The sequence below is a fragment of the Haliotis rufescens genome, unplaced genomic scaffold (genome assembly GCF_023055435.1).
Source record: "Haliotis rufescens isolate VD_foot unplaced genomic scaffold, xgHalRufe1.0.p SCAF_8, whole genome shotgun sequence".
NCBI classification, from domain to species: domain Eukaryota; kingdom Metazoa; phylum Mollusca; class Gastropoda; order Lepetellida; family Haliotidae; genus Haliotis; species Haliotis rufescens.
In genome coordinates, this window is record NW_025964372.1 from 30,496,655 (window position 1) to 30,631,056 (window position 134,402).

Genomic DNA, 134,402 nt, shown 5'->3' on the forward strand with positions numbered 1-134,402 from the left:
GATCTTGATTATCAATTAGATCGTTTTGACTGGGCGCCACCATTTTGTTTGAAACAAATGCAAGTGATACGAGAGGTGGAATCTGATTGGTCCATAGGAGAGCCTTAGAAAAGGAACATAACTCGTAATAACCACTGGTGGCGCTACGATCGAGCCCAGGAATTCCAGCCCTTGCCTCGGGAAGATGTATATACTAAGCAAAATTAAAAACTTCACATTTTAAAAAATAATCCCATATATAATGTACAACGGACAAATGTGTCAGAGAAGGTAATTTTTAATCATTTATGTCCAAAGAAGGATGTTAATTAACGGTGGTAACCATAATTTGTTCCAAGCACCTACGGTATTCGGTAATAACATCAACAGTTTAAATCATAAGTCCCAAGCACGAGAACCTGACGGCACACAAGTTCAGTAGCGTGTATTGCCACCATGTGCGTTGACAAATGCCACACAACGCCTCCGCATGGACCTTGTGATGCTTGTGAACACATAATTGGGAAGACGACGCCATTGTTGCTGCAAAATGGTGCCAAGATCTTGCAAATTCTGTGGTTGGTTCTGGAGAGATGCCAAGAGCAACCCAGACGTGTTCGATGGGATTGAGGTCGGGAGACCTTGACGGCCAGACCATGACGTTGACTCCCGCATTCTGAAGGAAATTCCTTGTCAAAATTGCTGTGTGGTGTCTGGCATTGTCGTGTTGGAAGATCAAACCGGGTCCATGTGCTGCCATAAAAGGCAGAAGTTCTGGTGCCAGTACCTGGTCGTGGTAAGCAGCAGCGTTGAGGTTGCCACGGATGACAAGAAGCCTGGAACGTGCATTGCCACAGAAAGCACCCCACACCATGACACTTGACACCATGACACCTCGAAATCTGTCAACTTCCTGTACACAACACTGGGCGTTACGTTCATGACGGCGCCTCCACACCCTCGCCCTACCATCAGAAAATCGAAGATTAAGTCCGGATTCATCACTGAAGACGACTTGATTCCAATTCCTCTGAGTCCATCGTAAGTGTCTCTGTGCCCACAATTGACGTTGACGTCTGTGTTATTGAGTCAGAATTGGCCCGCAGTATGGCCGTCGTGCTTGAAGGTGAGCAGTTCTCAGACGGTTTCGAACAGGTTGCGCACTCAGTCTACCCCTAAACAGTTCATTTCTGGTTGATGTAGCCGTCAAAAATCGGTTACGGAGGTGACGTAAGACAATCTGACGATCCTCTGCATGTAACGTCAGACGTGGTCGACCTGGCCGAGGGCGATCAGCGGTGGTACCCGTTTGCTGTAGACGCGTCTGTAAATCATAAACAGTCCGTCGGCGACAACCCATCGTCCTTGCGACTTCAGCTACGGACGTCCCGTCTGCAACATGCTGATGGCACGTTCACGTTGCACATTTGAAAGGCGTGACATGAAAATGGCCGTAAAGACTTTTGTTTTCTTGTGTTTTTCTTTTTTTGTTAATGACTGCTATAAAGAATGGCTGAAAACACGTGCGGTATTATGGCCACGTGACCAGTTGCACGTGAAAAACCACTTTTGCCACTATAGTGCTGTGCACATGATTTTGATCGATTCACCTGCACAAAAACGGGTGTTATCTGAAGACAAAACGTGGCCATTACTGTTTAAATACACAATATGGGCCCACAATGATAACTGGTCAAATTGTTAAAATTTAAGGATTGTGAAGTTTTTAATTTGGTTCAGTATATAACTCATGACTAACCAAACTCGTACAACAATTACAAGGGACCATGCACATTGATCAGAAAACATGCAAAGGTTATATATTGGCATAATTTTGGTGTACATAAACGGGATACGAGTAAATTTTAACGTTTTTTGTCCAAGATATTTCCTTTAGAATTCTTTCCTTCAAGATACATGTTTCAATATGCTTCATGAATGATTTATTTCCGTATATATAGTTTACTGTAAATTTCCTTTAAGTAGTAAGCTCATCGCTATATGGTGAGGCGCTCTAATCATATTTTAACTCAAACGTAAGTTGTAACTGATGTTAGAGAATCATAAACCGCTGGTTAAGACCCGCATTTACGACTTAGTACCCTTAACGGTATTTAAACATGATCAATATGTACTCTGTGTGTTGTTGCTATGAAAGAAGATACACGCATTCACTGTAGTTTAGTCTGGCGCATCCTGTTTTTTAGCCGCTTTGTTAAAGAGAAACACTGAATGAATTTACCTGCTCGGGTTGCCTACAAAATGGGGACGGTGTACCCGGATGTAACGTCAACATTAGGTGCCTGGGCATAGCAAGGCCCCAGAAGACGTGTCAGTGCAGCCCTCCGACCACACACCTTACTAACACAAAGATGGCAGGATTTAAGATTCAGCTGATGTTTATCGGATTTGTCCAGTTGTTTGTTTCGAACGAGGGTATGAAGCACATTTACAGAAATGTCGATGTTGAAGGTATCGTTTTTAACACTCGCTTTCAGTTCTATCCCAATAGTTTGAGATATTCTGTCTGTTTGATTGTTTGATGTTTAACGCCGCACGTCACTAAAGAAATATTGCAGCCACATGACGGTGGCTTGAAAGTTATCGAAACTCGACCAGTCAATCCAGAGATTGACATTATTAGCAACGTCCCACGTTATATTTGGTTGGTTCTTCATTTTCAATTCTAAATTTTGTGAATTCAAACAAAAGGGGAATTGTACCCATGATATGATACAAGGTACCGGTGAGAATTTGCCCAGCTTGTTTATTTGTAAAGGTCATTGACAATAATAATTGATGGAGATGTTTGTATCAGTCGGGACAGAAGTGTGGATTCAGAACATAAATTAAGGTTCGATCCCAACTATTAGCAGAACATTTACACTTGCAGTGGTGTTGTCATAATATAACCAGCCTATGTAGGTCACCCTTTATGAATACATTAACCGCGACAAATAATTGAGATCACTAGAGCGTATGGTGTATACATTACCATATGCTGTAAAAAACACATTGTAGAATTTCGAATAAACAATAGCAATAACGACAACAATAAAAGAGGAAAAAACAAAAAAAACATTTGCGTTTGCGTTGAATATTGCCTGATATGTTCTTTAAGGATTAGTTTTGTAGATTAGACTACTCTCTAGATACTAAAACCAATTACTCGTTAACCTAACAATGCGGACGAGGATTCATTCATTCATTCATTCATTCATTCATTCATTCGACCAGTGAAGATCCGGGTTAGAATAGCTCACCCATGCTTGTCGTAAGAGGCGACTAACGGGATCGGGTTGTCAGGCTCGCTGACTTGGTTGATGCATGTCATCGTATCTCAATTGCGTTGATCGATGCTCATGATGTCAATCACTGTATTTTCTGGTCCAGACTCGCTTATTTACAGACCGCCGTCATATAGCTAGAATATTGTTGAGTGCGGCGTTTAACAACAAATAAACAAACAAACCATTCATTCATTCATTCATTTACTACACCTGTATGCCTGATGCAGTGGTATAGAGTCAGGTACAACACCCACATCATTATCCCTATTCAATGTTTCATGTTTCACGTAAAATAGATTTTGCCGAGTATTAAAGGAATATCATAACATCCAAGAAGCCCTTCTAAACAGTTGACAAATCTGTTAATCTTTTGTCACTGTACATCCCTATACTATTAACATACACTGTGTTACCATTAGCTTTCGGTCATGATTCGACATGTTATGTTCAAATATTACATATTTGTGGAACTAATTTATATAACTCATCATGCGTACATAGCAAGACTACAGAACCTTTAGATAATTATGCACTGGGGATTGGTAAAAATAATATACTATATTATTGAAACTATAAAAATGACTTCAGTAAGCTCTCTAGGAATAGTGATACCGTCACATTGAATGTTGGTGGGGATGGGAGTGGATTGTCACACCTTTGTCGGGTCTTTTGTTTTATCTTTTTATTTATTTAGTGCTCAATGTTACCATTATGTTACTATGTTTCGGTTTATATATACTACAGACATACAACTAAACTAGTCACAACACTTTCACCATCATCTATAGTTAATGTTACAAGTCCTACAGTAAATAAATGTTGCTGTGTTATGATGGAATAACATAATATAATTGACCCAATTACTCCATAAAAGCGACAAATCCATTTTTTTGGTCAGTGTACACGCAGTAAGGTATAGAGCCTGGTTCAGCACTATTCACATCATATGTATTTAATGTTACAAATCTTACTGTAAATCTTACTGATTTTGCAGTGTTATGATTAAATTTCATAAATGTATTAGACCCACTTAACAGTGGAAAGTTCTGACACGATTAAAATGATATAACAAATTTCCTTTTACTTTTAACATTTGGGCCTGATTTGACCTATGACGCGTGTTAAAAAAATAACATGTGCTGGAAAACACCAAATATAACACATAGTGCATACATAGCATCACTACCATCCCCTCTATTTCAGCAAACCACATTGATCTATTGTTTCATATTAGGTTATTGTCTATTTTCACACACACACACACACACACACACACACACACACACACACACACACACATAAATAACAAGATAAAAAAAACCTGCAAACTGTAGGGACCTAACCGACAAGAATATGAGAAAATAGATAATAAATATTTGGCGAACACGGAAGGCAACAATGATATGCCTGCATGACATCCATATTTCTAGCAATGAAGAAACCACTATAAGGAACGAATTGGGATTAAAGAGTATAATTAAAACCACCCCAACGCTAGTCCAATGCAAGATTGGTAGCGATATTATTCTACAATAGTGTTGAAGTGGATATACCTAAATATAAAAAGGATAAAAACTTTATCATTGTTGACATAACTATTGATGGAGCAAGATTGTCCTTAGGTAATATATATGGTCCAAATACTGACAACATTACATTTTACAACTCCATGTTTGAGAAAATAGATAACTTTGAAAATGAATATATTGTACAGTAAACTACGGTTATAACGAACACGCTTATAACGAACTGACGGATATAACGAACTACTTTTTTGGTCCCGACTATTTGCTGTAGTTATGCTGTATATATGCTTATAGCGAACTACGGTTAAAACGAACCAAAATTTGTTGTCCCTTTGAGTTCGTTATAACCGTACTTTACTGTACTATGTTAGGACTGGAATATGGAATCAAACCAAGCTAAGGTTCTTGGAGACCTAAATACATATTAGCAACCCTAAATTCTGACAACAATTGTTGATGATAAAAATGCAAAAATGGATAATTTCAATGTAGTTGATGCATGGTGGCAGTAACCAAAGCCAGCACCCACGACTGGTTTCTGGTCTTCATCATTCATCTCACGTTTCAACTGATGCAGAAATTCTTCCCGAATGTACATCAGACCATTTCGTCATCACACTTGCTGCTATTTTCGCTATGATTTTATGAATAATATCATCCTGTCTACATTTCAAGTATCAAAAGAAATTCACCAAGATGCATTCTTGAGAATTTTTAGGGATAATATACAAGAAGAAAATTTTGTGGCCATATCATATGGCCGTTCGAGAGAAATTGAACGAATTTAACAAAATACAATATGTTGAATATGAATTACCTCATACCATACATTCTTTACAATTCAACATGCTTTTAAAATGTGATTACATAGTATATAACTGATGCATACTGTATACACTTACTGAGATAAAAAAAACAACTTGTTTTACAATAAGGACAACCGATGGCTTGCAGCTGTTTGGCTGAAACTCTTCCTTACAGGACGAAGTGATATTGCCTGGTACTTCTGACTTTGGCGCAGGACAACATACACTCAAGTGATTATCATTTTTTTCGAATTGTAGGACTCACGAGTCACATTAAATTCCTCCATCCCCGGACCACATCGTCAGGCAGCCTTCCAGACGTTATCACAGCGGAGGTGAGAACAGGCAGTAATACCACCAGGTTGGTCCTGAGGAAGAACGTAGATGTAGACGAGAACGCCCCCGTGTACGTTCCACGTCGTGCGGAAGATGGGAAGGTTAGGGTTGTCAAGGACGTCGTGCTAGATATTCAAGTGAGTATCTAGGTTTGATTGTATATCATACTAGGGCTTAAGGGCATTTCAATCTTTCATGTAAACCATTAATACAATTTCATTAAAATCAGATCCTAGTTCTCGCTGCCGCTAAACAAAGATCTGAAGACATCCCATTACGGGTCACGACAGAACGACCTTTCATCCGACCAATCAGTGCGTCGCTTACCAGATTATGAACATGACTGTCGGAATGTGATTTCTAATCCTGCAATCTCAAAAACTTTAACATGGGGTATTCCGAACGATAGTTACGGGTTTAACGACTGAATCCTTACATTCTAGACCATCTATTAGTCATTGCAGAATGTTTTTTGTTCAGGTTTCAAATTTGAAATCGAGAATTTGTCAAAATGTGTTTCGAAGCGTAGTCGCGAATTTGAAATTTGTGCCGTAAAGCACGAGAAAGCTGGTTTCTGATTGGTCATTCCATTGGTCGGTCAAAGTTCGCGCAAGGTCGGTCTGACGTGACCCGTAATGGGATGGCCTCAGATCTTTGTTTAGCGGTAGCGAGAACTAAGGTCTGATTTTAATGAGATTGACCATTAATATGGCGAAACATGAATTGTTGTATTTAATTTTAAGAAAACTCATTATTATGTTGCTCTAACAAAACCCAATTAATTGACGAATACAGCTTACATGTACATATTTTGAGAAACATTAGAAATATATTAAAAGTCTACATAAACCAGTCAATTTCGTACAGAATTCTTTTTTTGCTTTCATGGTGAGTAAAATAGCTTTTCGTCATCATATGAATATTAAATCACGTTGCAAGACGGGGAACGAATTTTAGTTTCGCGGCAAATAACCAAAACTGAATATAAAACTCTCCGCGGGATCTTTTACGAAACTGTGTTTCGTTAAAGATACTAAAATGTTATTCTACCATTGCTTTTATCAATACTAAATTCTGAGGCTTCAAATCACAATAACCACCTCTCACTGATACAGCTTATTCGACCAGCGCATCACAATGGAAGCTTATATTTATGAGAAGATTCTTCTCCTCATACAATGTCGGCATGCTTTATGTATTAATGACATGTACAACTGTAGGTTATAAAAATGCAGAGTTGCAGTACTTTAGTACAAAACATTTGGGGTAGAAATAGAGAAAGCTAATGCATTTCAGAATGGAGGGGACCCGTGAGGATTCCGGGGTAGAATAGGTCTTCAGCAACCCATACTTGCTGTAAAAGGTGACTATGCTTGTCGTAAAAGGCGACTAACGGGACTAATGATTTAAGGCTATTCTTTCTTATTTATTTTCAGTTATTGTGTCTAAAATCTGAGGTAAATTTCAGGTATTATGTTTATTATACAGACATATGGCAGTTTTATAGTGCTAGCCTCTTGATATATCATGCCACAGTTTAACATGGATACGAATTCTACAAATGGGCTATTCTGTTATAACAATGATCCACATAATGTCATATCGGCAATACATGTACATGTATGTAAGCCATAAAGCGTAACGAACCAGTTATACAATACCAAACACACAGTAAAATATAGGGGTAGATAACATAGATTGAAGAAATAAGATAGTTGAAAGAAAATCTTCTCTGGACAAATCAATGAGCTACATGAACATTGCTCTAACTGACATATTTGTAGGTGTTAAGTGAATATGGGATTGTTTTTAGGATTCGGCCGAATATCAGGACGTTTCCAACAAGGCCTCTGTGGAAATATCACAATGGTTGAATGACAGAAACGAACCTCGTTATAAGATGGTGAGTATGCAGCGTTTGCACACAATTGGTCTACCGGTATGAGCAAATCTTTTGTCTACTGGATATATATTTTACCCATTTCCGCTCCCTGTCTTCTAACCCGTGACTATTCGGACGAAAGAGGTCACAAATAACACGCACATGTCCAAACGTCCCGTTGGGATTCAGGATAACACGGGTCCCCAGCTGGAAGTAAATATATGCATGTCATTTCATATGCGGATAATATCAATTATTCTTCTGATACTAAACAAGATGGTAATTGCATCTAACGTTGTAGTGATTATCTTCAGGATGGGTTAGTCACATTATCAGATGAGAAACTGTACTCCGTCAAGTTGGTTTCACGGTCTGGTCGGAATGTTGGAAAATTTCAACCCGGAGACATATACCAACTGAGGCTGGCACAAGTATCGCCTGAACTGGAAGCGATGGGAATGACAGGTAATATACATGCAACTAATGAGATATTCACAGTTTCTCTCTGTAATATTTTCGTCTCATCTCTCTCCCGTCAGCTCAGTAATACTATCTTACATAGACATTATGAGTACATCGTCACTTCCTCTCTTTTCTGATTACGAACATATCATCACTTCCGGTATATTGACTTTATAACGTATCGTCACTTCCTCTTAATTGTCATCATGAACATATCGTCACTTCCCCTATATTGACATCAATAAGATATCGTTACTTCTGCTATATTGACATGGAGACATTTTCACTTTCGCTGTACTGTTATTATGAACATTTCTTCACGTATGCTTTATTGACATTATGAACATGTCGTCACTTCCGCTATTTTGTCATTATGAACATATCGTCACTTCCGTTATTTTGTCATTATGAACATATCGTCACTTCCCCTTTGTTGACATCAATAAGATAACGTCACTTCTGCTATATTGACATGGAGACATTTTCACTTTCGCTGTACTGTTATTATGAACATTTCTTCACGTACGCTTTATTGATATTATGAACATGTCGTCACTTCCGCTTCATTGTCATTAAGAACATATCGTCACTTCCCCTATTTTGTCATTATGAACATATCGTCACTTCTCCTATGTTGACATCAATAAGATATCGTCACTTCTGTTATATTGACATGGAGACATTTTCACTTTCGCTGTACTGTTATTATGAACATTTCTTCACGTACGCTTTTTTGACATTATGAACATGTCGTCACTTCCGCTATTTTGTCATTAAGAACAAATCGTCACTTCCGCTCTTTTGTCATTATGAACATACCGTCACTTCTCCTATGTTGACATCATGAAGATATCGTCACTTCTGCTATATTGGAAATACAGATAATTGTCACTTCCGTTATATTGACATCATTAACACATCTTCTCTTCTGCTATATTGACATCATCAAATATCTCAATTTCGCTATATTGTTATCATGAACATATCGTCACTAGCTCTATTTGGACATATGAACGAATATATCGTCATTTCAACTTTTTTGACATTATAAACATATCGTCTCTTCCGCTATAGGTCATAATGAACATATTGTCACTTCCGCTATTGGTCATAATGAACATATCGTCACTTCCGCTTTTTGTCATAATGAACATATCGTCACTTCCCCTATGTTGACATCATGAAGAAATCGTCACTTCTGCTATGTTGACAATACAAATAATTGTCACTTCCGCTATATTGACATCATCAGATATCTCAATTTCGCTATACTGATATTATGAACATATCGTCATCACCTCTATTTTGACATATGAACGAATATATCATCATTTCCACTATATTGATATTATGAACATATCTCCACTTCCGCTTTTTGCCATAATGAACATATGGTCACTTTCGTTATATTTCATCAGATATCTCAATTTCAATATATTGATATCATGACTATATCGTTACTTACGATATTTTAGCATTTTGAAGATATCTCCGGGATATCTACATGATAAACTTTCGTCACTTCCGCTATATTTACATCATAAGCTTCTTCACTTTGCATACATTAATAGATAAGAACATATCGTCACTTCCGCTATATTGACATCATAATCATGTTGTCTCACCCGCTTTCTCGAGTTTTCGGTCATTTCATGTGAAATCGCTATCTCGAATTAACGCTAATCATTAGAAAATAAATGCGAAAAGAAACTTTCCATATTCATTCGAAATCTTGCTGCCTGTCACACCCGCTCTTATTATGACCTTGACACTATCGCAATCTCGAAAGTCTTGTGAATTTTCTACATTCCTGCCAATTTATGATATGTAAGTTTCCTTTTTCTTTCCTTCAACGCCGATGTCGAGAAGGTAATACGTTTTATTGAGAGTTGTGTTCCTTTATAAAAGCGACAAAACCCTTTCCATATTCATAATCATTCGCTACCATCTGTATCATTTGTTTGATTCCGACGTTATCATGAATATGTGTTTATGAATCACAATAAAAAAGTGACGATACTAGGCGTTCGTGAAAAGGTGAGCGTATCCAGTCCCACCGGTGGCACCCGTCACAAACACATGCAATGGCAGGTCATGTTGAAAAACAAACATAAAAAAGTTTCAACACTTTCACTGAGGCCTAGAATGTTGTAACGTTGATCAAACAACTTTTGAGCACGTGTCGTACAACGCTCTTTGATATTTTAGTAGAAAGAGCATTGTATCTCAAAAGTTGTGAAATGTAAAGCGTGAAGCTGCAGGAATATTGCTCGACATAAAGGGAAAGTTTACTATTTGAAAGTTGAAGTCATCCCTCTTGTCACATAGTCTTGTGGAGAGTGTTTGTCACTCTGTTTCTTTATGTAAAAAAAAAGAGTCCGAGGTCTTGACTGAGAATGTAAGCCCGTGGCAGAGGGATATTGGAGAAGGCCGAAGTGTTTCCTTAAGTTTGTTATGTGGAATAATTTTGGTTTGGTTTGGTTTGGTTTGGTTTGTGGCTTTACACCGCACTCAGTAATATTCCAGCTATATGACGGCGGTCTTTAAATAATCGAGTCTAGACCAGACAATCCAGTGATTGACATCATGAACATCGATCCTAGCCATTGGGATCGATGACATGCAACAACCAAGTCAGCGAGCCTGACCACCCGATCCCGTTAGTCGCCTTTTACAACAAGCATAGTCGCCTTTTACGACAAGCGTGTAAGCGACTTTTAGTGTACAAATTTACAAAATAACTGAAACGTCAAGCAACCTTTGAGATTGTGAGAACCCACATTGCATTAATTCCCCCTGTCTCAAATACGTTCTGTGAAAATATAGAAAGTCCTTCCTTGATTGTATTAACTCTCGAACTTACTTTCGTTTCAGATGAAGACTTTGAGCCTGCCGACTCTGACGTGCCATTTCAGAATAAAACGTCCAGACGCACCAAACGCCAGATTAAGCCTATTTACATTGATGTCGTAACTTTGATAGATCATTCTATTTACCAGAGGCAAGTGTAATTGACATTGAAAGAAAGCTGTGGCAATCTGGTAAATGAGCCAATGAATAATCAACACCGTAGTGATACGATTGTTATTGTTTTCTTTCACTGCGAGCCTTCAAAATAGAGAGGAGCTATTATAATTGATGAACCGCTTATAACTTCTTTATAACAATACACCGCCTCCGTGGTCTTGTGGTAGAGCGTCCGCCCGGAGAGCGGAAGGTCCGGGGTTCGATCCCCGGCCGCGACATACCAAAAGACGTTAAAAGATGGTACTTGTTGTTACCCTGTCTGGCGCTCGGCATTAAGGGGTTAAAGCAAGGACTGGTCGGCTCAGATTCAGTATACTGTGTCTGAGTGGGGTATTCATGATAAACTGCGGCATGGTATCTCAGTGAGCTAGCACTATAAATCAGCATCAGTCCGGACTAGTACAAGCAGCCACACACACACACACATACATGCACGTCGCTATATAAGCGCAATAATCTTGGACGCGACGTTAAACCCAATTTCACCTTCACCTCTATAACAATACAATCACAGCAGTTGTTCGCAAGATCGTGTTGCAGCTGTAAGCCATTCTCGACTGCGAAATCATTATCATTATGCTATCATCCTGGTGATGGGTCCCGTGAAGAACCGGGGTAGAATAGGTCTTCAGCAACCCATGCTTGCCGTAAAAGGAGACTATGCTTGTCGTAAGAGGCGACTAACGGGATCGGGTGGTCAGGCTCGCTGACTTGGTTGATGCATGTCATCGATCCCAATGGCGTGGATCGATGCTCATGTTGTCAATCACTGGATTGTCAGGTCCAGACTCGATTACTTTCAGACCGCCGTCATAAAGCTGGAATATTGCTGAGTGCGGCGTGAAACAACAAACAAGCATCCTGGTGATGAACGGTAAACTGTTGACTCAAAACGTCTTTCACACACAATGAAGAAATTACTATCCAGAAATACATGTCATCTTCCTAAATGTCTCCCAATGCCAGTGAGAACCTACTACCATTCTGCGTGGTTATCGGTGTATATTGTGTCACCGCCAACCTCATTTTGATCGTGTTGGATCTCAAAAATGTTTTCACTTTTAAAGAATATACCAATTTTTTTCAGATGGCTTCAACAAGCGTCTTTGATGAGAGACTTGGACACCAAGCAGAACATACGACGACATTTTGCTCATCTTGTTAATGGCGTAAGGTTCTATGCACTATGTATTAACCCTAATCTTTCGAGGAAAGTACACACAGCAGTATGCAGTATAACTTTCTGGTTCGAGAAATTATCTCCACCAACCCCTTCTCTCTCTCCTCCACAATATCTTCCCCCTCTACCCCACCATCTTTCTCTCTTTCTCTCCCCCCCCCCCCCCCCCCCCCCCCACGTCTCTCTCTTTTAATATTCATACATATATTAATAATGAGATTCAAATATGTCGGTTATTGAAAAACGTATGATTAACTCCCAAGTAAATAGTCAAAACTCAGTTTATTAATTTGGTGGTGCCTTTTGACGGAGTTCTTTTAATGGTTGTTTCGTTATTATAACGAGGCCTTAAACATATTTGTATGTGTAATGTATATTAACTAGGTATTTTTATTCATGTGCTGCATTAATTTATTTGACTTATTTGAGGTCTTATGTAAGTCATCAAATGTCATTTTGCCAGATAAATCTGCGATTCAAAACAGCATCTACGAGATACAACATTAGATTGGTCGGATACTTCATTCAGGTAATATCACACATCGTTCTTTCCATCAACAGGAAACCTATCATAACATAATTATTAAATATATACCGTTTTTTAATATTTTGTGAGGGGCGGTCGGGTAGGCTAGTCGTTAAAGCGTTCGCTCGTCACGCCGAAGACCCGGGTTCGATTCCCGACATGGGTACAATGTGTGAAGCCCATTTCTGGTGTCCCCCGCCGTGATATTGCTGGAATATTGCTAAAAGCGGCGTAAAATAATACTAACTCACTAATATTTGTGTTCATCAAAGTAGAATTTTAGGGATGTAAACCTGGCACTTACTACTCTTTTATGACAAATTATAATGTTCTTATTCAATCCCTTAAATAAATTTGTCTTAAATGGATCCAAATTCCATGCAAGGACAAAGAGGACGGTGAATGGTTCACGCGGGTCCTGAAGAAAGAGTCCAGATATAACAGAAACAACGACATCATTAATGGATACCGTCTACTAGACAGTGTGAGGAACTGGACAAACTCGGATTCCGGATTTCCACAAAATGACTATATTCTAGCATATACAGGGTAAGAAATCCAGAGCCGCAGTAACTGTCTGACGCTCAGGTTATACCTTACGAACAATGACTATTATTGCTCCACATATTGTTTGTTTGTTGTTTAATGTCGCACTAAGCAATATTCCAGCTTTATTACGGCGGTCTGTAAATAATCGAGTCTAGACCAGACAATCCAGTGATTGACATCATGAACATCGATCCACGCAATTGGGGTGGATGACATGCATCAACCGCGTCGGCGAGCCTGACTACCCGATCCCGTTAGTCGCCTTTTACGACCAGCATAGTCGCCTTTTACGGCAAGCATTAGTTGCTGAAGATCTATTCTACCCCGGATCTTCACGGGTCGCTCTACATACTGAGTTGGATCAACGTGTTGAATGTTCTTCTATTTTACTCGCAGGCATGATATATACAGTCCAAGAACTGGAAGAAAGCTGCTTGGTGAGATTGTTCTCCCTCATCAATAACTAGGACATTCTCAATTATCATACACTCAATACACATGGTTTTAAGCAAATATCTGACATGAGAAAGTAACTTGATTACATAACTCCGGCCTGCTGATTATGTAGCAAATGTTATATTTGGGATAACCCTTTCTTAGTAAAGTACAGATTCTCGTACTTTTTTTTACTTTTTGGGGGGCCTGAGTCCCGTCCGGGGTTCAAACCCACACTGGCCAGAGTGAGGCACCTAAACGCCAGCACACAGTCATCTTCACTACTGATTATGATTTAACATTTTGTTTATTACGTTTTTGTCAAAGCGATGTATATGTAGAATGTGCTTCAATATGGGATCATAATGTGAACGACTTCGTTGAACTTGGTGCAGGGTATGCTAAAGATATTGGAAGCATGTGCAAAAACTTCAGGGCAAGCAGTTCACTTGTGGATTACACCGGCCGTATGATTGACGATATGCTGGTATCCGTGCATGAAGTTGCACATAGGTATGCATGTACTTGATAGTATCTAAGATCTTTCTCTTAAATTAATGCTGAAGTGATAAGCTGGTCACACGTCTGACCCCTGTACAAGTACTGAGGCTGGTTGCCATAGAAACAGTCCGCTGCAATACCAATAAAGTAGCATGACAAATTAATGATTTAAAATGTAAATAACACTGTATGGTTTTTGGTTTGGTTTGGTTTGTTGTTTAACGCCGCACTCAGCAATATTCCAGCTATATGACGGCGGTCTGTAAATAATTGAGTCTGGACCAGACAATCCAGTGATTGACATCATGAGCATCGATCCATGCAATTGGGATCAATGACATGCATCAACCAAGTCAGCGAGCCTGACCACCCGATCCCTTTAGTCCCTTTTTACGACAAGCAAAGTCGCCTTTTACGGCAAGTATGGGTTGCTGAAGACCTATTCTAACCCGGAATCTTCATGGGTCGATTGATGTTATGAACAACGCCCCATACTGTCTGGGTACGATGACACGCAATCATTCAAGTCACCGAGCCTGATCATCTTATTGCTGGGGCCCAGAACCCTCACAGGGAAACCATGCAATGTTGCATGTGTCCCTATGTTACAACATTCAATGCCTTGGTGAAGCGGCTCTCGGGTAGCCTTGTGGTTTAAGCGTTCGCACTTCACGCCGAAAACCCGGGCTCGATTCCCGACATGGGTACAATGTGTAAAGCCCATTAGTGGTGTCCCCCGCCGTGATATTGCTGGAATGTTGCTATATGCGGCGTTAAACCATACACAATCACTCACTAGTAAAGTTTTCAAAAGGTGTTATGGAAAACATGCAGAGGGCATTCCAAATTTGACGCATCAGTGACAAAGATGCCTAAAGATGCAAGTCCCTATTTTGACCTGCCATATGTTCCATTGCATGTGTTTGTGACGGGTGATACCCGTGGGGCAAGATACGTCCACCTTTTCGCGTACAACTGGTATCATCAGTATTTGATAGTAATTCATCAACACACGCTCAAGATATAGTCGGATTGAGTACAATGAGCTCTGCTTTTGGTAGAGACTTTTGTCGATTTTACCCCCTTCATATTGTATCTCAAGTTACATAAAACTCGTTAAACAGACAGTCTGTACTTGCCTGTTCCTGTTGCAATAAGTTCATTCAAATGGTTCTATGTTGGTTTCAGTTTTGGAGCACGGCACGACGCGGACAAGAACTCGTGTTCTCGTTCCAGGCACAACATCATGTCTCCTACATATAGAAAAAGCCATTCCCTCGTCACTAACAACGAGTATGGCTTTTCTTCGTGTTCGGTAAGGTACTTCCGGGAACATGTCAACGGCATTCTTGAAGAAGGGTAAGATTATGTTTCTTTTGTGTGTTTTTCATGGTGTTTAACGCCGCACTCAACAATATTCCAGCGGTCTGTAAATAATCGAGACAAACCAGTGATTGACATCATGAGCATCGATCCTCACAATTGGGATACGATGACATGCATCAACCAAGTCTATGTACTGTAGCACAATTTGAGTTACATATAGAATTCTTGCAAAGATCATGTCGGCGAGATCGGGTTATCATGATATCATACACTGGTTTGTCTGGTCAAGATTCAGTATTTATTTGGCGACAAATATCTTAACACACAGTTGTCAATGACAGACACAGCCACCTTCCTAATCATATAGAGGGTAGAAATGTGTGTTTCTGATCAATATACTCAGGTTTCAATTAACACTGTTTCATTGTGTCTACTGGAAAAATCTTTCTGCATTTGTTTCTTTGTTTGTTTGTATTGTTTAGTTTATTTAGTTGTGTATCAATTCCAGGAGTGCTAAATCTAAAAAGTGTCTCCTAGAGAAACTACAGCCGTCGTCAGTCCCAGACATAAGCGGCGAGATGCCAGGGCAGCTTTATGATCCAGACATTCAGTGTAAAATGGCCTTCGGAACTGCGTCATACTTTCTCAGTGTAAGCATCATAAAAAACTTACGTCACACTTTCGAAGTGTGAGTACACTCTGTCTCAGCTAGACATGGGAAAAGCAAGGAAAGGTGATATGTTTCGATTTGATATAACGTGAATATAGTATAATGCGCATGAACATTATAGATTTCTACAAGCGCAAATCATTCTAGGTTTAAGACGGCTGTAACAACTTTTTTATGTTTGAATCACGAGAAATGCTTTGGTGCTGAAACCAGATTTAACCAGGGTGTATCTGAGATTCGAACCAACAACAGAGCTGCTTTATAAGTATACTTTATAAGTCATGGAGAACCGTGTACATCGAATGAGTTTCCTTTCAAATTAAAATCAATTTCCCCCAATATATCTCCACCATAAAATACTCTCGAGTTTTTTAACCAAAGTGATTAACGTCTAGGGTCTGCAACATCAAGCTGAAACGCCGTGGTATAACTGAAATACTGTTGAAAGTGACATTAAACTCACTCACTCACCCACTCACTCTCTGTTCTAGGGTGACACTTACTTATCACAAATCTGCAAGAGAATGTACTGCTCTGACCCGCAGTCCTTCAGCCGGAAACCGATGAACGCTGCTGAAGGGACATCCTGTGGCGACAGACAAGTAATTATAACACACAGATGAGATAAGAGGTCCCGTTGTATTTGTTAGAATACAGGGTAGGTCCCCAGTAAGGGTGGTCGTAAGAGGCGAATACAAGATCCGAATTCAGGCGGCTCAGTGAGTTGACTGCCTGTCACCATCACGACGGCGTGGGACGTTGCCTATGATATCAACCACGTGTGTATCTGCACCACACTCTATAAACTGTTATTAGACCGTCGTCATGTAACTGGATTGTTGCTGAGTGCGACGTTTGACAAAAATCCAAACAGATACTGTGGCATTTTACTTTGAAAGAATTGTTTACTTGACAAAACATATAATGGCACCCGGTAGACGTGCATCTGTACCGCAAAATAATCAATATTGGCTGATACCGTTACAATGTGCTGTGAAGTGCAGTTACCTTTTCCGCTATTTTTTTAATGCAATTAATATGGATTACAAGATTTGATTGTAATTGTTCCTTCTTATTGTGACCAAAGTGCTATTAAATGTTTAGAAAGTATGTTCAGAAGATTGCCATTTTATTTTACGGAGTGAACTTATTGAAAATGCTCTGAAATACCGGCATATATATAAAATATCTAATTTTGGCAAGGAAATATCACTATACAGACAGCTTTATCAATGATGGTCAAACTTAAGCCATGACTTTGGTAACAAATATCAGGAAAGTACTAGTTCCTTACTGGTGTAAATATGTCAGTCTTGTGTATGTGTTTTCAGTGGTGTGTGGCAGGGACCTGTACACGATCCGGAAGTGCTCCCTCAGGAAACCGTAAGAATGTCACTCTATTAGTGTTTCTTCATTTTAGCAAATGGTTAAAACGTGCGCATTTACATATTTCCCTTTATCTCTAACTTGCAGCGATATTCCATTCATGACGTCATACAGTGTTAGGCCCGTGAAGGTCCGGGGTAGAATAGGTCTTCAGCAACCGATGCTTGCCGTAAAAGGCGACTATGCTTGTCGTACAAGGCGACTAACGGGATCGGGTGGTCAGGCTCGGTGACTTGGTTGATGCATGTCATCGGTCCCAATTGCGTGGATCCATGGTCATGTTGTCAATCACTGGATTGTCTTGTCCAGACTCGATTATTTACAGACCGCCGTCATATAGCTGGAATATTGCTGAGTGCGGCGTTAAACAACAAACCAAACCAAACCAAAAACCATACAGTGTTATTTACATTTTAAAACATTAATCTGTCGTCCTACTTTATTGGTATTGCAGCGAACTGTTTCTATGGCAACCAGCCTCAGTACTTGTACAGGGGTCAGACGTGTGACCAGCTTATCACTTCAGCTGATAGCACTTCGTGCACCAGGAGCCTAATTCGGAAATATTGTTGTGCTACCTGTCTGAAATACTACAGAAACGGGACAGGTGAAATTCAATTTGAGTAATGCTAAACCTCCAAAATGGTTCTTATGTATTAGAGGAGACACACAGACCCATAGAATGTACATACGTCAGCGTTAATTAGAGTGAGTGAATGAGTGTGATTTTCAAGCAATATCACGGTGGGGGACACCAGAAATGGGCTTCACACATTTTACCCATGTCGGGAATCGAACCCGGGTCTTAACTACTAGGCTACCCGACCGCCCCAGTGTTAATTAGATCTGAAAGGGGGAAGCGCTATAAAAATGTTTTGTTTTACGAAAAAGACCAAATGTATGGATGAACAATAACACTTGTAAACCATATCATATATTTATACCAGATACGTCAGGAAGGATCTCAACCCGAGTAAACGCACTTGCAAAATGGATAGGATATGAGATTCGCAGTTAATGCACGGCAGCGTAATATGCTACATGTTGACAGTTAAATTAAAAAAACGTTTTTTTGTGAATGAAAAATTATATTCAAATAAACCTTTTTTAATGTTGTCTGCAGAGTCAACATCAGTAGTTCCATCTGCAGCTTCGCCAACGCCAGTGACCAGCGGTCCATCACAAACACCAACCGCACTTTCTGAACCCTCAACCTTGAACGCTACTGCAAAGACACCAAATACATCTGCGACTCCTCTAACAACTTCATCAACGTCAGGTAATGTTTCTATTAATTGTATGCAATCAAAACCATTGGTACCTAAAATATAATGTTTCCGGTAAGATTTGCACTACACATATAATAACAATAAACATATACAAGCCCTGTTGACATGAGACCCTTTACCCATAAGGGTAAATTTTCAGAATACAGTTGGTGAGCGAGACGGATTTGTACCACTACAAGTTCGTTTAATATGTAAATGAAAAGCCAAACTTATTACGACAGTATACTGTTATCATTTAGTTAAATACACTTGCATCATAGGTATCAATGATTCTTATCGGGGCCAAAATGAAAGAATAGAAGATTAATTTGTCCTCCAGTTCTTCCCCCAAAACATATAGATATAAGTACGGAGTTTGGCTCCTCGTTACACAGAAGAACTGAGTGTTTTATAGCAATGACCAAAAATGTATTCGCTGTTACAGTGCTTGTGCTTTCAATAACAGCCTATTGCTGTATTCGTTCAGGTGGCCCAAACAAGATGGCGGTCGTTGGGGGCGTTATAAGTGCGTTGGTCGTCACATGTGTGCTCGGAGTGGCTATTGTCTTCATCGTGTAAGTAATTTGTGTAATAATAGTTACCTTATGCTGTGTCTTTGGAAAGACATATACTGAAACCCTGTAATTAGGGGGCACGGGTGGCCCAGTCGTCTAAGGCGCCGCGATTCGCTGTGCAAAGTTTCGTCCCTTGGGCACGCCAGAAACCTATGATTGTGGGTTCGAATCCCGGTTCGCCTCAATTATGTTTCTAGGTTTGTCAGCACCAAACCCGTGCTCGTGGGGTTCATTGAAGTGGTAAACGTCTGAGACCTGCATCACTTCGGGCTTTCCTCCCACATTAAGCTGACAGGCCGAGATGTAACTGGAATAATGTTAAAAGCGGGGTTAAACCCAACTCACTCACTCTGTAATAACCTAAAGGTAACCATTTATTATGTATTTCTGTAATGACAAACTCGGCTTCTCTGTACTGATCTAGGGGCGATCGGGTAGCCTAGTGGTTAAAGCGTTCGCTCGTCACGCCGAAGACCCGGGTTCGATTCCCGACATGGGTACAATGTGTGAAGCCCATTTCTGGTGTCCCCCGCCGTGATATTGCTGGAATATTGCTAAAAGCGGCGTAAAACCATACTCACTCACTCACTCACTGTACTGATCTATTGTGTGTCTCTGTACTCACTATACTTTTTATCTGCAATGACCTATGATGCACCTCTGTAATGAGCCATACCGCATCTCTGCAATCGCCTTTATGAACATTGTTCTCTGTAATGACCTATACAAAATGTCTGTAATTTGCTATGCCTCTGCCACCGCCTCCGTGGTCTAGTGGTAGAGCGTCCGCCCGGAGAGCGGAAGGTCGTGGGTTCGATTCCCGGCTGCATCATACCAAAAGACGTTAAACAATGGTACTTGTTATTACCCTGTCTGGCGATCGGCGTTTAGGGGGCTAAAGCAAGGGCTGGTCGGCTCGGAGTCAGGTTACTGTGTCTGAGTGGAGTATTCCTGCTAATATGCTGCATGGTATCTCAGTGTGCTAGCACTATAAATCGACATTCGGCATAAATCAGTCAGGACGAGTACAAACAGCCACACACACGTGAATGCACGTCGTTATATAAGTGCAATAATCTTGGACGCGACGTTAAACCCCATTTCACCTCACCTCACCAGCTGTGCTTCTTTTCTATTATGACCTAGACGGAGTCTCAATCATCACCATAATACTAATAGCTAAATACTGAATTATCTTAATAATGTTCAATAGGTCAGTATATTAAGAAATGATTTTCACATTGTGGTGGTTAACTCGAATATGAACCTATGAACCGTGCAAGTTAAACCCCTGTAAACTCCGGAGCTTGCGATGGCGTGTAAACAAGATATTAACTCGCAAGGTTGAAAGCGTTCATTCTCCAGTAAACCACCACAATGTGAAATAATTCATTTCTTATACATTCGTATTTTGATGTTTAAGGGATGCCAATTGTACTGTGACGCACATTTGAGACAATATACGTTACTGGTTACATTGGAATACAGTGACCCACTGGCAGATAAAATCTTCGAGTCATTTACCTTTGTCAACAATGAAATTGGATGATATTCCAGAACAGGGAATTTCCAAAAGAATTGAAAACCTTGAGGAGTTTTGTTTTGTGCGTCATGTATTTTTTAAATTGTATTCAACTCCAGAATGAGGGGAATAGAGGAGGGACATATTTGTCCCTGTGGCATCCAGGGGCAATGCAAATATGTAAATTACTGTTTAATGAAACCTTGAGTTTAATGAAATGTTAATTTATTGTCCGACATTACGGAGCCTCAAGATCATGGGAGGCAGGGGAAAGGATAGAGAATTGATCCACTCGACGTTCCTTAACGCCGAAAGGTGAAGTTTATACTTCGTAAACGTCACTTTTTGAAGTTTGATGAAAAATGAACTTGTGATGTGAACAGCAATTAAACCAATCAAATCATCAAAAATCCCTTAAATTTCAAAATTTATTTCAGTTAATTTAATAACTTACATCAGTTATGACAAGCACTATCCCATTGTAAACATCTTCTTTCGCTAAATGAATAACTACTTCGTTATAACATTCTTGTGCCGTAACAGCCGAAGACGTACGTTGGGAAAGTCATCAACTCAAGCGACGTCTTCATCCAACAACGATTTGACTTTCCATAGCAATGGCGGGTTCCCCACTGAAGCCGTCAGCAACTTCAACATATCCTCCATGAGTGTTCAAATACATCTGCGACTCCTCTAACAACTTCATCAACGTCAGGTAATGTTTCTATTAATTGTATGCAATCAAAACCATTGGTACCTAAAATATAATGTTTCCGGTAAGATTTGCACTACACATATAATAACAATAAACATATACAAGCCCTGTTGACATGAGACCCTTTACCCATAAGGGTAAATTTTCAGAATACAGTTGGTGAGCGAGACGGATTTGTACCACTACAAGTTCGTTTAATATGTAAATGAAAAGCCAAACTTATTACGACAGTATACTGTTATCATTTAGTTAAATACACTTGCATCATAGGTATCAATGATTCTTATCGGGGCCAAAATGAAAGAATAGAAGATTAATTTGTCCTCCAGTTCTTCCCCCAAAACATATAGATATAAGTACGGAGTTTGGCTCCTCGTTACACAGAAGAACTGAGTGTTTTATAGCAATGACCAAAAATGTATTCGCTGTTACAGTGCTTGTGCTTTCAATAACAGCCTATTGCTGTATTCGTTCAGGTGGCCCAAACAAGATGGCGGTCGTTGGGGGCGTTATAAGTGCGTTGGTCGTCACATGTGTGCTCGGAGTGGCTATTGTCTTCATCGTGTAAGTAATTTGTGTAATAATAGTTACCTTATGCTGTGTCTTTGGAAAGACATATACTGAAACCCTGTAATTAGGGGGCACGGGTGGCCCAGTCGTCTAAGGCGCCGCGATTCGCTGTGCAAAGTTTCGTCCCTTGGGCACGCCAGAAACCTATGATTGTGGGTTCGAATCCCGGTTCGCCTCAATTATGTTTCTAGGTTTGTCAGCACCAAACCCGTGCTCGTGGGGTTCATTGAAGTGGTAAACGTCTGAGACCTGCATCACTTCGGGCTTTCCTCCCACATTAAGCTGACAGGCCGAGATGTAACTGGAATAATGTTAAAAGCGGGGTTAAACCCAACTCACTCACTCTGTAATAACCTAAAGGTAACCATTTATTATGTATTTCTGTAATGACAAACTCGGCTTCTCTGTACTGATCTAGGGGCGATCGGGTAGCCTAGTGGTTAAAGCGTTCGCTCGTCACGCCGAAGACCCGGGTTCGATTCCCGACATGGGTACAATGTGTGAAGCCCATTTCTGGTGTCCCCCGCCGTGATATTGCTGGAATATTGCTAAAAGCGGCGTAAAACCATACTCACTCACTCACTCACTGTACTGATCTATTGTGTGTCTCTGTACTCACTATACTTTTTATCTGCAATGACCTATGATGCACCTCTGTAATGAGCCATACCGCATCTCTGCAATCGCCTTTATGAACATTGTTCTCTGTAATGACCTATACAAAATGTCTGTAATTTGCTATGCCTCTGCCACCGCCTCCGTGGTCTAGTGGTAGAGCGTCCGCCCGGAGAGCGGAAGGTCGTGGGTTCGATTCCCGGCTGCATCATACCAAAAGACGTTAAACAATGGTACTTGTTATTACCCTGTCTGGCGATCGGCGTTTAGGGGGCTAAAGCAAGGGCTGGTCGGCTCGGAGTCAGGTTACTGTGTCTGAGTGGAGTATTCCTGCTAATATGCTGCATGGTATCTCAGTGTGCTAGCACTATAAATCGACATTCGGCATAAATCAGTCAGGACGAGTACAAACAGCCACACACACGTGAATGCACGTCGTTATATAAGTGCAATAATCTTGGACGCGACGTTAAACCCCATTTCACCTCACCTCACCAGCTGTGCTTCTTTTCTATTATGACCTAGACGGAGTCTCAATCATCACCATAATACTAATAGCTAAATACTGAATTATCTTAATAATGTTCAATAGGTCAGTATATTAAGAAATGATTTTCACATTGTGGTGGTTAACTCGAATATGAACCTATGAACCGTGCAAGTTAAACCCCTGTAAACTCCGGAGCTTGCGATGGCGTGTAAACAAGATATTAACTCGCAAGGTTGAAAGCGTTCATTCTCCAGTAAACCACCACAATGTGAAATAATTCATTTCTTATACATTCGTATTTTGATGTTTAAGGGATGCCAATTGTACTGTGACGCACATTTGAGACAATATACGTTACTGGTTACATTGGAATACAGTGACCCACTGGCAGATAAAATCTTCGAGTCATTTACCTTTGTCAACAATGAAATTGGATGATATTCCAGAACAGGGAATTTCCAAAAGAATTGAAAACCTTGAGGAGTTTTGTTTTGTGCGTCATGTATTTTTTAAATTGTATTCAACTCCAGAATGAGGGGAATAGAGGAGGGACATATTTGTCCCTGTGGCATCCAGGGGCAATGCAAATATGTAAATTACTGTTTAATGAAACCTTGAGTTTAATGAAATGTTAATTTATTGTCCGACATTACGGAGCCTCAAGATCATGGGAGGCAGGGGAAAGGATAGAGAATTGATCCACTCGACGTTCCTTAACGCCGAAAGGTGAAGTTTATACTTCGTAAACGTCACTTTTTGAAGTTTGATGAAAAATGAACTTGTGATGTGAACAGCAATTAAACCAATCAAATCATCAAAAATCCCTTAAATTTCAAAATTTATTTCAGTTAATTTAATAACTTACATCAGTTATGACAAGCACTATCCCATTGTAAACATCTTCTTTCGCTAAATGAATAACTACTTCGTTATAACATTCTTGTGCCGTAACAGCCGAAGACGTACGTTGGGAAAGTCATCAACTCAAGCGACGTCTTCATCCAACAACGATTTGACTTTCCATAGCAATGGCGGGTTCCCCACTGAAGCCGTCAGCAACTTCAACATATCCTCCATGAGTGTTCGCTTCAACTCCGACACTGACAGAATAGTAGATTATTACATATGAGACGTTTTAACACGAAATATATCAGTTGTTTGTCGTACAATAAAACACTGCAGTGTTTATTTACGATAAACAACTCCAAATCGTGGTTTATTTCTTAATTAAAAAATCCGATGTTTGCACATGTGCTTCTTGACGATTCTCGATGCTGATTGAAGCCAGATGACGTCATCGAGCTTCATTGTTGAGAAATACGATAAGACGTCATCCATTGTTCATGACGTCACAAACAATATCAAACCTATCAAACAATAGGTTGCCTTCAGACGTTTTTTCTTCACTTCCTGTTAAAATGTCAATGAGTAGTATAGAGAATAATCCGCTCAAAATTTGGAATAACGGATTATAGGATACTCCTCGTAATATGGTTTTGTTTGTTGCGGACAATGGACATCGTATACCCGTGCAGTAAAACGTCACTGATTATCATAGGACAATTCTTACCAGGAAAGGATCTTCTTTTCTTCTTTGAGTAAGATTAGTTGTAGAAGATTAGGGGGGCACAGGTGGCCCAGTCGTCTAAGGCGCCGCGGTTCGCTGTGCAGAGTTGGGTCCCTTGGGCACGCCAGAAACCTATGATTGTGGGTTCGAATCCCGGTTCGCCCCGATTATGTTTCTAGGTTTGTCAGCACCATACCCGTGCTCGTGGGTTTCACCGAAGTGGTAAATGTCTGAGACCTGCATCACTTCGGGCTTTCCTCCCACATTAAGCTGACACGCCGTGATATAACTGGTATAATGTTAAAAGCGGCGTTAAACCTAACTCACTTACTCACTCACTGTAGTAGATTAGTGGTTGGTTGGTTGTTTTACGCCGCGCTCAGCAATATTCCAGCTATATGACGGCGGTCTGTAAATAATCGAGTCTGGACCAGACAATCCAGTGATTGACCTCACGAGCATTGATCCACGCAGTTGGGATCGGTGACATGTTTCAACTAAGTCAGCGAGCCTGACCACCCGATCACGTTTGTCGCCTCTTGCGACAAGCATAGTCGCCTTGTACTACAAGTATAGGTTGCTGAAGACCTATTCCACCCCGGATCTTCACGGCGCAGTAGTCGAGAAACATTGCCGGCGCTCTGCGAGAAGCACCCGCCTCTCACCCCATTCCAACTTAAAAGAAAACATCATGTAAAGGAAAAAACATGAGTCAGCAGCGCGCACCAGGTTCATTCCTGGTGTCTGGAATGATTTAACTAGTCCTCTGATGGCGAACTCTCGATCGAAAAGCTTGGTTTTAAGCACAATGTATCTTCCTGTGAAATATAAATAAAAGTGCCTGAACAATTTAGAATTGTAGACTCAATGCGAAGGAGCTGATGCAACATTACCCAACATGAAGGGGAAATTCACGATTTGGAAAATGGAATTTTTCTTTTGTTTTGTTGAATGCAACCAAGTTAGTAATATGTCTCCGGAAAAAAAATGTCCATCAGTGCGAAAGCCTATTGAGGTCAAAATCGAAATATGAAAAAGGACACGAAAAGAAATTCGTTATAACGGAAAAAAGATTCGTTATTACGGACAAATGAGTCGTTATTACGAAAATAAATTCGTTTTAACGGAAAAAAGATTCGTTATTACGAACGAATCCTTTTTCCGTTATAACGAATTTCTTTTCGTGTCTTTTCCATATTTCAATTTTGAACCTTATAGGCTTTCGTACACCAGCAGACACATCGACTTGGTTCATGTATTTTGTTCGTTCAACATTTGTTTTGTTAGATGCAACCAAGTTAGTGATATGTCTTGGGGACAAAATGTCCACCACCAGACAAATGGACTTGGTTCATGTGTATTGTTTGTGAAATAATCCCTCTTGTCGTACTGTGCACAGATCAAGATAAGACACTGAATATTATTTCTGTCTTTTTCTTTGCTTTCCACCCGGCAAATAAGTCGATATTGTGCATGTGATAAAGCGAATTAAAGTAATGTACCCACGTAATAATGAGTTAATTTTAAATTATTCATGCTTCTCAGAGTGAGTGAGTGAGTGAGTGAGTGAGTGAGTTGGGTTTAACGCCGTTTTTTTACAATATTGTAGTTATTTTACGGCGTGTCAGTTTGATGTGGGAGGATGGCACGAAGTGATGCTGGCTTTTGACGTTTACCCCTTTGGTGAAACCCACAAGCACGGGTATGGTGCTGATAAACCTAAAACCATAATCGGAGCGAACCGGGATTGGAACCCACACTTATAGGTATTTGGTGTGCCGGAGGAATGCAACGAACAACGAATTGCGGCGCCCTAGACCAATGGTTCTCTGAGAACAAATGCTTTGACATCAGCAAATTGTCATGTTGTAACATAGTTGTAAATAAAATTGATCATGACTAACAAATATACACAGTTTTTCAACCTGTTTCTATCGTTATGTTTTACAACACAACCACAAAACAACTTATGGTAGCAGTCTGACGTGATGGGTAGCACCCACACAGTCAAACAGTTACAATAAGTCTAATCGTGTATTTCGTTTGTATATAGTGTCAAGCACTGTAGTAAACGTGTGTTTGCTGTTTTACGCCGCACACTGTACTGTGCTCCGTCCTTTCTGGGCCAGTCTGGTGTGAGACCCGTCTATCTGTACTGTGTTACGTCCATTCTTGGCCAGTCTGATGTGAGACCCGTCTATCTGTACTGTGTTACGTCCATTCTTGGCCAGTCTGGTGTGAGACCCGTCTATCTGTACTGTGTGTCGTCCATTCTTGGCCAGTCTGGTGTGAGACCCGTCTATCTGTACTGTGTTACGTCCAGTCTTGGCCAGTCTGGTGTGAGACCCGTCTATCTGTACTGTGTTACGTCCATTCTTGGCCAGTCTGGTGTGAGACCCGTCTATCTGTACTGTGTTACGTCCAGTCTTGGCCAGTCTGGTGTGAGACCCGTCTATCTGTACTGTGTTACGTCCATTCTTGGCCAGTCTGATGTGAGACCCGTCTATCTGTACTGTGTTACGTCCATTCTTGGCCAGTCTGGTGTGAGACCCGTCTATCTGTACTGTGTTACGTCCATTCTTTGCCAGTCTGGTGTGAGACCCGTCTATCTGTACTGTGTTACGTCCATTCTTTGCCAGTCTGGTGTGAGACCCGTCTATCTGTACTGTGTTACGTCCGATCTTGGCCAGTCTGGTGTGAGACCCGTCTATCTGTACTGTGTTACGTCCATTCTTGGCCAGTCTGGTGTGAGACCCGTCTATCTGTACTGTGTTACGTCCTTTCTGGGCCAGTCTGGTTTGAGACCCGTCTATCTGTACTGTGTTACGTCCATTCTTGGCCAGTCTGGTGTGAGTCCCGTCTATCTGTACTGTGTTACGTCCATTCTTGGCCAGTCTGGTGTGAGTCCCGTCTATCTGTACTGTGTTACGTCCATTCTTGGCCAGTCTGGTGTGAGTCCCGTCTATCTGTACTGTGTTACGTCCATTCTTGGCTAGTCTGGTGTGAGACCCGTCTATCTGTACTGTGTTACGTCCATTCTTCGCCAGTCTGGTGTGAGACCCGTCTATCTGTACTGTGTTACGTCCATTCTTGGCCAGTCTGGTGTGAGACCCGTCTATCTGTACTGTGTTACGTCCATTCTTGGCCAGTCTGGTGTGAGACCCGTCTATCTGTACTGTCTTACGTCCTTTCTGGGCCAGACTGGTGTGAAACCCGTCTATCTGTACTGTGTTACGTCCATTCTTGGCCTGTCTGGTGTGAGACCCGTCTATCTGTACTGTGTTACGTCCATTCTTGGCCAGTCTGGTGTGAGACCCGTCTATCTGTACTGTGTTACGTCCTTTCTGGGCCAGTCTGGTGTGAGACCCGTCTATCTGTACTGTTGCGTCCTTTCTTGGCCAGTCTGGTGTGAGACCCGTCTATCTGTACTGTGTTACGTCCAGTCTTGGCCAGTCTGGTGTGAGACCCGTCTATCTGTACTGTGTTACGTCCATTCTTGGCCAGTCTGGTGTGAGACCCGTCTATCTGTACTGTTACGTCCATTCTTGGCCAGTCTGGTGTGAGTCCCGTCTATCTGTACTGTTACGTCCATTCTTGGCCAGTCTGGTGTGAGACACGTCTATCTGTACTGTGTTGCGTCCTTTCTTCGCCAGTCTGGTGTGAGACCCGTCTATCTGTACTGTGTTACGTCCATTCTTTGCCAGTCTGGTGTGAGACCCGTCTATCTGTACTGTGTTACGTCCATTCTTTGCCAGTCTGGTGTGAGACCCGTCTATCTGTACTGTGTTACGTCCTTTCTGGGCCAGTCTGGTTTGAGACCCGTCTATCTGTACTGTGTTACGTCCATTCTTGGCCAGTCTGGTGTGAGTCCCGTCTATCTGTACTGTGTTACGTCCATTCTTGGCTAGTCTGGTGTGAGACCCGTCTATCTGTACTGTGTTACGTCCATTCTTCGCCAGTCTGGTGTGAGACCCGTCTATCTGTACTGTGTTACGTCCATTCTTCGCCAGTCTGGTGTGAGACCCGTCTATCTGTACTGTGTTACGTCCATTCTTGGCCAGTCTGGTGTGAGACCCGTCTATCTGTACTGTGTTACGTCCTTTCTGGGCCAGTCTGGTGTGAGACCCGTCTATCTGTACTGTGTTACGTCCATTCTTGGCCAGTCTGGTGTGAGACCCGTCTATCTGTACTGTGTTACGTCCATTCTTGGCCAGTCTGGTGTGAGACCCGTCTATCTGTACTGTGTTACGTCCTTTCTGGGCCAGTCTGGTGTGAGACCCGTCTATCTGTACTGTTGCGTCCTTTCTTGGCCAGTCTGGTGTGAGACCCGTCTATCTGTACTGTGTTACGTCCATTCTTGGCCAGTCTGGTGTGAGACCCGTCTATCTGTACTGTGTTACGTCCATTCTTGGCCAGTCTGGTGTGAGACCCGTCTATCTGTACTGTTACGTCCATTCTTGGCCAGTCTGGTGTGAGTCCCGTCTATCTGTACTGTTACGTCCATTCTTGGCCAGTCTGGTGTGAGACACGTCTATCTGTACTGTGTTGCGTCCTTTCTTCGCCAGTCTGGTGTGAGACACGTCTATCTGTACTGTGTTACGTCCATTCTTGGCCAGTCTGGTGTGAGACCCGTCTATCTGTACTGTGTTACGTCCTTTCTAGGCCAGTCTGGTGTGAGACCCGTCTATCTGTACTGTGTTACGTCCGATCTTGGCCAGTCTGGTGTGAGACCCGTCTATCTGTACTGTGTTACGTCCATTCTTGGCCAGTCTGGTGTGAGACCCGTCTATCTGTACTGTTACGTCCATTCTTGGCCAGTCTGGTGTGAGTCCCGTCTATCTGTACTGTTACGTCCATTCTTGGCCAGTCTGGTGTGAGACACGTCTATCTGTACTGTGTTGCGTCCTTTCTTCGCCAGTCTGGTGTGAGACACGTCTATCTGTACTGTGTTACGTCCATTCTTGGCCAGTCTGGTGTGAGACCCGTCTATCTGTACTGTGTTACGTCCTTTCTAGGCCAGTCTGGTGTGAGACCCGTCTATCTGTACTGTGTTACGTCCGATCTTGGCCAGTCTGGTGTGAGACCCGTCTATCTGTACTGTGTTACGTCCATTCTTCGCCAGTCTGGTGTGAGACTCGTCTATCTGTACTGTGTTACGTCCTTTCTGGGCCAGTCTGGTTTGAGACCCGTCTATCTGTACTGTGTTACGTCCATTCTTGGCCAGTCTGGTGTGAGTCCCGTCTATCTGTACTGTGTTACGTCCATTCTTGGCCAGTCTGGTGTGAGTCCCGTCTATCTGTACTGTGTTACGTCCATTCTTGGCTAGTCTGGTGTGAGACCCGTCTATCTGTACTGTGTTACGTCCATTCTTCGCCAGTCTGGTGTGAGACACGTCTATCTGTACTGTGTTACGTCCATTCTTGGCCAGTCTGGTGTGAGACCCGTCTATCTGTACTGTGTTACGTCCATTCTTGGCCAGTCTGGTGTGAGACCCGTCTATCTGTACTGTGTTACGTCCTTTCTGGGCCAGTCTGGTGTGAGACCCGTCTATCTGTACTGTGTTACATCCATTCTTGGCCAGTCTGGTGTGAGACCCGTCTATCTGTACTGTGTTACGTCCATTCTTCGCCAGTCTGGTGTGAGACCCGTCTATCTGTACTGTGTTACGTCCTTTCTGGGCCAGTCTGGTGTGAGACCCGTCTATCTGTACTGTTGCGTCCTTTCTTGGCCAGTCTGGTGTGAGACCCGTCTATCTGTACTGTGTTACGTCCATTCTGGGCCAGTCTGGTGTGAGACCCGTCTATCTGTACTGTGTTACGTCCATTCTTGGCCAGTCTGGTGAGAGACCCGTCTATCTGTACTGTGTTACGTCCATTCTTGGCCAGTCTGGTGTGAGACCCGTCTATCTGTACTGTGTTACGTCCATTCTTGGCCAGTCTGGTGTGAGACCCGTCTATCTGTACTGTGTTACGTCCATTCTTGGCCAGTCTGGTGTGAGTCCCGTCTATCTGTACTGTGTTACGTCCATTCTTGGCCAGTCTGGTGTGAGTCCCGTCTATCTGTACTGTGTTACGTTCATTCTTGGCTAGTCTGGTGTGAGACCCGTCTATCTGTACTGTGTTACGTCCATTCTTCGCCAGTCTGGTGTGAGACCCGTCTATCTGTACTGTGTTACGTCCATTCTTTGCCAGTCTGGTGTGAGACCCGTCTATCTGTACTGTGTTACGTCCATTCTTGGCCAGTCTGGTGTGAGACCCGTCTATCTGTACTGTGTTACGTCCTTTCTGGGCCAGTCTGGTGTGAGACCCGTCTATCTGTACTGTGTTACATCCATTCTTGGCCAGTCTGGTGTGAGACCCGTCTATCTGTACTGTGTTACGTCCATTCTTGGCCAGTCTGGTGTGAGACCCTTCTATCTGTACTGTGTTACGTCCTTTCTGGGCCAGTCTGGTGTGAGACCCGTCTATCTGTACTGTTGCGTCCTTTCTTGGCCAGTCTGGTGTGAGACCCGTCTATCTGTACTGTGTTACGTCCATTCTGGGCCAGTCTGGTGTGAGACCCGTCTATCTGTACTGTGTTACGTCCATTCTTGGCCAGTCTGGTGTGAGACACGTCTATCTGTACTGTGTTACGTCCATTCTTGGCCAGTCTGGTGTGAGTCCCGTCTATCTGTACTGTGTTACGTCCATTCTTGGCCAGTCTGGTGTGAGTCCCGTCTATCTGTACTGTGTTACGTCCATTCTTGGCCAGTCTGGTGTGAGTCCCGTCTATCTGTACTGTGTTACGTCCATTCTTGGCCAGTCTGGTGTGAGACCCGTCTCTCTGTACTGTGTTACGTCCATTCTTGGCCAGTCTTGTGTGAGACCCGTCTATCTGTACTGTGTTACGTCCATTCTTGGCCAGTCTGGTGTGAGACTCGTCTATCTGTACTGTGTTACGTCCTTTCTGGGCCAGTCTGGTGTGAGACCCGTCTATCTGTACTGTGTTACGTCCATTCTTGGCCAGTCTGGTGTGAGACCCGTCTATCTGTACTGTGTTACGTCCATTCTTGGCCAGTCTGGTGTGAGACCCGTCTATCTGTACTGTGTTACGTCCTTTCTGGGCCAGTCTGGTGTGAGACCCGTCTATCTGTACTGTTGCGTCCTTTCTTGGCCAGTCTGGTGTGAGACCCGTCTATCTGTACTGTGTTACGTCCATTCTTGGCCAGTCTGGTGTGAGACACGTCTATCTGTACTGTGTTACGTCCATTCTTGGCCAGTCTGGTGTGAGACCCGTCTATCTGTACTGTGTTACGTCCATTCTTGGCCAGTCTGGTGTGAGGCACGTCTATCTGTACTGTGTTACGTCCATTCTTGGCCAGTCTGGTGTGAGACCCGTCTATCTGTACTGTGTTACGTCCATTCTTTGCCAGTCTGGTGTGAGACACGTCTATCTGTACTGTGTTACGTCCATTCTTGGCCAGTCTGGTGTGAGTCCCGTCTCTCTCTCTCTCTCTCTCTCTCTCTCTCTCTCTCTCTCTCTCTCTCTCTCTCTCTCTTATGCAATTGTTGTTATTGTTAATCCTCCACCTACTATATGTATACTATTTACAGTAAATAAAGAAGTTGTTATCCATAATATGTCTCTACTTTTTCAACGTCTAAGTGGGTGAGTCGAATGTAACGTCGCACCGGCATTATTTCAGCCATATAGCGACCTCTAGTTAATGCTCACTGGGCCACAAAACACGTCAAACAGGAAAAGCAATTTCCGAAATTCTAGGTTCCAAGGTTGTAACAGCACCTGATAAACTCTGACTATTAGACATGTCAGAGAATATGCAATAATTGGTGGCACCCACTCGGTGACACCACAGTCAATCCTTCTCTTCACACTCTTACAGACTCACGCTAGACTATTGTATTCGAAGGTCTTTTGTTTGGGAAAAAACATACAAGTATGCATGTGCCTGAAAAACAGGCCAGAGCCAGAGCTAAGGTACGGATCTAGAATTTGAGAAAATGTTTAGGATTGTTTGTTTGTTTATTTGTTGTTAAACTCCACACTCAACATTATTTCAGCTGTATGACGCCGACCTGTAAATAGATAATCTGGTCTCGACCTGACAATTCAGTGATCGATGTCGCTAAACCGGAATAGCAATCATAACGCAGTCATTTATTTTCAGCAAGAATGTCATAGACATCCATTATACAACTACATCAGCTCATACTTATCATTAATCAACTCATTAATCAACAAAAAAAACCATATGATGCAAACATCTGATGTGCCAGTTTCTTAAAATTATAGAGAAGTATGCAAAATTTAGTGTATTTGCTTGATGTAATCATTGACATTTATACAATCTTAGACATCTCGTGCCAGATCCCTACTTTACAAACACGCCTGATCATGATGACAATCACACGACGCTAGAAATAACCGTTCATCAAATTACAAGTTTGAGCAAGATGAAACATCGGTGATGAGAAAGATTTTGATGTTAAAACGAAACGAAACTTTGCTAATACTCTGTAAAATAGTATGCAAAATGTCATCCTTTTATCGATAGTCAGTTTTCGCCCAGGAAATAATAGAAAATGAATTATAGAAATGAAAGTTACAAAACAGAAATCCCAGATTTCAGAGAAACAAAAGAACACAATATTTATGAAACGCATATTGGTACTCAAGTTCCCCTTTCACAGAAATTCTACATAGAGAAATACAAGAAGAAGTTATATTCGGTCTGAAAGATTTTGTTTTGATTTGTTTCTTGCTTAGCGCCGCACTCAGCAATATTCTAGTGATATGACGGCGGTCCGTACATAAACGGGTCTGGACCGGACAATCCAGTGATTGAAGTCATGCGCATTTGGGATACAATGACATGCATCAACGAAGTCAGCGAGCCTGATCACCCGATCCCGTGAGTCGCCTCTCGCGGCGCTTGAGTTTGAAGTGAAACTTTTGCTGCATAGTCAAGCTATAAGACTGCGTTCTGTAAATAATCGAGTCTGGGCTGGATGCACGTGATTGACATTATGAGCATCGCATTACGCAAATGGGATACGATGGCATGCATCAGCCAAGTCAGCGAGCGTCTTACGACATGCATAGTCGCCTTTTACGACCAGCATAGGGTGAGTGAGTGAGTGAGTGAGTGAGTATGGTTTTACGCCGCTTTTAGCAACATTCCAGCAATAACACGGCGGGGGACACCAGAAATGGGCTTCACATATTGTACCCATGTCGGGAATCGAACCCGGGTCTCCGGCGTGACGAGCGAACGCTTTAACCACTAGGCAACCCGACCGCCCCAAGACCAGCATGGGTTGCTGAAGACCTGAAGTGTAGAAATGTCCGAAGCCAATATCTTTCAGCCCAGCTCTTTCACATGGTTAAAAACGCTCATGCCTCTTTGCCTAGATTATATACTCCTTCCAATGCAGTTACCAAGCCTATATTTTTTCCCTCTCCCACGTTTTGAAGATGTCGTCGATGCCGTAGGAGTGCAGAGTTAAGATACAAAGAAACAAACAATTTGCTAGTTATTCATAGATCCATGTATCAAGAGCAATGGAGAGGGAAAATAAATTTGCCTGGTCTTCTATTTATGTGACAAAATGATGGGCGTCTCCTGCCCCACCGGTAGCACCCGACATAAACACATGCAAAGGCAAGTCTATATTCGCCTGGAAATACATTAAATCATGAAGCACAGTACAAGTCAAATAAGGGAATTGCATCAGACATTTTCTTTGTTATTGATGCATCAAACTTGGAAATGGCTTCACATGTCTCCCATAAAAAAACGTTTTGAAAGCTTTACAAAAATACAAAACGTCAACGCCTGAGAATAACCAGACGAAAAAGATTCTATTAGGCGTAAAAGGCAAAATAGCAGTGACAATGAAATGAATGAATCACTGAAATCAGTGATGACACCAGGTGTTCGCGGAGCAAGTTGGTGAGTTGGGTTTAACACCGTTTTGAGTGAGTGATTGAGTTGGGTTTAACGCCGCTTTTAACAGTATTCCAGTTATATCACGGCGTGTCAGCTTAATGTGGGAGGAAAGCCCAAATTGATGCAGGTCTCAGACGTTTACCACTTTGGTGATGCGTACCTAGAAACATAATCAGGGCGAACCGGGATTCGAACCCACAATCATAGGTTTCTGGCGTGCCCAAGGTACGAAACTCTGTACAGCGAATCACGGAGCCTCAGACGACTGGGCCACCCGTGCTCCCAACACCGCTTTGAACAGTAATCCAGTTATATCACAGCATGTCAGCTTAATGTGGGAGGAAAGCCCAAGGTTATACGCATACGACAGTTAAGTATAGATAAGTCGTCTCCGCCAATGTAGCTATAGGTTGATGAATGAGAGCCTGTTCCCCATGTTCTCGCGGAAAGGTTATACAGTTTAAGGGTAGGACCTCTCCAAACAACTTTTGAGTGGTTACCGAGGTAACTTGTTATTCAATAGAAGCTTCAGCAAGGAATTTTTTCCGTAAACTTGCTGATTCATTAAATCCTGCTTTACAACGCAGTGTACAGCATGTACTTTGATCCTTTGATTGCAACACGAAACGGGGAAACTAGAGCATTAGGAAAACTGTATCACAATACAGTATGAGCCTTGCAGCAACATGGGCGGATTACAATTTCAACTACTGGTCTTGCTTGGGACTTTTACTTTGATACCTTCAATCAGATCAGAGGGTATGTAGATGTATATTGAAACCTCGTTGATCCAAATTACGCCGGTTTTAAAGATGACAATGCAGCTGTTGTTTTCCTATCAAAATTGAAGTGGCCGTTTGTGGGCACTTGCTGCAGAGAAAGACTTTGTAGTGTTGGTTGGTTGTTTTGCGCCACTCCCAGCTATATGACGGCGGTCTGTAAATAATCGAGTCTGGACAAGACAATCCAGTGATTGATATCATTAGCATCGATCCAGGCAATTGGGATCGATGACATGCATCAACCAAGTCAGCGAGCCTGACCCCCCGATCCCGTTAGTCGCCTCTTACGGCAAGCATGGGTTGCTGAAGACCTAGTTAGGCAACAAACTCTATTCGTAATGAAAATTGTGAGTGGTGGGTGCTATAAGAGCAGGAGATGTTACCATTTTTGCGAATACCTGGTGTAACCACTGAATTTCGGTGATCCATTCATATAATTGCAATCACTATTTTGTCTTTACTCCCTAAGGAATCGTTTTCCGCAGAAAATCGCGACTGATTATTTTCTGGCGTTGAAGTTAACATTCCCCTGTTCAAATTGTTATGGTCCCAATTTTAGGACTAACGGCTCACATCGAGTTCCTCGACCCCCAGGCCACGTCGTCCGTCGGTCTTCCAGATGTTTTCGTAGCGGAAGTGAGGACAGACACTAACACCACCAGGTTGGTCCTGAGGAAGAACGTTGATGTAGATGAGAACGCCCCCGTGTATGTTCCACGTCGTGGTGAAGATGGAAATGATCAAGTTGTCAAGGACGACGTGCCAGACATCAGGGTAAGGGCAATTATTGTACATCCAGGTACACTTGTGCAAATGAATTTAGATAAAAGTTAACATAAAGTAAATTACGTTTAAACGGAAACCCATTGAAAGAAGGCGGTTCTTGTGCAAAAAAAATGCTACTTTGGGAAAAGTTGATATCAATGAGATGCACGGAAACAATCAGGTTGGTGTCGTTCCCACTGAAATCTTCTGAATTAGACTTGTGTGGTTCATTAGACTTGAATTAGACTTGTGTGTACAACGCCGCACGATGCTTTGGTTTGGTTTGTTGTTTAACGCCGCACTCAGCAATATTCCAGCTATATGACGGCGGTCTGTAAATAATCGAGTCTGGACAAGACAATCCGGTGATTGATATAATGAGCATCGATCCAAGCAATTGGGATCGATTACATGCATCAACCAAGTCAGCGAGCCTGACCACCCGATCCCGTTAGTCACCTATTACGGCAAGCATAGTCACCTATTACGGCAAGCATAGTCACCTATTACGGCATGCATGGGTTGCAGAAGATCAATTCTACCCCGGAATCTTCACGGGTCCCTGCAATATTTCATCTATATGACAACGGTCTGTAAATTGTGTTTGTTGTTTAACGCCGCACTCAGCAATATTCCATCTATATGACGGCGGTATGTAAAAAAAATCTAGTCTGGATCAGACAACCCAGTCATTGACATCATGAGCATCGATCCACGCATTTGGGATACGTTGACATGTATCAACCAAGTCAGCGAGACTGACCACCACATTAGTCGCCTGTTAGTCGGTATTTAAAGACCGCCATCATATAGCTGTAATATTGCTTAGTGCGGCTTTAAAAAACAAACAAACATCTGAAAAAGATAGACCTATTATCACAATATCTTGAACGAAATTGATCAGATTCTGTATAATAAAGTTTATATATGTATATAAGGTACAAGAGTTTATTGAACTTACTTTACATTGGCAAACAAGGATACCTCAGTTTTTCACTACGCATGCTGTTTTACGAATCTAAAGTTAAAACGTCAGCACCAACGATTTTCAGCCGAAGGAAACTCCAAATTTGTGGTAAACATCATGTGAATGTATCAGTGAAAATGAGTGAAGACACCATGTTGTCGCGAAAAGGGTAAACGTGGTTAAACAGGATCTCATTGCTGTAAAATTGTAAAACACACTCAGCTCCATCCTGGTCTCAATTCCTGTGTTGCGATTGGCTGAAAGTTACCCATTCACTGGTGAGTATGCTCCAGAAGGGAGATTCCCCTACCAGACACAAAGCACACAGTTTCCTCAAAGCTGTTGAACCGTGCGGGGCTGGGAATGTACACAGTGCCGGGCACTCATGCTATTCTACTACGCTTCAGCTATGTATAAATCATTACAACCTCATCCTAAGCAAAGAAAGTGTATTGACAAACTGACGCTATTTGAGCTTTCTTTTTGTGTGAGAGAAGTGAAGATCAACATTGTGCTCATTCAGTTGATACATTCACTGAACGGTGTGACTTCCTGTCTCCATGATCTTATCATGAACTCACTGCAGAGGGACATCTGTTTATGACCTCTTGAAATAAACACATTTTTCTTGCCTTTCTCTCCTACATCTTACAGCATCTAAGTGTTTAAGAGTAATAAGTTGGTTGGTTTGTTGTTTAACGCCGCACTCAGCAATATTCCAACTATATGACGGCGGTCTGAAAATAATCGAGTCTGGACCAGACATGAACATGGATTAAAGCAATTGGGATACGATGACATGCATCAACCAAGTGAGCGAGCCTGACCACCCGTTCCCGTTAGTCACCTTTTACGACAAGCATGGTCACATTTTACGGCACGCTTGGGTTGCTGCAGACCTATTCTACCCCTGATCTTCACGGGTTGTATAAATCAGTACACCTCCACTGCTGAGTGTGGCGTGAAACAACAAACCAACCAACCAAATATTTTCAGATATGGACATAAAAAAAAATCCAATATGGCCACTACCGAGGAATGATATTCTAGTACACCTCAAGTGAACATGACCCACAAACTAAATATATAATGAAAAGGGAAAATTTTGGAATGAATTTACCCTACACTATCCTGTGAAGAAGTGTACCCCAAGAGTAGTATCAAGGCATTAGAGAGTCAGCTTTAGATACTTTGAACCCGTGAAGATCCGGGATAGATTAGGTCTTCAGCAACCCATGCTTGCCATAAAAGGTGACTATGCTTGTCGTAAGAGGCACCTAACGGGATTGGGTGGTCAGGCTCGCTGACTTGGTTGATGAATGTCACCGTATCCGAATTGCGATGATCGATGCTCATGATGTCAATCACTGGGTTGTCTCGTCAGGACTCTATTATTTACAGACCGCCGTCATATAGCTTGAATATTGTTTAGTGCGGCGTTAAACAACAAAAACTGAACAAGGGAACTACCAACCACGCCGTCGGGGTATGATGACACACGATCAACCAAGCCGACCAGCCTCAACACCCGATCCATTTAGCCGCTTCGCACAGATAGGTTGTTTGGGACCAACTCGAACCCGGAATCCCCACAAGGAGATGCTAGGTTCCTGTATTTTTTACCAGGTACACCGATTGGGGTTATTTCATCTTGAACCAATATTTGCTAGTAATAGTCCTCTTTGGAACTAATCAAATAAATGTCACATGTAATTTATTTGTTCCAGACGACTGCAGAATATCAGGATTTGTCCAATATGGCGTCTGTCGAAATATCCCGTGTTATGGGTACCGCTGGCACAAGTCGATACCAAATAGTGAGTACTTTTAGTTCAGTCAGGATCTATGATCGATAGAGATAGTCCCGGCCATGACAATTTAATCTTAGTTCAATATAGACAAGTTGTGCTCTGTCAGAGTCGAATAAGTCTTCACAAACACATGCTTGCCGTAAAAGGCGACAATGCTCGTCGTAAGAGGCGACTAACTGGATCGGGTGGTCATCATACAGCTGGAATATTGCCGAGTGCGGCGTTAAACAAAAAAACAAAAAACAAACTGTCAGGATCAAACAGTCGTTGGTTGGAATTATAGATTTGGCCCGATTATGGAATATGGCTTATCATACGAGGGCAGGTCAAACATTCTAACTCTGACTAACTTTCAACTGTGGGTCATAACAAAGTTAACCAGTCAATGTAGTACACTGAACTGTTTGAGTTGTGGTTCGTTGAGACCGTTTGCATTTTAGTGATAGCAGATTGAACGTGACAAGGGTCCAAATGGACACAGAAATGGGAAGGCACGAGTACCGAGCAGTCATCAAGTTTTTGACTTTACAGAAAAGTACTCCCCGAGAAATTCATGACCGCATGTCACAAGTGTTTGTTGATAAGTGCCCTAGCTATGCCACAGAGACTGGGTAGCTATGTGTAAGAGAGGGTAAACGAGCCTTCATGGTGATCCCAGGTCAGCAAAGGCTGCTGTGCGACAATGAGGGTTCGAAGAGCTTCCTCACCCTCAATACTCGCCAGACCTGACACCCGTTTCCTAAACTAAACTGACATTCGCATGCGTGAGTTTGAACAGGGTGGACGTGTTTTTCTTAGCTCCCACCATGGGGATCTCTCTTTCCCAATATAGAGCTAAAATAGGACTGTTTGTACAACCAAACAAAGCGAGAAGAAGCATGAAAGGTATCAAAATTAGCAAAAAGTGTTTCTCGATGTGCCTACGGGTTTTGATCTGTCTGAGTTTGCTACTTGTAGCAGATGGTTGTGTCGAGACGAACCCAGGCCCACCTAAGTCCGGCCCCGCACACAATACCCGAAATCAGTCAACTTTGTCCGTGTCTGAAACAGGATCGTTACAGATATCGGCAACGGAAAATGAAAACAGCGACTTGATGGCGATTTTAATGGACATTAAATCTAACACCACGGACATAAACAATAAATTTGAGAGACTCGATGACAAGGTCACAAAAATGGCGTCTGATTTCCACGAGCAGCTAGCCTCGCTTCAACATGAAAATACACAACTGAGACTTTCTCTGTCTAGTTTGGAAGAAAAACTCGAGGATCAAGAGTGTCGTGAGCGGCGAAACAACTTAATATTTCATGGAATATCTGGAGAGAGGGGCGAAACATGGGATCAGTCCGAGTCAAACGTGAGAGAGTTTCTGCGCGACGAGTTACACATGGAGAAGGCAAATGATATTGTTATTATTCGTGCTCACCGCCACAACCCTGGCAAAAGTGATTCTCCTATCATAGCTAAATTCCTACTGACAAAAGACAAGAGTGATATTTTCAAGAGAGGACGGGAACAACAAGATAGAAATCACCGATCACGTGTAACAGAGGATTTCCCACAGAAAATACGAGAGGATAGACGCGCACTGTCTACCTACTTTCAAGAAGCCAGAGACAGCGGGAAACGACCTAAGATACGTGTTAACAAGCTTATTGTGGAAGGGCAGGTATATATGTACGACCGACAAGACAAGTGTGTGAAGAAGGTGTCTACAGGTGGGGGTACGCATCGTGATGCAAGGCCCTCTTTTCGCGATCGTTCATGGAGTGATTTGTTTGGACCCGGAAGCAACACAAACCGAGACACACCTCCTTCAGGGGAGTTAACTCCCAATGTTGACAATTTTGGTAAGTGATGTGACGGCCACGGCCCAACATTTGATATTCTCTCGTGGAATATAGAAGGACTGCGAAAATATGAAAACTCGACATCTCAGGTAAAAAGTCTTTGTGAACATTTTGACTTGATCGCGTTTTGTGAGTCATTTGTGAGACGGTCCGATGAATTCTCGGACTTCTTGTCCGGTTTTCGTGCGCTAAACTGTGTCCGTCCCAAGACACACACGTTCGGGCGATATAGTGGTGGTATCACTGTTTTGATACGCTCTCATTGGCTAGATAGTGGACTGTTATGTAGGCTTTATGATAATTTTGAAAATACTGTTGTACTTTTATTCAAAACATCAAGTTTATCATGGGACTCTGACTGTGTTTTGATATTTACTTATATCTCACCCGAAAATTCACCAGTTAATGAGAATATAGATAGTGATGGATTTACTCATCTTGAAAACTACTTGAACATTATTGTTGGGGAACACCCACACAAGCATATATTTCTTGCTGGTGATCTTAATGCAAGGACAAAGGACTTCCTTGACTATATCCCGGATGACAATATTGACTTTATTCAGAGAGATGTTGATGATTATCCCTCTGATACATTTGATATGCCAAGAAAAAACAGAGACTCAGTGACACATAATAATTTTGGCAAAAGACTTGTTGAATTGTGTAGGACCTTTGGTATTCACACATTGAATGGGAGATTGTTTAATGATACAAATGGTGAATTCACATGTTTCACTCATAATGGATCAAGTGCTGTGGATTACATGATTGCCTCCTCTTCTCTCTTTCCATATTTCTCTAACTTTGGGGTTGGTACACAGGATCACTCCAATCACTTCCCCTTATATTGCTCACTCAATATTCAGGGTACCTCATCTGGTAAATATAGTCAACCCCCAGCCCCAGGTAATACAAGGAGTAACTCCAACTGTAATCTGGAAAAGGAAGGTGGAGGCAGTTGGGAGAAATATGTGTGGAATGAAGGTGCTAAAGAAACCTTCTTGCACAAGCTTGAGGGTATATTAGTAGAGCATTATGATTATATCTTACAACTAGCTAATAATAATTGTAATACAGCAGTATCTTGTTTAGTCAGTTATTATCAAGAAGCTGCAGAACACACCAAAAAAGTATATGGTTTAAATTATAACTTCAGGAGAAATCAGCAGCCTCCCTGGTGGGATGATGAACTTGAATTAATTAAACATGACAAATACAAAGCCCTGAGAGCTCACAGAGATCATGGGGAAGATTTTTCACTTTTTAGACACTTAAGATCAATGTTTAAAAATGCTTTTAGTAGAAAGAAAAACTCATTTCTTGAAGCACAGAGAGAAAAACTGATAGCTGCAAGAGACAACCCAAAGTTGTTCTGGAAACTGCTCAAGGATAGTAAACCATTTAATGCAGTCACTCAATCAATTAATACTGAGCAATGGACTAACCATTTTATGTCTCTTCTTTTTAGGCAGGATCTTGCACTTGATAGCAGTATGTACCATATCCCTGACAATAATGATCTAACAATTAACATTCCTATTCTAGCAGAAGAAATATCAAGTCAAATAAAACAGCTTGGGAATAATAAATCCCCTGGGCCTGATGGTATTGCTGCTGAATTTTTAAAGTCTTCAGAGAAACAAATTACACCAATTTTAGTTATTACATTTAACAAAATCTTTGAGAGTGGTAACTTTCCAGATGTGTGGGGGAAAAGTATCATCTGTCCTCTGTTCAAGTCTGGTGATATGAATGATGCCAACAATTATAGAGGTATCTCACTCATTGATACCATATGCAAAGTATTTACATCTATTCTTAATGCTAGACTACAGAGGTGGTGTGATGATAACAATATCATTGACGAATCTCAAGCTGGATTTAGACCCAACTATTCCACGACAGATCATATATTTTCACTACAGGCCATTATCCAAAAGTATGCATGTAAAAAGAAAGGAAGGTTCTACTGCTTATTTGTAGATTTCTCAAAAGCTTTTGATAATGTTGATCACAATATGTTGTTACAGAGTTTGGCTGATATTGGTGTCTGCGGAAAGTTTCTGTCTATTATTACATCAATGTACAATAAACTGTGTGCCTGTGTTAGAACACCTACTGGGTTATCCAAATACTTTAAGTGTAATATAGGTACCCGTCAAGGATGCATCCTCAGCCCTCAGATGTTTTTAATATTCATAAATAAACTTGTAAATTTTATGGAAAATTATGGAGGACAAACTGTCTTTATTACTAAAGACTGCCCAGCAATATATGCACTTATGTTTGCTGATGACGTGTCATCTATTGCTGATACACCTTTAAATTTACAAAAGAAGATCAATGCCTTGGAACATTTTTGCAATACCACAGGCATGAAGGTAAACTTGAAGAAAACCAAAGTTATGGTATTCAGAAATGGTGGACCCCTTAGACATTATGAAAAATGGAAATTTAATAGTGTATATATTGAAACCGTGTCGTTTTATAGATATTTGGGTATTGTGTTCACGCCCAAACTTGTTTGGACTAAGGCACTAAATACTCTTGCTGCACAGAGTAACAAGGCCATTATGACATTATATAGATATCAAAAGAAAGTTGGTAATATACCCTGTCAAGATTTATTTAAGATATTTGATGCTATGATTGTGCCTATTGTCTGTTACGGCGCAGAAATATGGGGCATCTCATATTGTAAAATTATTGAAGATGTACAGAACAAAATGTGTAAATGGTTTCTAAATACAGGTAAAACAACAAACAATGCAATGGTTTTAGGAGAGTGCGGAAGAGCCCCTCTCCAACTTGTGTATACCACAAGGGCCATCAAGTATTGGTGCAGGCTACTGCGTTTGGACGAGCGCAGACTGCCTCGCCAATGTTATTTAATGCTCAAATCACTGGACCATTCTGGTCGCACCACATGGGCTACTCACATTAAGAATATTTTGTTTAAATTAGGTTTTGGATATGTATGGTTAACACAAGATGTTGGCAATGTGAAGGTATTTATTCATCTTTTTAAGCAAAGATTATTTGATAACCTTCAACAATCATGGTGTAGTTCTATCAATAGTATATCTGATACCTTTTATTATAAACATTTTAAATCCCTCTTGAATGTAGAAAAATATCTTACACTCCCCATACCAGTACATCTGAGAATATGTATGACTCGTTTCAGATGTAGCAAGTTTAAACTTGCAATTGACTTGGGGAGATACACAAATGTCCCATACACTGAACGCTTATGTAAATATTGTATAGAAAATGGTATACCTTTTATTGAAGATGAATTTCATGTTTTACTTGTATGTGAGCGTTATTCAGCCCTAAGAAATATGTATCTTAAACAGTATATCAAGTTTCAAACTGTAACATCTTTTACTGAAATTATTTCATCAGAAAACTTTGATGTTGTATATAACACATGTTTATATCTATATAAAGTCCAACGGCTAAGAGAAACTTAAATCGACTACTTCCTTGGCATGCGTAGTTCATGCAATCAAACATTGTCTGTATTATGGGCCTATGGCCTTCTTACTGAATAAACTGTCTGTCTGTCTGTCTGTCTAAACTAAAAGAAAGATCCATTGCGTTTGTGATGATTTTATGGAACTTCAACTAAAATTGTTTGCAATATCAAAAGGAGAGCACACAATTGCTCACAGATAATTTTGTGATGTGATAAGACCAACAGAGTAACGATACTGAATGATTCGCTTACGTAAAATTGTGTTTAAACTGGCATACTACAGATAAAATTCAAGGAGTATCAAATACTGAAAGACTGCATGCTATCCACTCATAAAAAGAAGAATCAACTAGTATGTTCTGTATACATGTGTGTATTACATAAACTGTGACATTGAATAAGATTTAATGCAAAGTTATGTTTTTTACCAAATCTGAAACAATTTCGGTTTGCAACAGATAAAAGACTCCTGTAAGTGTTCAAATGGTTAGATTTGCCATAATGACTTCAGAAAATGCGGGATTTCATAAAAAAACATGAACATGCCAAAATGTCAATTTACAAATCAATAGCGTGTGTATCCACACATCTTCGTCTCATGGAATGGACCAGGCGTCGCACAAAGGCCTGTGGGATATCTACTGGAGCATGTTTCGAAGTTCCTGGAATGTCTGTGGAACACGTGGTTGACGTCGAAAGCGCCGATCCATCTCATCCCACATGTGCTCGAATGGTGAGAGATCAGGGGAGCGAGCCGGCCAGGGGATGACATTCACGTTATTTTGTTGAAGAGAATCCTGAACAAGTCGAGCAATATGAGGTCGGGCGTTGTCATGTTGAAAGGTAGTGCCTGGGCCACGACGACGCAAAAACGGTAGAACAACACGGCCGATGATCTCGTCGCAGTAGCGCTGTCCATTGAGATGTCCCCTACCACTATCTACCATTTGCTGTAATCCGACCCCATACCATAACGCTGCCGCCCCCGAACCGATCTTCTTCCATGACACAACGATTGACGTAACGTTCACCTCGACGTCGGTACACTCGAATCCGTCCATCGCTGAGGTGAAAACGAGACTCAGTGAATAGAACTCGTCCCCACTGCATGGACGTCCAGCGCAGACGCTGTCTGCACCACGGTAGACGTGCTTGACGGTGGTTTCCTGTCGAAATGGGACGTCTTGCGGGTCTTCTGGCGACAATCCCTCCACATCTGAGGCGACGACGTACGGTTTGTGAAGATATTCGTCGAAGGCCAGAGATGCTTCTTGCAGTCACTGTTGCTGCTGGAATCGATTTCGTAGGTTTGTTGTTCGAATCCAGTTTCCATTCGTGGCATTTTGTAATGTTGTATAATTGCGTAATTTTGTTGTTTTTCTGAGTGGTTGTTGTCAGCACGATGCTAAACAATGCGTATGGAATCCCGTTAACGAACATGTTTTTATACCCATTCTTGGGTAGTGACATGCATGGGGCTTGCATAAAAGTCAACTTTTGCATGGAATGCATGCTTTTCTGTAGCACTTTCGTTTTTGTGCCTTGATTCCAAACATGTCCTACAATATTGAAAACCAAACTTTACTTGTTTGAAAAATACACTAAAATATTGGTTTGTTGTTGAGTATATGTAGAGTCACATAATTACAGAATAGTGTTATTATGTACAAGAGTTTAAAGATTATTCAACATAGTCATCATCATTATCATCATCAACATTATCTTGTTCATCATCAGATTGGTTGATCAGTTCTAAATTATCAGCCAGTGACAAGTCCACACGAGAGGATATCTTTGACCACTAGTTTCATCCACTGAGTGATTTTACGATCCATTTCATCCAGTTCAGTATCTTGATCCAGAGTCTTCACTTTTTCCAGAATAGGTTTCAAGAATGGCCCATTTCCAAAGTAACTGATATAAGGTGTAGCACGAACAAGTCTTTCAAGGAAAGTAGCTTTCCAGCACTTCTTCAATTCCCTCTCAATCCATCTCTCACTCTTCTTTCTTCTTCCAGATTTCTTCCCTGCAATTTTTTAGCGTTTGATCCCACATGTATTCTACAGACTGTGGTCCTTTTACTTCCCTCTCTTTATCAGTTTCATTGGGTTTATGTGTCTCTACTGGTCTCACAATATGATCATGGTTTGCATATTCTATATTATCCACTTTCTTAGAGGTTCTCCTCTATTCCCTGGGCACCAGGTTCTCCCATGACGTTGAAGGTCATGATTGTTTTCGAACATGATACCACGCTCGTCACAGGATTGCTTGGTTGGTTGGTTTGTTGTTTAACTCCGCACTCAGCAATAATATAATATTGCTGAGTTTGGCGTTAAACAACAAACAAACAAGCATTCTTTGAAACATTGATACACTGTGAAAGTCCATTTCTATAGTCCCCCGTCGTGGAATATTGCTACAGGCGTAAAACCGTACTGATTAACATCTCTCACTGAAACATAACATCTCTGTGCCAGACTGGCTTCCTGTCGCTCAATGGGAAGCTGTATAATGTGGAACCGGTGACTAGATCCAAGCGAAGTTCAGGAGGAGCTCAATCTGGAGATGCATATGAACTAACACCAGCTGTTGTGTCACCGGATATAAACATAATAGGATTTAGAGGTAGGTGTCTTCTTAATCATAACATCGTAATCAAATCTGTCACAAGTATAACTGTCTGTTGAATTGTTTTCTTTCTTCGTATCTCAATCTGTAGTCAGCAACATTCCTGCTATAACACAGTTGCCTGTAAATATTCGTATAAAAGTGTAAATATAGGTTGATGGAATGAGTAAAGACGTATATAAACAAGACTGATTACGAGACAGAGCCGTGAAGATCCGGGGTAGATTAGGTCTTCAGCAACCCATGCTTGCCGTAAAAAGGCGACTATGCTTGTCGTAAAAAGCGCCTAACGGGATCGGGTGGTCTGGCTCGCTGACTTGGTCGATGCATGTCATCGTATTCCAATTGCGTGGATCGATGCTCATGATGTCAATCACTGGATTGTCTGGTCCAGACCGCCGTCATATAGCTGGAATATTGCTGAGCTCGGCGTTAAACAACAAACAAACAAATAAAGATTACGAGACACGCAATCAACCAAGTCACCGAGCCTGATATTCGAATACAAACCTTTGTTCAATGCAGGTGAAGGGTTAGACTCCGATCAGGATGAAAGTGAATACCTCCAGGATGAGGGTTTGCTGGAGGATACTGCTGCTGATCGCAGGAAACGCCAGGCTCAGCCTGTGTACATTGACGTCATAACACTGATAGATCATGCAGTATATCAAAGGTAAACAGTTAAGTTCATTAAGAAAACATACAACTTCCGGTTTATGGCATTTAGCGACGTTTTGATGTAGCTTCTTACGCCATTATCAAGCCTGAGTGCTTATATGCAATAAACCAAAAGTTGTTATCCATGACTATGCTTGCCGTAAAATGTGACTATGCTTGTCGTAAAAGGCAACTAACGGGATCGAATGGTCAGGCTCGCCATGATATTGCTGGAATATTGCTAAAAGCGGCGTGAAACTCACTCACTCACTCATAGTTGATGATATACATTTGCAGGTGGCTCCAGCGATCCAAAGTCCATGTCAGTCTTCAAGCCATTGACACGAAGCAAAAAATTCGCCGTCATTTTGCGCTGATTGTGAATGCGGTAAGTTTGATTATTTTTGAGAGAGTGTGTTCTCTGTAAGAACATTTATGATGGTAATACTTTACCATACGTGGTCCTGTGCACAGCGCACAGGTCACAAATCGGGTGCAGTTTAGCAACGTCGGCCGCAGATAAAAGTTGGATGGGTGACCGCGTTTGGCAGCTTGACCCCTGTAAGTTTCTAGGCCTTCGATCCTGCCCCAAAGCGCATATAGGACTTAGTGACTTTGTTCCAGATGTGACTCTTGCTAGTTTCCAGGGCCCTCGGTTCTGCCCCAAAGCGCACACAGGACTTAGTGACTTTGTTCCAGATGTGACTCTTGCGAGTTTCCAGGGCCACGGTCCTGCCCCAAAGCGAATATAGGACTTGGGCAAGTGACTTTGTTCCAGATGTGCCTCTGTTCACCCAGCAGTGAATGGGTACCCGGTAGGATCATATGTAGTATGGCTGTTAACCGACTCACAGACAGCTTGGGTTCTATACTCCCATAGGGAACTGGCAATGAAAACATGGACTGATTCACTGACAGGGGAACTAATGTTAGCGCTTTGAGCTTAATAAATATAAAGTTTACCACACAAAAATAAAAAACAAACATTATTCATTATTGTAGAATACAAGCATTACGCAAAACCTCTTCCATAAGAGTTGGTGCTTCAATCGTTGCAATGTGAAAGAACAAAGTTTTCATGAAGCTATTTCAACACGAATTGTCCTGTCTGATAGAAGAACTAATATCTACAGGAATCAAGGTGTGCATCGTACCAGTATAACTCTCAATAAGAGGGACATTTTGGGAAAATATCTCGTACCGGTGGCGCTACGACCAACCAAGAAATCAGTTATTAACTCCCTTGCTTCGGGAAGATCCACATTAATTACAATGATGACGGACCCGTGAAGATCCAGGGCAGAATAGGTCTTCAGCAACCAATGCTTGCCCGTAAAAGGTGACTATGCTTGTTGTAAAAGGCGACTAACGGGATCGGGTGGTCAGTCTCGCTGACTTGGTTGAAGCATGTCATCGATCCCAAATGCGTGGGACCTGTGAAGATTCCGGGGTAGAATAGGTCTTCAGTATCCCATGCTTGCCGTAAAAGTTGACTATGCTTGTTGTAAAAAGCGACTAACGGGATCGGGTGGTCAGGCTCGCTGACTTGGTTGATGCATGTCATCGATCACAATTGTGTGGAACCCGTGAAGATTCCGGGGTAGAATAGGTCTTCAGCACCCCATGCTGGCCGTAAAAGGCGACTATGCTTTTCGTAAAAGGCGACTTACGGGATCGGGTGGTCAGGCTCGCTGACTTGGTTGATGTATGTCATCGATCCCAATTGCGAGGATCGATGCTCATGATATTAATCACTGGATTGTCTTGTCCAGACTCGATTATTTACAGACCGCCGTCATATAACTGGAATATTGTTGAGTGCGGCGTTAAACAACAAACCAAACCAATTGCGTGGATCGATGCCCATGATATCAATCACTGGATTGTCTGGTCCGGACTCGATTATTTACAGACCGCCGTCATATAACTGGAATATTGCTGTGTGCGGCGTAAAACAACAAACCAACCAACCAGCAATGATGACAATTATCCTAACGCTTATCATTCAACAACAAAATCATTCGATACAATTGTCATAATTTTGCTTTTCTACACAAGATTACGTTTCGCTAACACCTGGGCCCCGTTCCACAAAGCGATCTTAGCGCTACGATGATCGTAAACCTATGTTAGGGTATGGGACTTACGATCACCTTAGTGCTAAGATCGCTTTGTTGAACGGGGCCCATGTGCCATTACACATTTTCAGTGATCCATTCACATGAATGTCTTTTACCCCAATGGAGTTAAACGTAAACGTCTTATATTGTATGATAAGATTTCGTTTCTCTTGTCATTGTTACAGATCAACTTGCGATTCAAATCAGCCTCAGAAAGGTACCACATACGACTGGTTGGGTACTACATTGAGGTAAAACAATTTTATTAAGATGTTTTATGTTACATTTTACAAGGAAATATACTATATAATATATAAATCACTCACTCACAATCTGGACTCAAGAAATGGCAATGAACAATTCATACCCGTTCATCACGACAGCGTCCCGATCCGCAGGACACCGTCCAGGACATTCTTACGATTGTGATCCGATACATTGTATGCAGAATCTGTCACGACATAGTAATCCGACTAGACAAAATCGGCTGAGTTCCCGAATGTTATACAAAACTGTCGGGAGAGCCTTGCCGACCTCTCTGGACCTATCCCGATCCGTAAGACTCTGTTACGAAGGTATACGACTACGTTCAGACAAAGTCAGGACATTCCATTCCATTCCCATCTTCCCGAGGCAAGAGAGTTAACTGACTATAAAAGTCCAGTTTCCACCCTTGCCGAACTAGGCTGGAATTCCGGGGCTCGATCGTAGCGCCACCAGTGGCTATTATGAGTTATGTCCTTTCTATACCTCTCCTATTGACCAATCAGATTCAACCTCTCGTATCACTTGGATTTGCTTCAAACAAAACGGTGGCGCCCAGTCAAAACGATCTGATTGATAATCAAGATCAATATTGTGATAAAACGAGTCTTACACCGCGAAGTGCATCAAATCACGTGAGCACCTTGATTAAAAGCATGAAAAGATTTAGAAAATATCTGTTGACAACGAGTTAGCGGTGCACATATTTTTGCACATCCTGCCATCGACCGAAATCTGCATGACACTTTAAGAACCGGATTTCGATTTCAGTGCGCCATTTTGATTGGACTATGCATAGACTCGTTAGTCCAGCCAAATTGTAACTCCATAATACCAGCCTAGTTCGGCAAGGGTGGAAACTGGACTTTTATAGGCAGTTAACTCACTTGCCTCGGGAAGATGTTCCATTCCAATAAAACCAAAATTCACTCGCTCCTATGTCTCATATTAGAACCGCCTCTGTGGTCTGAAGGTAGTGCGTTTGCCGGGAGAGGGGAAGGTCAGGTTCGATCCCCGGCCGCGTCATACCGAAAGACGTTAAAGATGGTACTTGTTGTTTCTTATTGGTATTCAGTGAGCTAGCACCATGAAAGCGGCGTTATTCCGGACGAGGACAAGCAGCCACACCCACATACACGCACGTATCTATATAAGTGCGATAATCTTGAACGCCACAAGTTAGTGCAAGGTTGGAACGTAAATACATTCCTCCCCGAGGCGTGCCATGGTCCTCTGGTAATGGTCTCTGGCCAAAACCATATCGAGTGAGTGAGTGAGTGAGTAATGTTTGCTTAACGCCGCATCAGTAATCTTGCAGCTATTCGCTGCGTTCGATATCAGTCAATATCACATTCAATGTTGTATTACAGCGGTGCAGCATTGGCCATAGTTATTATACACATTCATTTTTATTGAAGGGTGAAGATCCACCTTTTTGTATCCCCTGCAATAGTCCAGACTAAAGTCGCGAGACACCATGCCTACCCTTAACCTTCTTAAGTGTCCGTCACCTATTCGACCCTTTTTGTTCAGTTCCGTAACGTCATAAGCATGGCCAGGTAAATTTGCACTAAGTTTAACAGTGTGGACGTAGCTCAGTCGGTTAGCTGTCAGGCTAACAATCCGAAGGTCACGGGTTCAAGTCCGACGGATTCTCACAAAAAACTGGCTGCTTAATTGTCTTGAGACATGTGACCTACGGCAGAGATCGTCATCACGAGAAGTTGATTTCCAAGGGCTAAGGACAGAATTCGGGTAATCTAATAGCCACTAAACGCTTACCTAACCCTAATGATCGAAAAGGGGATTCAAGGGCTAAGCTTTAAGGAAAGAGTTCGGGGGTAACCTAGCCTAACACTAGCGACATTTGGATGTGTTCAGCGCCAATATAATATCCCTAATAAACTACATTCTAGTGCATAATAATGAAAATTAATGCACCGAAAAAATAATATATGTACATTAGTTCCCATTTATAACCCTTTTAGCTACTTGAATTACGAGAAAAACGAAATAAAAATATATAAACAATAAAAGTGCTTTCGAAACTAGCGCTTGCTATAAAATGCGCCGCCGCAGGCTATATTCAGTAAACAAATATTCAAAATTCTCCACAGCGCTTGTACAAACTTTTCAAACACGTGACAATACCCTATGACGTAATTTGTAGTATTTTGTTGCAAGTCACACCGGGGAAACAATGTCCTGTGACGTCAGGGGTCATCGAGTGTGCATAAGCTCCTTCCAGTGATCTATCATCTCTACACGAAATGTCATTCTAGAGGCAGGCCAAATATTGCCACAAGAGACATAACACTCCTTAAAAAATCTGTTCAGGGATACAGAGTCACATTCCGTAATTGCCAGGATCAGCTGCTACTGGAATATCACATCATCTGTTTCATAACAATTAAACCATGTTTTTACAGTCTTGCGACACGAGGCTATGAATATTACATCCGTGTTTTCTCTTGTGTTTGTTTTGATAGTTGCAATATTTATATTTTTCTTTCAAGGACGTCACGCCAGGGGAGTGGTTCACCCGGGTCCAGATCCTTGACCAGGAATACACATATTTGGAGAAAGGCATCGATGGCAATCGTCTACTTGAAAGCGCTCAGAATTGGATCTCGTCTGATGCTGGGTTTCCCCCGAGTGACCACGTCTTAACCTTTACTGGGTACTGGTACTTGAAAGCGCTCAGAATTGGATCTCGTCTGATGCTGGGTTTCCCCCGAGTGACCACGTCTTAACCTTTACTGGGTACTGGTACATTGTTAAAGCTTCTTTATCAGAAGACTACGCTTGCATAAATGACATGTCACTTCTAACATTCCGTCCACATCTAATTAATTTGGTTGGTTGGTTGGTTGGTTTGTTGTTTTACGCCGCACTCAGCAATATTACAGCTATATGACGGCGGTCTGTAAAACAATCGGGTCTGGACCAGACAATCCAGTGATTGATATCATGAGCATCGATCCACCCAATTGGGATCGATTACCTGCATCAACCAAGTCAGCGAGCCTGACCACCCGATCCCGTTAGTCGCCTTTTACGACAAGCATAGTCGCCTTTTATGGCAAGCATGGGTTGCTGAAGACCTATTCTACCCCGGATCTTCACGGGTAATTAATATGGAGTGGTGTGACTGAAACTCGGCATAAACTGTGGGGAGTTCGAGCTAAATTATAGGTCCCCAGCAACCCGTGCTTGTTGTTTTACGCCGCACGCAGCAATATTCCAGCTATATGACGGCGGTCTGTAAATAATCGAATCTGGACCAGACAATCCAGTGATTGATATCATGATCGTCGATCCACGAAATTTGGATCGATGACATACATCAACCAAGTCAGCGAGCCTGACCACCCGATCCCGTTAGTCGCCTTTGACGGCAAGCATAGTCACCTTTTACGGCAAGCAAGGGTTACTGAAGACCTATTCTACCCCGGAATCTTCACGGGTCCTGGACATAGGTAGTCAGTACAACTGCGGATTGCCGATAACGAGTTCGGCGTTAAACAACAAACCAACCAACAACCTATGTCCAGGATAAAATTATCTTTTGTTTACTTCAGAAACAACCTATACAGTGCTGATATTGGGAGCGCCCTGCTTGGTAAGAGTGAGTGAATGAGTTGGGTTTAACGCCGCTTTTAACAGTATTCCAGTTATATCGCGGCGTGTCAGCTTAATGTGGGAGGAAAGCCCGAAGTGATGCAGGCCTCAGGCGTTTACCACTTCGGTGAAACCCAGGAGCACGGGTATGGTGCTGACAAACCTTGAAACATAATCGGGCCGAACCGGGATTCGAACCCACAATCCTAGGTTTCTGGCGTGCCCAAGGGACGCAACTCTGCACAGCGAATCGCGGCGCCTTAGACGACTGGGCCACCCGTGCCCCCTGTAAGGTGTTGGGTTAACGCCGCTTTCAACAGTAATTCAGTTATATCACGGTGTGTCAGCTTGCAGCAGAGGAAAGACTCTGAACGATTTAATGCTCGTTAAATAGAGTTACAATTTGCCAGGCTGAAGTGAATATCTATACATCGAAAGTGTTTAAAAAAGTTGTTTCAACTTTTCACACTTATTCCAGGACGGGCGGACGGATTCGGCTCCATTTGTAAGAACATATCAAGCAGTGTATCCATCGTGGAGTATCGTGATCGTATGATTGACGACATGCTGGTGGCCGCCCATGAAGTGGGGCACAGGTGAGTTGCTACTTACATTGTACATTAAAGGTTGTATGTGTGTGGGTGTGCCAAGTGCCATTTGTGCGACACTTGTGTTGCGAATTCCGTCAACGAATCGCGTTCTTTCCGCCAACGTGCCGTCAACGCGGCACACTTCCGGAACTGTCACCAAGAAAAGGTTGGTTGGTTTGTCAGCGAGCCTGGCCACCCGATCCCGTTAGTCGCCTTTTACGACAAGCATGGGTTGCTGAAAACCTATTCTAGCCCGGATCTTCACGGGTCTCACGCAATTGGGATCGATGACATGCTTCAACCAAGTCAACGAGCCACAGGAACTCGTTATTGGTCAATAAATAAATATATATACCCCCTATATGCAAGTCTCTACTTACATATAGGGGGTATATATTTTTATTTACTGACCAATAACGAGTTCCTATGCAACGAACCTGTCCGACCGATCGCGCTAGTCGCCTTTTACGACAAGCATGGGTTGCTGAAAACCTATTCTAGCCCGGATCTTCACGGGTCTCACGCAATTGGGATCGATGACATGCTTCAACCAAGTCAACGAGCCTGACCACCCGATCCCGTTAGTCGCCTTTTACGACAAGCATGGGTTGCTGAAAACCTATTCTTGCCCGGATCTTCACGGGTCTCACGCAATTGGGATCGATGACATGCTTCAACCAAGTCAACGAGCCACAGGAACTCGTTATTGGTCAATAAATAAATATATATACCCCCTATATGCAAGTCTCTACTTACATATAGGGGGTATATATTTTTATTTACTGACCAATAACGAGTTCCTATGCAACGAACCTGTCCGACCGATCGCGCTAGTCGCCTTTTACGACAAGCATGGGTTGCTGAAAACCTATTCTAGCCCGGATCTTCACGGGTCTCACGCAATTGGGATCGATGACATGCTTCAACCAAGTCAACGAGCCTGACCACCCGATCCCGTTAGTCGCCTTTTACGGCAAGCATGGGTTGCTGAAGACCTATTCTACTCCGGATCTTCTCGGGTAGTAACCCAGAAAAGGAAATGTAGTTGTGAGCAGTTGTGTGGATTTGCAAGAGCTGGAGCGCTACGATCGCTTTACTGGACAGGACATAGTCCTAATTCAGATGAGGCCTGACTTCACTGTGTAAAGGCTTGTGGCACAATCGCTGTGGGTAAACTCAACATTCGCCCAGATTATGACCGTTGGACTTCAGCTCCAAACCCGTGCGTGTTGGTTTCTAGTTTTCGAGGTTCCAAGCTTGTAAACGCCTACGACCGGTAGGGCTGGGACGAGTCCAAATTAACTTCCCCGGGTACCCACCCCCTATTACCCGATCCAACCCGGGTACCCACTGTAGGTCTCAGGAGATTTTCTGAAAATGTCCGAATGGGAACATTTTTAGGATAGCCCTGGCCAAACGTATTTAGATATATGTACATGTATTATTAGTAGTATACAATCTGGTCACTCATACACTGAAGTTGAATTTAGTTATATCTTTATTCAACCATATGAAAAGTCAGAAGGAATGGGTGCATTCATACACTGAATGGATGCATAGTCAGAACGAAATGCGAACATTAGTGACTTGAAGTGTAACCATAGAGTCCTAGATAATTTTTGTCATCAAACAATATATCACGTGACTATCCACGGGTCCGGGTAGTCCTGTGGGTACCCGGGTCCTACTCACTAACCACCCGACCCGGGTACCCGAGTTACCCGTCCAAGCCCTAACGGCCGGTGCCACTTTGGTAATTCCTTACACATGAAATAAAAGAACTACTAGGGATTCAAGGCAGCGTTTACCTCACACATGATCTAGTTGTCACTGAAACATAGTCTGTTTAATACGTCATGGGGTATAGTATTTAATATAAGCCATGAATACATGTAATATAAAGTCGTTTATCATGGTCAAAGACCGCCTCCCTGGTGTAGTGGATAGATTGGTTGGTTGGTTGGTTTGTAGTTTAACGCCGCACGCAGCAATATTCCAGATATATGACGGAGTTCTGTAAAAAATCGAGTCTGGACCAGACAATCCAGTGATTGATATCATGAGCATCGATCCACTCAATTGAGATCGATGACATGCATCAACCAAGTCAGCGAGCCTGACCACCCGATCCCGTTAGTCGCCTTTTACGACAAGCATATTCGCCTTTTACGGCAAGCATGGGTTACTGAAGACCTATTCTACCCCGGATCACCTTCATTGAAGGTCACGTGCATTGGATTGAAGGTCACGTCCATGGGAATGGCCATTCGTGAGGATGTTCAGCCTCTTTTATGAAACAACTGCCTGTTTTGTATGGCATGTTTGTAACTTTCAGTTTTTAAGTTTTAGTGCATAAAGCACATTTTTTCCCCCATTCTGAAGGGGAGTTGTTAAACTGAAAATGTTTATAAGTTTCTTATGAAGGTATCCACAGACAAAGGACGTTTTTTAGTATTGTTCTGACCATGTTTCAGTATGGGAGCACATCATGATGGCGAAGGCAACTTCTGCTTCACATTCGACGGTGACAACTTCATCATGAACAGCGGCTATGATGAGCACCACCCTCTATTTAACAACGACGAGTTTGTGTTCTCTACATGTTCAGCCACATACTTCAAGAACCATGTTGATAATCTTCTAAATACTGGGTATGTCCAGCATATGTTCTAGTTAGGAGACACATGTGATATGTTTTCTGATTTGCGGATGTTGAGTATTTGATAGCGAGGTGTGAGTGAGTATGGTTTTACGCCGCTTTTGGCAATGTTTCAGCGATTTCACGGCGGGGGACAACAGAAATGGCCTTCACACATTGTATCCATGTCGGGAATCAAACCCGGGTCTTCAGCGCGACGAGGGAACGCTTTGACCACTAGGTTACCCGACCGCCCCTTGATACCGAGGAATTTCATTTGGAGCTGAACCAGGAAGATCCGGGGTAGAATAGGTCGTCAGCAACCCATGCTTGTTGTAAATGCGGGTACTAACGGGATCGGGTGGTCAGGCTTGGTGACTTGGTTGATGCATATCGTCGTATCCTATTTGCTTGGATCGATGCGCATGTCAGTCACTGGATTGTCTGGTCCAGATTCGATTTTGTTACAGACCGCCGTCATATTATAGCTGGAATATTGCTGAGTGCGGCGTGAAACAACAAACAAACATTTGCAGCTGAAACAACCTTAGGTGATTTTAGTCAGTTCCATTTTAGTGTATTTGTTACCTATTTCATGGAGTCAGTTCCATTTTAGTGTATTTGTTACCTATTTCATGGAGTAGTTCCTTTTTAGTGTATTTGTTACCTATTTCATGGAGTCAGTTCCATTTTAGTGTATTTGATACCTATTTCATGGAGTCAGTTCCATTTTAGTGTATTTGTTACCTATTTCATGGAGTCAGTTCCATTTTAGTTTATTTGTTACCTATTTCATGGAGTCAGTTCCATTTTAGTGTATTTGTTACCTATTTCATGGAGTCAGTTCCATTTTAGTGTATTTGTTACCTATTTCATGGAGTCAGTTCCTTTTTAGTGTATTTGTTACCTATTTCATGGAGTTAGTTCCATTTTAGTGTATTTGTTACCTATTTCATGGAGTCAGTTCCATTTTAGTGTATTTGTTACCTATTTCATGGAGTCAGTTCCATTTTAGTGTATTTGTTACCTATTTCATGGAGTCAGTTCCATTTTAGTGTATTTGTTACCTATTTCATGGAGTCAGTTCCATTTTAGTGTATTTGTTACCTATTTCATGGAGTCAGTTCCTTTTTAGTGTATTTGTTACCTATTTCATGGAGTTAGTTCCATTTTAGTGTATTTGTTACCTATTTCATGGAGTCAGTTCCATTTTAGTGTATTTGTTACCTATTTCATGGAGTCAGTTCCATTTTAGTGTATTTGTTACCTATTTCATGGAGTCAGTTCCATTTTAGTGTATTTGTTACCTATTTCATGGAGTCAGTTCCATTTTAGTGTATTTGTTACCTATTTCATGGAGTCAGTTCCATTTTAGTGTATTTGTTACCTATTTCATGGAGTCAGTTCCTTTTTAGTGTATTTGTTACCTATTTCATGGAGTTAGTTCCTTTCTAGTGTATTTGTTACCTATTTCATGGAGTCAGTTCCATTTTAGTGTATTTGTTACCTATTTCATGGAGTTAGTTCCATTTTAGTGTATTTGTTACCTATTTCATGGAGTTAGTTCCTTTTTAGTGTATTTGTTACCTATTTCATGGAGTTAGTTCCTTTTTAGTGTATTTGTTACCTATTTCATGGAGTCAGTTCCATTTTAGTGTATTTGTTACCTATTTCATGGAGTTAGTTCCTTTTTAGTGTATTTGTTACCTATTTCATGGAGTCAGTTCCATTTTAGTGTATTTGTTACCTATTTCATGGAGTCAGTTCCATTTTAGTGTATTTGTTACCTATTTCATGGAGTTAGTTCCTTTTTAGTGTATTTGTTACCTATTTCATTCACCAACCTTGTCAGAGAAGACTTAAGAGAATCGGGTGGTCAGTTTTGCTGACTTGGTTGATGCAAGTCATCGTATCCCAAATGCATGGATCGATGCTCATGATGTCATAACCCGTGAAGATCCGAGGTAGAATAGGTCATCAGCAACCCATGCTTGCGGTAAAAGGCGACTAACGGGATCGGATGGTCAGGCTCGCTGATTTGGTTGATGCATGCCATCGATCCCAATTGCGTGGATCGATACTCATGATATCAATCACTGGATTGTCTGGTCCGGACTCCATTATTTGCAGACTCCCGTTATATAGCTGGAATATTGCCGGGTGCGGCGTTAAACAACAAACAAAACCAGGTTTCTCACCTTGCAACATCAGTGACCAAACATCTTATATTTATTATAAACACAGGTCTGCTGAATCTAAAAAGTGTCTCCTGGAGAAACTACAGCCGTCGTCAGTGCCAGACATCAGCGGGGAGATGCCAGGCCAGCTGTATGACCCAGACACTCAATGTAAAATGGCCTTTGGGGAAAAGTCATACTTTCTCACAGTAAGCACAATAAAGCTATGGGTTGTTTAGTCTTGAGCACAGGTACTCTTAATTAATTAAACACTTCTGTATACCATACAGAATCATAAAACGTGTTTTCGCAAACACCTGGGCCCATTGCACAAAGTAATCTTAGCGCTAAGACTATTGTAAGCCTATGTTAAAGTATGGGAGTTACAATCATCTTAGCGCTAAGATCGCTTTGTGCAAGTAGGCCCAGGTGTCATCACTGATTTTTCAGTGATCCATTCACATAATTATAATTTTCACCTCTAATTTTACTTTCACGCCAAGTAGAATTCGTTTTGGCAGATACTCGAGGCTGCTTATTCTCTGGCGTTCATAACAGCGGTGATCACATGTGTATTGAATAAATTCAAAACTTTCATTTTACTCATATGTTTTGACTCACTTACAGGTATATACGAGGGGCGTTCAATAAGTTTTGCAACTTCAACATAGACCAAGTCGCAGAATATCTTTTGCACTTTTATTTTTCAATATAATATCCATTCACCTCAATACACTTATTCCATTTGTCCTTCAAGCTTTAATACCACTTTTATTAAAAAATCCGCAGATTGGCCCATTAACCGCGCCTGTGGCAACCTTTATGTCCTCGTCATCCTGGAAGCGTCTTCCACGTAGGGCAGATTTCATTCGGATCGATGTTCATGATATTAATCACTGGATTGTCGGGTCCAGACTCGATTATTTACAGACCGTCGTCATATAGCTGAAATATTGCTGAGTGCTGCGTTAAACAACAAATCAACCAGCCAACCCACATGTTCTTCTCAACCAATGATATTTGTTGCAGGGGGAAAGTGTATTGAGCTTAATATGCAACAGAATGTACTGCCATGATGATACTAAGCTGTTCTCACAATCATTGCTCAACGCTGTTGATGGAACGTCATGTGGAAACAAAAAGGTATATCTTAGTTGTAAAGTCACTTTATTTCTCTGGGGTACGGGGGCGGTCGGATGTCAGTCGCTGGATTGTCTGGTGCAGACTCGATTATTTACACACCGCCATCATATAGCTGGAATATTTTATTGAAACATATTAAACATTTAACATTGTAACTGTAATCATAGGGGGGCGGTCGGGTAGCCTTGGCGACTATGCTTGTCGTAAAAGGGACGGGATCGTGGGTCAGGCTCGCTGACTTGGTTGATGCATGTCATTGATCCCAAATGCGTGGATCTATCCTCATGATATTAATCACTGGATTGTCTGGTCCAGACTCGATTATTTACAGACCGCCTTCATAAAGCTGGAATATTGCCGAGTGCGGCAAACAACAAACCAACCAACCAAACAAATCCTTCAGAGAACCAACTTATACATCTTGAAGTAGGGACCGAATTAATCGTAATACTCACTCTCGCTTTACGTTTTTGCAGTGGTGTGTCGCCGGACAATGCGTTGCATCGGACCGATCCATGAGGGAAACGGTAGGTCAACCACCCACAACCCCTTTGTTGGATACATTTTGTTCCAAAACAAACACCAAACACTTTCAAAACTTGTTAAATTATCAATACGTTCTTGCCAGTTTATCTTGAATGAATCATCATTTTCAAAGTAATAATGTCCGTCACAAACTGATGCTATGATCACGCAGTGTCTCAGAATATTCTTTAAAAACTATGCTTCTGACTGTTGATTTATTTTGGTAGGTCCCTCATGTTGTATCATGTCTACTAAAGGTCGGTATTATCATGGCAGTATCGCAAATAGCAGTTACTGTCGCATGCGTGTCGTAAAAGGCGACTAACGGGATCGGGAGGTCAGGCTCGCTGGTTCATGCATATCATCGACCCGAATTGCGTGGATCGATGGTTATGATGTAAATCATTAGATTGTCTGGTCCAGACTCGATTATTTACAGAACGCCGTCATATAGCTGGAATATTGCCGAGTGCGGCGTAAAACAACAAACCAAACCAAACCAGTTACTGTCGCACTTTTACTGGCACAATCCTGGCATTTGGTACTTGTAAGATCTTCAGAAGTTATCTTGATTAAGGTCAAAATCTGGATGTACTGGTATTGTAAAGGGCAAGTTTGTTTGTTGGTTGTTTTTTTGTTGTTTAACGCCGCAATGACCGCGGTCTGTAAATAATCGAGTCTGGACCGGACAATCCAGTGATTGAAATGTGCATCGATCCACGCAATGGGCATACGATGCCGTATTTTCATTGCAATAGACATGAGATTACGATGAGATGCATCAACCAAGTCACCGAACTTGAACACGTCCAGATCCTGTGAGTCGCCTCTTACGACTAGCATGGTCGCTGTTGCTGAAGACCCATTCAACCCAGATCACCACGGGTCACCTATGCTTATGAGGCGCGACTAAATGGATAGGGTGGTAAGGTTCGTTAGTTGGTTAGTTTGTTGTTTAACGCCGCACTCAGCAATATTCCAGCTATATGACGGCGGTCTGTAAATAATCGAGTCTGGACCAGACAATCCAGTGATTAATATCATGAGCATCGATCCACGCAATTGGGATCGATGACATGTATCAACCAAGTCAGCGAGCCTGGCCACCCGATCCCGTTAGTCGCCTTTTACGACAAGCATAGTCACCTTTTACGGCAACCATGGGTTGCTGAAGACCTATTCTACCCCCGAATCTTCACGGGGTAAGGTTCGGTGACTTTGTTGATTACCCTGAAGTTGTTCATAATAGTGAGTGCGTGAGTGAGTGAGTGAGTTAAAAATTTAACGTCGCATCGGCATTATTTCAGCCATATAGCGACGAGACCAAGCTAATATATACACAATTTAGTTATTTATGCAATGTCATATTTAAAAATAATTGATGAAAATTGATGGACAGAGCCTTTAATAATGTCAGTTGCTAATAGCATCACACCAAATTTAAAAACATGCATTTAATTATTCACATACATATTTAAAATTTATTATACAGACCAATTTCTTTCAAGTAATTTATGATGAGATGCCCGCTGACACGGGAAAAGAGATCTTTTAGATTTCCACTTTGATAATGTGAATCCCTTGCGATTGCAAAGTCCACACAGTCAAACAATATATGCTTGACGGTGAACCTTTCATCAAAAGGGATACACTTAGGAGGTTCGTCCTCATCTGTCTTAAGCAGATATTCGTGTGTAAACCGACTGTGGCCAATACGACACTATCGTAAAACGACCTCGTCATGTCTTGACTGACAACCAAGGTAGGTATGACCGATTGTTGGTTTCAATTCGTGTAGTTTATTGCTTCCTACTTGGGTGTCCCACCTCTTTTGCATGAGATACCGAGTATTAGATTTGATGGTTGGTTTGAAATCAATAATATCAATCACTGGTTTGTATGATTACATAACACTGTCACACTTAAATACTTCACGCACTTTGGTTCTGGAATGCAGCTGTTGAGCAACACTGCCTTGGCGCTATTCTAATGTTTTCAGAAGCTCCAGCGACAACGCCAGCCATTAACCAAGGAGCGACAACAGTCGTCCATATCTCCCCGAAGTTGCGGCCAGTAGACGGACCAAACAAAACAGGTAATATCTGTGATTGGAAGTAACATATTTAAGGAAAACCTGTAACATAGGTGCATGTAGCAAGTTCGTGAAGGAAAATCAAATAATGATCACTTCTACGTTTTGACTTGGTGAAGTGTGATCTTTAACGCTGTAGTTTGCCGTATCCAGGCTGCTGGTGACTTGCTGGTGATCTGGTGCTAACACTGTTTTCAGTGTATCCAGCAAAGCTACCCTTAAAGTCAACAATGAAACCAGAAGCGACCACACTGTTTCCCATCTATTCGGGGTGCAGTCAGAGTAGGAATTATGGCAGTCGGGTAGCCTAGTGGATAAAGCGTTCGCTCGTCATGCTGAAGACCCGGGTTCGAATCCCGACATGGGTACAGTGTGTGAAGCCCATTTCTGGTGTCCCCCGTCGTGAGATTGCTGGAATATTGCTCAAAGCGGCGTAAAACAATACTCACTCAACCCGACCTCGGCATCAAATACTAAACACAGCAGGAATCAAATAAGAAAGATACTATGTTCTGAAGAATACTTCATTTACATTTGAGCGTTCATGCTTTTGTGTTTTCGTTTGTTTGTTTATTTCTAAGCAATATTCCAGCTATATGACGACGGTCTGTAAATAATCTTGTCTGGACCAGACAATTCAGTGATTGACATGCGCATCGATCTACGCAAATTAATATCGTGAGCATCGATCCACGTAATTGGGATCGATGACATGCTTCAACCAAGTCTGCGAGCCTGACCACCCGATCCCGTTAGTCGCCTCTTACGACAAGTATGGGTTGCTGAAGACCTATCCTTCCCCGGATCATCACGGGTCCTATGCAAATGGGATACGATGACGGTATAATATACTAGCCACATACAGAAACTGTGCACGGAGAAAGATAGATATAAGGGCACACCGTCCACATATGATATATAGGTTTGAACACAGCAATTTTTGGACACATTCAAACGCTCATGCACGTGCCATGCGATATGACGTCATTGATGGGGGCCTATGGACGTGCAATGTGTTACTGCACGTGCATCCTGTGCAGCTGTACACAACATGTGCAACTCAAAATTCGCTGTCACTTTGGAAAGCATGATCTGTAGTCATTCAAAAATTCAAAACTTCTCAGGCGCAGACACAAGCATTTCACAAGCAAATCATGCCACGATTGACAGCTGCACAGCGTCATGAAGCCATTGGAATGATCCGAGCGGGAATGAGGCAACAACAGGTGGCAACACATTTCCAATGCCATCGTCACACGATATCGGCATTGGTGAGGCGTTATCAGAACACAAATGACGTTGCCGACCACCCACGTTCAGGACGTCCCCGATTAACGACGCCAAGACAGGACAGATGGATTCGAGTTACACATCTCCGACACAGGTTCCAAACGGCAGTAACGACGTCCCAGACAATTCCTGGACTGCGCCGTATCCATCCCAACACTGTCGGGAATCGTTTACGTCAGTACGGGATTCGACCACGACGCCCTGCCATACGTCCCATCCTGACACACCGTCATCGCGTCAACCGTCTAAGATGGTGTCGAAATCATGTTCGCCAACCTCGAATATGGTGGAGAAATGTTGTCTTTACAGATGAATCTAGGTTCAACATTTCCCACAGTGACGGGCGCCAACGTGTCTACCGGCGTTTGGGAGAACGTTATGCACGCAACTGTATTGTGGAGAGGAATCGTTTTGGAGGTGGCTCTGTGATGATTTGGGGTGGGATAACAGCACGGCACCGAACCCCTTTGGTGGTTGTTCAGGGCAATCTCACTGGTGTTGGCTACAGAGATCAGATTCTGAGGCCTGTGGTCATTCCTTTCCTGCAACGTCATGGCCCGGGATTGACATTTCAACAGGACAACGCTCGTCTTCACATGTCTAGGGTCGCAATGGATTTCCTTCACCATAACAATGTCATGTTACTGCCATGGCATGCAAATTCTCCAGATCTCTCCCCAATAGAGCATGTGTGGGATGAAATGGAGCGCCGTCTGCGTCGTTTTCCAAATCCTCCAGATAACGTCCGTGACTTGGCACAGGATTTGAGGAGGATATGGCAGGCCATTCCCCAGGCCTTCCATACCAATTTGGTGGACTCCATGCGTCGCCGATGCACTGCTGTGATTCACGCACAGGGTGGTCATACCCGTTATTGACTTTGTGACTTTGTCGTTTGACCCCCTACTCCATTTTGATCTTCTGACGTCATCGTAACAGATGTTGTTCAGGTCCCATTGACATTTTCTTATGGTCCGATCATTCAGCTGCTACAGCGTCTGCATCATTTTGTTATTGCTGTGTTGTATTTCAATCGAGAATATATTTTCTCCGTGCAAGTTTCTTTATGTGGCTAGTATATTTTCATTACTGTACCCATTTAAGCGATACGGTTTTGGTGATCCCGATATAATATCTCCTAACACCCCATGTGTTACGATAAGCCCATGTAGAATATAAGTGTCAAAATCATTTCTATAACATCGTCTAAATTAATGTAAATCTAATCGACTGTAGGTTTCCAACTTTATCATGAGCATTTGTTCGTGAATCACTATCAAATAGTAATTACACCAGGTGTATAAGCAAAGAGGAACGCATCGTGCCCCACTGGTGGCACCACTCACAAACACATGCAAGGGCGAGTCAATTATTTACCTGAAAAAACCTAAGCGACGTATGGTACAAGTCAACATAGGGATTTGAATCGGATTTTATTTTGGCCATTAGTGCGAAATATTTGGCAAAGTCCACATGATTACCATAAAACGTTGTGAACACTTTATTGAGGTCTTGAATTTTATAAACCTGTTCAGAACATTATCAAGACAAGATCTAGACATTTTCATTACTCATTGGTATCTTAGTGGTTGAAGCCTTCGCTCGTAACGCTGAAGACCCAGGTTTGATTTCTAACATGGGTACAATGTGTGAAGCCCATTTCTGGTGTCCCCGTCGTGATATTGCTGGAATGTTGCTTAAAGGGGCGTAAAACCATACTCACTCACTCACACATTACACATTTACGCGTTCTGTTTTCTGTGCTTCCAGGGATATTATTTGTACTACAAAATGTGTATTCTGGATAAGATTAGGTCCCAGTAACTTTCGCATGTCATTCGAGTCGACTATAGGGTGGACCTATTATAAATAAATATAACAGTTTGTATGTTTGCTTTCCTTTAAAACAGGATTCATTGTGATAATTGGTTCCACTGTTGGTGCAGTAGTCACATTCCTCGTGGTTGCGCTGATTCGCTGGTCTGTGAAGTAAGTATCTTGGCTCTTCAGTGGGATCGAATCCACCTGGTCATGAGTTTTGGTTTTGTGGAGACAATCCGTTTTTGTTGTTTTTAAGTGTTTTTTGTTTGTTTGTTTGTTGTTTTTTTGGAAGGGGGGTATTTCTCCTCACGTTTTTAAAGAACACACCTTATCGTATTTTATTGAGCTTTCGAATATGTCACTTGACTGGTTTTCCATTCAACTCATTCTTATACCCACATTGTACGATAGAGTTTCCGTTAATTCTTTAACGAAAGCCTATTGGGGTCAAAACCGTTGCTAAAAATATATTTTTAAAAACTCGTAATTGCGAAAAGTTGGTATTAAGAGGTTTTTTAAAGTCGTTATTTCAAAAATCTAGTTCTAATTGCGATTTTCTTTAGGTCGTCATTACAAAAATAATAATGACATAATTATAATAATGAATCATTATTACAACTTTGAGAACTCGTAAATACGACTTACAGAAAAAATAATAGTGCGACTTTGATCCAAATAGGCTCAGTACTTGACTTGAACAGTAAATACCCTAAAAAGGTGTCGGATGATAAACGTTCAGACCGTTTAACCCCTCCCTTTTCTTGCAATAAGCATATGGTGCCCGAATTTGTATATCTATATAGACCGGAACAACTCAGGACTAAATTATGTTAATTTCTAGATAATTTAGATTGTGATTACCAGTGTTTGCTTCCGATTTCCAGACAACGCAGACGGCGGGAAAGTGTCTACAATCAGGAAGAGGCCCCTACTGGGACAGTCGCAAGCAGTGTCTACGCTGACAGGAACAGACTATTACACATTTAGAGATAAATCTTTCAAAGTGAAAATAAAATTGAAAATAGTGTTGTTCAATGTTGTTCAAGTACAGAGATGGATTTACTGAAATAAGTTAATTTTTTTACACTATTTTTGAAATAAAGCGCCTCATAGATTCATAGTCAGTAATTCACGGCTTTGTTGGTTTGTTGTTTGTTGTTTAACGCAGCAGTATTCCAGCTATACGACGGCGTTCTGTACATAATCGACAATCCAGTAATTGACATCATGAGCATCAATCCAAGCAGTTAGGATCGATGACATGCATCAACCAAAGTCAGTATAGATTCGGGGGTAGAATAGGTCTTCAGCAACCCATTCTTGCTGTAAAAGGCGATTATGCTTGTCGTAAAGGGCCGGGCGAATGATAGAGTCAAATCCTATTCCGTTCTATTACGAAGTCATTTCGGATATAATTTCATACTGATTTCTGTATGCACCAGCCATTAGAGCACATGGTAGTTGTCTGTACACCATATCACTGAGTAAAGTTGTATGCCCATTAACAACTCACAAGATGCTCATGGTGTAATCTCACTTTAACCTGTGGTCCAGGTCAGCTTCAAACGGATACTTACTTCCTGATGCAGATCGTTCCGAGACCAACAAGGATGATCACCCCGCATAGAACACTGACAACCAGTACTGCGTGTTCGCCTTAAAGATCATAACATGTGTATTAAATACCATTGAAGGGGCTACAATTTAGATACACTTCAGCATTATTTCAGCTTTATTGGATTCGATTGTTACTTTTTTTTCTGAATAACGCCGTATTCAGATTGCTGTCTGTAGATAATTAAGTCTGGACAAAACGATCCAGTGATTGACATAATGCGCAACTGGAATAGGATGACGTACATCAACCAAGTCATCGAGCCTGACCACTATATCCCGTGTGTCGCCTCTTAAGACAAGAATGGGTTGCTGAAGACCAATTCTAGCCCGGATCTTCGCGAAGAGCAATGAATGTTTGTTTTAGGCACTGTTATGTGACGCAGTTTCCACGTAATGATTGTGATGTAAACTATCTAACCTATATGTTGCTTCCTAAGGGGCGTCGATGTTAATATTATAGAGCCTGTGATAAACCCTATTCAAAACCATAAGACATCTCTGCTGAAGGCATGATAGATTTCTACGATTCCGATTATAACATCATCATTTTTTTAAAGATCACAATTAGGATGTGATGATACCAAATGAAAAGGTGGTTGACTTTGGTCCATCCTGTTCTGATGCAGCCGGGGGGCACGGGTGGCCCAGTCGTCTAAGGCGCCGCGATTCGCTGTGCAGAGTTGCGTCCCTCGGACACGCCAGAAACCTATGATTGTGGGTTCGAATCCCGGTTCGCCCTTATTATGTTTCTAGGTTTGTCTGCACCATACCCGTGCTCGTGGGTTTCACCGAAGTGGTAAACGTCTTAGACTTGCATTACTTTGGGCTTTCCTCCCACATTAAGCTGACCCGCCGTGATATAACTGGAATAACGTTAAAAGCGGCGTTAAACCCAACTCACTCACTCACTCACTCACTCTGATGCAGCCCGTGGCGACATCTCTCGGTTCACTTGAACTGTTGTGGCTACAGTTGGTTTCAATGTGGTGGACATGGAAGTCGAGGGGTAGTTTGAGGTCCGCTCCGAAAGTGATGTCAAATGTTTAGAAAGAGGGAAATTTGGGGAATTGCACAAGACGTCACTGTTTGGTCACATTTGCTTCCACGTTTGAAACGTCCTCCACATGTCTACCATAAAACTGTTTGAAAACTTTACTAAGGCTTTGACTGTTGTAACAAGTTTCGTGATAAACTTCAAATGATCCAACATCACTTGTAAAAGGGTGTTGTGATTAAGGAGATTCAAAAATCATTAAATACATTCCTTGGGGCAATTGGTGAGGCAAGGGGAGATATACTGGACTTTAAAAGATGGTTGTTAAACACAAATTATCACCTGTTTCGTATCCCCGGCAGGTAGCACAACAACTTCCACGAATAATGCTATTATTACACATGGAAGTGTTGCGGGATGTGATCAATTGTCCACATGTTCTGTATATATATCGGTAGCTGTATCCGTACCCGTATCTGTAACTGTATCTGTATCTGTATCTGACGTGTGGCTGGTCTCCGAAGATGGAGATGAAGATGGATCCGTATCCATCGATTGATATCATGAGCATCGATCCTCGCAATGTGGGTCAGCGAGCCTGACCACCCGATCCCGTTAGTCGCCTTTTACGACAAGCATAGTCGCGTTTTATGGCAAGCATGGGTTGCTGAAAATCTGTTCTACCCCGGATCTTCTCGGGTCTGTTCTTTAGAATTGGTTTCAATATATTTTGCGATTATGGTGGCATAAACGTAAAAACCAGTGTACTAACTGTAAATCCGCGCATACCGTTTTTGAAGACGGAATCGTACAGTTTGGCGTGTGTAATTGACTGGACCATGCGCGAACTCGTCCCGTCATCCCAAATTACCGCATGATACCATCGTCCATTCAAAACATTCTGGGAATATATATTCACAAATATGTATATGACATTTCGTATTGCCGATGATGGGAGATAACCTCTTGTAACATATCGTTGTAGTAACCTCCTACTGCGTGACACTCGTTAATCCGTACTTTACCGTTCCTCTGGGTAAACTGACCCGTGAAGATTCCGGGGTAGAAAAGGTCTTCAGCAACCCATGCTTGCGGTAAAAGGTGACTATGCTTGTCGTAAAAGGCGACTGATGGGATCGGGTGGTCAGGCTCACTGACTTGGTTGATCCATGTCATTGATCCCAACTGCGTGAATCGATGCTCATGATATCAATCACTGGATTGTCTGGTCCAGACCGCCGTCATATAGCTGGAATATTGCTGAGTGCGGCGTTTTACGACATGTATCATATTGCTCATATAAAAAGTGAAATGTCGAGTCGTTCTTGGGAATATGCCACTGTATTTTTTAGTTAATATTTTGTTAGACGTCATAACACTGAATGACGTCATCAAAAGATTTCTATTGATGACCCTTCATCTTAGAAATTGGGGGAAGTCCGCATATATGCGATTTTATCCGTTTACTCAACGTCAGGCACACTAATGTTTGTTTGTTTGTTTGTTTGGTGTTTACCGCCGCACTCAGCAATATTCCAGCCAGACAATCTAGTGATTAATATCATGAGCATCGGTCCACGCAATTGGGATCGATGACATGTATCAACCAAGTCAGCGAGCCTGACCACCCGATCCCGTTAGTCGCCTTTTACGGCAAGCATGGGTTGCTGAAGACCTATTCTACCCCGGATCTTCACGGAGAAATATAAACATTGTCGTAGAACCTTAAACCAAAAATACCTCCTTCAAACGCAATCAGCAAGATTCACACTTCCAGTCTCAAGCTGACGAAGGTACAAAGCTAATTGTAATTGTCACTTCCTTATAAAAAACTAGCAAGGTTATTGCTCTGTATTATACGAAATCCTCCATCGATGTAAAAACAGTTAGTGGGGAGATTTTGTGTGTCCCGATCCTCCGTGCGGAAGTTCTCATTGGACAACCATTGAACAAAATATATATTAATAAACACAACTAAACAGAAACATTGCATTTATCAAACAGTGAGAATGGTTCCTGTTATGACTTTAGTTGGGGGTTCGATCCCCGACCGCGTCATACCAAAAGACGTTAAAAGATGGTACTTGTTGTTACCCTGTCTGGCGCTCGGCATTAAGGGGCTAAAACAAGGACTCAGTATACTATAGGTGTCTGAGTGGGGTATTCATGTTAAACTGCGGCATGGTATCTCAGTGAGCTACCACTATAAATCGGCATCAGTCCGGACTGGTACAAGCAGCCACACAAACACACACACGTACTTGCACGTCGCTGTATAAGTGCAATAATCTTGGACGCGACGTTCAACCCCATTTCACCTCATCTCATCTTGAGCAATATTTCATATTGCACGATTTTACGTCAGGTTCTTAGTCGATGTAAAGGCAATTAGTTCAAGTATTCTATTGACGCTTCTTTCTTTGTGTCAAAAGAAGCGTCAATAAAAGATGTATGATTGGTTATAAATACTTGTTTTTAAATTTGGTGTGATGCTATTAGCAACTGACATTATTGAAGGCTCTCTTCGGGAGGTTAACGTATACGCAACGTAAAACTATTGCCCCCCTGAGTGACACGTGATCCTATCATAATCGATGTAATCATCAACCAGTGTTTTTAAGCCAACTTAAATTGCTGAATATTTTTTAAGATTGGCTAGTATTATGCACAACCACCAGTAGCTTAAGTGATGTCGTAAATCCTGCTGGGGGGTCATGCAGGACGCCGAGGTACTGTTCCAATGATCCCCAGCGAGGTGACCTAGCTTTGGTTACTTTGAAATTTAAAAACTGTATTATATTATGCTCAAATATGTTTCATAAATTGGTTTTAAATAAAGTATGCATGCTCAAGTATGTTTCATAAATTGATTTTAAATATTGCTTTGCATAAATGACTCAATCTTTAACATTTTAAACTTGGTCTCGTCGCTATAATCCTGAAATAATGCCGTTGCGACGTTAAATTTTAACTCACTCACTCACTTAAATTGTCGGACAGAAGAAAACGTTCCTTCTTGCATGGACTGTAGCTTGGTTCAGACTGGCCGGACCTGATCGAACAAATGCTAAAATGAAGGCAAAAACCTCCTATTCAATATGGTGGCAAAACTATTTCACCTGTGGTCAAATTTGACATGAGCATGCAAAGTCTTGTAGTTATAAAGACGAGATGTTGGGCAGCAATAGAGCGAAATATGTTTCTGGGAAAGATATTATAGAATAGTCTCTACAAGGCCGGGGGCGGTCGGGTAGCCTAGTGGTTAAAGCGTTTGCTCGATTCCCGACATGGGTACAATGTGTGAAGCCCATTTCTGGTGTCCCCCGCCGTGATATTGCTGGAATATTGCTAAAAGCGGCGTAAAACCATACTCACTCACTCACTCCAAGGCCGCAGGCAAAGGACCTGGCGATTGTTGTGGTATCTGGTACTCAAAATAACTTTGAGTCTGTCTCGCGCTTCACGAGTTGCAGTTGCTACAAAGAAATGGAAGATAAAAATATTATTCATCATCAAGAAATTACAAGGTTTTGAGTTGGATTGTATGTAATCGATTCGGGGCTAATCGATTAATAAAGCGGGGAGAACCCTTTCCCAATCAAACTACAGGTTGACAGCAGGAGCCCTTATCCACGCCTTGGGTAGTTGTATCCACAGGAACTCGATGATAGCGTGTATAACATAATATATTCGTAAAGAAAAAAATCACACCCCTCTATAAACATATAGACGTTTATAGAGGGGTGTAATTATTTTCTTTACGAATATATAATGTTATACACGCTATCATCGAGTTCCTGTGGTTGTATCTTCCACTTCTAAATACAACAACATATTTCGCAGGTCACCTTCAAAATAAGGATTTAAAAACTTAATGAATAAAAGAAGGCATTTTAAACACATCATATATAACAAGAGTGCGCACAACATCCCCCGCATGAATTTTTTTAACAAGTTTATATTTTCTTTGTATTTTTCATGAAGCTCCGTAACACAGGGGCAGTAACTCTGTCAACATTAGTCGAAATAAAACGAGACTGCGATATGCGTATCATCAACATGTCGACATCTTGTGTGTAGAGTGTCAGGGATATTCTCTATAAGCTGGAGGAGGAGTTGATTTCACAAGCTTAGTACCCTCTGTGGGACGGACGGACGGACGGACTGCGCCACGACATAACCCCCCTTCGGCCATTCTGGCCCGGCGGGGGATAAAAACAACTGACAAAATTAAGTACACTGTTTAAAGTTTTATCAATAATCTAGTTATATGACGGCAGTGTTGCTTCCAGAAATTTGTAAGTTGGAGGGATATTCCCCCTTCACTTTATGAACAGGGCTAAGTGCTTACTACCTATGAGCAATTGTTGTTATCTCTATACCAAGAGTTGCCACTTCCTAAATAAACGCCTCTCCTCCAGTATGCTACAGTTTTATCATGAGGGGACATTCTTGATGAGTGACCCTCAATTTGAATAATTATCAGCTGATGTACTCGTGTTGCATCTAAACTGTTGCAATGTGTACATTGTGTGTTGACAACAGAACCCGCGTTCGCAGTCAGGTGTCTGAAGGTGTACATGAAGTGAACGTTTTTCCCTTTTTCGGGAAATCCATACTTGTCTTCTTTCCAAATAGCTTCATGCCATATCTGAATGTTTTGCCTTTGTTGGAAAGTTGAACATACATGTACAGTTGCAAGGGCACTTTCCTGAAACCTTTTCAGATGGGATGTTCCAAGTAACTGTTCAGAGTGGCTTTTTCCTGTGTTTGCAAGCTCCACTGTTGCGTTGGTTGGTTTGTTATTTAACGCCGCACTCAGCAATATTCCAGCGATATGACGGCGGTCTGTAAATAATCGAGTCTGGACCAGACAATCCAGTGATTTATATCATGAGCATCGATCCACGCAATTGGGATCAATGACATGTATCAACCAAGTCAGCAAGCCTGACCACCCGATCCCGTTAGTCGCCTTTTACGACAAGCATAGTCACCTTTTACGGCAAGCATGGGTTTCTGAAGACCTATTCTACCCCGGATCTTCACGGGTTCCACTATTGAGAAAAAGCCACCTGGAAGACTGCAGGTTAATAAATATCCTGTTTTTGAAAAAAACATTCAGAGCAGCTTAGACCGGTATGACACTCATCATTTATACAGGCGGGCAACAATAACTTAAGGTGTTATCACTGATTTCATAAAGTAACTTTGTTCCGTTGACGTCCTTCTTCTGCTGCTAGGAATATTTCGTTAGGGTTTTACATGAATACTACAATCAAATCCATTTTCAACTTAAAGTTCTAGACCGCTTCCGTGGGATAGTGGTAGAGCGGAAAGTCCGGGGCTCGATCCCCAGCCGCGTCATACCAAAAGACGTGGTACTTGTTGTTACCCTGTCTGGCGCTCGGCATTAAGAGGCTAAAACAAGGACTAGCCGGCTCGGAGTCAGTATACTGTGTCTGAGTGGGGTATTCATGTTAAACTGTGGCATGTTATCTCAGTGGGCGAGCACTATAGATCGGCATCAGCCCGGACTAGTATAAGCAGCCACAAACACACAGCTGCATGCACGTCGCTATATAAGTGCAATAATCTTTGACGCGACGTTTAACCCCATTTCACCTCACCTTAAAGTTCTAATAAGTCAGGATAGTTCTTAACTGCAATATTAGGTTTTCCCAATTAGCACCCCTTCCGATTGACCAATGTACACAAGGCTTATTTATTGGGGTATAATACGCGCTCGTGTGTTATATGCACCCTTAATCATGGGCAATTAAATTCTGGAAAATATATCCGTCGTAATTGTATTATTTCAGGCTGTCAGCATAAACCACGAAATATACGATCTTTCAACTCTGTTTTTTTTCTCACCAAAATTATATTCTAATAAGAGCCCCATATTTTTAATTTTGAGACCGCCCCGGGCGCTTATCACATCGAATACGGTATGTAGTATGCTCCATTTGAAATGCGACTGATATAGGTATATTTTGGGGCAGGAGCAACAACTTAAACACGTCATAGCTGTTCAATCGTTAACGAAAGATCGAATGATCCACATATACTGATGACGTCACGCAATACACACAGAGTAAGCGTATAAACAATGCCACGTGCTTCTACGGCACACAGAAACATACAGTAATAATATTCGAAGTACTGCACAGTGTATAATAATGAGTGAGTGACAGAGCATGGTTTTACGTCGTTTTTAGCAAAATTCCAGCACTATCACGGCGGAGAACGCTGGAAATGGTACTGCATCCCCAGCATGCACCCATGTAGGGTACCTAACCCAGGGCTTCAGCGTGACGAGCGAACGATTTAACCACTAGGCTAACCTCACCGCCCCTGACAATAATGAACAGTTTAACCCAAACTATGGTAACAACAGAATTACAATGGCTTGCAGCGGACTGTCCTTGTGTGTGTGATTAAAGTCAACTCCATAGTGTTCTTTATGTCTGCTGAAAATTTGTATTTCGTAGTTTCTACACTTGAATATTGAACATGTACATTATTATGCTTGTTTTGGTTGTTTGTTTGCTGTTTAACGCCACACTCAGCAATATTCCAGCTTTTTGACGGCGATCTGTAATATAATTGGATTAATATAATCAGCATCGATCCACGCAGCTGAGACACGATGACATGTATCAATCACGTCAGCGAGCCTGACCTCCCGATCCCGTTTATCGTTTCTTACGACAAGCATGGTCGCCTTTTAATGCAATTTAATGAACAGGCTCTGAAGATGTCTGTAGTATTGTGACATGTGTTATTTCCATGCTTGCCGTAAAAGGCGATTAACGGGATCGGGTGGTCAGGCTCGCTGACTTGGTTGATGCATGTCATCGATCCCAATTCCGTGGATCGATGTTCATGATATCAATCACTGGATTGTCTTGTCCAGACTCGATTATTTACAGACCGCCGTCATTTAGCTGGAATATTGTTGAGTGCGTCATTAAACAATAAACAAACAAACGTTGCTCACAATATCAATCCCTGGATTGTCTTATCCAGATTCGGATATTTACAGGCCGCCTTCTTATGGCTAGAATATACTGAGTGAAGCGTTAAACATAAAACAAACACTTTTTTTGTAATTTGTATTTTTGTATGTTATATTGTTTTTAAGAACACAATCTGTTTAACCTGATCTGATTCTTGCAGGTAATGACAAGGAGCGCCTTCCTCGCAGGAGTGACGCTCTGGCTGGTCGTCTTAGGGTGGCCATGTTCAACCACGAAAAAATGACATTAACAGATGCAAGTATGCGGAGACCCATCGAGATGTAGTTGCCAACTGTTCGAACAGAAACTTCGATGATGAGTTCCAAGGATTTGCTGAAAACGTGACTGTCATTGACTTGTCACGGAATGAAATAACAAGCATTGAGAAGATGTTGTATAAAGGTACACACACTCAGTATGTATTAGAATCTGCTGACTCAACTAGACAGAGATTCACTCAAAAACTTACCACACCTTTCGAAAATTGACCTCAGAGGAAACGAGATAAACTGTACGTCTTCGTCATTACCGCCAGGCCTCTTCAGAGATCTTCCGCTAAAACGCCTTTTATTGAGTGACATGGATAATGCAACGATTCATTGTGATTTGAAATATGATGAAAAAACCTTTCTTGATCTCTTTTAAGTCGAAGAACTTGCTATCGACTCTCCTCCAAACCCAACATTTGGTGTCGGATTTGTCAGTATGACAATTCAAGTTTGTCAAACGGGAATCCATGGCAACATACAAGTGCATTTGAAGTTTTCATAAAATTTAATCTTACAGCATTTCAGATAAATGCACGTAATAAAGGGCAGATAGATACAAATATAACTGCTGTGTTTCCATATTGAAATATCTTAGATGTTGGGAATACAGTCAAACATTGATTTAGCCCTGCGATTAATAAATCTACAAGGTGAAAATGCATCCATGCAACGAGTTTCATTCTATGTTTCAAACTATCGAAAAAAGAAAGATACAGGTTTTCTTGTCACAATGTGTGTTTCAGAAGTATATCTTGAAGGCAACAGAATACGAATCATTCAGAAAGGTGCTTTGACTCAACCTCCATTTTCCCAATGCGTGTTTTAGATCTCAGTCATAACATGATCCTGGAGGAGTATGGTCAACTTCACTCTCTTTATTTATTTATTCACACATTTGGCTTCATTTCAGTTTGAACAAAACGAGAAAGATCCTAAACAAGCTAATGACCAAATATACAATTTCTTTGACTCACATTTAATTTTTCAAGATACAAATGATATAAGTAAGGATAAGAATTTATGGATGAACAACTTCTTTAATACAATTAAGAGCGACGTTTCGGTGTGGGTTCTAACACCGTTAACAAGCAATTGTTTTACAGTACTTACTTACTTACTTACTTTGGAGATTTAACGTGCGCTTTCCGACTGATGCGTATTTCGCACACGGGCCCGGCCAGGCCATTTAATGTGTTTCCGAAAGGGGCGAAGGTGGTCTGTGCAACCCAAGAGGGGGGTTTTAAGGGGTTGCTTATATAGAATTGGGGAATTTTGAGATTTGGAATAGATGCCGATGGGATTGGGGAGGAGAACTAAGGGAGCTGGGTATGTTGGATGTTTGTTTGTTTATGTGATTTTGATTTGGTAGGTTATTGTGTTTTTAGATGCGTTTTATTAGTTCCGTTTTTATTAAGAATACGCCTAAGGCCTTGAAGTTTTCTAGTTTATTTTGTGGGTTTAGTATTGCTTCTAGAGTTAGAGCCTTGTTTAGATTGAGGGTGGTTTGTAATGCGGTTCGATGTGTTAGGTAGTGTGTGCAGTGGATGAGTGCGTGTTCTGGGGTTTCTGGTTGTTTGCAGTGTGGGCAGTTACCTGTAGTGTGTTTTTTAATTTTTTTTAGGTGGTTATTTAAGTTGGTGTGTCCTGTTTGGAGTTTAGTGATTACTCTGTCGATTTTTTGGGATGGATGGAGAATTTTTGGTTTGGTTAGTGGTTTGCTGAGCACTTTTTTGATTTGGCTGTTTGAGTTTAGATATTGGTTATGCCATTTTTTGGTGATTTCTTGCTTGTTTACACTTTTAATTTCTGATTTTGAGATGGGTAAGTTTAAGCTTATTTCTGGGATTTTGAGGGATAGTGTAGCTGCTTTATCGGCGTTTTCATTACCGTATATTCCTACGTGGGCGGGTATCCACAAGAAGGTTATTTGTTTGCCTGCCTTAGTTAGGTCGTTGGAGCTTTTAAGTATTTGATTTATTAATTTAGGTCGGTTTTTGGTAAAAAAATTTTGAGGGCTTGCAGTCCACTTAGGGAGTCGGTAAGTATTAGGATTTTTTTGTGGTTTTTGGATTCTTGATTATGTAGGGCTGAGGCCATGCCCATTAGTTCTGCCGTGAATATTGATTGGTTGTTTGGGAGTCGGAAGGATTGTGTAGTTGGTTGTGTGGTATGGACTCCGTGTTTTACAGTGTAGTAGGCAAGTATATATACAAGTAGGAGGCAATGTTTATACAGTAGGTTAGATATTGTTATGCTGGGGTAGAGAAGCCTGTTATGTACACACAAGGGCAGTGATGACAATCATCGGTGAAGTCAGTGCCTTAAACAAAGGATGAAGACCAGTAATGTAAACAACGGGATTATGGCTGATTGGGGTCTTTGATGAGTTGATGGTACCCCCGGCGTACCATCGTCGCTCTTAATTGTAATAAAGAAGTTGTTCATCCATAAATTCTTATCCTTACTTAGTACTCCAACTTCTAAATGTCTATGAAAGAAGTTACAAATGAGATGGTATGGCCAGGAAATGACCCTCAAACATGTGTTTTCTCAGTCAGTGCTGAGACACGAGACAGTGAAGTCAATCCTCAAAGTGAAATTAGTGCCACAGCGTATCTGATGTTGGTATTTCCACGAAACCTAACCTCACTTTATTTTGCACCAGCATTTAAACCCTGTGTTGATATAGACGCTGATTTGGCCTTTCGTAGAACTGAAAATGGTTCAACATAGTATTTTCTAGTTGTTTGGTATCTGCAAAAAATATTATTATCTCTGGACTGAAGAACCTTCAAAGTTTGGAAATTTCCGGAAATGGATTTATTGGATCCCCAACGACATTGATGAAATCCTTTCAAAGCATTAAAAAACTATCATTAAATCGTATGACAAAGGGATTTATGTGTATCGTTAACAACATAGAATCGGTATTGGGCCAATTTCAACTTCTTCAGAACCTGCACCAGTTAGATAATGACCTTTCCGATTTGCCAAGAAATGTGGAGAAAATATTAAATATCAGACTAAAAGATGTCTCGTATAACTCAATAAAAGAGCTGAGTGTGGGAACAAGAAACAGATTAGACACTGTAACTCAGAAGAAACATATATCGGTTAATCTGCGAGGGAATGTGGGTGTAGTTCTCTTGAGTTTATTTCATGAGCAGTGGATACAAAGGTACGGCTCATTGAAAGGACATATTACATGTGTCGAATTGATAATGGGAAAATAATTCACTTAACAAATATTGTAGATTCATACATGAAAGTGTGGAGGTCGTGCATTGCTTTCGTTTCACTTGTATTTCAATTTGTCTTGTTTCCCTTTGTTATTAGGTTTGGACTTTCAACGACATTTTAAGTATGATGTATTTGTCTACCATTCATCAAAGGACGACCGTCGGTGGGTGTGTAGCACCTTGAAGCAAAAGCTGGAAGATGAAAGAGATCTTCGTCTCTGTATTCCGGACAGAAACTTCGAGCCCGGAGTCTACACGTGTGAGGAGGTTCTGGGCGCCATCAACAACAGCTGAAAGACTATAATCTATCTGACTCAGACCTTCCTGGAAGACGAGCTCTGTTCCTTCAGGCTTTCTTCTGCCGTTTATCTTGATGATAATCTGAAATCTGACAGATTTATCATCCTTTATTCAAACGCCGTCTTCCGTCATCCATTGCCACCTATCATAAATCAACTTCTTGATGAAGATAACAGGTTTCCTTTGGAGTTCCTTATGGGATCAGCTTCACAGCAGGATATTGTGTAGCAATTAACAATAACAATGGTGTGTCTGGTGACGTAAGTAATGTAATGTGAGGTGAGGTGAAATTAGGTTTAACGTCGCGTCCAACATTATTGCACTAATAGAGCGACGTGCATGTACGTGTGTGTGTTTGTGTGGCTGCTTGTACTAGTCCGGACTGATGCCGATTTATAGTGCTAGCTGAGATACCATGCCGTAGTTTAACATAGTGATGGTTACCACTTCGGTGAAACCCACGAGTACGGGTATGGTGCTGACAAACCTAGAAACATAATCGGGGCGAACCGGGATTCGAACCCAGATTCAGCATAGATAAAAGCTGCCGAGAGAGCACAAGACGTGGCAACAAAATGCAGTGAAAATAGTGTCATAACATTATAATTCAAAACGGTTGTGGGGGCACGGGTGTGCCGAGTTGCGTCCCTTTGGCACGCCAGAAACCTATGATTGTGGGTTCGAATCCCGGTTCGCCCTGATTATGTTTCTAGGTCTGTCAGCACCATACCCGTGCTCGTAGGTTTCACCGAAGTGGTACACGTCTGAGAATGGCATCACTTGGGGCTTTCCTCCCACAGTAAGCTGACATGCCGTGATATAAATGGAATACTTTTAAAAGCGGCGTTAAACCCAACTCACTCACTCACTCAATCACTCACTGAAAACGGATGTGTTATGCTCAGGAATTCTCATCGAGTATTCACGATGTGGCATTTCATAGTGTTTGATATCATTCGAGGTGATGTGAAATGGGGCTTAACGTCACGTCAAAGGTTATTGCACTTTTATAGCGACGCGCATGCACGTGTGTGTGTGGCTGCTTGTACTAGTCTGGACTGATAGTGCTAGCACACTGTGATACCATGCCGCAGTTTAACATGAATACCCCTGACCCGTGAAGATTACGGGGTAGAAAAGATCTTCAGCAACCCATACTTGCCATAAAAGGCGACTATGCTTGTCGTAAAAGGCGACTAACGGGATCGGGTGGTCAGGCTCGCTGACTTGGTTGATGCATGTCATCGATCCCAATTGCGTGGATCGATGCTCATGATATAAATCACTGGATTGTCTGGTCCAGACTTGATTATTTACAGACCGCAGTGCGGCGTTAAACAACAAATCAACCAACCAACCATGAATACCCCCACTCAGACACAGTATACTGACTCCGAGCCGACCAGTCCTTGTTTGAGCCCCTTAATGCCGAGCGCCAGACAGTGCAAAATCAAGTACCATCTGTTAACGTCTTTTGGTATGACGCGGCCGGGGATCGAACCCCGCACCTTCGGGGGGACGCTCTACCATTGGACCACGGATGCGGTCTTGATATCATTCGAAGGTGAACAGTGCTGATAATAGGAGAAAACTTCCTTGAGATGCGGTAATGTAACATTGCCGTCACCTTCTACACAGTAAAACCCCGTTAATCCAGACACTACCGTTCACTGTGAAATCCTTTGAATAAACTAAATTCAGGGTGAACGAATCAGTCTGTACATAATTATGTCATTAAATAGTAACATTCACAATAGTCATGATTCAATTACCGGGTTTCTGGATTAATGAGGTTCTGACTAAGCATGTTTCGCTGTTTCACAATGTTTAAAATATACAGTGTTTCGTCATTGCATGTTCCTTAAAGCATACATGTAGATTTGGCTAATTATATGAGTACGTTAAAAATATCTGTCAGTAAGGAAAATAAAATCTAAACAGGAAATAAATCACTTTTCCAATTCAAGTCGCGTGTGTTTCAATCCGCAAGGAAGTTAGACGTTAACTATAAGGCTCGTGTTTCGTTTGCAAATAAGGTGAGTACTACTGAAACAATCGTTACAACTACCAGTTACCGGCCACTGGTTGCATGGGGTTGACGATTGAGTTAACGCTGGCTTTCGCAATATAACGCGCATTAGAAAACTAACATGGCAGATCAAATTCAACTGGTTATTCTGACAACCAAATGTGGCTTCCGGGTTTGTTAAGCGACCTCTCAGCATTTGTATGATTTGATCTATGTGCTATTGATTCGAGTTTGGTTACAAAAGCATAATAACTCATCTACACGAAGTCCACAAGATTGTACTAAGATTGTATGTATGCCTTAGAATGTGATTTCCAAATAGCCTTATATTGTAGTCTGTTTATAGCTTTTCGCCACACAGCATCATTCAAGCTCTATCATGGCGGCCTGTGCATATTCAAGTTTTGCCCCGACAAGCCAGAGGGACCTGCCCTGTCCACGGGATCACGTACACTTGTTATTTGACATGATCAGATTGATACCGGTCATGTCACATGTACGTGTATTCTCGTGTTTGTCGATGCTTACAGAATCCTATACTTCATGGAAAATGGCACACTACCTTACTAAAACAGGCGTTTCCTCGATTGGTTGGTTGGTCTGTTGTTTAACGCCGCACTCAGCAATATTCCAGCTATATGACGGCGGTCTGTAAATAATCGAGTCTGGACCAGACAATCCAGCGATTGATATCATGAGCATCGATCCACGCAATTGGGATCGATGATCATGCATCAACCAAGTCAGCGAGCCTGACCACCCGATCCCATTAGTCGCCTTTTACGACAAGCATAGTCACCTTTTACGGCAAGCATGGGTTGCTGAAGACCTATTCTACCCCGGATTTTCACGGGTCAGAAACAAAGAACTAGAAAGTCAAATGGTTCTAGCTCAGTTAATAACAAAATTATCAGTGTGTGTTAATTTATATCCCGTTTATGAATACATTCCTGAAGACCTAATCTACCCCGGAATCTTCACGGGTCGCGCTTTTCCTCGATCACAAACGTGATAGTAGTGTATCGCTGCCTCTGCATTTTAAACATGTGTGCACATTCTATTGTAAATTACCAACACACACACTGGCTGCGCCTTTCTGTGGGAGCCACTATTCCGCTTGTGTGTGATATTTAATGGGGCAGGGTGGGCTTAGAACACCTGACACACTTCTCATTATGTTAACTTCAAATGCCATTCACAAGCTACACAGGCAATAAATCGCGTCCTGTTCACAAAGCCGGGTAGCATATTTAGATCCTGGTCTTCTGTACATACGGGTAGGGCATCTGTAACAGTGTGCGGGATTATATCATAATTTGTGAGTGTGTGTGGTTAAAAGCCGCTACTAACATTACAGTCGAACATCTTTGTGTCGAACTCCCGGTTGTCTCGAATGAGAGACCCAAGTGTAAAAAAAATCTCTTTTTCATGACGTTAGAGATTGACGTAAGGGTGTATTCTGGTATGTCACTGTATTTGAACATCTTTGGTAGACGTCATAGTACTAAATAACGTCATCAATGGAATGAGTAAGAAATAGAGGAAGATATGTATATGCGCACGATTGTATCAGTTTAATCAAAACTAAGCACACTAATGTACAGAAATTATGACAATGTTTTAAAGATGAAAGTGCTAATAAATATTGTTTGGAAAGTGTTAACACGGTACCTCCTTACAGTCAAGTGGGAATTTCCGCGGTAGAAATAAATGTACATTGTGTAACAGGACGCAAAATAAACCACTTCTATACAAAGCATAAAGGTCATTCTGACACCTGCAGCCAAAGTGAAACTAGCCGACTATTCAACAACGTATGACGGGACAACAAGAAGGCTAACGGTTGGTTGGTTGGTTTGTTGTTTAACGCCGCACTCAGCAATATTTCAGCTATATGACGTCGGTCTGTAAATAATCGAGTCTGGACCAGACAATCCAGTGATTGATATCATGAGCATCGATCCTCGCAATGTGGGATCGATGACATGCATCAACCAAGTCAGCGAGCCTGACCACCCGATCCAGTTAGTCGCCTTTTACGACAAGCATAGTCGCGTTTTACGGCAAGCATGGGTTGCTGAAGATCTATTCTACCCCGGATCTTCACGGGTCCCAAGGATAACAGATGTTGTATATACCAGTATATATATCTTCCCACAACATTACAACACTGTGAAGATCCCGGGTTGAATAGGTCTTCAGCAACCCATGCTTGCCGTAAAAGGCGACACGCTTGTTTGTTTGTGTAACGCGCACTCAGCAATGTTCCAGCTTTATGACGGCGGTCTGTAAATATTCGAGTCTGGACCAAACAATCCAGTGATTGACATCATGAGCATCGACCCACGCAATTGGGATAGGATCACATAATCAACCAAGTCACCAAGCCTGACCACCCGATCCCATTAGTAGCGTCTTACAACAAGCATAGTCGCCTTTTACGGCAAGCATGGGTTGCTGAAGGCCTATTCTACCCCGGCTCTTCGTGGGTCAGAAACAAAGAGCTAGAAAGTCAAATGGTTCTAGCTCAGTTAGAAACAAAATTATCAGTTTGTGTTGATTTATATCCCGTTGATGAATACATTTTTTCCTCGCATAACAAACATAAACCTGAAAGTCCCATGATTCTAGCCCCCAATGTAAAAAAGCTATTAGTACTTCCTGTTCGGATTATCTTACTTCTGGGTTCAAAACACATTTTCACTTCAATTAAACTTTAAATATAAAAGTCCCTTGTTTCTAGTTTTGATGTTTAGGTAAACAGACACTGACAACATTAGATTGGTTGGTTGGTTTGTTGTTTTACGCCGCACTCAGCAATAGTACAACTATATGACGGCGGTCTGTAAAACAATCGAGTCTGGACCAGACAATCCAGTGATTGATATCATGAGCATCGATCCACGCAATTGGGATCGATGACATGCATCAACCAAGTCAGCGAGTCTAACCACCCGATCCCGTTAGTCGCTTTTTTAAGACAAGCATAGTCGCCTTTTACGGCAAGCATGGGTTGCTGAAGATCTATTCTACCCCGGATCTTCACGGGTCTAGTAGTAGTAGTAGTAGTAGTAGTAGTAGTAGTAGTAGATCTTCACGGGTCTAGTAGTAGTAGTAGTAGTAGTAGTAGTAGTAGATCTTCACGGGTCTAGTAGTAGTAGTAGTAGTAGTAGTAGTAGTAGTAGTAGTAGTAGTATTTGGCAGAACTTCAACCTTTGATCATTATGTGCCCATAGCGCCAGTTGTGTATGTCTCATGTGATGTAATGAAGAGGCTGTGGGGATGTCTGTTGCATTGTGACATGTGTCAGCACTGGTTTTCAGTGATCCGTTCATACAATTTGCACCACTTTTTGTCTTTTACCCCTCGGCAGACAGTCAAGACGTATTGTTCCAAGGCTTTTGCATTATATGTTCTTTCTTTCATTCTCATTCTTTTTTAATCTTGTATTGCCTTTTTCATTTTACAGAACTATTCAAGTGGGTTACAGATCCTATTTACTCTATCCTATGTGCTCAAAACATAAGTAATATCAAAATTAGACTGTGGTCGTAAATACGTGCATTGATGTTATGCTCTGCTCACTAAACTTCTACTGTAGTATAGAACACATCCTCTTTGAGATAATTTCTTTCTTTCAGGCAATGACAAGGAACTCCTTTCTCGCAATGCTGACTATTAGGCTGATCGGCTTAGGGTTGCCCTGTTTGGCCAAGATGTACGACTTCAACAGCTGCATTTACAACGAGAACGATCGAGATATAGTTGCCAACTGTTCGAAAGGAAACTTCACTGATGTGCCCCAAGGATTTGCTGAAAACGTGACTGTCATTGACTTGTCACAGAATGAAATAACAAGCATTGAGAAGATGTCCTTTCCTTATCGTCTGATGGTACACACACTCAGTATGTATTGGAATAGTCTTACTCATCTAGACAGTGATTCACTCAAGAACTTACCACACCTTTCGAAACTTGACCTCAGAGGAAACAAGATAAACTGTACGTCTTCGTCATTACCGCCAGGCCTCTTCAGAGATCTTCCACTAAAACGCCTTTTATTGAGTGACATGAACATTAAACAGATTCATGATGATTTGGAGTATGCAGAGGAAACATTTCTTGATCTCAATCAACTCGAAGAATTTGCTATCGATTCTCCTCCAAACCCAACATTTGGTATCGGATTTGTCAGTTTGACAAATTTACGCACTTTAACCATTAGCTTCTGTCAAAAGAATAGCCTTAATACAAGTGCATTTGAGGTTTTCACAAAAATTAATCTTACAGCATTTCAGATAAATGCATGTAATAAGGGGCAGGTAGATACAAATATAACTGATGTGTTTCCATATTTAGATATCTTAGATATTAGGAACACAGTCCACACAGATTTATCTCAGCGATTGGTAAATCTAAATAATTATGAAAATGCATCCATGCAACGAATTTCTTTCATAGCAAACACCGCAAGATATGGAGTCAGAACTGAGCAATGTTTCATGTTATCCAAAAAATATACACGTTTTCTTGTCACAATGTGTGTTTCAGAAGTGTATCTGGTAGGCAACAGAATACGAATAATTGAGGGAGGAGCTTTGATTCAACCTCCATTTTCCCAATGCCTTCGTGTTTTAGATCTCAGTCACAACATGATTCTGGAAGAGTATGATATACTTCAAACCCTTTTCTTTTACACACATTTGGTATCATTTCACTTTGAACAATACGAGAAAGACCTTAAACAATATAATGACTATATATACAATTTCTATGATTCACATTCAATTTTTCAAGATACGAATGGGATGGTATGGCCAGAAAATGAACCTCAAACATGTGTTTTCTCAGTCAGTGCTGAGACACGAGACAGTGAAGTCATTCCCCAAAGTGAAAGTAATGTAACAGCGTATCTGATGTTGGCATTTCCACGAAACCTAACCTCACTTTATTTTGCACCAGCATTAAGACCTTTTGTTGATATCAAACATGAACTGTATTTCCTTGGTACTGAAAGGTGGTCAAAAGTTGTATTTTCTAATTGTTCGGTAGTTGCATATAATGTTAGTATCTTTGGAATAAAGAACCTTCAAAGCTTGGAAATTTCCGGAAATGGATTTATTGGATCCCCAACGACATTGATGAAATCCTTTCCCAACATTAAAAATCTATCATTAAATCGTATCACAAAGGGATTTAAGTGTATCGATAACAACATAGAATCGGTATTGGGGCACTTTAAACATCTTCAGAACCTGCATCTGTTAGATAATGACCTTTCTGATTTGCCAAGAAATGTGGAGAAAATAACAAATATCAGATTAATAGATGTCTCGTATAACTCAATAAAAGAGCTGAGTGTGGGAACAAGAAAGAGATTAGACGCTGTGGCTCAGAAGAAAAATATATCGGTTAATCTTCGAGGGAATGTTCTGTCATGTGGGTGTGGTTCTCTTGAATTTATTTCATGGTCAATGGACTCACTCGTAATCTTCGTTGACAGTCATCATTACATGTGTCGAAATGATAATGGGGAAATTATTCACATAACAAATATTGCAGATTCATACATGAAAATGTGGAGGTCGTGCGTTTCTTTCTTTTGGCTTTTATTTTCAATATGTCTTTTTTTCCTTCTTATCTTAGGATTGTCTCTAAGTCTTCATATTGCAAGAAATGTAAATTTGTTAAAGCGATGGAGTGTCAAATGGTTAGGTTTCGACTTCCAACGACATTATAAGTATGATGTATTTGTCTACCATTCATCAAAGGACGACCGTCGGTGGGTGTGTAGCACCTTGAAGCAAAAGCTGGAAGATGAAAGAGATCTTCGTCTCTGTATTCCTGACAGAGACTTCGAGCCCGGAGTCTACACGTGTGAGGAGGTTCTGGGCGCCATCAACAACAGCTGGAAGACTATAATCTATCTGACTCAGACCTTCCTGGAAGACGAGCTCTGTTCCTTCAGGCTTTCTTCAGCCGTTTATCTTGGCGATAATCTGAAATCTGACAGATTTATCATCCTTTTTTCGGACGCGGTCTTCCGTCATCCATTGCCACCTATCATTAATCAACTTCTGGATGAAGATAACAGGTTTCCTTTGGAGGAGTTTCATAAGAGTTCCTTATGGGATCAGCTTCACAGCAGGATACTGAGTAAGGATTGACAATCTCAATGGAGCCTCTGGTGACGGATTCAAGTAGTGTATAGAGCGGATACGCCTTAGGATCATTCTGAACATTGTTATGTAGTGTTACTGATAATTGCATACGTTTTTGTAAATGTGTGTCAGAATTAATTGCTCACACTAGACACATTGTAAAATAATCTGTGCTCCTGAAACATAACATGTTTCAGTTGATTATCGTTACACAATGACTGGCGTTAGCGATAATATCAAGTTAATCATGAAATGTAAGTTGTCTAATCATAAACTCGGTTGGGCTTTACTCATTCCGCGTCTGGATAGAACGTCTACCTGGAGAGCAAAAGATCTGTGGTTCGATGCTCTGGCCGAAAGACGTTAAGAGAAGTTGTTACCGTGACTGGCGCTCGTCAATAAGGGAACAAAACGAGGACTGGTCGTCTGTGAGTCAGTATAAAGTATCTGAGTGGGGTGTCCATGTTACACTGTGGCATGGTATCTTGTGCAGATATTGTGTACTTTTGTTCGCAAGGTTCTACCCTGTACACTTCAAGCCCCCTCTCCACCGACAGCCTTCATGTGAAGAACGAGTGAGTGAGTGAGTTGGGTTTATCGCCGCTTTTAACAGTAATCCAGTTATATCGCAGCATAGTCGCCTTTTACGGCATGTATTGGTTGCTGAAGACCTATTCTACCCCGGAATCTTCACGGGTCCCACGCAGTTGGGAGTGATGACATGCAACAACCAAGTCAGCGAGCCTGACCACCCGATACCGTTAGTCGCCTCTTACAAGCATGGTCACCCATGACATGTGATTAGTGGTAATATATAAGTACCGTCAGAGTCATGTCAGTGCCCATTATACGACCTTGTGTATTTAATGTAACTTAACAGGCGATAAATAACATTTATAAAGAATTTTATTCACAGTATTTTTCATTTGGTACATGTTGGTAAATTATCCGCCAATATTTTAATGTATGTTTTCACTTGATTATGTGATTGTCCGTGGCTGCACCCTCGAAGGGGGTTGAACTAGTGTAAAATTATGTCCCCCTCAGAGGGTATGTAAGACCACGTCTTTCAAAGTGTATTTATTGTTACCACGTTTTTAATCGTAGAATATGTGTTGTTTTAATGTTCGGCTAATTGTGTCAGCCATCGCCAACATCTGAAGGGATGGTGTAACTCCTGCTGGAGTCCATGCAGTAGCAAAAGTACTGTAAGTCCCCATGGTCCCTAGTGAGGTGATCTACCTTCAGTTGCTGGCGATCTATACCTTTTTTATATTGTATCGTTACGTATAGTGACATCTTTTTATGGCTGTATACTAGTTTTAAATAATATTCTGTGATCTTCTAGTTATTTTACTGTTCTTTGTTGACAGGCTTTTATTGTTTAAATGTATATACTGTGTATATTTATTGTTAGTCACGATATGGCTGAAATACTGCCGATGTGACTATAAATTTTAACTCACTCACTCACTCACTTTTGATTATGTTGACATATTGTTGGAAGGTGTGATGATTATATGCTGAATCTGCATGTAAATTACATTGATGATCTTCCCAGAAATCTAATAAAAGTGTGCTATCCTAATTTATGTGTTCTGGGTATAAATTCAGACAAACTGTGTTGAACATTAAGGTTCGATTTCCGAGGATTCGCCTTGATAACGACCTTATTTTGTCTGTACTTAATGTGACGCCTTCGTGGTCTAGTGGTAGAACTCCGCCCGGAGAGCGGAAGGTCATGGAGGTTCAATCCCCTACCGCGTCATACCAAGAGACGACATAAAGATGGAACTTGTTGTTACCCTGCCTCGCATTCGGCATTAAAGGTCTAAAACAAGGAACTGTCAGCTCGGAGTATACTGTGTCTGAGTGGGGTATTCGTGTTAAAACATCGGCATGGTATCTCAGTGGGCTGGCACTATCAATATCGCCATTTGGTCGGTCTAGTACAAACGGTAACACACACACACACACACACACACACACACACACACACACACACACACACACACACACACGAACACACACACACACACACACACACACACCTGCATGCACGTCGCTATATAAGCGCAATAATCTTGAACGCAACATTAAACCCAATGTTAAATTTATATGGTTTTAATTTACTTAGGATTGCGTTACATTTAATTACTGTAAATCATGTAAGATAATGAGTGAGTGAGTATGGTTTTACGCCGCTTTTAGCAATATTCCAGCAATATCACGACCACAAATGGGCTTCACTCATGTTTATCCACATTGAAGAGTAACTGTATGTACATCTATGCTGATCAAGGAGCGTTACTGTATGTATGGTTATGCTGATCAAGGAGCGTTACTGTATGTATGGTTATGCTGATCAAGGAGAGTTCCTGTATGTATGGTTATGCTGATGAAGGAGAGTTACTGTATGTATGGTTATGCTGATCAAGGAGAGTTACTGTATGTATGGTTATGCTGATCAAGGAGCGTTACTGTATGTATGGTTATGCTGATCAAGGAGAGTTACTGTATGTATGGTTATGCTGATCAAGGAGCGTTACTGTATGTATGGTTATGCTGATCAAGGAGCGTTACTGTATGTATGGTTATGCTGATCAAGGAGAGTTACGTCACAATAACTGTATGTATGGTTATGCTGACAGAAGAGAGAGACTTACTGGTTGGTTGGTTTGTTGTTTAACGCCGCACTCAGCAATATCCCAGCTATATGACGGCGGTCTGTAAAAAAATCTAGTCTGGACCAGACAATCCAGTGATTAATATTATGAGCATCGGTCCACGCAATTGGGATCGAGGACATGCATCAAGAAAGTCAGCGAGCCTGACCACCCGATCCCGTTAGTCGCCTTTTACGACAAGCATAGACGCTTTTTACGGCAAGCATGGGTTGCTGAAGACCTATTTTAACCCGGAATCTTCACGGGTCCATGACATATATTAGAGAACAATCAAAACTCAATGGTCCTACTGAATGAATTAAGTTTGGTCTGGAAAGTGAACAACTTTGACATAAAATAGCAAACAATAAAAACTCAATGGCCATACTGAATATATATGCATGTCAGTTAACACATACAAAGTAAGACCCGTGAAGATTCCGGGGCAGAATAGTCTTCAGCAACCCATGCTTGCCGTAAAAGGTGACTATGCTTGTCGTAAGAGGCGACTAACGGTATCGGGTGGTCAGGTTCTCTAACTTGGTTGATGCATGTCATCGTATCCCAATTGATGATTTACAGACCGCCGTTATATAGCTGGAATATTGCTGAGTGCGGCGTTAAGCAACAAAGAAAGAAAGACATACAATGTAGACAATTAATCTTCTACACATACTAAAACAGTACCATAACTCCCTATAGGTGTCACATTTTGTAAGTGTCACAAATTGCACAGCTTATAGTTTGTTGACGACCACAGATTTTAGATAATCTTGGTACTTTCTGTTGTAATAGGACAATGGTCATGAAAAACAACTGTGTCTACTTACTGTTAATTATGGAGGATGGGGTTGTCCGCTGTCTAGATTCTGAATCGTCACGGAGAGATGAGTCATCTGTATCCTCACCTGGAAGTGGAAACCAAACACTGGCTGAATAGTGTGATGTTGTCATCAACTGAGATTATTAAAGCGGGCGGGTTAAAGTTGTGTACAATTATTGTCCCCCTGACGGTGACACGACACGCAATTGGGATCCATGACATGCATCAACCAAGTCAGCGAGCGTGCCTGACCACCCGATACCGTTAGTCGCCTCTTACGACAAGCATAGTCGCCTTTTGCGGCAAGCATTGGTTGCTGAAGACCTATTCTACCCCGGATCTTCACGGGTCCTGAACCTAACGAAACAAGCGGGAATACTGTTGCTGTCAATTTCAGGAACATAATCAAACTTTATTTTAACTTCCATGTTTAATTTATGTCAACTTTAACGGGTCCACGTTCGGATAATATTTGTTTGGTGCAATATGCTATCATCCTGTCGGCGGGGTGGGAAAAAAGAAGATCCAATTCGGAATTATTTTCCCATTTCCACAAAATGTATAGTCGGCGGATCTGTGAAGCAAATGAAAAGTGTAGCCTTATTTGTAATTGGCTGTGTAATTCATCACATAGATGGTATTTCGAGTTCTCGTTAATCTCGACAGAATTGGAATCACTATATGTTCAAGCATGATTCCAGATATAAACATGTTGGCCCTTTTCTTTCATAACTGTTTGTTTGTTGTTTAACGTCGCACTCTGGAAATAATCGCGTCTGGACCAGACAATCCAGTGATTGACATCATGAGCTTTGATCCACGCAATTGGAAAGCGATGACATGCATCAATCAAGCCAGCGAGCCTGACCACCCGATCCCGTTCGTCGCCTCTTACGACAAGCATAGTCGCCTTTTGCGGCAAGCATGGGTAGCTGAAGACCTATTCTCCCCTGGATCTCCACGGGTCCATGACTTTAATGAAATAGAGCATGTGTTACAGAAAAAGATTCCCTTGAGTCGTGTCCTCAGGCACTCCTTTCTCTGTCGCCTGCCAGAGGGCTGAACAGTGAAGCAAAGAGCTTCGTCGTCCCACTGCAAGTAGGGATCCACCGCCTGGATCTGCAACACGATATTCGTGAGGTGAGACGAGCGTCGCATCCAAGACTATTGCTCTCCTATAGCGACGTGCATGCATGTGTGACTGTGGATGCTTGTACTAGTCCGGACTGATGCCGATTAATAATGCTAGCACACTGAGATACCATGCCGCAGTTAAACAACAATACCCCACTCAGATACAGTATACTGACTCCGATCCGACCCGTCCTTGTTTTAGCCCTGAATGCCGAGCGCCAGGCAGGGTAACAACAAGTACCATATTTAACGTCTTTTGGTATGACGCGGCCGGGGATCGAATCCTGGGCCTTGAGCTCTCCGAGTTCGTATATGTGGCCTTAATACATAATGCACAAGTTTCAAACACATAATATTAGTTCACCAAAGAACTGTTTTCTTGCGAAATATATGATACAATAATTCCGGGCAAGTCATTAAAACGTGGTATTCGTCTTCTGTGACATGGCTGTACTGTAAGCCTACAGTATTTTTGTTAGATGAGATCTGTAAAATCTAACAGCTTTGATAGTCAAATCTTGACATTTACATCTAAATTTTGTTAATATTCGGCGTAAGTTGAATCGTGACTTGAAGCTTGAAATCTGAATAGTAAGTTAAAGATTTCGAATGACCAGTATAGTTAGATTTCCTTCGATAAGATTGGGACAGCCTAGTGGTGCAAGCGTCCGCACGTCAGGCATGAGACCCGGGACGTATGTTACTTCATATTTTTTAATATAGCATTGTGGTTATCACATATGCACGCACTGTAAACCCCGTAAACAAATAACACAACATCTCATACTTATCAGTACTCAACGATTGGGTAGAGCCAGGCTATTACATCCGTGTTCAAATGACCGAACAAACATAGCGCCCCGTGGCCTATATTCTAAGCACCGCCCTTATCTCTATATTTCAAGGAACGCCCTTATCAATAATTTCATGGGTGTGTATACTTATATATGTCCTGGTTCGTGTCCTTATTTTCTTGTTGAATGTGAGTAAACATGTCCTGATCAACAGAGTAGGAGAAACGGGGACGGCCAGTACAAAGTGTTTGTTTGTTTAACGCCGCACAATTTTCCAGCATCATGACGGCGGTCTTTAAATAATCGGGTTTGGACCAGACAATCCAGTGATTGACTTCAGGAGCATCGATCTACGCAATTGAGATATGATTACATGCATCAACCAAATCAGCGAGCCTGTCTGCCCGATCCCGTTAGTCACCTTTTACGACAAGCATAGTCACCTTTTACGGCAAGCCTGGGTAGCTGAAGATCTATTCTACCACAGATCATCTGAGCAGAGTGAGTGAGTTATAATTTAACGTCGCATCGGCATAAGCCTGACTGCCCGATCCCATTTGTCGTCTCTTACGGCAAGCATGGGTTGCTGAGGGCCTACTGACTGATCACTTTTCAACGAATCTTCAAAAACACAATGCTTGTTTTGTTCTCTTAAGCCGCTTTATTACTCCATATGGAGTATTAATCCATATCTTTGGCGGTGGCCTGTAAATAATCGCGCACAGACTAGTCATCCAGTGATTGATATCATGAGCAACGTTCCCCACCGTCGGGGTAAAATAACACGCAATCAACACAGTCACTAATCCTGAGTACGGTTTTACGCCACTTTTCGCAATATTCAAGCAATATCACGGTTGGGGACACCGGAAAATGGGCTTCACACATTGTACCCATATAGGGAATCGAACCCGGGTCTTCGGCGTGACGAGCCAACGCTTAAAACACTAGGCTACCCCACCGCCCCTGATGATTAGTCAAAGATGACGATTGTAATGATGATGATGACGATGATGATGATAAAATGGGCTTCACACATTGTACCCATATAGGGAATCGAACCCAGGTCTTCGGCGTGACGAGCCAACGCTTAAACCACTAGGCTACCCCACCGCCCCTGATGATTAGTCAAAGATGACGATTGTAATTATGATGATGATGATGATGTTGATGGTGGTGGTGGCGAGTAGATAGTAAGTAATATCTTCCGGATTCCTGTGGAGCGTGGAGTACCAACAAAAGCATTCCTGTGGAGCATAGAATTTCAACAAGTTCCTGTGGAGCACGGCATTTCCATCAAAAGCATTCCTGTGGAGCATGGAATTTCTAACAAAAGCATTTCTGTGGAGCGTAGAGTAAAGAAACAAACAAAAGCATTCCTGTGGAGCGTAGAGTAAAGAAACAAACAAAAGCATTCTTGTGGAGCATACCACAGAGGCCAGTCAAATCACACAATAGAAGCAAATTTTGCTAAAGGAGACTAGCAGTAAGGCTGGCTCTGTATATATTCGCTCTGTTCAAACATGTAACTATGTCACCGCACATTAGTATCAATACACTAGGGGTAGCTCTCTCTCACCCACTCTTTACACGCAAGAGTGAATCTATTCGTGTGTGGGTTTTAGCCGCTGAACCTGTTAACCCTTTCACCGATGTCAATTCATTTATAAACATTTTTCTCTACTTCATTCACGTTTCACTAAGTGTTAAAATATAATGTTATTGTTCATAGCGGTATTCATTAACCTTTATCTATTAACATTTCTATCACTCTTTAACTTTTTATCTGTTTCAGTGTGCTAACGTAACACTAAGGGTTAAATGTTGCTTTAGACGATCACCAACTAGATAATCACCAACTAGATAATATCGCTGTTACTTGTTTTCGCCATTATGTTAGAACTTGAGTAGAAAGTATACATTATACCCATCTGCAGATGTGTAATTCGTATGTTTTCTGCTTTATGACATATAACTAATTGATGTAATAGTAATAATGAAAAAATAAGTGAACTTACCTTATGACTGTACAACACTGTTTCATTCATCATTCCTCCATATATTCCGTTTGAATTAACCATTCGCTCAGGTCATATTTGGTTTAATCATATTTATTCCATCAATTGTACATGGCTGGATTTAATTTCTTCTTATATATCATCATGTTGTAAACTTAGCTGGAAAAACAACGGTCAAACCGTTCGGCTACACCAGATACCTGCAGACGAACGTTGCTCATGATATCAATCACCGGATGACTAGTCTGTGCGCGATTATTTACAGGCCACCGCCAAAGATATGGATTAATACTCCATATGGAGTAATAGAGCGGCTTAAGAGAACAAAACAAGCATTGTGTTTTTGAAGATTCGTTGAAAAGTGATGAGTCAGTAGGCCCGCAGCAACCCATGCTTGCCGTAAGAGACGACAACGGGATCGGGCAGTCTGGCTTATGCCGATGCGACGTTAAATAATAACTCACTCACTCTGCTCAGATGATCCGTGGTAGAATAGATCTTCAGCTACCCATGCTTGCCGTAAAAGGTGAGTGTAAGGGAGGTAATACACTATTGACAGTGAAGAAACCATGAACGCTGACTGGCATGAATACATACACCGAAAGACGGGTGAAGCGAGCGGCCTGCCCTCGTGATCCAAGGGAGGTAACTCGTATCACACTAGTGGCTCATATCACATTGATAGACCAAGAGAGCGAATAACTGCGAATTGCAACATAAAACATACACACATTCTGATTAAAAATATGCTTTTTTTTTAGAGATCACAGTGAGATGCTTGCGTATGTGTCGATAATACCCGGGATGCAATCTACGCCGAAGCAGTCTTTTCCTTTCTCGTCTCACTGAGCATTGTACCCCACGATGGCTGAAAAGGAAGGGTAAATTAATAATAATAATAATAATAATAATAGCCAAAACACTTAAAATAGTCCTCCAAAGCAGATATAATTTGTTCGCGATCTTCAATCAGTTTTCTAAATACACTGCTTTTCAAGAAAATGGTTTTCCTTTCCTTTTTGCTGTTGTAGTTTGAAAGATGCACCAAAGCATCATCACGGAACAAGTTGATGGACAGCCAATGGCCAGCAGCCCACTCAAACGTAGTCTGGATGTGATTGTCAGACATTTTCGAGTAAAGTGTCTTTTCCCGAAATGAACCACTAACACGTTATATTTATACTCACTCTGCAAGTAAGGTGATTCAGCATGTTGTCATTTTCTCACGGGAAAAACTACTTCATTATGTTGCCTTGTTCTTTTCAAATGGTATCAACTGTTAAACCTCGCATACAAATGGTGTATACATATACTTCTGACTCACTATATTTTGCTTGTGAGTGATGGTATACGATTTTTAATTAGTACGTTTTCTAGATACTCCCCAGTTTGACCAGGCAGCAGCCCTATTGACTTAACAAGAACGAATCCACAAAGCCACCACTTTTTACTCTCTCATTTTTAATCAATATCGAGTTTTTAGTAACACACTCTCTATACGGCTCTTTCATTAAGTGTATCCCTTTTATGTAGTCTTTCATAATGGAACACCTGTGCTTTTAAAGTGTCACGTTTTCAGTACCATCCCATGGTAAACATTTTCTCAAAAATATTGTATAGCTTGTGTACTCGGTCAAGATGATTCAGCAGTTCTTAGTACTACCCTATTATACACACGCTTGATACATCTGCCTTGAAGCAATCTGAAACTGTTTTGAATAACAGCCAAACCACTCATGTTCATTGTGTGCAGCTGTTTGCACTTAAGTTTGAACTTATATTTCTATAGAGCTCCAAAATGTATAGTTTTGGAATAAGAAGTCCGTCCACTTTATATTTTTCACCATTTCCGACTGAGGAATTGCCAAGGCAACATCAACCAAAAGTGTACAGGAAACGTTAACCATTAACGTGCATCCTGAGGATAGGAATCTTCAGCAAAAGAGCAAGTACTCCACTTTTACTGCATACTTACACTTATACATTTGTTAGATTATTTAAAACTTATACACTTGACGGATTATTTAAAACTTAATATCACGACATAATATTTAAAACTGTTAGTAACCATTTAAGTCTAATGCTTAGTTGATGTTCGTTTGTTTGTTTTCAGGTAACTACCAACACATACACACTTAGTTGGTGAATACCTATTATGACTATGTACACCACGAGTAGAGACTCCTACTGTGAAAATTGTCACAATTGTTTTGGTTATAAAAGAAATTTAACAAGGCATCAGCAAATATGTGGGAAAGTTGGGGGGCCATTTTCATGTCAGTATTGTCGAAAATATTTTTCCAGAAAAGATAGTTTAAAACGTCATGTGAAAAGCTGTCAAAAAATGTAGAAAATACTTTGGTTTGCCAATGTTCACTGTGCTTTCAACACTTTACCCATGAACTTGCTTGTCAATCACACTTACCACATTGCCTAAACAGGACTTCACAATATGATTTTTCTTGTCAGATTTGTCATGGAGTTTTCCCAAATTCAAAAGCATTGCAGTTGCATGAGACTAGAACAGGACATGATATTGGGAGCTGCAGCAAAGGCAAGCTAAGTAGGAAAAACATGGCTACAGTATCCATACCTCCTTCTACTCCATCACCACCTCCCATTCCTTCCCCCTACCCCCCACCACCGCCCATCCCCGCCCCTGATGTTTCTCCTTCTTATCCCGAACCTTACTTCATAAACGTGATTTCACAAAATAGTGTATCCTGTCAGACTTGTCAGACAATGTTTCCAACTTCAAAAGCATTGCGACTGCATAAGAATAGAACAGGACATGATATGGGGGGTGGTAGCAAAGGCAAGTTAAGTAGGAAAAAAACGGCTACAGTATCTGTACAACCATCCAACCCTTCATTGGCTCCCATTCCCTCCCCACCGGGTACTCCTTCCAATCCTGAACCTGTTGGTGACACTTCTGATCATGCTCGTCCATGTACCAGCAAATCTTTAGGAGGAGATGTGAAAGAGTATGAGTTTAAAGGGCAGGGTGCTACAGATGCTTTACATTTTATGGTGAATCAACAAGCTGTCATTATTGATGTGATCAAGGCAGAACTCAGAGAGAAACAGTCAGTGAAATGGGGATTGTGCCTTCACATCAAAATGGTTAAACCTACTGAAGATGAAACAGCTAATATTCATGAGGCCTACTTTCGAAGCACAATGGTCTTAACTACACAAGGAACCAATTTGGCTGATCAATACCTTGAAGCCATGCACAAGATATTGCGTTCACTAGATAATTATCAGGGTGAACATTCTAATTTAAACGTGGTAGACATTGCAATGATGAAAGTGATCGTTAAATTAAAGCCTTTTAAAGGCGGTACATACATCCCTCTTCCCAAAGAAATTGCATACAAAACTAAAAGCGTTGTGAATGTAGAACACAAAGATGAGATGTGTTTTGTCTATAGCATTTTAGCCAAACTGTTTCCCGCTTCGCATCATCCAACACGAGTGAAGCATTATCAACCTTTTGTGAACAGATTGAATTTGGATGGGTTTACTTTTCCGATGACACTCAAACAAATCCCACGGTTTGAACAAGTCAATCAGTTGAGTATCAATGTGTATGGCTTCGAAGATAAACTCTCTATCCACTTTACATAAGCAACGTATCCAACATAGAACCAGACAGACAAATTGATTTGTTGATGCTTTCACAAGAGAACGAGCCCGAAGATTTCGAAGGATTCTTAGGCTTAGAGGGTCATGAACTTAAGGATGTAGAAACGAAAGCAGACACCCATTTTTGTTTGATCACTAAGTTGAATTTTTTTGTCAAAAACCCTGAGAAAAAACGTAGTAACCAGTATCATATTTGTAGAAAATGTTTGTGGACATACAGCTCACAAGAAAGGTTGAATAAGCACAATGGATATTGTTTTGTTAAGGCCTAACGTGTCAATATGCCTTAACCCGAGAAAGCAGTCTATCAGTTTGGTTTACGATCAGAAGCTAAAACAGAAAGAGCTAAATTTCTTATTGTAGCAGATTTTGAAAGTTTGCGGTTGCCAGTCGAAAATCATGCTTCACGTTTGAACAGACATGTTCCTTGTGCCTATGTTTACAAAGTTGTTTGTACGGAGGAGCGGTATTCGAAATCTGTTCAAACCTATGTAGGTTCAGATGCAGCAGAACACTTTATTCAAGACATTTTAAGAGAATATGATGAAATTAAGGAGATCTTTGCCAATGTTGTTCCCATGCAATTATCAGGATAGGGCAACCATAGCAAACACAACTCAGTGTGGAATATGTGGAAAAGAGTTAGGGAAAGACAGGGTGTTAGATCATGACCATCTCAGCGTTGCTTTTAGACAAGTATTACACAACAAGTGTAACCTAAACTTCTAGTTGCAAAAGAAAGTGTATCTGATGTTGCACAATTCAGAGCGTTACGATACGCATCTTATTCTTGAAGCAGCGCGGGAATTTGGAGAGAGAAGTATTCTGATCATACCCCATAATTCTTAACAGTTTCTGTCTTTTACTGTGGACAATAATCTGGTCTTCCTAGATTCTTGCAAATTTTTGCAAAGCTCTTTAGATGCTCTGACTAAGAATCAGATGAATAAAGGATTAGACACATTTGTTTACTTGAAAGAGCAGTTCTCACAGCATGTTGGTATAATGACCCGAAAGCTTCCTTTTCCTTATGAGTACATGGATTCATGGGAAAAATTAAATGACACACAGTTGCCTCCTAAAGAATCCTTCTACAGTTCCTTGAGTGATGAAGGCATAACTGATGAAGACTTTGCCTTTGCCCATGAATTGTGGCATACATTTGCATGCAACACAATGTCTGACTTTACACGGTTGTATGTTGTTGTAGACACACTGTTGTTGGCTGATATTGTCGAAACATTCAGAACTGGATGTTTAGTAGATTATGGACTTGACATCTGTCACTACTATTCCATGCCTGGGTTTTGTATTGATGCAGCACTGAAAGTCACGGGGGTCAAGCTTGATCTCTTCACTGATGTAGATAGTTACAATTTTGTGGAAAATTCTATTCGGGGAGGCGTGTCCGTCATCGGTAAGAAATTTGCCGAAAGCAACAATGAATACATGTCTAATTATAACCCAGAAAAAGAAGCCTCGGTGCTTCTGTACATGGACTTTAACAGTCTTTATTCTGGAGTTATGCTGGAACCCCTACCCATTGGCAACTATCAGTTCATGTCAGCACAAGATTATGAAAGGGGATACGGGTTACATTTTGGAAGTGGACTTGCACTATCCTAAACATTTACACAAACTTCATGCTGCTTTCCCCATGGCTCCTACCAATGACAACATTCCCTTTGAGGATTCACAAAGAGTTACTCAGCCAGTTCTATCCCCCCCAGTGTCAAAAACCCTCAGGCAAGAAATTGTTTGCTACTTTAAAAGATCGCTTGAACTATGTGGTTCATTTCAAAACTTTGCAACTGTATTTGAGACATGGGCTAGTCCTCCAACACATTCATAGGGTGTTAAAGTTCAGCCAAGGTCCCTGGTTGAAACCCTATGTTCAGTTAAATTTGGAAAGACGCAAACACGCAACTGACGCCTGTGACAAGGACCGATATAAACTTATGAATAATTGTGTGTTTGGCAGGTTCTGTATGAATAAACGCAAGCGGAAATCTGTGCACTTAGTGACCCAAAGGCAGCAATTACGCAGTTATGTAGCTAAAACCAATTTCAAGCAGGTGAAAGTGTTTTCAGAAGATGTTGTGTCCGTGGAAATGGAGCAAGTGTCTGTCCTTTTAGATCAACCTATCGCTGTTGGTTTCAGTATTTTGGATTTAGCCAAATTTCAAATCCTTTCTTTCTATTATGACGTCATGCAACGGCAATATGGACCAGAACGATTGGACTTGCTCATGACAGACACAGACAGTCTCTTTTTGCACATTCATGCCCCTCCACATGAGTCTTTGCTTGATCCCTACATATTTATGAAGCAAAATTTGCATTTGTTTGATACTTCCAATTATGATCAGAACGATCCTAAAGGATTGTATTCGAATGAAAACAAAAAAGTCACAGGAAAGATGAAGGATGAAGCTGCAGGAAAGATCATTTTAGAGTTTGTAGGGTTGAAAAGCAAAATGTATTCCTTTTTGATACAGTCAGATGTGAACACTGTATCAAACCAAAAGAGAGCTAAAGGAATAAAGAAATCTGTCATTGCCAAACAATTGACCCATAAGAAATACAAAGACAGTCTTCTGGAGAGGAAACCTTTTTATTGTTCCTATTCACTCATTCGCTCTCACAATAACACTTTATACACTGAGTCATTGAGCAAAATAGCATTATCCCCCTTAGATGATAAACGTTATGTACTAGAGGATGGCATACATAGTTTACCCTATGGGTATTCACCAGTCTAAGAGTATGTGGTAATGCTGTTCAAGTTCCACATTTCAGAGATGGGTGATTGATACAGGTACCCTCCTTTTTTGCTGAATGTTATCCATTTTAATTTAACAATAATAATTCTAATAACAATAGTAATAATTGCTGTTATCATCTCACTTAAAGTGTTTCACTCATTTAATTATCTTTATGATTACAGCAACATGAGTACCACCGGATTCCTTTACCAGTTAAGATGAAACGGCAGCAATGACATAGTGTATTATGATGGCAGAAGCTTCCGAAGAAGCCATGAGGATGCCATGCAGGCAGGTTAACAGCGTGCAAGAAGAATGTTCCAACAAGTCAAGAATCTTCAAACACCCAACTATTCAGTAAATGTGCGTGAAATTCACATCAACAGGAGACAAATAACCAATCGGTTACAGCTGCGTCGAAACAGACGACTTTTCGTAGGCGTCTTGGAGTCTCACTATCTCAATGAACTCCAGAGACTTGTTCGGAAGTTATGTTGTGATAATTGTTATGGATGTGAAGTTAATCATCCATCGCAAGTACATCATCAGTGTCTCATGATGAACAGTGACGAGTGTATTACTCAATACTTTGATCGTGCAGTGAATGAGCTGCCCCTTCATACCATCTTGGCAAAAGCCAAGCAACAGAGGGTAAACCTTGGGCTAGAGTTTCAGGACCAGCACACTGTGCGTTACAATGACTCTGATTATAAGCATAGGCATTTCTTCTGTGATGACAGAAAAGAAAGACTTGAGATGCAGCTCAGAGTCCTCATGAACATGGAAGATAGTAATAATTAAAGACGCATGTGTTAGCATTATTTTAGTGCTTTACAATCAGAAAGTTACATAGAATACATGTCATGAATTCAATGTGCATGTACAGTTAGAAAGACTCTAGTTTTCTTAATTTTGCAGTAGTGTTAGCACCGGGCACACCATGTTGTGCTTGTCGTTTTAGAAATAAAGATGATTTTGCCTTCTTTCTTTTGTCGTTCTTTTTCTTTGCATCTGGCTTATACAAAAGCCGCTTAGGTACATGGAGCATTTTTAAAAGTTTGAGAAAGTCACGGTAGCCTGTAGGAACAGCCCCACGATGCATCACGGTAAAACGAATGAGGTCAATAACGTTAGTTCCGATCCACACATTCTCATTATCTAACACAATTTCTAACTGATCATTCAGTCTGAAGTGAGCGTTTCTGATCTGATCCCTGATAAAGTACCATAGTTTGGTGAGTTTGCCAATCGTTTTAGTCAATGACACATCCTTAAGAAGTAGATCCAGAATCAAGTTCGTATTCGCTTCATCATGGGTGATTTCTTCAGGGGTCTCATTCAGTCTCAGAGGACTCGTCTCCCGATTCGGAGTCACTGTCATTATCTGTTGTTGTTGTTGTTGTTGTTGTTACTGAGTCGCTGTCTTCTCAGATGTTTTTCCAGTAAATCACCCATATTGATGTGAAGAGATCACGATGTGAAATGATCCAACTAGGTTATTGTGACCCTAATATTCCTCATACACCATAGCCGATGTCTCTCATTCAGTATTAGAAGCTATCATGTTTATGTAACTACACTGAGGTGATAACCTGAAATGTTCAGTTAGAGGTTCATCTTCTGGCATCCATTTATGTACATGCAATCGACACATGAAACAGTAGACTTTATCTGATTGACCCGTGTAAATGAATCCTGCTTGTGCCATATATGGTCTTCAGAGACTGTTTCATTTGCACGGGCCAACTGGCGAAGGACTTTAATCTCTCACAAAAGCTATACCCATACACTTCAGCATTGGTTGAAATCACTGAACAATCGTTAGCAATATCTTCAAATCGTCCGCAAACATCCATGATGACCTCAGTAAGCAACTGATCTGTTCATTGGTAAGACGGGCAACTGGTGGGTATAACTTTCAGCAGTAGCTTTTATTTGGGTTGGTACAAAATACATACTTCATCTGGAAAGACACCACTGCGCAGACGCAAATACTGAGGATCGGAATAGGGTGATACGTCAATCATTAAATATTGAAATTTCTTTCCCTCCACTGCGTCACGAAATGATTCAGTAAAATATTTGGCTGGTCCTGGAAATATTTGAGATGCCAAGATTTTATATTCATGTGCAGAACGTGGGTTAGATAGCAAAATGAAGTAGTGTGTATTCAAGGAAATAGTTTGGTTTCAATCCCCCTTAGGATAAGCAGACTGTTGAATATTTATAACACTGATTCCTAATGATGAGACAATGTAGTGTAGAGATTTAACATCAGTGGACTTTTACATATATCCATCATCATGTCATCCATGACCAACACCATGTTCTTTTCAGATTGCTCAGACCACATTTTCAAATCATTCTCAGTTGGAAGGGAATCCATAAAAAGAATGTTAGAAATGTTTTGCTGCATGTCACTGTAGATGTCTTGCCATACGGCATAGCAGTACACAATAAGGTTGGGAGGTTTGTCAAACATCAGATTAGCTTGCTCTAACAACCTTTTCACCCAAACTGTTTTCCCTGAGGAAGATCCACCAATCACAGATATGGTGGTAGGTGTTTGTAATGGTAAGAGACACTTACGTTCCATGATCTCACTCTGAGCACAATAATTCAACTGTGACAATACAGCTGAGTTACTTATATTTATAGAACAAACTCGAATGACTACTCTAATATTTTTATTTCCTATTTTTAATGGGTTACACAAGTACAGTAGTATGTTACATGACACAGGTATGACAAGATAACAAACAATATCTAAAATAATTACAGATAAACTTTGACACATGCTCATCATTGTTAAAACGGACTTGCACATCAAATATCTGCACAAGGGTTTGAAGGGTAAGTTCTGTTTTGCATTTATACAACAAATAATATAAACAACAATGACCACAAAGGTTGGATGATGAGGACTGTAACTGTCTTCTGTTGTGCTGGTATTGATTGATTTAGGTTTTTAGGTACAAGTCAAAAACGGAATTCACTGGCTCACCCAGACTGTCAAACAGTTCCCCTGTATTTCCTTTGAAGTACATAGCCACCCAGTGACGACCCGGTCTTCCAGATGGTTCAGTATTGACAATGAGACCCACTCCACGTGCAAGCATGACTCTAGTTAGCACAGGTAAAGTATCTTAAGCAAACACACCTAAGACATGGTACTTTAAGATGGAGTCGCTTTGAATAGCACATGCAAGGTCAGAGGCTTTCATGTTTTTTACTTCACAAACACGTTCCTGGTCTTGTCAATTTCGATGAGGGAATTTCTTTCACACAGAACAACACAACTGAATGTTTCGGTGAGGGGGGATTTGAACTCGATTTCTACCGGATTTCAACAGATTCAGAGAGTCGGATTCACTGCATACTTTATCAATGTCGAAGACGAACATGGCACTCCCGAGCAAAAAGTCGCTCCGAGTGATTCCGTTTCTTGTATTTTCTTTCCACAGACACATCCCATCGAACATCTGCACATAGGACTCAATGTCATCTGCATGCATGGGACGTCCGGGGACACTGGCACCATTGTTGTTCAGGCTGATGTTTTTCACCATACTAGATTGGAAGTTGTAGGGGTTACCAGTGTAAGATCCATTCAAGCTGTTGCTGAGTACAAAGCCTACGATGTAACGATTAGCAATAGGATTCGACAGTTTGTCAATGGTATCTGTCAGTTGAGTGGTGGGGATGCTTGTCACCTTGACCTCACTTTTGGTGTAAGGATACAAAGCATTGCCGCCTTGAAACAAGGTGTTGTGTGCCAAAATAAGAGCTGGATTGACTTTCAGTTTACACACCTTCAGGTAGGTATCCAGAATTTCCACCTTGTAATCTTGACCTGTTTTGTCACTCATCAAACAGAACTGGGGCGAGGAGCGGTACAGCTTTACTGTCAAATCCACTCCATTGACCAAATGTCTGTTCATGTGAAAGATATCTTCATACAATGGCCCCGACATGGTCAAGACTTTACTAGTATTAATGAAACCGCCACGAGATTGCACTCCTGTATTGAGACCAGTGTAGTGATCAGTCGATTCCATATCATTGTTGGATTCAGACACATCTTTGTAGAAGAGTTGAGATGACAGCTGTGAAGTTTTAGCTTCTGTTCCATATTTGAGTAGAGTTTTCATCATGCTCTTGTAAGTATAATGGTTGTTTGTAGAAGATACCGACTGATTCTGCAGGTACACTGACACCTGGGAAAAGAGGGCCTGCAGAAACAAGTTGACAGGGACAATATGTTCCTTGTCAAAAAGATCAGTGCCATCTGCATGTTTCACCTTGAGCTTCACATGTAGGCGGGTACGGTTCAGGTCAATGTAATCACTTCCAGCATTTGTTACTTGAAATTCCAACGGTGAAGAATCATTGATTTGGCTGAGTGGTCGCACTTCATCAAAATAATGTTGATGGATGCTGGTCTGGTATGGTGGTAAAATAAACAGATTGAGAGAGGGCGGTATCAGTTCCTCAAAGTCTTTATCATTCAATAGTGACATGATTAACTGAAAACGTCGTTTTCTCGAACAGGGGTACACTGGTGTACCTTAGCGGTCTTGGATGGAATGTTATCTGTCTGACGGATCTTCTTTGAAGTGGTGATTCGATCACCTGCAGCTCGTTTTAAAGATTTCCGTCGCTTTTCTTTGGCATTGGCTCTCTCAACAATATTCTGCGTCTCTGATGTCACTTCCAGTTTGATCTTGGGTTCTTCGGTCTTCACTTGAAGTCGTGTCGGGATCACTTTCACCTGTGGTTTACCATTCACTAAGGCAGATGTTCCTTTCATGTGTTTCTTGAAATAGTGGGTCCATTTGACATAATCGGGAACATACAAAGGTGTGGACTCCATGGTTAATCAACGAAGAGATACCGTCTCAAGTGCAGTGTCACATATGTCACTTCCTTTAGAAATGAGGGTGACATGCCGTTACTGGCCTTTATACGCACCTCTATGTGTGGAGATTCTTTGACTTTAATCGGAATATTGTATTCATGGGCAAAGCTATAGTAAGGACCTTGTCTGAGATCAAGCCGTCTCAATAAAGGCAACTGCTGTTCACCTGCCAAAGAACTATCACAAAGATTGCATAACACGTCCACATATGGATCATTCATGTTGGTGATGTCAAGTTTACCAAAATTAATCTCCGTTAAAGACACAACCCAGAATCCATCAAAATTCAACCTTTGATTTAGTTTGACACGAAAATGATAAGGCGTATTCTCGTTAAAATAAGATTGTTTGGAGTCTGAGCTTTTGAGAAATATGTACCTTTCCATCAGATATCTTTCAGTTCACTTTCCTCCACATAAGAATCGAAGGAACTCGGCCAGCCCAACCACCTCACTAACAGGTAGGTCTTCCCTTTCACACGTTTTCTCTTTAAAATCTTCTCTACCTGCCACAAGACATTTTCCTTTTTCTCCACCTTTTGTAGCTAGTTGGCATAAAACGTACCTTCTATCAGTTTATCGTGAAAGTCTTTGATCTTATACTGTGCTATCTCTTGTCTCTTGTATCGCCTAGCCACCTTAAACAGCTCCTGAGTCCACTTCAGATCAAGTTCCTTACTGAAAGGTCTCCGGAGGTATGGAATGCGAACTAGATCCCCTACTTTAAATACAAATGACTTTGACCTGTTGTGTTTGGAGCTTTTTTTCAGTAACAACGGCTTCGCATACAAATGTTCCCATACTTTCAGTTCATTCTTCTTCTTGACTTGAATTGGAGAAAGGTTGGGCAAAGCAGAATGTAGGGTGTTGTTATAATTGTCCATCAACTTTGGCAGTGCATCTAAATAATACTTGGTGTTATTATGGGTCAAGTAACGCGTAATAAGTGATTTCAGTGTTCTGTTGAATCGTTCCACATAATTACTTTTGATATTTTCGTTATGTGCAACAGTCAGAGTGATATTGTGTTTTTCTAAAAAATCTTTAAATACTCCTTTAAACTCTGAACCACCATCCACACGCACTTTCATTGGATTTCGTTCCTGAATTATTTCTTTGAAAGCTTTCAGTACTGTCTCTGGTCTCTTATGTGTTAAAGGCAGGGCGAAAGCAAACCTACCCTGTATGTCAATAGCCACCAGTAAATAACGCACGCCATTATTCTCCTTGCTGTAACGAGTCATGTCGGTCAAATCTACATCAAACATTTTCAATTTTCAATCTATTGTTCACCGGGTTCGTTCACAGTTCGTTTGTTGTTGTTTGACGCCATTATCGGCAATATTGAAGCTAAACAATGGCAGCCTGTAAACAATAGCTGTATAATCTGAGTATTATAACCATCGTCAAACACCATCAGAGAACGATAAGATGCAGCCAATCAAGCAGAATGACCTGACCAATAAGTTCGCAGATGAGTTTGATGTTTGTTTGTTCATGTTTATGTATTTTAACGCCATGAAGAAAGTTAGATTTTCATGCACTTCCCGCCTGTCAATGGCTTAGAAGTTTAATGTTAACAAACAAACGGAGTGCCAGATATTTGGACTTCATGACATCACTCCATGAATGAGTGTGTGAGTGAGTGAGAGTGAGCTTCAAAAACAACTAAGTTGTGTGTGATTTTACAGGTATTGGGATTCATTTTGTAAGTAAGGAAGGAAGAAAGGAAGGAAGCATTACCTTGGTAATAATGCTGGCCATATGCCAACCCAGCTACGTTTGATTGGCTTGTCGTTCCCTGGCCGTCTAGATCTGTTCCTTTGATAATATGGCCTGGGAGAGATGAAGCACTGGAACCTTTAAACACAATATAGACGTGAACATATGAGTATTAATTGACTCTAAAAGTATGATTACTCCTGAGAATGATGAGCTGACAAACAGTCATCTGTATTTACATCATCAAGATTATATTCCAAACCTCATACACACACCAGATAGTTATATAGGACGTCAGTGTAAAAGGGACTTGTAGATGAATTTGAAAGGAATTTATGTACAGTTTACAATATAATCCCTGCACTTACGGTAATGTATCCTGTGACTTAATGTTTATCCAGAGTTCATCAGCACGCACTTGTCTATTCGATGTTGTTATTTTCATAACACTTACAACTTCTGACACGTGTTTTACAATACCACGCACTTATACAACGTTTCTATTCATATTCGAGGTTGTAATACACGAACCGTTGCGAAGCTGTCATAATTTCTGTTGATGTTCTTACGACAGAAACACAGTGATAACAGTCACACACATTAAAAGAAAATCCAAGCCGAACTATCCTCCCTAAAACTATCCCATGCTCGTGGGTTTCACTAAAGTGGTAAACGTTTGAGACCTGCATCACTTCAGGCTTTCCTCCCACATTAAGCTGACATGCCAGGTTCGATTCCCCACATGGGTACATTGCGTGAAGCCCATTTTCTGGTGTACCCCGCTGTGATATAGCTGGATTATTGCTAAAAGTGGTGTAAAACCATTCTCGTACACCCATTAATCGCCAGTAGCTGTAGCACTTTCACTTTACTAATCCTGAGACTTGGCAATTGTTGGATCTTGAATAACTTACCACCAGGGGAACCAGGAACTGTTTTCGGGTCATGTTGAGGCACTTTAGCTCCGCCTTTTAGTGTTTGAGTTGTAGACCCTTTTGGTGCTGCTGTTGATGGGACTGAGCCTGTGTCTGAGGCTGTCACCGTTGATTGTGTGGATGACCCTTTTGCCGCTAATGATGATGTTGTTGGTGTTGATTCATCTTTGCGTTGCATTTCGAACGGGTTATCTCAGAAACCCTTTCTACAAAGACGACTGTGAAAACAACATTTGAGAAACACATTGACCTTTCCTACGTAGTATATATGTTTTGAAATAGTAAAGACGTATAAACTGTACGGGCGGTCGGATAGCCTAGTGGTTAAAGCGTTCGCTCGTCACGCCGAAGAACCGGGTTCGATTCCCGACAGGGGTACAATGTGTGAAGCCCATTTCTGGTGTCCCCCGCCGTGATATTGCTGAACTATTGCTAAAAGCGGCGTAAAACCAAACTCACTCACTATAAAGTGTAGCCACAAACGGGATGACAATATAGCCAAGTGGTTAACGGATTCTCATCTTTGAAGACCTGGTTTCGATTCCCCACACGGGTACAGTGTGTGCAGCCCACGCATGTGTTCCGCACATATTATTGCGTGAATATTGCTGAAAGAGGCGTAATATACAACTATGCACTTCCATGAAGAATGCAGCTATCGTTATATGATGTAACTTGTTCAATAATTCATTGGGGCTCTCAATCCTATTTCCATTATTCTATTCATTTACATGTCAGTTTATTGAATGGAATTAATATGATATATAATTATACAGAATTAGCTGTACAATAACATGTCATTTGAAATAATTAAAATCCAGAGCAGTTCCGTTTCAGTGTCGATTTCTTTTATACTTTAAACCTGGTTACCAAAAAGTTCATTTGACCAATTTCACGATACTAACGTATACTTTTTTGTGGTCAATGAAGACTGTTTACATTGACATGACACTGAACCGTAACAAAATTCGGGCGTAAATGGGTAAAGCTTACAGTTGACAACCTTGAACCAGTGCTGTGTGAATGAGTTGAGTTTAACACCGCTTTTTATTACATGATAACAGTTATATCTCTTGGTGTGGGAGGAAAGAGCGAAGTGTTGCAGATCTAAGACGTTTACTACTATGGTGAATCCCGCGAGTATGGGTATTGTGCTGAAAAACCTAGAAACATAATGGTGGCGAACCGGGTTTCGAACCCACGACCATAGGTTTCTGGCGTGACCAAGGGACGCAATTCTGCATAGTGAATTGCGGCGCCTTAGACGACTGGGCCACCCGTGTTCCTTGAACTAGTAAGGTTAAGGTAAATAATTATTAAAGACTTCAGAGTTTCTGCACACAAAAATAACACAGCAAGCTTTTATTCAGTATGTACATACGTCATCACATCACAATGTTTTACTTGCCAGAGATATTGTTGCATGACAAGCTCTGTCTAAATTTTCACGGAAGTAGTTTCAATGTAAGCGTACCCCGCCGCCATGTTATATGCCACGGGAAAATTCTTCCTGGATGATGAATACAAACTGGGTGAGCACGGTGTACCCTCAGTCAGGGTGTATTGTCCAGGTTTCTAAAACTAGGTCATGGTGTACAATGCGCAAGTTACTTTGTTTGCTGGCTGAAATCACTGAAATCAAATTTTCAGTGGAAATTTTCTGTTTCATTGTGAGTTAATTATTGTGAAATTCATAAGATTAAAATAAAATTTCAAAAATGTTACAAATAAGAAAGTCGGTCCACCATTGTCTCGTGACTGGTCAAGTGGATGTCATGGGTACATTGACTTGGCACTGAACGTTACAACCCCTGATTATAAAAGACATGTACTTAATTCGAGAGGTTGTCATTCAGATTCCCTTGCCAGGAGTCTGTTTCAATAATATATACAAAAGTTACCCCTACACAATGTAATAGTTACAAGAGTTGCATACCTCCCCCTCTCAAGATCAGCTTCACGCTGCTGGTTTCAAGGAAAGCCTATCCAGCTGCCATATTGTATGTAAAACATGGGCACGGTGACCAATTTGGATTCTCCGCCACGAGAGTGTTACCATAACATATACAAAAGTTACCACTGCACAATGTTATAGTTACAAGAGTTGCATATCTCCCCCTCTCAAGTTCAGCTTCAGGGTGCTGGTTTCAAGGAAAGCCTATCCAGCCGCCATATTGTATGTAAAACATGGGCACGGTGACCAATTCGGAATCTCTGCCACGAGAGTGATTCATAATATATACAAAAGTTACCCCTACACAATGTAATAGCTACAAGAGTTGCATATCTCCCCCTCTCAAGATCAGCTTCACGCTGTTGTTTCGACAGGCCGCCATATTGAATGTCAATACCACCTACTAAGTCAGAGGTGGTAGTATGTGACGCTGTCAGTCGGTGGCGGAGCGGACTTATCGAACAGCTGCAGGAAGTTAGAGTAGGACCAGTCGATGTTTTCCTTACAGTTGTTTGATAACAACTGCTTGTATTATTCTTTTAAAGCATTGTAATAGACATAATATCACAACATTACTTTGCTAAAATCACGCCCTATGAAACCTGTTTCTGCAGATATTCGCGATTATTACAGTGGTTTGCATTCAATTATTTTACAAGTGGTCTCACCTTACTTCAATCGTATCCGTCAATATTTTTTTAATATTTCTCTTGACAACAGCTGTTCTAACGAAAACAATTTTATTTAATTGAGGTATTTTTCTGGTTGGCATGACATGTATGTCGTTCCTTACTGATATCTAAGGATACTTGAATGATATGCACGTGTGTTGTGCCCTTAAACCTACAACTGTCTTAAGTCTACAATATTCATGAGTGGGCGTGGCTTGTGTATGCACGTGACACTATCTTCCGCAAAGCTGTTGACGTCTAACGAACGCATCGCTGTCTCGGCTGTCATTGCGCGATACAATGTTCCCCTCACAATCTGCACATCAGGTATATAACATGTAGTTTATGTGTCTTTGAACATTGTGCTGTACTGTATTTGCGAGCCTCGACTTCGGACAGATCGAAAGTAGAGAACATTGTACACTATACGGCGCCCCTGTGACAATCCCTTGTACCAGTGCACATGCGCAATCGGAACCGGAACCAGATATAATTATAAACTCGCCCGTGTTTCAACCTGTTCGATACTTGTTTAGTTCTTGTCATTTCACGCTGATTTTCTCAAGTAAAGTGATCGAACAAATTATTTACAGACCGCCGTCATATAGCTGGAATATTGCTGAGTGCGGCGTTAAACAACCAACCAACCAACCTAATTGCGTGGATGGATACTCATAATGTCAATCACTGGATTGTCTTTTCCAGACTCGATTATTTACAGACCGCCGTCATATAGCTGGAATATTGCTGCGTTACGTAACAAACAAACAAAACGTGTCATCGTATCCCAATTCGTGGATCGATGATCATGATGTCAATCACTGGGTTGTCTTGCCTGACTCGATTATTCATAAACCGCCGCCATAAAGCGGGAATATTGCTGAGGCGTTAAACAACAAACAAAAATCCTTTGAATGCGCTCATTAATCGTATTCTCAACATGACCGTGTGCATTACAAACAATTTCTCGGGGAATATTGTTAACGGTGACATTTCCTTCCGTACAAATGTGTTTCCTGTTGATGCGTGCATAAAACACTTGAGTAGTGTAAAATCAAACTCGGATCCCATTTCCGCCTGTGGTACAGGAAATAGAAACTTCACATGACAGAAATACTCATAAGGGACATATTAAATAAACATTGGATAATGCTATTCTCAAACTATCAATCGAATCGCGAACTGCAGCCCGATGTATAAAGAGATATTTTTACTGCTTCTTTAAATGCCAAAAACAACATCCGAACGAATCAAAATAAAAGGCGACTGACGGGATCGAGTGGTCAGGGTCGCTGACTTGGTTGATGCATGTCGTCGATCACAATTGCGTGGATCGATTCTCATGTATGAACGTCAAATTGTGTCGTTCATACACTTATGAACGTCAATTTCGCGATCATGTGACCGAACTCTCGTCCAATGGAAAAGCCGTATATCGTGTAAACGTCAAATTAAAAAAAAAATCGAGTCTGAACTAGACAATCCATCGATTGATATCATGAGCATCGATCCTCGCAATGTGGGTCAGCGAGCCTGACCACCCGATCCCGTTAGTCGCCTTTTACGACAAGCATAGTCGCGTTTTACGGCAAGCATGGGTTGCTGAAAATCTGTTCTACCCCGGATCTTCACGGGTCTGTTCTTTAGAATTGGTTTCAATATATTTTGCGATTATTGGGGTATAAACGTAAAAGAGGGTGTACAAACTGTGTAAATCCGCGAATACCGTTTTTGAAGACGGAATCGTACAGTTTGGCGTGTGTAATTGACTGGACCATGCGCGAACTCGTCCCGGCGTCCCAAATTACCCCATGATACCATCGGCCAATCAACACATTCTAGTAATATATATTCACAAATATGTATATGACATTTCGTATTGCCGATGATGGAAGACAACCTCTTGTAACATATCGTTGTAGTAACCTCCTACTGCGTGACACTCGTTAATCCGTACTTTACCGTTCCTCTGGGTAAACTGACCCGTGAAGATTCCGGGGTAAAATAGGTCTTCAGCAACCCATGCTTGCCGTAAAAGGTGAATATGCTTGTCGTAAAAGGCGACTAATGGAATCGAGTGGTCAGGCCCGCTGACTTGATTGATACATGTCATTGATCCCAACTGCGTGGATCGATGCTCATCATATCAATCACTGGATTGTCTGGTCCAGACTCGATTATTTACAGACCACCGTCATATAGCTGGAATATTGCTGAGTGCGGCGTTAAACAACAAACCAACCAACCAAATCTGGGTAAACTAGCTTCAGGAAAACGGCTCGTTATATACATAGGTATGTCTGTTTAAAGTAACATTCTTAACAGTAATCACCCAGATGTCAGGGATTCTAGATTTTCAGAGTTCGGACTAACGAGGCTTCACAATTTAACAATGTTTAGTCACAACAAACCCTTCCTTAACAAATCATAATATCAGTCAATAAGGAAAATTAGTGAAACAGGAAATAAATCACTTACATAATTTAAGTCACGTTGGATTCACACGTTAAACATTAACATTAACGCAAGTGCTGCAGTTGCAAACGGTTGAGGAACACAGGTATTATCAGGTGAGTACGATAGAAACTGCCATTATAACTACTAGCTACTGGCTCCTGATGACAATGGGCTGACGATTCACTTAACGACGAAAATATGAAAGACTCTCATATCAGAAAATCAAGATAGCGAATGCACTTTGTTATACTGAATTTATGATCACATTTGATTTCCGGGTATATTAACTGTCGTGTATCGGGACTCCTTTGAAGAGATATTCTAGTCATAACGTCGTGAAGCAACGAATAATAATGAGTTAAAATACAATTTTTCGATATGTATCATATTGCACATATAAAAAGTGAAATGTCGAGACTTCCTTAGGAATATGTCACTGTATTTTTTAGTTATTTTGTTAGACGTCATAACACTGAATGACGTGATCAATAGATTTCGATTGATGACCCTCCATCGTAGAAATCCGGGGAAGTCCGCATTTATGCGATTTTATCCGTTTACTCAACGTCAGGCCCACTAATGTTTGTTTATTTGTTTGTTTGGTGTTTACCGCCGCACTCAGCAATATTCCAGCCAGACAATCCAGTGATTAACATCATGAGCATCGATCCACGCAATTGGGATCGATGACATGTATCAACCAAGTCAGTGAACCTGACCACCCGGTCCGTTAGTCGCCTTTTACGACAAGCATAGTCACCTTTTACGGCAAGTATGGGTTGCTGAAGACCTATTCTAACCCGGAATCCTCACGGGTCCACACTTATGTACAAACATTATGATATAATTTTGAAGATGAATGTTTAATACAGTAAATATGTCCATAGTGGTCAAATGTGCCAAGAGAAACAGAGTGTACAGTAACCTACTTCGGTTTTTCAAGTGGTCAGCTGGATTAAATTCTCGAGATTTAATAGATACCTAAAAGTAAAATACTCTCCATACAGATTACCTGCCATCCATGAGGGATCCACCTTTCTTCAACCTCAGACCAAGGGCTTATCTAGAATCTATATGCCAGTGATTATATAAACAAATTTGAAATCGTATATGTGAAATATGGGATATGTTGTATAGTTGCAATGCAAAACAAATTATTGTTAAATTTTAACAAGAAAAAACAGCAATGTTGGGCTCCAAACGACATTCCTAACTGCATATTCAAGGTTGACATAAATGGACGTCCAATCAAACGGTCTCAACTGAACCAATGTTCTCACCGCTTTAGCTCACCTAACTCGCCTTAAAGTGCAAGTAACGTGAAAAAAGCGATTACGATTTTGCTGTGAATATATTTTTTCATAGATACAGCAAGTCAATTCGAGAGAAATTAATAAAGAAATTCGTAGAAAGTATTTAAACGTCCAAGTGAAAGTGGTGATATCACACGCTCCATACCCAGACAAAACTATTTGGTGTTGCTGCAATGGTGCAGCGGTGAGAGATAAATGGTTATTTAGACTTGGTTGCAGAGTCTGTCTACTATATAATCTATTTTGTGATGCTTGGCAGACGTACAGACATTGTATTACAGTCTCTGCTCATATTTACAATATATAAATAATGCGACAAAATCCTTTCCATATCCAATAGAAATCTCTGCATAAAGCAGAGTTGATTGTACGAATTCGACTATATCATGAGCATATACTTATGAATCACTACCAAATAGTAATGATACCAGGTGTTCGCGAAAAGGTGAACGTATCCTGCCCCACCAGTGTCACCCATCACAAACACATGCAAATGCAAGTCAATTGTTCACCTGAAAATATTAAGGAGCATGTGGTAAAAACAACTTCTATTCCACCCCGGATCTACACGGGTACCAATAGAAGAGGCGCCACGCCCATGGGTACATACATCCCAATTCATTGAAAGTAACAATAGTGACGACCCGTGAAGATCCGGGGTAGAATAGGTCTTTAGCGACCCATACTAGCCGTAAAAGGCGACTTTGCTTGTCGTAAGAGGCGACTAACGGGACCGGGTGGTCAGGCTCGCTGACTTGGTTGATGCATGTCATCGTATCTCTGTTGCGTGGATCAATGTTCATGATGTCAATCACTGGATTGTCTGGTCTGAATCTGTCTGTCTGTCTGTCTGTCTGAAATCTCTAATCGCTAAGATTCCGGGGTAGAATAGGTCTTCAGCAACCCATGCTTGCCGCAAAAAGCGACTATGCTTGTCGTAAAAGGCCACTAACGGGATCGGGTGGTCAGGCTCGCTGACTTGGTTGATGCATGTCATTGATCCCAACTGCTTGGATCGATGCTCATGTTGTCAATCACTGGATCGTCTGGTCCAGACTTGATTATTTATACTGACCGCCGTCATATAGCTGGAATATTGCTGAGTGTCATACCGCTCTAAGCTGCTCTGAATGTTATTTCAAAAACAGGATATTTATTAACCAGCACTCTTCCAGGTGGCTTTTTCTCAACAGTGGAACCCGTGAAGATCCGGGGTAGAATAGGTCTTCAGCAACCCATGCTTGCTGTAAAAGGTGACTATGCTTGTCGTAAAAGGCGACAAACGGGATCGGGTGGTCAGGCTCGCTGACTTGGTTGATGCATGTCATCTATCCCAATTGCGTGGATCGATGTTCATGATATCAATCACTGGATTGTCTTGTCCAGACTCGATTATTTACAGTCCGCCGTCATATAGCTGGAATATTGTTGAGTGCGGCGTTAAACAATAAACAAACAAACGTTGCTCACAATATCAATCCCTGGATTGTCTTATCCAGATTCGGATATTTACAGGCCACCTTCTTATGGCTAGAATATACTGAGTGAAGCGTTAAACATGAAACAAACACATTTTTTGTAATTTGTATTTTTATATGTTATATTGTTTTTAAGAACACAATCTGTTTAACCTGTCAGTGATCTAATTCTTGCAGGTAATGACAAGGAACCCCTTCCTCACAGGAGTGACGCTCTGGCTGGTCGTCTTAGGGTGGCCATGTTCAACCACGAAAAAATGACATTAACAGATGCAAGTATGCGGAGACCGATCGAGATGTAGTTGCCAACGGTTCGAACAGAAACTTCGACGATGTGTTCCAAGGATTTGCTGAAAACGTGACTGTCATCGACTTGTCACGGAATGAAAAAACAAGCACTGAGAAGATGTCCTTTCCTTATCGTCTGATGGTACACACACTCAGTATGTATTGGAATAGTCTTACTCATCTAGACAGAGATTCACTCAAGAACTTACCACACCTTTCGAAACTTGACCTCAGAGGAAACAAGATAAACTGTACGTCTTCATCATTACCGCCAGGCCTCTTCAGAGATCTTCCAATAAAACGCCTTTTATTGAGTGACTTGAACATTAAACAGATTTATGATGATTTGGAGTATGCAGAGATATGAAGAGATTATTTCAGATAAATGCATGTAATAAGGGTCAGATAGATACAAACATTACTGATCTGTTTCCATATTTAGATATCTTAGATATTAGGAACACAGTCCACACTGATTTATCCCAGCGATTGATAAATCTAAATAATTATGAAAATGCATCCATGCAACGAATTTCTTTCATAGCAAACACCGCAAGATATGGAGTCAGAATTGAGCAATGTTTCATGCTATCCACAAATGATACACGTTTTCTTGTCACAATTTGTGTTTCAGAAGTGTATCTTGTAGGCAACAGAATACGAATCATTCAGAGAGGTTCTTTGACTCAACCTCCATTTTCCCAATGCCTTCGTGTTTTAGATCTCAGTCACAACATGATCCTGGAGAAGCATGGTCTCCTTCAATCTCTTTCTGTATTCACAATTTGGCTTCATTTCACTTTGTACAAAACGAGAAAGATCCTAAACAAGCTAATGACCAAATATACAATTTCTTTGACTTCGAATTTTTCAAGATACAAATGAGATGGTATGGCCAGGAAATGACCCTCAAACATGTGTTTTCTCAGTTAGTGCTGAGATACGAGACAGTGAAGTCAATCCACAAAGTCAAAGTAGTGTAACAGCGTATCTGATGTTGGTATTTACACGAAAGCTTACCACACTTTATTTTGCACCAGCATTTAAACCCTTTGTTGATATAGACGCTGAATTGGCCTTTCGTGGAACTGAAAATGGTTAAACATAGTATTTTTTTGTTGTTTGGTATCTGCAAAAAATGTTAATATCTCTGGACTGAAGAACCTTCAGAGTTTGGAAATTTCCGGATATGGATTTATTGGATCCCCAACGACATTGATGAAATTCTTTCCAAGCATTAAAAAAACTATCATTAAATCGTATCACAAACGGATTTATGTGTATTGTTAACAACATAGTATCGGTATTGGGCCAATTTCAACATCTTCAGAACCTGCACCAGTTAGATAATGACCTTTCCGATTTGCCAAGAAATGTGGAGAAAATAAAAGAGCTGAGTGTGGGAACAAGAAACAGGTTAGACACTGTAACTCAGAAGAAACATATATCGGTTAATCTGCGAGGGAATGTGGGTGTGGTTCTCTTGAAAATCAGTGATGACACCAGCTGTTCGCTAAAAGGGTAAGCATGTCCTGCCCTAGCGGCAGCACCCACCATTCACACAATTTGTATAATAAACTATTTTTTGCCAGTAGTACCCACCATTCACACGATGTATATAAGAATGTAAGTAATTATTGCCTGACGCCGCACGATGGTTCTTCTGCCATGCGACGGCGCCCTTTTAACAAACCTGAGGACACGATAATGCATTTATTGATTTGTTGAAACTAATAAAATCGATGTGTTAATTTTGAATTACGTCTCCTGTGTACAAGTGCAGATATTTGCAGCTTATAAGTAAACAAAAACGTTGAAGAAATATATTCGTTTTGCAACACAGTGGGGGACAGTTTTGATGTCTCGGCCTAAACATTTCTTTTGTAAATGATCCAGCATTGTGAGTGAGTGAGTTGGGTTTAACGCCGCTTTTAACAGTATTCCGACGTTAAACCCAACTCACTCACTCACTCACTCAATCACACACTGAAAACGGATGTGTTATGCTCAGGAATCTTCATCGAGTATTCACGATGTGGCATTTCACAGTGTTTGATATCATTCGAGGTGATGTTAAATGGGGCTTGACGTCGCGTCCAAGATGATTGCACTTACATAGCGACGCACATGCACGTGTGTGTGTGGCTGCTTGTACTAGTCCGGACTGATGCCGATTTATAGTGCTAGCACACTGAGATACCATGCCGCAGTTTAACATGAATACCCCCACTCAGACACAGTAAACTGACTCCGAGCCGACCAGTCCTTGTTTGAGCCCGTTAATGGCGAGCGCCAGACAGAGTAACAACAAGTACCATCTGTTAACGTCTTTTGGTATGACGCGGCCGGGGATCGAACCCCGGACCTTCCGCTCTCCGGGGGTGGACGCTCTACCATTAGACCACGGAGGCGGTCTTGAAGGTGAACAGTGCTGATAATAGGAGAAAACTTCCTTGAGATGCGGTACTGTAACATTGCCGTCACCCTCTACACAGTGAAACCCCGTTAATCCAGACACTAACGTTCACTGTGAAATCCTTTGAATAAACTAAATTCAGGATAAACGAATCAGTCTGAACATAGTTATGTCATTAAATAGTAACATTCTCAATAGTTATGATTCAATTACCGGGTTTCTGGATTAATGAGGTTCCGTCCAAGCATGTTTCGCTGTTTCACAATGTTTGAAATATACAGTGTTTCGTCATTGCATGTTCCTTAAAGCATACATGTAGATTTGGCTAATTATGTGAGTACTTTAAAAATATCCGGTCAGTAAGGAAAATCAAAATCGAAACAGGAAATAAATCACTTTTCCAATTCAAGTCGCGTCTGTTTCAATCCGCAAGGAAATTAGACGTTAGCTATAAGGCAAGTGCTTCGTTTGCAAAAAGCGGTATTAAAAGGTGAGTACAACTGAAACAATCATTATAACTACCAGCTACCGGCCACTGGTTGCATGGAGTTGACGATTGAGTTAACGCTGGCTTTCGCAGAACAACGCTAATTAGAAAACTAACATGGCAGATCAAATTCAACTGGTTATGCAGACAACCAAATGTGGCTTCCGGGTTTGTTGAGCGACCTCTCATCATTTGTATGATTTGATCTATGTGCTATTGATTCGAGTTTGGTTACAAAAGCATAATTACTCATCTACACGAAGTCCACAAGATTGTACTAAGATTGTATGTATGCCTTAGAATGTGACTTCCAAATAGTCTTACATTGTAGTCTGTTAATAGCTTTTCACCACTCAGCATCATTCAAGCTGTATGATGGCGGCCTGTATATATATTCAAATGTTACCCCGACAAGCCTCTCCTGTCCACGGGATCACGTACACTTGTTACTTGACATGATCAGATTGAAACCGGTCATGTCACATGTACGTGTATTCTCGTGTTTGTCGATGCTTACAGAATCCTATACTTCATGGAAAATGGCACACTACCTTACTAAAACAGGCGTTTCCTCGATTGGTTGGTTGGTTTGTTGTTTAACGCCGCATTCAGCAATATTCCAACTATATGACGGCGGTCTGTAAATAATCGAGTCTGGACCAGACAATCTAGGGATTGATGTAATGAGCATCGATTCACGCAGCTGAGACACGATGACATGTATCAATCACGTCAGCGGGCCTGACCACCCGATCCCGTTAGTCGCCTTTTACGACAAGCATAGTCGCCTTTTACGGCAAGCATGGGTTGCTGAAGACCTATTCTACCCCGGAATCTTCACGGGTCGCGCGTTTCCCCGATCACAAACGAGATAGTAGTGTATCGCTGCCTCTGCATTTTAAACATGTGTGCACATTCTATTGTAAATTACCAGCACACACACTGGCTGCGCCTTTCTGTGGGAGCCACTATTCCGCTTGTGTCTGATATTTAATGTGTGTGTGGTTAAAAGCCGCTACTAACATTACAGTCGAACCTCTTTGTGTCGAACTCCCGGTTGTCTCGAATGAGAGACCCAAGAGTCCAAAAAACCTTCTCTAACGACGTTAGAGATTGACCTGGGGGTATATTCTGGTATGTCACTGTATTTGAACATCTTTGGTAGACGTCATAGTACTAAATGACGTCATCAATGGAATGAGTAAGAAATTGAGGAAGATATGTATATGCGAACGATTGTATCAGTTTAATCAAAACTAAGCACAATAATGTACAGAAATTATGACAATGTTTTAAAGATGAAAGTGCTAAAAAATATTGTTTGGAAAGTGTCAAATATTATTCATCATACTTTCACACGAAACTGCTAACACGGTACCTATTTCCGCGGTAGAAATAAATGTACATTGTGTTACAGAACGCAAAATAAACCACTTCTATACAAAGCATAAAGGTCATTCTGACACCTGCAGCCAAAGTGAAACTAGCCGACTATTCAACAACGTGTGCCGGGACAACAAGAAGGCTAACGGTTGGTTGGTTGGTTTGTTGTTTAACGCCGCACTCAGCAATATCCCAGCTATATGACGTCGGTCAGTAAATAATCGAGTCTGGACCAGACAATCCAGTGATTGATATCATGAGCATCGATCCTCGCAATATGGGACATGCATCAACCAAGTCAGCGAGCCTGATCTATTCTACCCCGGATCTTCACGGGTCCGAAGGCTAACAGATGTTGTAGGATAGGATAGGATAAGTTTTATTCCATACTGAAAGGCCTCAGGCCCATAGTACAATTCTGTTTTCGGGAGTGGTTACAGATCCGTTTAACAGGTCATATTCTAATTAACATAGCATGATAAATGAACATTGATAGATTTTTTAGAGTATCTTTATCAGTTGTTGACATGGTCGTTGTAAATCTTTGTATAGTGGGATGTACATAACCAGGCAGATCAATATATTTTCTTCTAAGGTGGTCGTATTTTGGACAAACTAACAGAAAATGAAACTCATCTTCAATCACATTTAAATCACATTGCTCACATATTCTCAATTCTCTGTCTATATTTCTATGCCTGCCTACTTCGATCCTAAGTCTATGAGAGCTGCATCTAAATTGTGCTAAACTTATTCTAAACCTTTTAAAGTTGATGTCAAACAAATAGTATTCTGGGGAAATTGTTGTCTTGAAAAGCTTGTAATAATTGCATTTTTCTGCACTTAAAACATGCGATGCCCATTTTTGTAAGTATATATCCTTAAGTCTTTGGCGTAGAGATACTAAAAATGAATCGGGATTGTTTGGTACACATTGATTACGCCAAACATACCCATAGCCGCAATCATTTAATAACGACTTTACATCATAAACCCAATTGCGGCTTCCATGTTTTTCATACAATAACATCATATTGTAACATTTTCTAGGTAATCTATCAATAGGCATTTTAAGAATCTTGAACCAATACTTGAGAATTCTAATATGTTGAAATATGTGCACGTCCACATTCACCATATACCATAACACTCGATGTAGAGTTTTTTACGCCAAGGAATCGTTTACAAACATATAGATGGACCAGTTCAATAGTTCTGTATTCAGTATGCCCCCAGACCTCTGCTCCATATAAAAGAATTGGAGTAATTTTTGTATCAAATATTTTAAAAAAAGGTTTGATATGAGAGATCAGTGAAGGTTTTCAAACTATGTAAGATTCCCATTAGTATCTGGTTACTGGTGTGGTAATTCCACGTTAATCTGCCTGTGAAGGTTACTCCCAGATATTTATAAGAAGTGACAATTTTTAACGGTTGTGAGTTGAAGAACCATTTTTCCCTACTTGATAGTTTATTTCCCTTTTTGAAAACTAACACTTTCGTTTTCTCAGTGTTCACTTGGAGTTTACAATTAGAACAGTACAGCTCCAGTTGATCTATCAAATTCTGTAAACCTTTTATCGTACGAGAGAACAGGACTATATCATCAGCAAAAAGCAACAGAAAAATCTTCACAATATCTGGATACAGCTGTATACCATCCGTACAATTTTCCTTAATTTGTGCAGCTAGTTCATTGATGAATAAACAGAACAGGAATGGGCTAAGAATACAGCCTTGGCGTACACCAATGTTACATGTGAAGACATCAGAGTATATTCCCCGATTTTAACACATGACTTTACATTTTGATAAATATTGCATAAAAGTTTACCCATTTTATTACTCACCCCATTTGAAAGAAACAATGACCACATTATATTTCTGTTTACAGAATCAAACGCTTTTTTGAAATCAACAAAAATTGCATAAAATTTTCCACCTTTTCTCTGCATGTATTTGTGAATAATCGCATTAAGTACGAAAATATTATCCGTAGTTGAATACCCTTGTCTAAAACCTGCTTGTTCTTCCGAAATTTTATCTAATATTTTGCTAAAAACACTCAGAAGGGTAATTCCTCGATAATTGTTGGTATCGGTATGTGATCCTGATTTATGTAGTGGACCAATTACACCGATAGTCCACTCTTTTGGGAAATAAGACGTTTCTAAAATCATATTAAACAGTAATTCAAGGTACCAGTATATACATATCTTCCCAACACTGAAGATCCCGGGTAAAATAGGTCTTCAGCAACCCATGCTTGCCGTAAAAGGCGACATGCTTGTTTCTTTGTCTAACGCCGCACTCAGCAATGTTCCAGCTTTATGACGGCGGTCTGTAAATATTTGAATCCAGTGATTGATATCATGAGCATCGACCCACGCAATTGGGATAGGATCACATAATCAACCAAGTCACCAAGCCTGACCACCCGATCCCATTAGTAGCGTCTTACAACAAGCATAGTCGCCTTTTATGGCAATCATTGGTTGCTGAAGACCTATTTTACCCCCGCGCTTCGCGGGTCAGAAACAAAGATTTAGAAAGTCAAATGGTTCTAGCTCAGTTAAAAACAAAATTATCAGTTTGTGTTGATTTATTTCCCGTTGATGAATACATTTTTTCATCACATAACAAACATAAACCTGAAAGTCCCATGATTCTAGCCCCCGATATAAAAAAGCTATTAGTTCTTCCTGTTCGGATTATCTTACTTCTGGGTTCAAAACACATTTTCACTTCAATAAAACTTTAAATATAAAAGTCCCTTGTTTCTAGTTTTAATTACGTCAGGTGTTTAGGTAAACAGACACTGGCTACATTAGATTGGTCGGTTGGTTTGTTGTTTTACGCCGCACTCAGCAATATTACAGCTATATGACGGCGGTCTGTAAAACAATCAAATCTGGACCAGACAATCCAGTGATTGATATCATGAGCATCGATCCACGCAATTGGGATCGATGACATGCATTAACCAAGTCAGTGAGTCTGACCACCCGATCCCGTTAGTCGCCTTTTTACGACAAGCATAGTCGCCTTTATGGTAAGCATGGGTTGCTGAAGACCTATTCTACCCTGGATCTTCACGGGTCTAGTAGTAGTAGTAGTAATAGTAGTAGTAGTAGCATGGGTTGCTGATGACCTATTCTACCCCGGATCTTCACGGGTCTAGTAGTAGTAGTAGTAGTAACAACTTCAACCTTTGATCATTTTGTGCCAATAGCGCCAGTTGTGTATGTCTCATGTGATGTAATGAGGAGGCTGTGGGGACGTCTGTTGCATTGTGACATGTGTCAGCACTGGTTTTCAGTGATCCATTCATATAATTTGCACCACTTTTTGTCTTTTACCCCTCGGCACAGTCAAGACATATTGTTCCAAGGCTTTGGCATTATATGTTCTTTCTTTCATTCTCATTCTTTTTTAATCTTGTATTGCCTTTTCTATTTTACAGAACTATTCAAGTGGGTTACAGATCCTATTTACTCTATCCTTTGTGCTCAAAACATAAGTAATATCAAAATTAGACTGTGGTCGTAAATACGTGCAGTGATGTTCTGTTCTGCCTCCCTAAACTTATACTGTAGTATAGAACACATCCTCTTTATGATAATTTCTTTCTTTCAGGCAATGACAAGGAACTCCTTTCTCGCAATGCTGACTATTTGGCTGGTCGTCTTAGGGTTGCCCTGTTCTTCCAAGATGTACGACTTCAACAGCTGCATTTACAACGAGAACGATCGAGATATAGTTGCCAACTGTTCGAAAGGAAACTTCACTGATGTGCCCCAAGGATTTGCTGAAAACGTGACTGTCATTGACTTGTCACAGAATGAAATAACAAGCATTGAGAAGATGTCCTTTCCTTATCGTCTGATGGTACACACACTCAGTATGTCTTGTAATAGTCTTACTCATCTAGACAGCGATTCACTCAAGAACTTACCACACCTTTCGAAACTTGACCTCAGAGGAAACAAGATAAACTGTACGTCTTCATCATTACCGCCAGGCCTCTTCAGAGATCTTCCACTAAAACGCCTTTTATTGAGTGACATGAACATTGAACAGATTCATGATGATTTGGAGTATGCAGAGGAAACATTTCTTGATCTCAATCAACTCGAAGAACTTGCTATCGATTTGCCTCCGAACCCACTATTTGGTGTCGGATTTGGCAGTTTGACAAATTTACGCACTTTAACCGTTAGGTATTGTCAAACGAATAACCTTAATACAAGTGCATTTGAGGTTTTCACAAAATTTAATCTTACAACATTTCAGATAAATGCATGTAATAAGGGACATGTAGATACAAATATAACTGATGTGTTTCCATATTTAGATATCTTAGATATTAGGAACACAGTCCGCACTGATTTATCCCAGCGATTGGTAAATCTAAATAATTATGAAAATGCATCCATGCAACGAATTTCTTTCATAGCAAACACCGCAAGATATGAGCAATGTTTCATGCTATCCACAAATGATACACGTTTTCTTGTCACAATGTGTGTTTCAGAAGTGTATCTTGTAGGCAACAGAATACGAATAATTGAGGGAGGAGCTTTGATTCAACCTCCATTTTCCCAATGCCTTCGTGTTTTAGATCTCAGTCACAACATGATTCTGGAAGAGTATGATCTATTTCAAACCCTTTTCTTTTACACACATTTTGCATCATTTCACTTTGAACAACACGAGAAAGATCTTAAACAATATAATGATCATATATACAAGTTCTATGACTCACATTCAATTTTTCAAGATACGAATCGGATGGTATGGCCAGGAAATGAACCTCAGACATGTGTTTTCTCAGTCAGTGCTGAGACCCGAGAGAGTGAAGTCAATCCCCAAAGTGAAAGTAGTGTCTTAGCGTATCTGATGTTTTTTCCACGAAACCTAACCACACTTTATTTTGCACCGGCATTAAGACCTTTTGTTAATATCAATCATGATGTGCATTTCTTTGGTTCTGAAAGGTGGTCAAAAGTCGTATTTTCTAATTGTTCAGTAGTTGCATATGATGTTAGTATCTTTGGACTGAATAACCTTCAAAGCTTGGAAATTTCCGGAAATGGATTTTTGGGACAACCAACGACATTGATGAAATCCTTTCCCAACATTAAAAATCTATCATTAAACCATATCACAGAGGGATTTGAGGGTATTGCTGACAACATAGAATCGGTATTGGGGCACTTTCAACATCTTCAGAACCTGCATCTGTTAGATAATAACCTTACCGATTTGCCAAGAAATGTGGAGAAAATAACAAATATCAGATTAATAGATGTCTCGTATAACTCAATAAAAGAGCTGAGTGTGGGAACAAGAAAGAGATTAGACGCTGTGGCTCAGAAGAAAAATATATCGGTTAATCTTCGAGGGAATGTTCTGTCATGTGGGTGTGGTTCTCTGGAATTTATTTCATGGTCAATGGATTCATTCGTACTCTTCGTTGACGGTCATCATTACATGTGTCGAAATGATAATGGGGAAATTATTCACTTAACAAATATTGCAGATTCATACATGAAAATCTGGAGGTCGTGCGTTTCTTTCTTTTCGCTTTTATTTTCAATATGTTTTTTTTTCCTCCTTTTCTTAGGATTTTCTCTAAGTCTTCATATTGCAAGAAATGTAAATTTGTTAAAGCGATGGAGTGTCAAATGGTTAGGTTTGGACTTCCAACAACATTTTAAGTATGATGTATTTGTCTACCATTCATCAAAGGACGACCGTCGGTGGGTGTGTAGCACCTTGAAGCAAAAGCTGGAAGATGAAAGAGATCTTCGTCTCTGTATTCCGGACAGAGACTTCGAGCCCGGAGTCTACACGTGTGAGGAGGTTCTGGGCGCCATCAACAACAGCTGGAAGACTATTATCTATCTGACTCAGACCTTCCTGGAAGACGAGCTCTGTTCCTTCAGGCTTTCTTCTGCCGTTTATCTTGGCGATAATCTGAAATCTGACAGATTTATCATCCTTTTTTCGGACGCGGTCTTCCGTCATCCATTGCCACCTATCATTAATCAACTTCTGGATGAAGATAACAGGTTTCCTTTGGAGGAGTTTCATAAGAGTTCCTTATGGGATCAGCTTCACAGCAGGATACTGAGTAAGGATTGACAATCGCAATGGAGCCTCTGGTGACGGATTCAAGTAGTGTATAGAGCGGATCATTCTGAACATTGTTATGAAGTGTTACTGATAATTGCATACGTTTTTGTAATTGTATGTCAGAATTAATTGCTCACACTAGACTTATTGTAAAATAATCTGTGCTCCTAAAACATAACATGTTTCAGGTGATTATCGTTACACAATGACTGGGGTTAGCGATAATATCAATATAATCATGAAATGTAAATTGTCTAATGATAAACCCAGTTAGGCCTTACTCATTCCTGTTAAAGGGACTGTTTCGATGTATCTGCTGTGTTTTAAGCATTGTTAATGTAATTATTATTTGCGGTTCGGTTTTGATTTTTGTTTACATTGTTCATTGTTTACATTTTTATGGGGTGAGATGCGAGGTTACTTTACCCTCTGGCGTTGCCGTTGAATGTCTTAGGCATATTCTGAGTGTCACCCACTGAACAGGTTGTGCAAAAGAGGTTCTACTCCCTCACCACTTTTTATTCCATGACATATTGTTTGTTTGTTGTTAGCAATGTGACGGCCGTCTGTAAATAATCGTGTCTGGGCCAGACAATCCAGTGATTGATATCATGAGCATCGATCCACGCACTTGGTTGGTTGGTTGGTTGGTTTGTTGCTTAACGCCGCACTCAGTAATATTCCATATATGACGGCGGTCTGGAAGTAATCGAGACAAAACAATCCAGTCATTGATATCATGAGCATCAATCCACACAATTGGGACAAGATTGCATGCATCAAATCAAGTCAGCGAGCCTAACCACCCGAATAGGTAGAATAGGTCTTCAGCAACCTATGCCTGCCGTAAAAGGCGACTAACGGTATCGGGTGGTCAGGCTCGCTGACTTGGTTGATGCATGTCATCGATCCCAATTGCGTGGATCGATGCTCATGATATCAGTCACTGGACTGTCTGGTCCAGACTCGATTATTTACAGACCGCCGTCATTCATATGGTTGGAATACTGCTGAGTGTGGCGTTAAACAACAAACAAACAAACAAACAGCATAGTCGCCTTTTACGGCAAGTATGGGTTGCTGAAGAACTATTCTACCCCGGATCTTCACGGGTCCCACGCAGTTGGGATCGATGACATGCATCAACCAAGTCAGCGAGCGTGACCACCCAATACCGTTAGTCACGTCTTACAAGCATAGTCGCCCATGACATGTTATGTGTGATAATATATAAGTACCGTTAGAGTCATGCCAGTGCCCATTATTTGACCTTGTGTATTTAATGTAACTTAACTGCGATAAATAACATTTATAAAGAATTTTATTCACATTATTTTTCATTTTGTGCATGTTGGTAAATTATCCGCCAGTATTGTTATGTATGTTTTCATTTGATTATGTGATTGTCCGTGGCTGCACCCTCGAAGGGGGTTGAAGTAGTGTAAAATTATTGTCCCCCTGAGAGGGTATGTAAGACCACGTCTTTCAAAGTGTATTTATTGTTACCACGTTTTTAATCGTAGAATATGTGTTGTTTTAATGTTCGGCTAATTGTGTCAGCCATCGCCAACACCTGAAGGGATGGTACAAGATAAAAAAAAAAGTACTGTAAGTCTCCATGGTCCCTAGTGAGGTGATCAATCTTCAGTTGCTGGCGATCTGTAGCCTTTTTTATATTGTATCGTTACGTATTGTGACATCTTTTTATGGCTGTATACTAGTTTTAAATAATATTCTGTAATCTTCTGGTTATTTTACTGTCCTTTGTTGACAGGCTTCTATTGTTTAAATGTATATATTATGTATAGTTTTTGTTAGTCACGATATGGCTGAAATACTGCCGATAAATTTTAACTTACTCACTCACTTTTGATTATGTTGACAAATTGTTGGAAGTTGTGATGATTATATGCTGTAGTTGCATGTAAACTACATTTATGACCCTCCAAGGAATCTAATAAAAGTGTGCTATCCTAATTTATGTGTTCTGGGTATAAATTCCGACAAACTATGTTGAACATTAAGGTTCGATTTCCGAGGATTCGCATTGATTACAACCTTATTGTGTTTGTACTTTATGTGCCGCCTCCGTGGTAGAGCGTCCTCCGCCCGGAGAGCGGAAGGTCATAGAGGTCCGATCCCCAACCGCGTCATACCAAAAGACGTCAAAAGAAGTTACCCTGCCTGGCATTCGACATTAAAGGTCTAAAACAAGGAACTGTCCGCTCGGTGTATACTGTGTCTGAGTTGGGTATTCGTGTTAAAACAGCGACATGGCATCTCAGTGGGCCGGCACTATTAATATCGCCATTTGGTCGGACTAGTACAAGCGGTAACACACACGTGCATGCACATCGCTATATAACGCAAATAATGTTGAACGCAACATTAAACCCAATGTTACGGTGAAGATGCAAACCGCATATATGTGATAAACAACAGTGAACGTTAAATTTGTATGGTTTTAATTTACTTAGGGGTGCGTGACATTTAATTACTGTAAATTATGTGAGAAAATGAGTGAGTTAGTATGGTTTTACGCCGCTTTTAGCAATATTCCAGCAATATGACGGCGTGGGGGCACCACAAAGAGGCTTCACTCATGTTTATCCACATTGAACAGTTACTGTATGTACATCTATGCTGGTCAAGGAGAGTTACTGTATGTATGGTTATGCTGATGGAAGAGAGGGACTTACTGAATGTATGGCTATTTTCATCGAAGTGACTTACTGTATGCTTGCAGGATATTATCGAGTGTCAATATCCGCCAATACATTTGTCATGCACCGATGTACCAATGTTCTGTCCGCTTTAGCTCACTTAACTAGCCTTAAAGTGCAAGTAACGTGCAAAAAACGATTGCGATTATGTTGTGAATATACTTTTTCATAGCTACAGTAGGTCAATTCGAGAGAAATTTAATAAAGAAATTCGTAGAAAGTATTTAAACGTCCAAGTGAAAGTGGTGATATTACACGCTCCATTCCCAGACAAAACTATTTGGTGTTGCTGCAATGGTGCAGCGGTGAGAGATAAATGGTTCAATTGTCTGATATTTAGACTTGGTTGCAGAGTCTGTGTACTATATAATCTATTTTGTGATGCTTAGCAGACAGAAAGACGTACAGACATTGTATTACAGTCTCACCTCATATTTACAATATATAAATAATGCCACAAAACCCTTTCCATATCCAATAGAAATCTCTGCATAAAGCAGAGTTGACTGTACGATTTCGACTATATAATGAGCACGCGTTTATGAATCACTACCAAATAGTAATGATACCAGGTGTTCGCGAAATGGTGAACGTATCCTGCCCCACCAGTGTCACCCATCACAAACACATGCAAATGCAAGTCAACTGTTCACCTGAAAATAATAAGGAACATGTGGTACAAGTCAAAATTGGGAATTGTCTTGGACATCTTTTTTGTCACTGATGTGTCAAATTTTGGAATGTCCTCCACATGTCTACCATTAAACTTTTTAAAAGCTTTACTGAGGCCTTGAATGTTGTTGCCTTGATCAAACAACTTCTATTCTCCCGGATCTACACGGGTGCCAATAGAAGAGGCGCCACGCCCATGGGTACATACATCCCAATTCATTGAAAGTAACAATAGTGACGACCCGTGAAGATTCCGGGGTAGAATAGGTCTTCAGCAACCCATGCTTGCCGTAAAAGGCGACTTTGCTTGTCGTAAGAGGCGACTAACGGGACCGGGTGGTCAGGCTCGCTGACTTGGTTGATACATGTCATCGATCCCAATTGCGTTGATCGATGCTCATGATATCAATCACTGGGTTGTCTGGTCCAGACTCGATTATTTACAGACCGCCGTCATATAGCTGGAATATTGCTGAGTGCGGCGTTAAACAACAAACCAACCAATCCTGCAAAATAACCTGAAATATGAAAGTCCAATGATTATTGTTTCTTCTGAAAACAGGAGCCATGTTTATAATTAGAACTTCCAGCGAGATGGGTATTAGAAAACTTTGCACCTTAGTTTTTAGTATTTACTGTGTGGATCATAGCTCTTCCGGTATCGACAAAAAAGGATTCTTTTTAACTTCTTTTAACTGAAAGTCACATACTGCAGTTTAGGTTATGGTAAAATTATCTTTTTCTGTTTCGGAGATTAGGTGTAAGTTGGTTTGTTGTTTTACGCCGCACTGAGCAATATACCAGCTATATATGACGGCGGTCTGTCAATAATCGAGTCTGGACCAGACAATCCAGTGATTAATATCATGATCATCGATCCACGCAATTGGGATCGATGACATGCATAAACCAAGTCAGCGAGCCTGACCACCCGATCCCGTTAGTCGCCTTTTACGGCAAGCATGGGTTGCTGAAGACCTATTCTACCCCGGATCTTCACGGAGAACAAAAAAACATTGTCGTAGAACCTCAAACCAAAAATACCTCCTTCAAACGCAATCAGCATGATTCATACTTCCAGTCTCTAGCTGACGAAGGTACAAAGCTAATTGTAATTGTCACTTCCTTATAAAAAACTAGCAAGGTTATTGCTCTATTTTATACGAGATCCTCCATCGATGTTGGTGGGGAGATTTTGTGTGTGCCTACCCTCCGTCGGGAGCGGAAGTACTCATTGGACAATCATTGAAAAAAATATATATTAATAAACACAACTAAACAAAAACATTGCATTTATCAAACAGTGAGAAGGGTTCCTGTTATGGCTTAAGTTATCACTTCATCTTGAGCAATATTTCATATTGCACGATTTTACGTCAGGTTCTTAGTCGATGTAAAGGCAATTAGTTCAAGTATTCTATTGACGCTTCTTTCTTTGTGTCAAAAGAAGCGTCAATAAAAGATGTATGATTGGTTCATTTGCTGTTTTACGCCGCACTCAGCAATATTCTAGCTATGACGGCGGTCTGTAAATAATCGAGTCTCGACCAGACAATCCAGTGATTGATATCATGAGCATCGATCCTCGCAATGTGGGATCGATGACATGTATCAACCAAGTCAGCGAGCCTGACCACCCGATCCCGTTAGTCGCCTTTTACGACAAGCATAGTCGCGTTTTACGGCAAGCATGGGTTGCTGAACACCTACCCCGGATCTTCATGGGTCTGCACCGATGTACCGATGTACTACCCCAAATAGCATTCGCGGCCAACTCGTGTTATTCAGCAGGAAGCAGAGTCTGTAAGTCCCCATGATCCCCAGTGAGGTGGTCTCACGTTTGTTGCTGGTGGTTTATAGCCTATTTCTAATTGATACCACTAGGTACATAGTGAGTGAGTGAGTGAGTTGGGTTTAACGCCGCTTTTAACAGTATTCCAGTTACATCACGGCGTGTCAGCTTAATGTGGGAGGAAAGCCCGAAGTGATGCAGGTCTCAGACGTTTACCACTTCGGTGAAACCCACGAGCACGGGTATGGTGCTGACAAACTTAGAAACATAATCGGGGCGAACCGGGATTCGAACCCAGATTCAGCATAGATAAAAGCTGCCGAGAGAGCACAAGACGTGGCAACACAATGCAGTGAAAATTGTGTCATTACATTACGATTCAAAACGGATGTGGGGGCACGGGTGGCCCAGTCGTCTAAGGCGCCGCGATTCGCTGTGCAGAGTTGCGTCCCTTGGGCACGCCAGACACCTATGATTGTGGATGCGAATCCCGGTTCGCCCTGATTATGTTTCTAGGTTTGTCAGCACCATACCCGTGCTCGTGGGTTTCACCGAAGTGGTAAACGTCTGAGACCTGCATCTCTTCGGGCTTTCCTCCCACAGTAAGCAGACACGCCGTGATATAACTGGAATAATGTTAAAAGAGGCGTTAAACCCAACTCACTCACTCAATCACTCACTGAAAACGGATGTGTTATGCTCAGGAATTTTCATCGAGTATTCACGATGTGGCATTTCATTGTGTTTGATATCATTCGAGGTGAGGTGAAATGGGGCTTAACGTCGCGTCCAAGATTATTGCACTTATATAGCGACGGGCATGCACGTGTGTGTGTGGCTGCTTGTACTAGTCCGGACTGATGCCGATTTAAAGTGCCGCAGTTTAACGTGAATACCCCCACTCAGACACAGTATACTGACTCCGAGCCGACCAGTCCTTGTTTGAGCCCCTTAATGCCGAGCGCCAGACAGAGTAACAACAAGTACCATCTGTTAACGTCTTTTGGTATGACGCGGCCGGGGATCGAACCCCGGACCTTCCGCTCTCCGGGGGGGACGCTCTACCATTAGACCACGGAGGCGGTCTTGATATCATTAGAAGGTGAACAGTGCTGATAATAGGAGAAAACTTCCATGAGAAGCCGGTAACGTGACATTGCCGTCACCTTCTACACAGTGAAACCCCGTTAATCCAG

The 134,402-nt window shown here is 41.2% G+C and overlaps 4 protein-coding genes across 15 annotated transcripts; 3 read left to right on the top strand and 1 right to left on the bottom strand.

Moving 5' to 3' along the window:
- Nucleotides 1-2,213: 2,213 nt before the first annotated feature.
- LOC124145540 (metalloprotease mig-17-like) lies at nt 2,214-67,513 on the top strand. Of its 12 annotated transcripts, none has more exons than XM_048389899.1 (19): nt 2,224-2,451; nt 5,860-6,074; nt 7,751-7,840; nt 8,134-8,284; nt 11,156-11,282; nt 12,396-12,477; nt 12,952-13,017; nt 13,400-13,563; nt 13,960-14,000; nt 14,394-14,511; nt 15,688-15,858; nt 16,334-16,475; nt 16,987-17,097; nt 17,827-17,878; nt 18,336-18,488; nt 19,005-19,125; nt 21,927-21,961; nt 22,438-22,525; nt 24,591-24,864. In XM_048389899.1, the coding sequence occupies exons 1-19, from the start codon at nt 2,352-2,354 to the stop codon at nt 24,763-24,765; spliced, it is 2,202 nt and encodes a 733-aa protein (XP_048245856.1). In that variant the 5' UTR covers nt 2,224-2,351; the 3' UTR covers nt 24,766-24,864. The 12 variants fall into 12 exon arrangements, with proteins under 12 accessions (XP_048245865.1, XP_048245856.1, XP_048245857.1 ...); XM_048389900.1 differs by lacking the exons at nt 21,927-21,961; nt 22,438-22,525 and adding exons at nt 19,637-19,724; nt 21,790-21,901 and having other exon boundaries at nt 2,225-2,415; nt 19,005-19,160; nt 24,703-24,864; XM_048389898.1 differs by lacking the exons at nt 21,927-21,961; nt 22,438-22,525 and adding exons at nt 19,637-19,724; nt 21,790-21,901 and having other exon boundaries at nt 2,228-2,451; nt 19,005-19,160; nt 24,703-24,864.
- Nucleotides 67,514-81,763: 14,250 nt separating this feature from the next.
- On the top strand, nt 81,764-89,664 carry LOC124145539 (toll-like receptor 4). The gene is made up of 2 exons (XM_046515332.2): nt 81,764-81,858; nt 85,493-89,664. The coding sequence occupies exon 2, from the start codon at nt 85,496-85,498 to the stop codon at nt 88,016-88,018; it is 2,523 nt and encodes an 840-aa protein (XP_046371288.2). The 5' UTR covers nt 81,764-81,858; nt 85,493-85,495; the 3' UTR covers nt 88,019-89,664.
- A 15,477-nt stretch (nt 89,665-105,141) lies between these two features.
- LOC124145505 (uncharacterized protein F54H12.2-like) lies at nt 105,142-106,380 on the bottom strand. The gene has a single exon (XM_046515286.2). It carries the CDS (start codon nt 106,378-106,380, stop codon nt 105,142-105,144), a length of 1,239 nt encoding a protein of 412 aa, XP_046371242.2.
- A 14,067-nt stretch (nt 106,381-120,447) lies between these two features.
- Nucleotides 120,448-128,648, top strand: LOC124145538 (toll-like receptor 4). Its single transcript, XM_046515331.2, has 2 exons — nt 120,448-120,501; nt 125,518-128,648. Exon 2 carries the CDS (start codon nt 125,521-125,523, stop codon nt 128,026-128,028), a length of 2,508 nt encoding a protein of 835 aa, XP_046371287.2. The 5' UTR covers nt 120,448-120,501; nt 125,518-125,520; the 3' UTR covers nt 128,029-128,648.
- Nucleotides 128,649-134,402: the final 5,754 nt, after the last annotated feature.

Bases quoted from the DNA above. Each gene is read 5' to 3' on its own strand.
- LOC124145540 (XM_048389899.1), top strand. From the start codon at position 2,352: ATGGCAGGATTTAAGATTCAGCTGATGTTTATCGGATTTGTCCAGTTG. The intron at 13,018-13,399 runs GTAATATCACAC...ATTCCATGCAAG, and splicing joins TGGTCGGATACTTCATTCAG to GACAAAGAGGACGGTGAATG. The intron at 15,859-16,333 runs GTAAGATTATGT...TATCAATTCCAG, and splicing joins AACGGCATTCTTGAAGAAGG to GAGTGCTAAATCTAAAAAGT.
- LOC124145539 (XM_046515332.2), top strand. From the start codon at position 85,496: ATGACAAGGAACTCCTTTCTCGCAATGCTGACTATTAGGCTGATCGGC.
- LOC124145505 (XM_046515286.2), bottom strand. From the start codon at position 106,380: ATGTCACTATTGAATGATAAAGACTTTGAGGAACTGATACCGCCCTCT.
- LOC124145538 (XM_046515331.2), top strand. From the start codon at position 125,521: ATGACAAGGAACTCCTTTCTCGCAATGCTGACTATTTGGCTGGTCGTC.